Below are 126510 nucleotides of genomic sequence, written 5' to 3' on the forward strand. Positions count from 1 at the left end.
TTTTCCTGCCTAGAAGGCTGTGTCTTTCATCCTGGCATGTTTAGAAAAGAGCAAAGAATACCCTCATTGCAATAAGAGGAATTGAGGTTAGACTTCCTTTAGTTTGAAAGACAATGTTGAAAAGAATGCACATTAAAATTCTGTGTGACCTTGGACAAGGCATTTGTTCTCTCTGAGCCTATTTCCCCTTTTGTAAAATGGAAACAACAACAATACATGCCCCACCTAGGAGCTGTGAGGATCAGCAGAAGGCTGTGGTCAGTCTTTGTGGGGGTGCTGTCTTCAAGTATCCAGCAGGCATTTTGTAAAAGAGGGGTTGCACTGTCCCTATGGTCCTGGAAGATAGGGGGCAGAGACCTAGGACAACATGAGGGGACAAGTGACACATCAGGGCCATCCAACCACTTAGCCTGGATGGTTGTACTGACTTTGCTGGGTGGGGATAGGGAGAATGGGCAAACAAAGGTGGCACAGCCCACCGTGCCATGGGCTTCAGAGGGTTCCAGTCCCTCCAAAGAGCAGAAGTGCCCTCTTGACCCTGAGAACTTAGGACTCAATTGTTCTGTGCTCCAAGGTCCCTCTTCCCTCCCAGCTCCCTGCCCACCCTATGAGTTGGAGGCATAGACCTCACCTCTCCAGATTTCAGGACCTCCACCTTGGGAAGAGAACCTCTGCAGGCTGTGGTGGAAGCCTGGTGTGCATAATGCTCTTAGGACATTTCATAGCACCGCTCCCCCAACCAGACCTGACCTCCAGCATAGCCCCGGTGGGCATTGCCCCCAGCCAGATGCATGCCCTCCAACTCCTTGGGTTAGTTCCTAGCTCCGAGGTGTCTCAGAAGTGGAGGTGATAGTTGGTGGTGGGAGGTAGCAGCAGTTTTACAGGTGTCCCAGGCTCAGCCTTCCATAGAACCCACCATGACGCCTGAAGAGGAAGTTCTGTCCAACCCCACCTCCTCTGCCACCTTGGTGCCTCACTTTCAGCCTCTGAGGCTGCCTGCCTGGAGCATGACCCCAGTTCAAACCTTTCGCCTAAGGAAACCTCTTCAGACTACCCCAGATCCCATGGCGCTTCCTCCCCCTACAGCATCCTTTCTCTAAGGGTTTGCAGTAACACCTGTGTTAGAGTCACCAGTGGGGATGAGAGTTCCTTACAGAGGACCATCTGAGTCTGAGTAAGTCTGGAGAGCTATCCATTACAGGAAGCACTGGGACTAGAGGAACACATGAATTGTATTTTGGGCATGAAATTAGCAAAATCCAGAATGACAAAAATTTTATAGGCTAGATTCTTAACACATAAATATCAAGAAAACTGAAGAGATGAGGCAAAACCTCTAAGTTAAAAGTGACTTAATATGGAATACTACTCAGCAATAAAACAAACCAGCTATTAAGCTTTGTAACAACTACTCTGCCTGGTGTGGCTCAGTGGGTTGAATGCAGGCCTGCGAACTGAAAGGTTGCTGGTTCGATTCCAGGTCAAGGCACATGCCTGGGTTGTGCACCAGGTCCCCAGCTGGGGATGTGCGAGAGGCAACCGATTGATGCTTCTCTCTCACACTGATGTTTCTTTTCCCTCCCTTTCTCCTTTCCTTATATCTCTAAAAATAAATAAGTAAAATTTAAGAAAAAAGACTGGTAACAACTTGGATGGATATCGAAAGCATTACGCTGAGTGAAAAATATGAAATCTTAAAAGGTTATGTATTATGTGATTTCATTATCTACATTCTCAAAATGGCAAAATTATAGAGATGGAGAGCAGATCAGTTACTTGTCAGGAGTTAGGGCTGAGGAGGAGGGTTTGACTATAAAGACCTATGTAGCACAAGAAACTTTCTCTGGGTGATAGTATTGTTGTTCCACAAATGTATACATACAGTAAAATTTCATAGGACTATAAACAAAAGGAAAAAAAAAGAAAAAAGTTCATATAAAACTGATGAAATCTAAATAAATTGTTGTTTGAATTGTATTGTATTCATGTCAATTTCATGGTTTTGATTACTATGGTTATATGAGATGTTATCATTGGGAAAAGCTGAGTGAAGAGTACATGGGAACTCTATTATTTTTGCAACTTCTATATGAACCTAAAATTATTTAAAAATAAAAGTTAAAAAAATGACTTGGATATATCTACTTGCAAGGTATAGATCTTGTTTGGATTCTGATTTGAATAAATCAACTGTAAAAAATAAAAGTTATGGGACAGTTGGGAAAATTTGAATATGACTATGCATTTGATAATACTAAGGAATTATTGTTAATTAATTTAGGAATTTTTAAAAAGTGCTTGTCCTTTAGTCCCGGCTGGTGTGGCTCAGTGGATTGAGTGCTGGCCTGTGAACCAAAGGGTCACCAGTTTGATTCTCAGTCAGGGGATGTGCCTGGGTTGCAGGCCAGGTCCCCATTAGGGGGTGCACAAGAGACAATCACACATTGATATTTCTCTCCCTCTCTCCCTCCCTTCCCCTCTCTCTAAAAATCAATAAATAAAATCTTTTTAAAAAAAAGAAATGGATGAAATTTTTTTTAAAAGTACTTGTCCTTTAGAAATACAAGCAGAGGTATGTATGGATAAAACAGTATGAGGTTTAGGATTTGGAGGGATCGTGGGTGGGGGTCTAAATGCAACCAGATTGTCATTATGTGTTGAAAATATTTTGTATTGGGTGATAGGGACTTGGGATTCATTACACTATTGGCTTTATTTTAGTATATGTTTGAAAATTTCAACAATAAAAAATTTCAAAAAGGAAATCCACAAAAGACAGGGCCTCTCTTACAGAGATTTTATTTCAGTACGCTTGTGGTGGGCACCAGAACCTGCTGGTTGGCAAAGCCTCCAGTGATATTTATACAGAAGACTGATTTTTGACAATTTCTGTGGTGTGCTGAATACTTGTGTCCTCCTAAATTCTTATGTTGAAACCTAACCCCCAATGCAATGGTATTTGGAGATGGGGGTCTTTGGGAAGTGATGGGATTAGTGATCTTATAAAAGAGACCTCAGAGAACTTCTTTCCCTTTTTACTGTGTGAGGACAGAGCTAGGAGAGGGCCCTCTATGAGTCAGGAAGGAGGTCCTCACCAGACACTGAACCTCTAGGTGCCTTGATGTTGGACTTCACAGCATCCAGAACTGTGAAGGATAAGTTTCTGTTGTTTATCAGTCACTCCATCTACGGTATGCTGTTGTAGCACCTAAATAGATTATGGCAACATCTTCCTGGTCCCCATATTACTTGGGGGTGAGGTAAAAATGGGGGATCTCCCACAGGGATGGGGTGATGTTTTCTACTAACAGGAGCAGTAAATTGATATAGTTTTAACATCTTAGAGAGACAGCATGGTGGGGTGGAAGCAGCATATCCATTTCATTCATTCATTTTTCCGTGAGTATTTACTGAGGACTCATTAGATGTCAGGCACTGTGTTTGGGCTAGGTGCAGACCTTGCCCTTGCTCTGTGGGTGATGACAATGGTCTCAGTCTTTTGAGGCTTTTTAGTGTATCAGATTGAGGCTGTAGATGATTATTAAAGAGCAACAGGTCAGGATGGGGTGGCTTTTAAAGGCGAAGGGTCCTTGACTATCACATTCTCCTAATCTCCTTAGAGTACGTGGAAAAACTGAGGCACAGGGGGTGAAAGGGATTGGCCCAAAGACAAATAATGATAATAAAAACCATTCATAGAAGGTAAAAATCCTTCTATATATCTTTGTTTGAGGTGCATTTTCTCATTTCTTCTCATCAATCCTGGGATGGGGGAGGTTTGCCTTTTTAGAGCTGTTAAGTTCTCCTTCCCTCCAGAAGGAGGGATGGAGGGTCAGGAAAGAGAGAAAGACAGTTCCCTTAAGGGGAAGAAGACATTGGATATGTTAGGATGACACCCCAAACTCTGCCCTGCAGTTCTTCTGGGAGAACCCCTAGGTCCCATTTGGCTTTGTTTGTTGGTGGGAAAACTGTGACCCGCACAGCCGGGAAGCAGCAATTCAGATGTGGAAGGGCTTCACTTCTTGGAGATCAACACTGTATCCCTGGAGTCTGGATTCCACAGCAAGTAAAACCTGTAACTTCCCACACAAGTTATCCAGCTTGTCAGGGTGATAGGAGAACTCAAGAGTTAATGATTTTAGTTTCAGTCCTAGTTGATAGGCTAAAGTGATTAATGAATGTGAAAAGCTATTATTTCAGGAACTGGAATACATGACCTAAAGACTCCAGGAGGCTGACAAGCAACTTTATGCCCCAGAAGGTCTGCAAGCAATGGAGATGGTATCTGAGCCATTGTGTCCCAGGGAGGGAATGTCTGTGAAGCAGATAAAGAATTGTTGATCCACAGATGCAGAAGTATTAGGAAAATGCCACCCTGAATGCAACTCTTGCCCAGTTAACCATTTTTTCCAAACCTATTACCTCCTTTTTCTTCCCCTTATAAAAACGTTGGCCTGAGATGAGATGTTAAGATGGTTTTTGAGGGTACGTAACCTGCTGTCTTCTCATATCACTGGCATATGAATAAAGTGCCCGTAAAGATTCAATCCTTGTCTCTACTCATTGGTTCTGGTAGTGGCAGGCAGCACGAATGCTGACTTTTCCAGTTTCAATGGGGCTGCATTTGAAGCTTTTTCAAGAATCAGCTCTAGGAGCACAGCTCTGCCCAAGACTAAGGAAACTAAGTGTGCAGTCTTCTCTTCCAGGAAGTCTTCCTGCACTACACCAGCTGCCTGGAACCAACCCTCCTCAAGGGAAAACCGTTGACATAGAGAAAGTTCTTAATTGCTTTGCCGATATGCTCCTTGGTTGAGCCCTTGAGATTCTGCCTTTCCCTTTGGACTATAAACCCTGAAAAGTGGACTCTTGTTTATTTTACTACCTCCTATGGGTCACTGCAGCAACACCTGACAGTTGTAAGGAACTTTCTCCTTTACAAAATGCTTTTGCCACTTCTGTCATTTTTGAGCCCTGCAACAACCCCAGGAAGTGAGCATTGGCTTCAAAATGTTCAATGACTTGTCCAAGAAGCATAGCCTGATAGTGTCAGAGCTGGGACTCAAATCTAGGCCTGCTGACTCCAATCATAGGTCCACCCTCTGCCCAACACTGCCTGAGTTCTTCTTAGCCAGGGTACTGTTTAAGAGCTCTCTCCTATGACCCACCCAATAAGTTAGGGAAGGGAGAACAAATTAGTTTGAAGCGGGGCTAGACACATTTCTAAAAATGTGCTCCTGGGAAAGTAGATGACGATGCAGACAATTGTGCAATTAACAGCATTAAGTTCCCTGCCGATCCTCAGTAAACTGACACCATCTTAGATTTCTTGCTCCTTCTTTCCGTACCTTTGCACAATCTTCTGGGGTAGGTCATATTCCACACATCTACAGATAGCACCCAAGAGAGAAAGTCATTTAGCGTGACCTGAGGGTAGAAAAGGAGAAAGAGATGGGAAGGAGACCAAGTACACAGAGGAGAAGGGGCTCAGGAAACAGAAGTCTATCTGAGGGTTACTTGGTTAACAGAGTAGTCACTTTGGGAAGAAGGCACATGGTAGACCACCACTGAGATACCAGAGCTTCTTTAACAGCAATTCCATCTCCTCAGGGGCATACAGAGGACATAGTGCAGGCTGCTGGCTCTAAGACAAACTGAGACAGGTGAGGAAGTTCCAGCCAATATGTCCCAGTTCCAATGGAGCGAGTCTCCCAACCAAGCTCTCTGTCCTGAGTTGTCACCCATCCCCCCACCTGCTGCCTGCCCCGCTCTCATACATCACCCCCCTTTCCTCCTCACCATGGGTGAGAGCAAATACACACAGGATGGGTGGAGAGCTTCAGCTACACAGGCAACACACAGTTCTTCATGCAGCTGCGGGGCCAGGCAAGGATAATCCAGGGCAATGGGTAATCCAGCATTTGGCTCCAGAAGTTATGAGCTTGGGGAATTCTCAGCTCTCACAATCAAACATGGAAGCCATCTGGACTCCAAGTGTTTGGGAAGGCCTCTGCTTTCCTTTCTTGTCCCTCCAGGCCCTCTCCCAAGACATGCTACAAACTGCTAGTCTCATCACAGGAATCTTCCCTAGAAGCAGACAATAATCAACTCCTTGCTTTTCAGATATCTTCCAGATGGGTTTCCTGGAACCAAAATGCAGAGAAAATTTGCAAAACAAAGAGATAGAAGAAATGTTGCTGCCAATACCCTGTGTGACATTGGGGAAGTCAAGTTGCCGGGTTTGGGTACTTTTTCCTCAGTTGTAAAATCACTAACTTATTGCAGGGGTTCCCAAATGAGGCTGAATCTCAGAATTAACTGGAGAATTCAAAAACAAACAAACAAACAAACAAACAAATGGTTCCTAGGACCTACCCTAGACTAAAAGAATCTATATTTCAATGGTGGCGCCCCAAATTTGACATCTTTCACAAGTTCTTCAGGTGTGATGTCCTGCCAGGCTAGAAAACTATATCTGGTCTTTTTAAGCTGTTTAATAAGTTGACAAGGGATTAAATAAGTAGAGGTCTATAATCAGGAGTAACTTGGCGTCAGATAAGCCATCCACAAATCATCAGGCAGGCCCTGCACCTAGGCCTGGAACTCCAAGTGTCACCTGGCCCCCGACACAAGTGTCAGCTCCCAGGCTTTGGGTCTCCCTAGTTGTCTGCCCTCACTCCTCCCTCTTCTTTCCCAGGTATGGGCACTAGGTCTAGCCAGCTGGAGATTAAGGGTGGGGGGGTCGGAGAGAGAGCGAGAGAGAGTGCGCTAGACAGCATGTGCTCCAACTTGTATTCTGTTCCAACTTGCGTTCTGTGGTCTGGGTTGAACCTAGCCTTCCCCTCCTTGCCCCTGCTCACCAGTGTGTGAATCCAGCCTTGAGATTCCCAAATTCCTAATGCTGTACTCTCTGGATGATGACTTTTTGCTCAACTTTCTTTAAATTCTTGAAAGAGAGTTTCTGAAATTGGCAACATATCACAGGAAAAATAACAGAATAGAAGCTTGTGTTTTATAAAATAGGTCTATGTTCCATAAGCAAAAGTTCCTACCTCCTCTATATAAGAGATGTGTGTCTTGAAAAGGTAAATCTATACCAAAGTTTCAGGAAAGATTGGCACTTTTATTCACTATTGATAGAACTGTATAAATTGAAATCACTTTCTTTGGGACATCTTGGTAATGTGTAAGGGTTTTTTTTTTCCTTTTCAATGAAAGTCTTAAAAATACACACAAAAAAGGAAAAAAAGGTAAGTCTGACAGCTACTATTTTGCACTTTATTATGTGTGATGCATAACGCTAAATACTCTATGTATACTATATAATTTAATCCTTTTCTTCACTTTCGAGATAGGACTATTATTTTTTTATTTACAGATGGGAACACAAAGGCTTAGAAGAGGTTGGGCAACTTATCTAAAGGCTAGAGCTGGGATTCTAATTTAGACCTTATTCTTAACATCTATGTTGCTGTCTCCTCAGTGTCCTAATTTGTGAAATGGAAGTAATGTTATCCTCATAGTATTGTTGGAAAAGATCATATGGAAGAAACTGAGGTAGTGGAAGAAGTCTGTTGGGAGCCATGCACCGAGTGCGGCTCAGCGAAAAGAGCTCTCTGCTCCCTCCCTTTCCCTGCAAAATCTGTCAAAATATCAGATCTGTCAGCTACTTCCCACTGGACCAAAGGCAAGACCAAAGAGGGAGAATAAATGTGGGCTGAAGAAATAAGAATGCAAGGTGACAATTCATGCCAAATCACGAAGGTAGGGACAAAAACAACAAAAGTGATGTGGGGATCACAGTGGCCCAAAAGTAGTGATGTTTCAAATCAAGGCAAGGATTTTGGGAGGGGGCAGGGCGGTTGAAACAGTTAGTGAAATGCTTGATGGGATACCACTTGCCTCTGATTACTGCCATGGCAGGTGTAGAAACCCACCAAGAAAAGTATTAGGTTGGCCACAAAGTTCATTTGTTTTTTTCCATAAGATGGCTTTAGTAGCACTTAGTTGTCTTTAACTTCATTCAAAACAATTGTGTTACATTGTATTGTGACAGCTGTCATATCACTGTGCATTAAAAAAATGATCAAAATTGGTGAATTTTTGTGTAGCCATCTTAATATTGAAGATGGAAGAAAATAAGTAACCTTTCAGTATATTATGCTTTCTTAGTTCAAGAAAGGTAAAAACTCAACTGAAACACACACAAAAAATTGTGCAATGTATGGAGAAGGTGCTGTGACTGACCGAATGTATCAAAAGTAGCTTGCGAAGTTTCATGATGGGAGATTTCTAGCTGGATGATGCTCCACGGTTGGGTAGACCAGTTAAGAGTGATCGCAAACAAATCAAGACATTAACTGAGATTAATCAACATTATACCATGTGGGAGATAGATGCCATACTTAAAAAATCCAAATCAATAATGTTATTGGTGAAAATGAGAAACGTGTCTTATTTTACAAAAAAACCCAAATGGACTTTTTGGCCAGCCCAATAGCACATCTGTTGGGAGGGAGACAGGTTCTGCGCAGCAGAATCAAGATTCAAGTCAAAATGTGATGGGAAGACTGGGCTGAAACCAGCCAGATGAAATGAAATAGGGATATGTGTAGAGGTCCAAAAGTCAAGAGTTCCAGGTAGGAAAAGCTATATTTGACAGCAGATCATGGGAAGCCAGCTGAGGGCAAGAGTGGGGATCATAGTGAGGAAAGGGCAAGGTGGAGTCGTCAGTAAGGTGGACTTGGTGAGTGCCAATGTGGGGGGATGACTCCTGGGTGGCCCATACCAACTCTCAAAGGATTGCAACCCTAAATACACTCTGGTCACCCACAAGGCTATCTCGGGCTCAAATCCAGGCCCCAGCTGTGAGGCATACATTGGCAAGTAAGCCTGTCCAGAAGTAAGGGCTAGGACTTTGCATTCCACAAGGAAAAATGGAAGGTTGTTTAATCTGCTGAAAAGACTGCAAAGCAACTTGAGACCTATCTTCATGCATCAGGAGGAGAGGCTGTGAGGGAGAAAAGCGGGGGGCTCCAGCTATGGTGGGTGGAATGAAGCCCAGAGAGGGGAGTGAGAGGTGGCTGGATTTCAGTGCAGGGTTGGGCAGAATTGCTAGCCTTCAGAGCTGTCTCGGGGAAGATCAATCAGCTGGCGGGGTAGAGAGAGCTCCCAGACCATGGGAATTTTCAAACAGCTGCCCAGTGGTTTGGGGTGCTGAGAGAGGGCTGCTGCAATGGGTAGGAGGTTAAACTAGGTAGGCTAGGGATTTTTCAGCCTTTCTTAGAAACTGTTTCTTCAAATGACCGCTTATGGGAAGCCCAATAGATAAAACAGTTTCTCTTGCTGATTTGGGGGTAAGGACTATGCTCCCGGGGCCCCACTGCTAAGGAACTGTTGGGATCTCTTCAATCACAGTTGAAAGCTAGTGACTGGACAGTCTCTAAGGTCCTTTTTAATGTTAAGGCTTGGTAAGCCAAGATAAGAGCTTGAACATGCCAGGCTGCTGCTTCAAAATAGTGGTCTTGCTCCAAAAGTTTGTTCATTGTCTCCCAGTTCTTTCTGCTTATAAACCCTAAACCTGGATGCCTCCTCTGATGGCCCCTGGGTTTTATTCTCCACATGTAGCCTCTGCAATGAGAGCATATAAAATGGCCATTCCTGGGGCTGGGATATAAGCACAAGGTGTTTTGTAGGGCTGGAGCTCTTTGGGCAAGGGATGCCTGTAGACACAGGTGGTCTGAGTTGAGCAGTCATCCATAAGGAACTTGTCAATATTCACTGCTATCTTACCTCTCTGTGCCGGCTTCTTGCTGGACACTGGGCATATAATGGTCAGTAAGATATGATCCCTGTCTCTGAGGAGTGTCCAGTCTATGGGAGAGACAGTCTTATAAAGGAGCACAAAATGCTGAGGAAGCACAGAGGAACACATTACATGGTGGGGACAGCATGGAGGGGGTAGGTGTCAGGGAGGCTCTGGTAGAGACGGCTCAGTGGAACTTCAGAAGACAAGTAAGAATTCACTTAATGAGGGGGGTAAGGACATTTGAGGTAGGCAGAAGTATTTCAAAAGATCAGAACAGAGGCAAGAAGGGCACAGTGCATTCAGGGAACTGCCAGTCATCCAGAATGACTGGAGCGAAGGGAGTGGGTGGGAGCCTAGCAAAATATCTGCCTGGAGAAGTCACCAGGGACCAGGTCCTGAAGCTCTAGTGAGCTGACTCAAAGGGACTTTCTTGTGAAAACTCTGGGGAGCTTGGGATGATTCACAACTGGTTTGAACCAATTTTTCTTGTAATTCTTCCAGTTCCTGAGGTTTGAAGAGCTCAGAAGTAACCCTGTGAATGTGAGAGATGAGCCTGCTCAGTGGATATTACAAATGACATCATTAAATCTGGAGCACGGGCAGTTGGCTTCTGATGGAGGCAGTGACCTCCGAGTCATCTCTTCCCTTTTTGTGCACCAAGTCTCTTCCTTAGCAGAATAGGGATAAAAATGCTGCTATCAACTTGTCACATCGCTGAGGCCAAAGTGCTCCATGTAGCAAAGAACACAAAAGAGTCCCCCTTAATTAGAACACAATTTCTTTTGAAATAGTTTGGAGGAATCAGAAATGTATAATGCATGCATCTGTTCTTTAGTTGACAGCAGGAAAACTGACACACATTCTCGGAAGGGCTGGTTCAGGAGTCACCCACAACTTCTTAAAGGCCTAAATTGGCTCCTGGATCTGGGATTAGGGGTAATTGAGAGGTTGCCCTCTTTTTTTGAGCTGGAGGTGGGGAGAACAGGGGGCATAAGTAGAGCGACAGCACATCTCACCAACCAGCAGGTTCCTGCCTACTTCATAGGGTTGTTGGATTGAGATAATCTGTGTAAGGGCTTAGCAGTACCTGGCCCATGGTACCCATGGTACGCCCTAGTAATAAAGGCTATTGGTTATTGTCAGTGAGTATATATTGAGACCAGCTTTGAACTCACAGGCCCTCCTCGCATGGAATATCGTCTGAGACTTCAGTATTGTCTATCTGTTACTCCCTATGAAGCCCAAGCATTTCATGCCAGGTACGATGGTCTGGCAAGATTTGATTCCCCCACAGTACCCAGTAGTGTTCTTGAACCCTCCTTCCTCCTCTTCTGAGATGGCACTGGTCAGTTTGCCTTGTATTGTAATTATTCATGTCACTGTCTTACTTACTGAACTGGGAGCTCCTTGCCCTGGAGGAACTGGCCCCAGAAACGAGCATGCTTGCTTGGCCCTGCTTCAAGGCCTCCGCACTTGCTTTCCCCTCCCCTGGCACCTTTCCTCAACCCCAACATTGGCTGTCACCTCTCTCCCGACTACTAAGTTATTGCTTCCACTCCACATCCTATCACATTATTTTTTATTTTCATAGCACTAGTATTTGAAATAATCTCATTGGGTTATTCATTTGTCTTTTCCACAAGCATGTAAACTCCATGACAGGGGCTTTATTTGTCCTGCTCATGGCTTTATTCCCCAGCTCCCTATATCTGTGCTTGACATGTAATAGGTGCCTACTAAATATTAATGAATGCTGAATCAGTGCTAAATCAAGTGACTAGGAAAGGGGGCATTTGTATCTCTTCTCCAAGGCTGAACAAAAGGTCAGTATTATGGAGACGACAAAGGGGGGCAAAAAAAAAAGAACATGTGGCTACTGCTCCCACACTGTTTGGAGAAGAAACAGCAGCATAAACCTCCTGACAACAACACAGGGCAGCCTATGACCAGGTGTTAGATGTGAGGCACAGAATCAGAGGCCAGAGACCCAGGCGGTGGCTGGAACGGGGCTTGGGAGCGCGGCTTACTTACCCTGCTCCTCTCCCTGTGTCAGCACCTAACATGGCGGTGGCAGAGTAGGTGCTCTGAGGGTGACTACTGAATCGCACTGAGTGGTCAACCCAGCAGATTGGTGACTTACACTTTGCGTATAATTTGATAGCTTGGTTTACAGATATTCCTACTCAGTAAGTTCTTGATCTACGTGTGTGAAGACAGGGGTCCCCAGCTTCTGGGCCACGGACCAGTACCGATCCGGGCCTGTTAGGAACTAGAGGGCAGAGCAGGTGAGCTTGAATGCAATGTGCTTGAATCATCCTGAAACCATCCCTCCCACCCCCGGTCAGTGGAAAAATTGTCTTCCACAAAACCAGTCCCTGGTGCCAAAAAGGTTGGGGACCACTGTAGAGACTCTCTTAAATTCAGAGTATTTAAATATAGGCACACACACAGGATAATGTTTTGGCTGAAATCCATGTCACTTATTTATTCAACAAACAACTGAGTATCTTCTATGTCCCAGGCCATGTCCTTGGCTCTGGGGATGGAGATAAACCCTGGCCCTCAAGGAGCTCACAGTCTAGTGGGGGCAAAAGGTAGGCAAATAAATAAATAAATAAAATGTAGAGTATGCAAAGGGGACCACTGTGGGAGGCAAAGGACAGAGGAATCTGATTCTATGGTTTATGTTCATAGGAAAGGAAGACCTGGCTTTTTTTTTTTTTTTTCTTTTTTGGAAGAACACAAAAGGTAACAGTTCTCAAAGTGCGGCTGGTGAATTATGTACATATGAATCATCTGGAGCACATATTAAAACGCAGATTCCCAGCACTTTCTGCAAAGATTATGGTTCAGCAGGTTGAGGCTTAGAACTTGGGAATCTGCATTTTGAAGTGCTTAATGTACTTCATCTTAAAGTTTGAGAACCTGTGAGATAAGGTTTGCTCATTCAACTGGAGTGAAGAATGATCTGCACATTGAAATGTTAATTTTTGTTGGTCTTTAGTGACAGGCAGGGGAACAGAGAAGAGGAAGGCAGCTGACATTCATTAAGCTCTACTAGAGTCTATAAATTAATCCTCACAAAATTCTATGAGGTAGATATTATCATCATCCCCATTTTACAGATAAACAAAATTAGAGTTTAATTTGTTAAATATTATTCGGCTAATAAATTGCAACACCAACATCTGAACCCAGATTCATTTAACTCTAAAGTCTGTGCACTTCCTATAATACTATGTTGCAGTAGGAGAGAAATTTACTGATTAATGTTACAGTTTTCTTTTAGGTCTTTGCCAGATCTTGCTTGGTGGATATAAAGGACAGCACAGCCAGATGGTGCTTTGATCATGTCCAGTGTAACTTCGTAAGTGGGGATTTAGGGAAAAGCTGGGAGGAACAATAAAATGAGCAGCCAGTTCTTCTTTCTTTTCCCATCATTTTCTCACCCTCTGGTGGAGGTGTTATGAAAATGTACCATGGCTAGGAACTGGGTCCATCTGCACAGAAAAGCAAACATAACTAGATACCCTCGAAAGCAACTCCACCTGGTGCTGAAGATTTCTGGGACTCAAAACATCCAGGCTCAAGTTTCTCAAAAAATTAACTGACAGGACCAGAGGCAAGTCCAGAATTTGCATTAGGAAACAGCTCAGTCTTTAGAGAAATAGTGAAAGACTAGGAACTTTTTCAGGTTAAACAAACACTGTCTATTTTTGTATACAGACTCAGAGGTACAATGAAATAGTCACAGCTCAGAAAATAATGCAAAGTCCAACCTCATTTAAAGAAACTTGGTGGGAAGTCCAACTCCATTTAAAGAACTTGGGGACAAGCCCAACCTCTAATAAAGAAAACAAACATACATAGAAACTGTGAGTACTGGTTACATTCCCACTCACCATATTCAGTGTCATACAACCAGATCTCAGGCAGCAGCAAAGTGGAGCATATTAGAGCAAGAAAAGGAAAGGCTATAGCAAAGGCGGCTCACAACAAAAAAGGGTCGGGGGTGGGGAGGGGCTGGGAACTCAGGTTCAGAAAGCTGGTGTGTAACCACCCCTCTCCTCTATCACTGAGCTTGGAGCCACAACGCTGACACCTCAAACCACAAGGGAGTTTCCAATGCTGGGGAGCTCCTTTCTCATTTTTTGTGTTTCAAGCAACTACTGCTTCCAAAGATGAGTTCTGATCCAATCAGCTCACAGCACTGACACTATGGACAGCACATAGCTTATATTTCACTGCTGAGTGTAACAAAGATGGTAAGCCAGATTTTATTTTATTGCTCTATCTTCTCCCAACCCAAATCTAGCATGGATTAGAGTTGTTTAAAAAAAAAAAAATACACAAAAACATGCAAATCTGGATTGATCCTTTCTTATAAAAAACTTGATTTATTTACACTGCACTGATTCACCTCCTCCAAGTACACAGCTTCTAAGACGCAGAGTTAGAGGAGCAGGTTTAAATAAACCATGATTTAAAAATACACAGGCACTGTACTTGTGTGTTTAAGTATACCTGAAATCTACTGATACTTCAAAACAGCTATACTAAAGGCAACTCTGGGGGCATCTAGATGAGGTCTTAATCCTGAATGCAATACCGGGTTGTTCTAGAGTCTGAACAGGATATTTGGGTTATGCTTTTGGCCAGTTGACTGGCACATGGGAAAAAGTATGTAAAGCCCACATCTAACTATATAGCAGGTCTTCAAGCTTATCCTGTCACAAGTTTATAAAGATGAGGAACTATGTGCAATTGGGAGCTGTGCTCTCAAAATGTCCAGAATGCAAATGTATTTGTAACAAAATGTTACACTGTGTAAAATCAAGTTAACCATCCTGCTGGATCCTTGGCTGTGTTTGATTATGACCTCAAACACTTAAAAAGGAAACCTCAAGTACGCTGAGAGATTAATTATCAGAATGTTTGGGCACCTTCATTCCTGAATATCAAGTAATAGGGCTCACCTCTATGATTACTTCTTGCATAAGCACACAGGGCAACTCCTTAGAGACTGCTTAGTATAGATGCCAACTTTTGAGAGTTCAAGGGGGTGGGTGTGCTCTAGGCTATCCCAGGGCTGAGCAGACTCTGTAAGGAGCCAGTCCTTACAGCTCTAAGTCTTATCATGGTTCTGGGCACATTTCAGTTCCATTCCAAGTCCACTTTGCTCCAATTCAGCAATGACAGACATATATTTGAACTCGTTCGGTCTGAAGTTAAAGGTTTCCACTAGCCCGTAGGTCTCCTTCCGATCAGTAGCGTAGAAGAGCTGAACCTGGTTGGCAATGCACTGCGCCTCAGCAACATTCTGTAAGTAAAGTAAAAAGAACAGTGAGGTCCCTCCCTACACAGGACCGCAAAGCACTGTATTTGAGTCTTGAGGCAAGCGGACCCTCACCCAGGAGTCACTGCTTTAGGAAGCATCCCCCGCTCCCTGAACTCCCAAGTCTTAGTTCGGTGCCCTTTCTCTGTGTATCAAAATTACCCCAGGCTTACCTCTATCATAGCATTTGTCATACTGTATTGCATTTGTCCTTTTTTTTCTTTTCTTTTTTGTCTCTTTCCTAGCATGACTTCCTCAAAATATGTATGCTTGTTTTATATCCCTGCACATAGTGACATCTGGTGAATGTTTGAATAGATTAATGCATACGTTTAAAATGTCCTTCTTCATTCAGTTCCGTCATAACTGTTATTTCAAGGGGGAAATAAATAACAGTTGCCCAGCTCCAAGAACTAGTTTGTGAGCACTAAGTTCTTGTCTAATTAGACATGACTCAAATAAAACCTATTCCCGATACCACCTCAGTCAGAAAACTAGTGCCAAAGCCAGCTGTGACAGTTTTACGTTCTGTCCACAGATTCTATGACACTCCTCCCTGCTCCCCACCCCCCCGCCCCCGCCTCCTTTGACGGAGTCCAGTTTTACTTTCCTTGAGTGCAGGCTGTACTTAGGGACTTGTTTCTAACAAAAGACATTGTAGTTTCTGTTTTGCTATCTCTCTTAAATCACTTGCTCTGGGAAAGTCAGTTGCCATGTCACGAGGACATTTAAACAGTCCAACATGGCAAGGAAATGAGGCCTCCTGCCAATAGTCATGACAGTGAGGCCAGAGGTGGGTCCTCAAGCCCCTCAGCCTTCAGATGGCTGCACCCTAGCCCACATCTTGAAAGCAACTTCATGAGAGACTGAGCCAGAACCCCCAGCTATGCTGTTCCTGAATTCCTGACCCACAAACTAAGAAGCAGTAAGTTTTTCTTTTAAGTCACTAAGTTTGGAGTAATTTGCTATGCAGCCATTTCTAATTAATACACCAGCGAAGTCTTAGGGAAGAAAAAGGGCCACCTTCTCTAAAGCTCAGAGGCAGGGAAATGGTCACCAGACCCCTCTGTGTAACAGAGGTGGGGGGAGGGGGGTCAGAACATAGTTACACTCTTGAAACCTTACAAGAGTTACTTCAAGCAATGCTTAACTTTTGCTGCCTATACATTCTCCAGCTCTAGATAGTCAGAGGCACTTACTCATTATCACTGTGTTCATATGGCCAAAACCCAACCCCAAAGGATAATGAAAAATTCCCACTAAAACTGACTGTTAAAAGTGTGCTGTGTCTAGCTACAGAGTGAGGAAGATGGGTTTATAAATACCCTGGGCTGTTTTATCTCCATTCTCTCCTGTGGGGATTTCAGGTCATTTTCTCACAAGCAGGCACTAATCTCTGAGACTAGATCTTCAATCAAAAGCCTTTTTCCAAAATGCTGGCTATTTCAAATTAATAGAATTTCAGAGCTGGAAGGGGCCTCAGAGATCACCCAGTCCTCATTTAATAAGCCAGGAAACCAAAGCAAATGAGGTGCGGGGATAGGCCCAAGGTCATATGGGTACCAAGTGCAGTGCCATGATCAGACCACTGGACTCCAGGCTGGTATTCCCTCTACTTCACCCTGATACTGTTTCAGGTGGGGCAGGATAGTTAGGATTGATCAAGGTCATTAACTCTGTTTCATCAATGTTACCTTTTTATACTCAAACGTGCCCCAAGAGCAAATTATTTCTAAAGCAAGTGCGTTGCCATAATCCAAGGCAGATAGCACCATTCTCTGCGCCCATGGACCATAGGACAACTGACAATCAATTTGTATGAGGATTAGGATGGTGAAGGTAGGGGTTATCCCAGCTGTGTTCACTCTAGAACAATGCTGTGCCAACAGCAGAGTCCTTGGGGCTCTGTGGAGGTGCCAGAGGTCACTTCACCCCTCTTTCAGCTGTTCTACCCTAGGGTTTACACAAGATTTTGTTGGATAAAGGATTCTTCCCACTAGTTAGAAGACCACTAGTGTGGTCAGCAGGGAGGTAGAGAGAGGGAGCTATGTGCATCTGTCTCTTGAGGGTTATAGAAAGCACCCGGCTCCTTATTCACCCTCTGTCTTTTGGTCTCCTAACTCTCCACGTGAAGCAATAGTCTCCTCTCTTCCCCCAAAGATAAACATATTAACTCCCTGTGTTGCCCAGTAAGGAGGTATAATAACAAACATGATTTCTTCTCTTTCAATCTTCATAGCTATGATCAATTTACCAAGCCCTGCCCATTTTACTCCCTATATATTTCTGGGGACATTCTCTCTCCTCCAATGACTCTTTTGTGACTTCAGGATAAAGCCAAACCTCTAAACAAAACCCACCAAACCTCCTTTTTTATATATCAGTGATACCAACCTCTTCGTAATACTTCAAGTCATTTTATGCCTCCTAGCATTTACTTATGCTATTTGCTCTGTCTGGAACACCCCCTCTCCCTCCTTCTTTCTTTACCTGGCTAAACTCTGGCTCATCTTTGAAGGTTTAGCACTGGTGTCATCTCTAGGAAGTCTCCTTCCTCCTTCTGGGTCAGGGAACAGCCCCCCGCCCCCCACCCCCGCCCCGCAAATGCTGTGCATCCTTCTATCCTAGCACTTGCTGCATTCCAATAAAATCACCTATAGACACAGATATGGAACCAGGGAAGGTTTTTTTAAGTTTACTGTATTTTCAGCATTAATGTTAATTAGTTAGGAAGAAACCTCTAGTTTCTAGGTATTTCTATTCATTTGCTTTACTATATTTGGAAATACGGTGCCTAAAGTACAAACTCATGCAAGTGAGCAGGTGATCATATATTCATACTACATTTCTAGGTTTCCCTTAACAGTAACTTCTAACATGTCTAGTTCGGTACAGCAGCTCCTTGAATAATATCATTTCATTCAGTGATGTTTTGTTATAACATTGATGAGATGCTGCAGGAGCTTAACTGTTGTGCAAATCAATTAGCCTATGGTGAAAATGGTTTTCTTATATGTCATTCTGCTGTAGTTCCAAGAACCTATCGACAACGTAAAGTGAGGACAGACTTATACTACACTAGACACTCAGTGAAGTTGACTTATACAAAGTAAACCACAGGATGGGGCAAAAGTAGGTTTATAGTTTTGAATATGTGAAACACAGAGTTTATTCTTATATTATTATTTATTATTGTATTATCTTTCATAGGAACAACTGTAAACCTACTTTTGCGCCACCCTGTATATATTGTCTGGTATGCTAAGGCCAGGAGGCAAACTTTAATGATGATGGGAACTGTGTAGCAGCTTGCCACCACCAAAATGAGGTAGTCAAAACGCCAGTGTAGAAGGGTCTCTCCTCTGGCCTCTGAAGTGCGTATATGGTAGAGGCCGTCCTTTGCTGAAGACCAGAAAGTAAAGTGCGCTGTCCATGTGACTCACTCCTCTGGTCAAATTTTAAACCTTGTCATTGTTGGGAACTATATCCCCTCCAAATCTCAGTGTTGAAACACCCATACTTTGTCTATTTCCTATCTTTTAAGCTCACCTCCAGCTTTAAAACTCTTTTTATTCCATGAGGACTCACAATTCTGTCTCTAACCTCCCTTACGTTTTCACTTCCCTCTTTATCCAGTTTTCATTCTATGGTCAACAATTATAATCACTCCTATGCTTTAACTTTCTGGTTCCTATTTTACTTCATTATACCACTTGGCTAAACCATAACCCTAGTTAAATCCAACTCTCGGCCCTCTCTTTCTGTGTCTGTACCCGCACAGCCATTCTCTCTCCCATTTTTCTAGACCATACGCAGGCGTATGCTTTCTGTAAAGGGGCAGACAGTTAATATTTTAGACTTTATGGGTCCTAGAATCTTTGCTGCAACTACTCAGCTCTCTGTTGTAGAGGTAAAACAGCCAGAGATAATATGTAAATGATAACCATGGCTGTGTTCCAATAAAACTTTTTTTACAGACACTAAAATTTGAATTCATACTTTTCTCTGGTCATGAAATATTCTTCTTTAGCTCCTCCCCCTGCCCTCGCAACCATTTAAAGATGTAGAACATATTCTTAATTTATGGCCTTCTAAAAACAGACAGTGGATTGGATTTGGTCTACAGGTCCTATGTAGTTTGATGACTCCTGTCCCAGACAATAATTTCAGACTTTCTCTTTTCCATTCTAACATTCCACACCTATAGTCTTCCATCCTCACTCTCAGACTTTTCCTTCTTCTCACTAAGCAATCTAGAGAGAATTTCCATAGGCTACCTCTATCCATTTAACTTTATTTGTGTTCTTATATCCTGGCTTCTCTTCTGTTGTTATATTTACCTCATTCCCAGACTTACCCACTCAAAAATAGCACTTCAACAATTCTCTCCTCTTTCTCTTCATTCTCAATATTTTTCTCTCTTCTGGATCTTTCCATCAGCATACAAATATTATTTCTCCCATATATAAAACAAAACACTCTCATTCCCACTTTTCCCCCTCCAGCTAATGCCCCATTCTCTCCTTCCCTCACAGAAAACCTTTTCAAAGACTTGTTTATGCTTATTCTAATTTCTCTTTCTGTCATGTCTTAAATGTACTCCAATTAAGTGTTTATCCTACTGTTCATTTGAAACGTCCCTTATAAAGGTCCCCCATGACTTCCTTGTTGTGAAATGTAGTAAATTCTCAGTCTGCATCTCATTTTCCCTACCAGTAAGTGAGATTTGGCAGGTTGAGCACTCCGTATTCCTTGAAACATTTTGACTCAGATTCCAGGGCATTCTACCATCTTAGCTTTCTGCCTCTGTTAACTGACTTGTTCCTTTTAAGTCTTCTTCGCTGATGTTTCATCATCTCCACTGGGCACGGTTCTTAGACCTCTTCTCTACTTTATTTCCATTTACTTCCTTGGTGATTTCATTCAGTCTCGTGGCTTTACACAATAATCTGTTGCTGATAACTCCCATATTTATACCTCCAGTCTGGACCTCTCAACTGAATTCCAGGCTCATATATCTAACTGCCTACTACTTGGAAATCTAATAGGCATCTCAGAGTTAATGTGCCCACAAATGAGCTACTGATATTCCTTCCAAAGCTTTTCTTCCTGCACTCTTGTCTATCTCAGTTAATAGCAACTTGATTCTTCTGGATAGGACTTTGGGTAACTTCCAGTTGAGTGTGATGGGTGGCAGGAAGAATAAGAGAAATGGGACTGAAAAGTTTTAGGAATAACAGACAGGGAAGTAGAGTCTCAACTGTGTCCGAGACTTGTGACTTACAGCTACTGTGAGCTAGTAGCTGAGGGCCATCACTTTTTCCTTCCCTGTATGCAGATGGTGAGAGAGAGAGGAAAAATAAGGGGTGTTGCAATAAAAAATCTAAGGGAAAAGGGGCATGAAAGTGGCCAGTATCTTGAGGACATCCTGAACTTAAATGTTGCCAGGCAAATGTGTCTCAAATGAGCAAAGATTAGACAATCAGGTTGTACAGTAATCATAAAACTGTTCCTAGTTCTGGACATGCAGACAGAACAAACACAATGGGTGTCATTACCTATGGGCATGTGGTTGATGCTCTATCCCACGGCATGGGAAGAAGGGCAAGGGAGGTCATTGTGTACGAGGAATGTTTTACATGAAAACAGTATGGAAGATAAAAGATTGAAAACCATTCTAGACTTTGAACTCTTCTCTACACTTAAGAAGCCATTTACATGTCCACAGTCTCTTACATAAAACCCCTAGGGCCAAATATGGTTTGTTGAAGTCAGAATTTTTGATTTTGAGAAAGGTAAAAGGTACAGGGTGTATTTGGAGTGTTTGGACTTCAAAACTGTGAAGAGACTGAGAATCTGTACTAACTTCAAGTTCTGGAAGAGCTTGAGCAAGACCTAATTATTGTCAACTTTAAGTAAGAAATACATATAGTTCTCTCGAATTTTCTCTCTCCTGAGCTTTTGCAGAATAATAATACCTTCAGGGCTACTATGTAAATCCAAAGAACAGTTGATTCTTACCAGAAATGTGGAATCCATTTCTGCTGTCATCAGTACTATGCCCTTTTCTTCCTTAAGTTCAGGGTAGTGATATAAAATCAGCTGGCTGGCTGCAGCTTCCCCTCGGGTCTGTAAGGAGGAACACTTATCAAGGCTCAATAAGGTACCACCACAACAAAACTGCAATTTCAGAGCAATAGAGTCTGGAGGAAATTCTGGTTCTTACCAGCCCCTTGGGTGTCTAGTGAGTTGGAGGACTGATATGTGGGGGATGGTTAGGTCTGCCAAGCCATGGTGAAAGTGACAGTTTGCACAGTGTTATTTGTGTCTTCAATTGAAAAAGGTTTGGCTCTTTTCCCAGAAAATGTTTACAGTAGGCAGTGAATCCTTCATCATGGCCATATATTTAAAAACAAAACAGCGCAAGCAGCTACCAAATCAAGTTCTAAAGAAAGCAATATGCTTGTGTAATTGCCACTTTTATGGACTAGTGCATTTCACAGTTGAAATCTACTCCCCTTGGCTGGCTCTGAAGACTGAGCTCTTTTAAGCTGTAGCAAACAGCTGGAGAGTTTGCACATGGGCCAGATTTGTAATGTGCAGTTTTAAAATACAATCTGGGTGGGAGGTAGGAGGAAAGAAGAATGAGAACATCATAATTTCATGAAGAATGGACAGGGCAGTAGTTACTAGACTTCAATCCAGACTAGGAAGAGAGATTGGGTTCAAAGCTAGAGCCCTCATACCGTGTAGGAGGAAATAACTATACATTAAAAAAAAAAAATCTCTAGGTTTCATCTCTAAACTTTTAGCAAGTCCTTTTAATTATCAGTATCTCAGTATTGCTAGGGTACTTTTAATACTTCAGCCTCTCACTTCTGAACATAATTCTATACTGACTATTTTCATCATAATTATGTTTCTGGATCTTTTCCTTATACCTGTATATGAGCTTCCTGAGGGCAGGGACTTCGGTTCATAGGTATTTAGATCCTAGCATAGATTCCAACACACTAGCATAATGTTTAAGTTCAAAGACTTTGGAGCCAAGAACCTGAAGTCAATCAAACCCAGCTCTACCACTTATTAGCCATGTGAACTAACTTCTCTGAACCTACTTCTCTGTAAATAGAAAAAATAGTAACTATCTCATGGGATACTTGTGAGGACTAAATGATGATATATGTGCCAGAAAAATTGGGCATATAACAAGCATATCAAATGTTGATTATCATAGTATGGGCCTGATAAGTGATTGTAAGAATTATGAAATAATTGTAAGCTGCTCCCCCATTCTATTTTGCACTCCCTTTACCCCAACTTCAAAGTCATTATAATACATGCCAGTTTTGCCAGATTTGGCCTCCAAATATAGAATGCCAATTCTAGTTATGATCTGATATGAAACACTGGCTTTTATTTTAAAAGCTTCAAATGCTTTAGATTGAACTTAATCTATTATTTGGGAGTAAAACAAAAAAAAAAGAAAGAAAAAAGGAGGGAAGCAAACAAAACATCTATGGAAGGGAAACTATGCATCTAGCACCTTAAAAAGTGCTGACTTGATTAATAAAACTCATGCAAGACACGGAGCTTTCCCCAAGGTTAAAAGCCTTAAGGTCATGGCCAATACAACTCATCCATGTTTGTTAAGTGAGGCACATGCAGTGAATGTTTTAGAGGCCCGAGGAAGAGACAGGAGACAGCCCGAAGTAGTCAGAGAATGTGTTTTGGGGACTTTTCCAATTGAGATATTGAATAGGACCTAGAAAGCTAGCCCAACATACCAAGTATGACAACTCACCAATGCTACAGCAAATACTGCTGGGAGTTAGTACATAACCTGTGTCCTCGAGCCTCAGCATGGCTCATGGTCCCACAAAGGGGTAGGCCTCTTCCCTCTGGGGGATAAACACAAGCTACGTACCTGAATATTTATAAGTGCAGTGAAGTGGAGTTCAGTGCCTGACCATTGTCCTACAAAGAACTCATAGCCTTCCCTTCTTGGTAGTGCACATAGAAACTGTGGGAAAACAATACACAAGGAGGTAGATGAACAAATAAAATCATTTCCTCTATGTCCAACTACCTATATCATTCACTCAATTTCTTTAATGTTTGGTTAAAACATTTTTTAAAATTATGAAATTCATACATGGTAGTATACACACATACACTTCCCAACCCATCTAAGAAAGACTTAGATATACAGTTGAAGCTCTCTCTGTAACCCATGCCAATCCCAATGCGGAGTTAATGAATGTCCTGCATTTGCTGACTGCCATTCCCTTTCAGGTGTATACTTTTAATGTGGCTATGTATATCCATAAACAAGAAGCAGTACTCTTTGTATGTGTAAAAACATAAATCTTACCATGTATACTTTTGCAACTTGTTTTCACTTCACATTATACTTCTGAGATTTATCCATGTTGATAACTCTAATTCTAATTCATTCATTTTTCACTGTTGTATAGATTTCTACTATAGAAATTCACCACAATTTATCTACTCTTCCACTGATGACCATTTGTGTCTTTTTCAATTTCTAAACTTCCTAATGCTGCTGAATTAATTTTTCTAATTACTATAATCACTTCATACTTTATCATCTGAGGCTGATACTGCAGCTCTAAACACCAAGAAATGATTAGTTTTACGCTTGAGATGTTGGTAATTGGGGATGAGTGATGGAGGAGAGAATGATACAACATAAAGCACAATCAATCCAACATGGATCAGTCATGGGATTGTCTCCTTACTGCCAAGCACTCAGGTTCATTTTCATTATACTAGATGAAATCACCTCAGTGCCTATTTAATAGCTGGCCCCTTGTTAGGGAGAACATTTTTTTGAGCTTTTATTGAGGTCTACCTGAAGCAGTAATTTATACTTATTAAAAGTGTACAATGTTTTGATATATACATACTGTAAAACCATCACCACAATCAACATAATGAACATTTCCTCCAAAAATCCCCTTTGTTATTCATAACTTTCTCTCCCCAACTCTCCTTAAGCAGCACCCAATTTGGTTTCTGTCACTACCCATCAGTCTGAATTTTCTAGAAATTTGTATAATAGGAACCATAGAATTAGTACTACTTTTTGGTTCGGCTTTTTTCTTCAGCACAATTAGTTTGTGATCTCTCCATGTTGTTGCATATATTAATAGTCCATTCCTTCTAATTCCTGAGTATTATTGCATTGTATATATGTACACACATACGGCAATTCTTTAATTTATTTACCTGTGATAGATTTGGATATTTTTCAGTATTTTGTTTTTGCAAATAAGGCTACTATGAACATTTGTGTACAAGTCATTTTATGTACATGTACTTTCAGTTCTCTTGGGAAAATATCTGCAAGCAGAATGGCTGGGTAGTATGGCAGGTACATGCATAACTTTTAAAGAAAATGCCACACTGTTTTCAAAGTGGTTGTAGCATTCTACATCCTTACCAGCAATATATTAAGAGTTCTAGTTGCTGTACATCCTCAGCAACACTTGGTATGGTCAGTCTTTTTAAAAAAACTTAGGCATATGAGTGTTATCTTACTGTGATTTTAATTTGCATTCTCATTATGATCAATGATGTCAAGCACTTTTTTAGGTGTTCATTTGCCATCCCACTTCATTGGGGAATTGTCTGAATCTTTTGCCCTTTGTTAATTGGGCTGCCTGTCATCTTGTTATTAAGCTGTAAGAGTTTTTAATATATGCTAGATATGTCATCTGTCAATATATGTCTTGCAAATATTTTCTCCCAGTCTGTGGCTTATCTTTTCATTTTCATAACAATGTCTTTTGAAGGGTAGGAATTTTAAATTTTTTTAATGTGGTAAAATATACATTATATAAAAGTTACCATTTTAACTATTTTTTTTCCACTTTAACTATTTTTAAGTGTATAATTCAGTGACATTGTAAGTACATTCACAATGCTGTGCAACCATTACCACCTTTCATCCCCAGAACTTCTTTCATCTTCCCAAGCTGAAACTCTACATTTATTAAACAGTAATTCCTTATCTCCCCTCAGCCCCAGTCCCTGGCAACCACCATTCTATTTTCTGTCCATAAATTTGACTATACTAAGTACCTCATGTATATATGTGGAATCCTACAGTATTTGTCGATTTGTGCCTGGCTTATTTCACTTAGCATGTCTTCAAGGTTCATCCATGTTGTAGCATGTGTCAGAATTTCCTTCCTTTTTAAAGCTGAATAATATTCTATTTTATATACCTGCATATACATACACACATACGTATACACACACATTTTATTTATTGATTCATCCATTAATGGGCACTTCGGTTGCTTTCACCTTTTGGCTATTGTGACTAAACTGCTATGAACTAGTATATACAAATAGAAAATTTTAATTTTGATGAAATGTAATTTATTTTTTTAATAGTTTGTGCTTTTTGTGATATACTTAAAAAATCTTTGCTAAGCCCAGGATCACTAAGATTCAATCTAAGATCACCAAAACCAAGATCACTAAGATTCTATGATCTATTTTGACCTAACTATTGGATACAGTTTGAGGTAAGAGTAAGATTATCCTTCCCTGACTAAGTGGATCAGTTGGTTGAAGCATCATCTCTTACACCAAAAGGCTACGGGTTTGATTCTTGGTCAGGGAACACATCTAGGTTGTGGGTTTGATCCTGATCAGGGTGTGTAAGGGAGGCAACCAATCAATGTTTCTCTCTCACATCGATGTTTCTCTCTCTTCCTCTTCCTCTCTAACATCAATAAACATATCCTTGGACGAGGATTTTTTTTTTAAAGTAAGATTATCCTTTCCTCCATTTAATTACCTTGGCCCCTTTGCTGAAAAACAAGTGACCACACATATGTTGGTCTTATCTGGATTCTCTACTCTGTTCCACTTATCTATATGTCTATTTTTATGCCAATACCATATTATCTTCATTACTGTAGCTTTATAATGAGTCTTGAAATCAGATAATGTAAGTCCTCTAACTTTGTTCTTTTTCAAAATTGTTTTGTTATTCTAGGTCCTTTGGATATCCAAAGAAATTTTTAAAATCAGCTTGTCAACTTCTAAAAAAAAAAATAAAGCCTGTTGGGCTTTTGATTAGGATTATATTCTTGATATCAATTTGGGGAGAAATGACAGTAATATGAAGTCATCTAATCCATGAATGGTATGTCTTTCCATTTACTTAGATGTTTTTTATTTTCTCTCAGTAATGTTTGGCGACTTTTTTCGAGAATCCTAGAAATTATTACCAACACCCAGTCAGCTGGCCTAGCTTACCTATTCCCTCCCCTTAGGTCTTCTCCATTACTCCAGCAACAATCTCATGATTCCTTTTAGGCACACATAATCAGGATAGCATGGCCAAAACTGAAAAGAAAACTGCTAATAAAACAGATACTTAAAGGATGTTGAAAATATTATGGTCTCAGGTGCTCCATTCAACATTTACTTATACTGACAGATTACGATCCAGATCAGAAAGGGCTGAGAGCATCTATAAAGTCAGAGACTTATTGGCCCAAACTTACATGCTTTCATAAGGCTCAAAATTTCACTTACTAGTACAACTGATGTATAAGCATCTTTGTTAAATAAACAGAACTATAACATGAGATAGTATGGAATATCACATCAATTAGAAACATCCTTGTTGGCAGCATTGATAAGCAATCCAGAAACTTACTGTTGGACAGGACTGAGCCCGGTTCCAGATTAAATCAAACTTCTTTTCCTGTAGGTTAGAAAGGAATAAAATTCACAAACAGTAAGATATAAAAGGCTGCGATCACACTTGGATTCACCAAGACTAAATTAACTCTGGAACTAAAATACAATTAACATGATCTAAGTTTCATCATTTACAAATTCCTCGTATGACAGAGAGGAAAAAACCAGACGTATTCTTTGCTGTTCAGTATCAGAATTGTGTGTTAACAATGTATAATCCAAATGCTCCAAACTCTCCAGGGGACTCTGCTAAGTGTCTGAGATATCAAGTCACTAAGTCTGTCTGAAGGAAGCCTAAAGAGGTCTGTTCAAACAATGAGTCAGTATTAGAGATCTACAATTTCATAGAAGTACAGATCCTTTAGCTGTTAGACTTACGAAGGGCAAGGGTACACATGTATAAGAGGTAGAAAAAAATAACAATACTATCACAGCAACCAAAAGGCTTGGCTTTACTTTTAAGTCTGTAGGTTTTTGTCCTTAATCTTACACTTAGACATGTAAGCCTCGTATATAATTATGCTCTTGATATAAACTTACTCCAGGCTACTTCCTCTTCAGGGAAGAAGAAGAACAAATTAAAGAACTAGCTGATAACTAGGTACATCAAATGCTGATCTCAATGCTCAAGGCATGGCTGGTGACTATCTTCAAGATAGCAATTTCAAGACGGAGGGAAAAACCCCACAAGAAAATGCCACTTGCTAAGGGGAAATGTCAGAAAAAAATTAGGAGGAGGCTCTAAGTCAGATCACTTATAGCTAAGAGGGGAAGAAGCTGGCCCTGGCCCTGTAGCTCAGTTGGTTAGAGCGTTGTTCCGATATGCCCAGGTTATGGGTTTGATCCCCAGTCAGGGCACATATAAGAATCAACCAATGAATGCATAAATAAGTGGAACAACAAATCGATGCCTATCTCCCTTTCTCTCCCTCCTTCACTCTCTCTAAAATCAATTCAAAAAAAGAAAGGAAGAAACCTATGCTAGAAGCCCTGTGTTAAATTCCAATAGCTTGGAAAACACCAAAAAGAAATAAAAGACTTAGAAATTGCTCAGCAACATGAACTTACACCGTGCTCCCTTGTCAGAGACTTGACTCAAAGAGACATTTCTAAACCAGAAAGAGGGAAAACAAGAGCCATAAATATACCATATGGAGCTTCCAATCTTTGGTACTCAGGGCATAATAAAAACCCTGAGAGCTATAAATGTAAGTTCTCAAGAGGCAATAAACATAGGAAAAGTAAAGGCAACTGCCTGCTAAGGTTAGAGACATGACCTTCATGCTATAACACATTCATTTTCCCCTCCAAACTACTTACAGGAATAACTGCGTAGACTGTATCTTTTGCTGCAAAATACTGCTGCCAAATCTGTACAAAAAAGAGAGTATGTCTGTGACCTGTGGGTTATCTTTTCAACCTGCACTAAGACATGACGGCAGCTTTCATTGCTCACAGTAACACGCTATTTGATGACAGACAGGAAAGTCTAAGGTAACGCTTTCATTACTAGTTCAATGTTACAAAAAGATTTAACAGAATCTACTCTTCTAGATGATTAAACTGTAACTCTTAGTAACAAATTCCTGTCTCAGAAATGGATTCTATGACCTTGTTAATCATTTTTCTAAATATGTGCCTTGTGTATAACAGACAAGCTCTTTCTTTTTGTATCTTCTCTCTGCCTTTCCGAAACACAAACTCCCTAGCCAACTGTGGGTCTTCTCAGAGAGTAGGACATCAGTCACTCAGAACCAGGATTTGGAATCAGGCAGACCTGGATACAAATTCCAGCCTCATCTGACAGCTATGCTACGTTGGGTAAATTACTGAAAAATAACTAAATAATATCCATATAACCATGAATAAAATAGAAACAGTATCAACCTAATGGGACTGTTGTAAAGACAAGTTGAAATAACGTAGGTTTATGTTTAGCACAACAGAACCACAATACAAACCAGAGCCACGGCGCTCTGGAGGGCAACAAAGAGGCGCTTAACCCAAGTTAGGGAATGCGTGCCAGAGGAGGGGACACTTAAGATATATCTTGAAAAATGATCAGGAGTCAGCCAGATGAACAGGGAGTCTGGAAAGATGAACAGGTAGGGTAGAAGCTAAGAGATACCTTCTAAGCAGAGAATGACAGCATACACAAAGGCATTGAAATAGGGGAAGACATTAGAGCCAAGGTGACACCCAAGGTGAAGAATGGGTCACCCTCCTTTAAAGTTGCTCTGCTTTATTAATATTCCCATTAAATGGGGGACCCCAACTGAAGACCCCAACACGGAACACAGGACTGGTACTACCGAGGACTTGGGCAAACCACTCTATCGATGCAGCCCAAGGTTGCTGCCTTTTTTTTTTTTTTTTTTAATGTTAGAACACTGTCTTCTCATTTTAAGCACAGCATATCCTGCTTGTTTTATTTTACGAGGTCTGTCTGGAAAAAGTCCAGTCATTGTTAATATAACAAGAATGATTTGCACAACACTGATGTAACTTGGCAGCCAAGGAGAGTGGACTGAAATGCACATACATGAACAATGACAACTTTACTGTACGAGTCAGTGGGGGTAGAAGATGCTGTCAGTGAGCATGTGTACTGTGTGGCTGTGGCATTAAAATGACTGAGTGAGTAGGGCAATGAATCTGCATCAAATTTTGCATTCAGCCTCACATTCCTTTGCAGAAACTATTCAGATGATTCAGAAGGCCGCAGCTATGGGCAACTGCTGACTGGTAGCTTCATCACGACAATGCACCTTCTCAAGCATCATACCTCATGCAGAGTTTTTTGGTGAAACATCAAATCACCCAGGTGACTCAGCCCCACTACAGCCTGAATTTGGTGCACTGAGACTACTGGCTCGTCCCCAAACTAAAATCACCTTTGGAAGGGAAGAGATTTCAGACTATCAAGATTCAGGAAAATATGACCAGGCAGCTGATGGCTACTGGGAGACCTGCATGAGGTTCCAAGATGCCTACTTTGGAGGAGACTGAAGCATCATTGTCCTATGCACAATGTTTCTTGTATCTTGTATCTTCTTCAATAGGTGTCTCTATTTTTCATATGGCCGGACACCTTCTGGACAGACCTCGTATATTAGTAGTTTATGAATAAACACTAAAAAGTATGAGACTGATACATTTTGACCTAACATAGTTGACCTTCGTTACTCAAAATCATTTTAACACAAATTTGTATCTAAAATTATAGATCTAAATGATATTTGTCATATGATCAGGACTCCTAGGCCTGGCTTAGAGAAGCCTAAGGGACATGCTTGGTTATCCACTTTCCACTGGCACTTTTTCCCAAAGGCAGTTTGAGGTCTCCGTGAGACTTTACCTAAGTCTATTAACAGAGGTTAAAACCCTGTGCTGTCCTTATTTTTGTGTCTATCCTTCCACAAGGCTAAAGCTCCTTGAGGGTAGGGATTACCTCATTTATTCTGCTGTCAGGCACAGAGCCTGACATTTAATAGGTACTCAATAAATGCCCGCTGAAATGAATGACATAGTACCCAAAGGATAACCATGGCAATTCACACAATTTCCCATAAGGGGAAATGACACAGAATCAAACAGAGATGGGTTTGTGTCTTAGCTCTACCACTTACTAAGTCACTTAATTTCTTTAGGTTACAGTTTCCTCAGTGGTAAATGAGGAATAATAGCATCTACTTTACAAAGCAGTTATGAGAATTTAATGAAATAGTGTATATGAAACACTAAGTACAGTACCTGACACACAGTATACTGCTTTTATTATTTTGATTCTCTCAATATACCAAAAATATAATTTGTGGAACTATAAGGAATGCCAATAAGTAGCATATTATAGTCTAATTAGAGAAAAAGTCATAGACATGAAAATTTAAATAGAAATGTAAGTCAATGTATTGGAATGACCAGACAGGCAGAATAGATCAAGAGTGCTTTGAAGAAAGGTGTCCCGGAAACTTCCTGCAGAAGGTCCTGTAACAATGAAGGACCCTGAATGCCAACCAAAAGAATATGGTAAGTCACTGGACATTTGTGAGGTTACTAACATGATATTTTTTATTCATTTACTTAAAAACACAAATGTAGCACTTACCCTTTGCCAGGACCTGTTTTAAGTGCTTTACAAATATTAACTTGTTTAACTCCCCAAATAACTCTATGAGGTAAGTACTACTATTATTTCCACTTTACAGATAGGGAAACTAAGGCTCTGAGGGGCTAACTACCTTACCAAAGTCTCTCAGCTAGTAAATGGGCAGACTGGTTCTAGAGTCTGTGTTCTTAACCAATATATTATTCTTTTCCATAATGAAAGCAGAACTTGAAGAGGATTCAGCTGGTGAGGATATGATAGGGGAGTGGGAGAAATAAGAGCAGGGAAACCTATTCAGAAATGTAGTATAGTAATCCAGGTATAGAGTAGTGATGATTTTAAATAAGATGTGGGCAACAGGAATGAAAATGAAAGGGGAAATGTGAGTTGATTAGATATACAGGAGTGAGAGCAAGAAAGACAAGTTTTCTTATGACACCATTTTTCATGTAATTCATCACTTTTGCTACCTATGGCCACTTTTCATTTTGGCAAGAGAGAGGAGTCAGGAAATATATGCTCCTTTCTACTTTCAGATTTGGTTCATAGAGCACACATTTTCAAAAGGTACGTCAACCCATCTTCATTCATTACCTGCTTTATTTCATCTGCAGTTTTGTCTTTCACCATCTCAATGTTAAAGATTGAACTGAGAGTCTGAAAGAGAAAATAAAAAGCAATTAGTACCCACAATTAAAAAAAATAAAACAGCTTAACTTTATCTTAAGACTTGTGAGAAGCAAAATGTCAGGACAGTGAATGAGCTATTCAATAAAGGGAGAACAAGTGTATGAAAAGCCATATGCTTAGAGCAGTGAGCCTCTAAGCCCAGGCAGGTTTCTGCAGTTCTATTCCTGGGGAGTATCTACAGGTATGGCCAAAATCCTTTACCCTCACAATGAGCACTGCAGCACTTTGCAACTGGTAACAGGAGAAATTCTGCCAGGAGTGGCTCCTCCTTTGCAAATTAAATGACAGAGTAAACATGTTTTTATTTGATTTTTAAAAACAAATTCATATAGAAAAAAGGAATCATTCTATTTCCTCTACCATTCCCAGGACCCACACTATGGTAGGGGTTACATCAAGGACACAAATATTCATAGAACTATTTCTCATATGCACAGTTGATAAATCACAAAATCATTGAACCACAGTAAATATGTTCAAATTTGCAACCTCTTGTTATAGATGTACCATGTGGCTTCAGACTTGGATAATCAATTAGAAACCTACCTTGTCCTTAGTGAATCCTCTGCTCAAAGGCTGTTTCCCCAAAGTGTTTGTCTGAAATATATAATAGATAGGATATTAATCTATACTTTACTCAGAAGGAAAAGACTACAAGCGAGGTGAGGTACCCAATGTCTCCTTTAGTAATTTTGCACCTAAGAACTCACTTCTTTCCACTCCGTAGAGTAACAGTACATACTGTTGTTAGAGTTGTTTGTGAGACAGGTTTTCTTTTACTAAGCTTCTGAGATAACAGAGATGGGAAAAGATTCCTTTGTTAGTAACCAGCATCTACTAGTACTGAGATTGCATCCTATACCTGCCACTATGAATATAAGGGACTCCTTCCCATAATGAGTGCTGCTTGGGTTTTCTGTGCTCTGCCCTCTGATCTGCTCCACAGTGACCACAGAGGAGGTGAGAAATGGAAAGACGTCTTTCCCAAGGCTGCCTCTTTTCTGTGACAGCAATTCTGATGGCAGACATCCTCAGCAGGCTACAGAGGTTTTTTAGTGCCCAGTCTTAATATTCCTTCCACTGAATTAGACTTTGCCTCAAAAAAGGCCAAGAACAATTGAAGATTATTTTCTCTTAATCCACTATCTCTGATAAAGGCCACAGTCAGTACATCCTGTTTTGAATTGTTTCTGACACTGAGGATGAGTTGTTCTGAGTCTTCCACTCAGCTTCTCAGTTTAAGACCATGCCTTTCAGGGGAAAGGAGTATAAGCTACATCAGGGATTCTGAAGCTAAAAAGCATTTCCTGCATAAAACCCTGCCTTTCATTACTCTGTGCTTTAATAAATCGAAACCTTTCATAAATTAGGCCCACAGAACCTGTACTCACAAATTAGACAAAAGCCTTGTATAGGAAAACCTATTGGATGCACCCCGGTCTTTCTGGTCATACCCCTATACACTGACAGCACCCTAATGCAGTCTTTCCTTCCTCTGTGAACTCCCCAAAAAAGATACAGTTGATTTCATTTTCTTACCACTCACCTTTAGGTGTAGTGTGAAAACAAAACAAACAAAACCCTCCATTTGCACATCGGCCTTCACCGTTTAATCACTAAGCCTTGTATATTCTTTCCCACAATATCCCTCCAGTTCATTCTTCATTTCCATTTTCACTTACAAAAATAAAAAATTTAAACTTATTGTGTCTTAGCTAATCAAAGACACCACTGATCTTAAGAAGCACCATTATTTTATGTATCAGAAAATAATGCCAAATAAATAACACAATATTTATATTTTGTTATCAATTTTGAGGCTATTTTAGAGATGCCAAAATGTGCAAAAAATGTGAACTTGAGAATCAGTGAAATAAGGTAATAAGGTAATTGAAACTATGTGCCAAAGTCTCAAGAGCAATTAATGAGAAATTTAAATGAGTACACTACTACTCCCCCACAGATCTTTTGAAATCTGTGGGGACAACTTTTCTGCTATCACAAAATTGACTGGATGGTGACCCCTGCATTTATGGGAGGGGCAGAGATGCTAAATGAGCTTCAATTTTACAGATGAGTTCTACATAATGAAGAATTTTCCCTCATTCTGCAGGACCTCTCGATGTCTAACAGGACATCCTTTTAAGTGAAAAACCTTTCTATAATTACCTGAGCCTAGAATCTAACTCTGTTTTGCTTTTCTTTCTTTCTTTTCTTCCATTCCTTTCTCCCTTCCCTCTCTCACTTTTTTAAAAACATGGCTTTAATAAACACTACATTTTTCAGAAGTAACTACTATGTAACTTGAGAGAAGACTGTATTGTGGAATGTCATGAGGGTCACTGATTACAACACGGCTTGGGAGTTTTTATAGTTAACAACACAACAGCCCTGTACCAGTCAGTTTTTGCTGCATATATATTCATGGTGATTTCACATATAGGTTAAAGCATCTGATAACTGCATCAGGTCTCACAGAATAATTGTGCTCAAAAACTCATGTACTAAAATATGTATTTTATTAAAAAATACTTTCCTTTATATTACAGTTAGGGCATTATATTGATTTCCCTTCCCACCCCCTCATCCCCCCGAAATTATATGTGTAGGTGGGTTATATTGTCTACATTTTATTTCAGGGTGGAAAAGGGAGAATTTACAAAAAAATTATTGCAAAAAGGGGGTATTGGATCTTCTGTGATAGGAACCAATGACTCAAAATAAAGAAGAGGCTTTTGAAATGGGGCCACTAGTCATTAGCCTTCCTTTATATGGTGAGATAAGACAGTAAGTAAATACTTACCCAAGAGTTGCCATAACTTAAATGAAATCTTTACTTAATCTGCATCTTATCATAAAGTTGAATTTCTAAGTCTGCCTACAAAAAGGGATGAAGAGTTTTCCCATCTAATATTAAAAGTTTATATTATTGGCACTGTAAGTTTATTATAGGAAATTACACTTGTTAAAATGTTTGTAGTAGAGTTGTTTGTTCACATAAAGTTATAAACTATATTTGTCACAGGAGGCTGAATTTACTCCCCAACCCCATAACAATTAACCCACTGACTGCTGCTCTTAGTCTAATTAACCACTCATTAAAAGACTGAGTAGATTATCTTAAAACTTAGGATACTCAAAGCTAAAAAAGTTATTCTCCAAACAAAAGAAACATCTCTTAAACACAATGTGGAATCCCAGTTTTCCACCGTAAGCACCTTATTTCAGACGCACACAGCCCACACCTGGATTATTGTACATTCTCCCTGGTTTTGGCCTCTCCCACTCCAATTAATTCTGTGCATCATCCTAGGTAAATATCTTTCAAATCATAGGTTGAAATCAATTTAGTGGATTGTGGCCAATAAAAAGATAAAATAAATAGCGTACATTGCATGTAGCAAAAGCATTGTTTTGTAAAAACTTTGTTTGTTATATTCATATACTTGTGTACTACATTACAATGTAAAATGTATTTCTTACTTTGGGTCACGGTCAAAAAGTTTGAAAAATACTGCATTAGATTACTTTTTCTATACACAGCTTTCAACATGCTTTCTGCCGGCTTTGATTCTTATTTAAGGATAACAACTATTAAGCCCTCTTTTGCTCCCCAATCTTCCAGCCCGCTGTCACGTGTGCCTTAACCTGATCACTCGGCTGCACCCCTGGGAGCAGCGGTTACCCTTTCCATCCCTCTGTATCTCCACATGACCACAGTAATTTGCCAGAAAGCTAGGATACCATTTATGAGTGCAGGCTGAGCTGAGTAGAAAAGGGCTATGTTCAGTTCATCCAGCTGACCCATTAATGAGTCTATTTCCAGGACAGGGGTCGGGGTTGAGGGTGTAGAGCACCGGTGAGCCAACAACACAAAGAGGGACAGGTCTTACCTTCTCTTCCACGCATTTGATAAAGTCACCTTGCCTGGAGTGCCCCACTGGCTGCTTCCGAAACTCACTGCGTTTCTCCAGTCGGGACTCAAAAGCAGCTGGGTCAGACCTGATCAAACGTAAACCAAAAGTTAAACCACCTGGGCCTTTTCAGATTTGGAAAGAACAAAACATGTTCCAGTTCTACAGGGAGGGGACACAGACATTCAGAGGCTGAAGGATTTGCCTTTAGTTTGTAAGGCCTGAACACAGGGCTACAAATCAAAGAGTGGAAAAAGAAGTCTAGCTTTTAACTACTGTTAATCCTCAAGAGGACTGTGTAACATTTTTCTCCTGCAGACTATTCCCTAGGGTGACAGAGAGCTTGGTCCCTCAGGTATGGAATTCAAATCCCCGATATGGGAAGGGGACTATGAGGTCATCTTGCTAGGTCACCTCCTCAGGCAGGAATCCAATAGCATTCCTACTAGGTGTTAAGCTTTTATTTGAACATATCTAGTTCTTGGACATCTTCTCCCTAGGTTAAACATCTGTTTATTCAGCTGTAGGTGGTTCAAGGCTTCAGGTAGCCTATTTTGCAGAAGATTTAGCACCTGAGTATCTCTCTGACCCCCCTCTCCAAAAAACCTGTTCCTGCAGATGGAACATCAGAACTTTTCATTTATGTTAAAATGGAGCTGGTCTTTAGGCCCGAAGTCCAGGTTGAGGCTACTGTCCTTGTGAAGAATTCTTTAGGCTGTGTAGCCAATGATGTGATATTTAGCTCTGTAAACTTTGGTGAAGACTCCAGCTCCTCAGCCATGAGAATTGTAATGTCATTGGTGATATCTACAAAATCCAAGCACATTTTGCTCACCTCTCTGGTGGAATCCTGGCTGATCAAGGCACTGTAGGGGGCCCCTCCTCCATAAAACTCCTTCCCAGAGGTGACACTCAGCACCACTCCCTTTACTGCCATGTACATGAATACATCTTCTTTCCCTCTGTACCAGCTCCTCCGTGTACACCGTGGTTCCAGGGGCCCTGCCGGGTGGTGTGTGGCAACTGTCCAGCCAGGGCTGCACGTGCCAGCACCAGGGTCCGCGCTGCCAGTGTCCACAGCCACACTCCTCATCACACCATAATGAGTGGAGAGACAGAGAGGAGGAGCTTAGGCAGTGGAGTCTGTGCTCTCCTGACTTGGACGTCTTTTATTATTAAAATGTTCTCAGTGTAAATGTATCTCTATCTTTCATCTTCAGGAATAAATGTCTAGTACTTGAAAATAACTATTATGTCACCCCTTAATTTTCTCTTCTCTAGGTGAAGATACCCTGCTCCCACCTCCGGTCTCCTTTCCTTGCAGTCAGGGCTCTAGCTAGGAGCTTGGGAACACCAGTTCCAGGCCAGACCTCAGCTGACTCAATATGTGACCTTGAGCAAGTCAAGCCCCTTCTCTGGAAGGCTCCATTTTCCCATTTCTATAAGGCAGGTGTCTTGGACCTGCCTTCTTCAAAAGTTAGGCTGTTAAGAGTCTCTGAGAACTAAAGCACAAAGGCAAACAGAGAAAAAGCCAGGGCTTTACGGAGACTCTTAGCTCTGACACTAGCTGTGTGACTTGAGGCAACTGATCTTGCCTCTCTGAGCCCAGCTACATCATCTGTCGAGTGGGGATAGTAATAGCTCCCACCTCGCAGGGGTGTTGTAAGCACTTAAAGCGTCAGACACTCCAGAAACGCAAGCCGAGAGCCGCCCCCTTGCCCCAGCCCGCCGCCCACCGGCCCGGGCCCGCACCTGCGCAGCTGCTGGATCTTGTCGCGGTAGCGGTCGTAGAAAGGGTTGGCCTCGAGCTCGTCCCCGACCCTGCTGCCGTCGGCAGCCCCCGGGGGCCGGCGAGAACCGTAGCGTACCGGAAACACGCGCAGCTGCGCGGGTGCCAAAAGCCCCAGGCCCGGGGCGCGGCTGCGCACCGCGCACAAGCCCCGATAGAGACTAGCCAACTGCAGGACGGCCGGACCCGCGCCACCCGCCGCCGTTACCACGGCAGCCATGGCTGCCCCCTCCTCTTCCTCCTCTTCGTCCTCAGGCGCACCGGCCTCGGCCCACGACCCGCGCGCCCGCTCCATTACGCTCCGGGTGCGCCGCGCCGGCGATGCGGCCTCGAGGTTCCGTACGTCCAAGGTTCCGGGAGCTGAGGCCGGGCGAACGGGGACCGGGCGGGGAGAAAGGGTCTCCACGCTCCCTCCGGGTCCGCGCTCTATGCACTTCCTGTGCCACCGCCGCCTCTTCCCCGGAGCCTGCCCGGATTTACGCCCTCCGGCTGCTTTCCAAGTCTCTTGAAAGCCGCTCAGATCTGCAGGTCCTCACTGAGCTTGCTCCCTTTGAAATTCTCTTGGCAGTTGCCTGTAATAGTTGTCCTTAAGCATGGAAGGTCCTTTAATCAATTGTAAACACAAGAGCACCTTTACTGAGCGTTTCTATATGCAGAACGTCCTGTGTGTGGCAGGTGTTTCCCTTATTTTTCAGATGAGGAAACAAGCTGAGAGTCATTAAGCAACTCACCCAAGTTCTACCGAGGCCTGAACTCGTTTCAAGACGCCAGCAGCCTCTGAAGCCCAGTCTCCCTCTACTTCCTGCCATCTGTCTTGAACTGCAGACAAACTGAGCTACTCTCCTTCCCAAAAAGAGAGCTGGACTTGTCCAGACAAGTCTTTATTTAGGCTGTTTTTGATCCCTGAAATGCTTTATTCTTCCTCTCTCTTCATCCACTGCCATCATTTTCTTTACCCGCCCCCCCAACATGGTGGGAGCTCCTGGGGTCAGGGACTGTGACAGGAACATCTCTGTGTCTCTCCTGCTTCCAGCAGAGCCAGGCCTGCAGTAGGCCCTCTGCGATGGCACCCATCAGTTTGTTTCCGTGGAAGTCCTTTCTGTCTGGGTCTTACCTGCTAGAAATCCTTCCTGAACAATGGACCCCTGAGGGGCAGGCACAGAGCCTTCAACTTTGCTCAGTAGTCCAACCTATCCTCATGGAGACTGGCTCTGGGCTGGGGCCAATGCTGACCGCCGATCAGTAAATCCTTCAAGTGTGTCAAGTGTATACATGCCTCAGGATCCTTGCACTGGCTGATTCCTCTATTTGGATTTGCATGCAGCTGCCTCATCATTTAGTGCTCCTTTCACAAGTCAGTACCTACTTCAGAGGGGGTTTTCTTGATCCAGCTCCTCCATCCCTTATATTCTCATTACCTTATTTTTGTTTCCATAGCAGTTATGATTATCTGAAATTCTTAGGTATTTATTTCCTTGTTTGCATTAATTCAGGGAGCTTGCATTCTACTGGGGTGAGATACAATAAATAAATACATCATATTAGGTGATGGTACATACTATTCATTAAAAAAAAAATGCAGACTAAGACTAGAGATATGGGATAAGTGAGCAGAGACCTGAAGAAATGAGGTTACAATCTCTATGGATATCTAGGGGGAAGAGCCTTCCAGATAGAAGAAATGGTGAGTGCAAAGACCCTGGTGCAGGAGCATGCTTGCCCTGCTTGTAGAACACCAAGAAGGTTATTGTATGAAGGAAGTATGGGGAGGGGTAGTTAGACTGCTCAGGGCTTTGTAGGCCTTGATGAAGGACTTTGGTTTTAAATCTGGGTGAAATGGGAAGTCACTGTAGGTTTTCAACAGAGAAGTAACATGATTTTTTTTTTTTTAAGGATCATTCTGACTGCTGCTGAAATATAGGGCATGGGGGACAAGGATGGGAACTCACCCAAGGGTGACCAGTTTGTCTGGTTTTAGCGTGTCCTGGGAACTTCCTCAGTCCCAGGCAAACTAGGATGAATGGTCACCCTACAGGGAGACTAATAATCCAAAGGAGAGATGGTGGTGTTTAGAATGAGGTGATAGTTATGGGAAAATGATTTTGAAAGCAAAGCCTAAAGATTTTGCTAATGGAGTAAATTTGGGTGTGAGAAAATGAAAAGAGTTGAGGATGACTTACAGACTTTCAGCTTGAACAACTGGAAGGATAGAGTTGCCATTTACAGAGAGGAGAAGGACGGGAGTAGCACTTCCCCCTGCCCCTGCCCCATTAATCCCACCCAGACTACAGTAGGTTTTAGAGGGTGGATGATCAGGAGTTCGGTTTGGGACATGTTAGTCTGAGATTACTTAATAAACTGTGGGGACATCAGTCAGGCTGTTATGAAGTCTAAAGTTCTGAGGAGTGGTCTGGGTTGGGGAGATGACGTTGTTATCAGTGTATGTAGGTATAAATATGATATTTAAAGCTATGAGTCTGAATGAGATCACTGAGGGAATGAATGTAGATAGAGGGTCAGGGACTGAGTTCTAGGGCATGCTAACATTTAGTGATCACGGAAAAGAAGAGAAACCAGCCAAGGAGATTGCAAAACAGGAGCCAGTGGGGTAGGAGAAGAGCTGAAGATAAGTGGAACCTGGAGAGAAATCTGTGCTAAATAGTGACCAAGTAACATGCTGGGGGGTGGGGGCACAAAGAGGGAAGTAATTAAACGGTGCCAAGAAGCTGAGCTAGGCCCAAGAGTAGTACAGGGAGGCTGATTTGGGCTTAATTAGGAAAGGGCTTCCTAACTGAGCAGCCCATAAGTGGATCAAATTGTCACAAGAGGTGTGAGCCAGTTATGTCCCAGACCAAAGCAAGTTCTGGGGGATGATTTGCTGGGCAGGGGAGAGCTACCTCCAGGGCTCAGGCATCTGATGGGCTTTGTACTAACAACCCTCAAAACCCCTTCAAACTGGAGATGATGGGATTCTGGGGAGCCAGCTGAAACAACTGTTTGTCACAGAGTGTGGGGGCTGAGCTGAGCCTTGAAGGATAAGCTCAGTGGGGGAAAGAGTGGGGAGGGGCACTCATAGGTGGAGGTATTATGAGCAAAACTCCAGAGATGTGAATAAGCAGTCTTGATTAAGGAGTCTGGCCTGATCAGAAGGGAAAGGTATGTGAAGGATGGGGAGGAAGGTGAGGCTGGAAAGGATGTAGGCCCAGAAAATGGGGAGTTCCCACAGGACCTGGTACCCAGTAAATGCCATTTATTGAAGGAAGGTAACAAAACAAAGATGAGATTGTATGAGCCAAGAGAGGAGACATTAATCACTTAGTTCCCTTGAGCAGGTTTTCCCCTGACCACTTGGTCACAAACATCTTGAGGGCAGGTTTACCCAAAGCTGTGTGCTCCCTGCCCCACTTCCTACCGGGAACAGATCTCCATCAACTGTTTCTGAAAGCCCAGCAACATGGCTAAGGCCTTGAGGGACCCAGGTCCTTTCCTGGGGCCGCTCTGTGGGTTCATCAGAAGGCAGAGGGGGCAGACCATTCAGTGGCTGGGTCAGTCCCTGATAGGAGCAGTATGATACCATAGATGGAGTCGCTAACCATTAACCCAAGACTTCGCAAGCACCACCCTCAGAATGCTCAGTTCTCAGAACCCAGTGACCTCATCTTTAGGAAAACAATGGGGCCTGTGCATTCCAAGGACCCTTACTGACTGGACAGATGGGTAGGTGAGCTCCTTCTCTCCAGAGCCACCAGACAGGTACCAAAGATAGACCTTATGGATTCCCAGCCAAATGACATGAGCCTCCCTGGTGGTAAATGACCCTTGTCCAATCATTGACCCTTGCTTTGTGCCCTTAGCTTGGGAGGACACTCAGGAAAACCTTCCACATGGATGGGGTAATGGCTGCCTGCATGGAGGAGTGCTAGGCAGTTAGGATATGGTTTCCTCTAGAAACTAAGGATTCCTTGAGGGCAGAAGGGTAGTATGAATCCTCTAGGACCACCACAACTGAATGGGTAAGGAGTGTGGTGGAATGGGATGGGACAGTGGTGGCCCTGTCAACTGTTAAACTCTTTCTTGATGAGCCTTGTCTTTAGTGACGTTTCCCAATCTTGTGGATTAGATGGATCCAGGGTTGGGAAGCAGAGGCTTGGCTTAGCTGGGGCAGGTCATGCCCCTCCTCCAACCCAGCTTTCCTTATCTATAGAGGGCCAAGGTGGCCTCTACAGTTCCCTGGACATCTAGCTTTAACTAAAAGAATGATGAAGTCATTGAGGAGGGAGGGAAGAAATGAAAACATTGGTTAAGTAGATGGAATGACAGGTGAATGGGTTAAAAAGATGAATGAGAGAGTTCAGGCCCCAAGCTAGAGCTATCAGCTAGCTTGCCTCTTTTTCTTTCTTATTGTTTTAGTGTGGGTCTCGCTGTACTTTGGATTCCTGGGGCTGTGTTCAGTGATAACTGGTGGCTGCATTCTCTTTCTGCACTGGAGGAAGAACTTGCGGCGGGAAGAGCGTGCCCAGGAGTGGGTGGAGGTGATGAGAGCCGCTGCGTTCACCTACAGCCCACTGTTGTACTGGATTAACAAGCGAAGGCTCTATGGCATGAATGCAGCTATCAACATAGCCTCTTCCCCTACTGTCACTAAGACTGAGACTGAAGTCCCAAGTTCAGATCCACCATGGGAGTTGGAGAGCTCTGAGAGTAGGAGCTATGCTGCTCAACAGAGCAGCCCTAAGCTGGAGGCCTCTGTCCCCCTGCAACCTGCTTTGCAGCTGGTCCCACCGCTACCCCCGCCTGCCCCGATGCCTCGGCCCCAGGCCAGCTCTCCCGTTTCCATCTTTCAGGAGGCACCCTTTGCCCTCTCCCTGTATGACCTACCTCCAATGCTGAACCACTCGGTCTCTTACCCTTTGGCCACCTGTCCTGAAAGGAACATCCACTTCCATTCCCTCCCCACACTGGCCCATGGGGACCACTGCTTCAATGCCAAGCCTTTTGCTTCAGAACTGTAGCCTCTTCTCACTGAAAGTGGAGGCTGGAGGCTGGAGGTTTTAGGGCAGAGCTAACCTTGGAAGCAGTACTGACACAGGTTAGGGCCCATCTGAATGTCACTTGATGAAAGATTTTAAAAAGTCCCAGGGTCCCTCGTGTCTCATTTATTGTTAGGAGGGCAAAGTCCTTCTCTTGTTTGATGGGGACAATTTACAAACCAAACTGAAGGTCACTGAGTTATCACCAACACAAGTGGGAACTGGAGGATTGGCTGAGAGAAGACACACTGAACCCATACTCGTGGAGTGGCTCAGCAGTCATCTACCCAGTATTTATTTAAAACCAAAAATGTGTGCCAGACCCTGCGATAGGTACCTGAAGGTATTGCCATTCTGTGGGACATTAAACACAGCTGCCACAAGAGTGATAGCTGTGGAGGGTGTGTGAGATGTGGTGATTCACAGTGGCCACATCACAGGCGAGACAAGTCACTGAGATCCATGAGCAACACGACACTGCTGGCTCAGAAATCAGCTGACAGTCTCATGGGAACTTACCTGTAGGTAACTGCTCCTCTCTTGCTGCTTTTAAGAGTCTCTCTTTAACTTTTGGCATTTTAATTATGATGCATCTTGGAGTGGGCCTCTTTGCATCCATTTTGTTTGGGACTCCCTGTGCTTCCGGGACTTGCACGTCTATTTCCTTCACCAAATTAGGGAAGTTTTCTTTCATTATTTTTTCAAATAGGTTTCCAATTTCTTGCTCTTTCTCTTCTCTTTCTGGCATCCCTATGATGTGAATGTTGGACCTCTTGAAGTTGTCCCAGAGGCTGCTTATACTATCCTCATTTTGTTGGATTCTTTTTTCTTCCTGTTGTTCTGATTGGTTGTTTTTGCTTCCTTATATTCCAAATCATTGATTTCTAAGCTTCATCCACTCTACTCTTGTTTCCCTGTAAGTTGTTCTTTATTTCAATTAGTGTATCCTTCATTTTTATCTGGACCTTTTTAATGCTGTTGAGGTCCTCACTAAGTTCCTTGAGCATCCTTATAACCAGTGTGTTGAACTCTGCATCTGATAGATTGCTTATCTCCATTTTGTTGAGTTCTTTTTCTGGAGTTTTCATCTGTTCTTTCATATGGGCCATGTTTCTTTGTCTGTTCATTTTGGCAGCCTCTCTGTGTTTGTTTCTATGTATTAGGTAGAGCTGCTTTGACTCCCTGTCTTGGTAGCATGGCCGAATGTTGTAGGTGCTATGTAGGGTCCAGTGGCACAGCCTCCCCTATCACCCAAGCTGGGTACTTGAGGTGTTCCCTTTGTGTGGGCTGAGTTCACCCTTTTCTTGTAGTTGAGCCTTGATTGCTGTTGGCAGGTCAATAGAAGGGATTTACTCAGACCAGCCAGCTGCAAGAACTGGCTGTGATCACTGACCACCAACTTCTGCCCTCTGTGGAGGGTCAGCTGTGCAGAGGGGCATGGTGGTGGAGCTCTCTTAACATGGTCTGAAGCTGTCCAATGGGTGCACAGGTTCTAGGGTTTCCCAGGTGGTGCAGGCCAAGGTCAGCCCCCATCTGTGTTGTGCCCAGGGCCACCCTGCCTGAGCTATAAAGCAATTTGAGATGGCTGCTACTTATTTTGGGTTTGGAGATTCCCAGGCAAAGCCAAGTGTGAACCTAGGCTGGCTGATGCTAGTGCCAGGTCTCAGGTCACTTAGCAAGAGGTGCGAGGTCTGGGGGGTTCACTGAGGCCAGTTGTTGCTTATTTGAGAAGATTTAGGAAGTTGTGAAACAGGAGCTAAGCTCAGCTATTCATATGTAAAAGTCACCATTAACAGCTTGGGTGGATTTATAAGTTGGGTGGGACAGAGTCTCAGGGGATCTCCAGGGTGGACCAAACAGTGTTAGCTAAGTTGATGGAGTCTCAGACATGGCAGCAGCCTGCCAGATCTGTGGGGGGAGGGTTCAGAAAAGGGACAATGGCCTCTGTCCACCTGTCTGGAAGAAAGCTGTCCCCCAGCTCTCACCTTCATGCCAGACACTTCATTTCCTCCCCGTATGTCACTGGTGCCTTTCAAGTTGCTACTCCAGTGCTGGAGCTCAGGGGGAGTGAATCTGAGTAAGTCCGTGTGTGGGCTCTTTAAGAGGAAAGTGCTTGGGATTCTAGAAGTTTCTTCCACTGACTCAATCCCCACTGGTTTTTGCAGCCAGCAATTATGGGGCTTATCTTCCTGGCACTGGAACCCTGGGCTGGGACTCCCAATTCCTGATATATTCCTCCCGAATTTTTATCCGCCATGTGTGGATGTGGGACCAGCCCATTCTGCAGCTCCGCTCCTCCTACCAATCTGAATGGATGCGGTTTCTTTAATTCCATAGTTGTCAGACTTCCATTCAACTTGATTTCTGAAAGTTTCACGTGATAAGTTGTAATTTTATGTGGTTGTGTGAGGAAGCGAGCTGTGTTTACCTATGCTGTCATCTTGACTGGAAGTCCACTCTCTTGCAATGAATTTAAAGGTTTGTTTTTTTTTTAAAGGCAGTGGAATATTTCTTATAAACATGCTCTTATGCTGAATTTCCGTATATAAAACAACCCTAAGTGAAGCTTCTCTGGTTGATACAGGTACAGGGGCTCATTTATCCTTCTTCCTGCCAGATCCCAACCTACAGATGCCAGAGAAGCAGCCTTCACTCCTTCAGGCCAAATTCTGTGCTCATCGGGTAGATTCTTCAACATAACATTGTGCCCACAATCTGTTTGTTTTCAAAAGGAGGAAGGGGCCCATAAAAATAGGGATCACAGTGCACATGCTCACTCAACAGCTTCTACTGCCCTCCCTTGTCTAGCACAGTGATGTTGTCATTGTTCACACATGGACATTCCAGTCCACCCTCCTTGGCTGCCAGGTTACATCAATGTTGCATAAACCGTTCTTGTTATATTAGCAATGCCTGGACTTTTTCCAGACAGAGTGTGTGTGCGCACATGCGCGTGTTTGTGTGTATGTGTGCACGCACGCACGCATGTGTATTTCCTTAGTAATCAGGTGTGGGGGAGCCTTAGTCATAGACAGTCATAGTGGGAGAGAAAAAAAAATCTTTTATTTAGATAAATTAAAATGGTTATATTACCGATATGAAATAAGCAAAGTTCAAATCAAGTCATGGAAACCTTGAATTCACTCCTCAAACAGAACCAAAGCTACCTACACATTACCAAAATAGCTCCACTAAAGCAAAGGAGATCAACATTTCTTAATATGAGAAAACAACAAGGTAAGTTAGGTTCGTGTAACAAACAATACACGCTTTATGAAGTCTCAGGAATACCCAAATGTGTTTTGGTTTGGATATGAAAGAAGAGCTGGTGTTGGTAAGCAAGCCAATGAGGTGTGCAGCAAACAAAAGCTGTCACTAAAAACAAGTCAAGAGCTGGCCATTATGAGTAGGAGCCCATCACAGTCAAAATCTTCAGCTGTGACTGTAAGACTACCAGGGGTGCCGAGAGTGCTTGGTCCAGCAATGTAAAGTGAGGAAGCGCCAAGGGGAGGGAAAGGAGCAAGCAGGTGAAGAGCGTCCCTTCTTTAGCTTTGCTGCTTCAGACACACTACTAGGGGCCCTTGAAACAACACTACAGTCACCCCTAAACTGGGGTTCTCTTCTTTTGGTTCTTTTCTGCCCACAAAACTGTTTGCCTCTCTGATTTATAAGGAGGCCCTTTAAGTAAACATTATACCAGGGAGCAGAAAATAAAAGAAGAAAAGGACCAAGAAGCAGTGCTTTGGGTAAATTAGGAAACCAGCAGTGGGAGCTGCCAGAGTGAAAAGGTCAAAGTATTTGAAACCAAAACCAATACCAAACTCACCTCTACTAGTCAACCTTCCTCTCAGAGCTGAGATGTGGCAGGTGAGGCTTGATTACAGAGAAACACAAGTCACAAGGTGGGGAAATTAAGACAACTTATAAATAAAAATCCCAAATGAATCTGCTCAACTTCAAACAAAGGAGTTCAAGATGCCCTAGGTTTTCCTGGGAGATAAGGCACTCTCCCAGGCAGTGTGACAAGGGTATTCACAAGTCTGAAAGTCTAGCAGGAACACCTCTGCCAAATTTGGTAGGGAGAGAGCCTGGTACTATATACCTGGCTGAGGGGTGATGCTAGCCAGACAAGCTTGAGGAGAGAAGAGATAATAAACCCAAAAACAAAACTGACTCTTCCATGGATAGCTATCTGATGCAAAAGAAAAGTACACACAACAAAGAGTTAAAGTGTCTTCAAAGTATCTGCCTATGAGTAAGAATTTGAAACTAAAAAAGACAAGCTACATTACCCTCAAGTATATTTCATATAAATCAGTTTGCAAAAAAAATACTTTCCAGGTACAGACATACTATTTATGGTACAGTATATACAAATATAGCAGTATAATTCAATTTATTGCTATAATGTTATTTGGTTGTTATAAAATACATCAGGATATATATATTAAAAGGGAGGGGGGCATGGAAGGTGGCCGGAAGAGTAATCTTCAAGTTACCTAAAGTGCCAGGCTAATTTAAAAAAAATTTTTACTTATTGATTTGAGAGAGAGTGAAGAAGAGGGGGAGGGAGGGAGAGCGAGAAGAACATCAGTTTGTTTTTCCACTTATTTATGCATTCATTGATTGATTCTTGTGTGTGCCCAGATCAGGGATCTAACCCATAACCTTGGAGTATGGGGACGATGCTCTAACCAACTAAGCTACCTAGCCAGAGTGTGCCAGGTCATTTTAATACTACATTTTAACCTTTTCAAGAAAGTGAAAAAGCTTGGATGAGCAAGGAAAAAAAAATTCTTTTTTAAAGAGAGAGAAGCATAAGCCTATGAGGTAAGCAGATACATTCATGGGAAAAGACTTTATCTTGCTTTAACTAAATTTTAATATTTCTAGAAAAAAATCAAGATTAGCCTACACCAAGCTGAGTATCATAAAAAGAAAACATAAACCAGCCCTTCAATAGTTAAGGATGCCTGCCTGCAACCATGGCTAACCGGGCAACTTGGACAAAGTGAAAAAGGAAATCAGCTTCACTAAAGAAGCTGGCGCCATGAAAGCATCTCTAGTTTCACCCTGACTTGGCTTACAGCACAGTGAAGTTTTGCAAAGTTTTTTCCTTCTGTATTGTCCAAAGTCTCCTTCTGAGAACAACACAGAACACACACAGGTTATACGGAGATATACTTCCTTCCAGTCCAGGGTCCTTTAAGTGCCAGGCCTACAGAAGTATTTAAATGGAAAAGTATTGCACTTGCTTGTATTAGATGTGAAAACTCTTGCTACCATCATGTGATGCCCAATGTTCCAGGCCTGTTTGCTATTGTTTGGCATTCTCTGGACAGAATGCTTCTACTTCTGACCTGATAATTATGAAGAAACCTAATAGGTTCACAACTGTTTGGCCTTAGCCTCCAGAGGAACAAAATAGGTCTTTGTTAGCCCCCAGGTAAAATCTCAAGGAGTTTCCTGGGTTAGAGTCAGAGGCATAGCTCTCCTCTAAAACTACTGAGCAGCCAGGCTGACACAGTGGCCAAGGGACTTCAGTCCTGCCATTCAGAGTGGATATAATATCAGAGGTGGAAGTTAGCTATAGCTTTAAGAAAGACTTGAGTGTGTATGTTTGTGGGGAACGGGGGTTGGAGTTTGGGGGTGGGGAAAACAATCTAGCTCACTCAAGGAGGAAATGTAGCTTGCTACTGGATAACTTTTATGCTCACAAACCCTGAAATAGGATTGAAAATGAGAAAAATCCCCAAAAAACTTCTCTGGTTCACAGGTTGGGATTAGCTAAGGGGACAGAAACAAAGAGCCAGATCTTATTTTCCTGACCCTGGAGTCTACACTGTCCCCACAGTATCCATTCTCTAAATATATTCCTCCAGCCACCAGACCAACCCCATGGCAGCATCTAAAAGAGATGCCTGAAGGCGACATGGACCTAGTTTTAGCCGCTACCAGATCAGATTAGCAGTTTTTACTAACAAGTCATTTGTTCACGTTGTTTCAAACCATTCCTCCTACTCCCACACAATATGCAGAATTCCTTCTTCCATTTTAAATATTTACAAACAGAAAAAGTCTATCTTTTAAAGAAAAGACATTTTCTGAGCCTGTATAAAGTGCAGCTAATTTAAGGCAAATTTATGTGAAATATAAAAGGTGGCTTATTCTCTATATATACACATTTTCCAGTTCTAAAAGATAAGGTCTCCTTCCCTTACAAAAAAAAGGAAAGAGAAAGAAAGAGGGCTTGACTTCTATGCTGGCAATTTTAGAATTAAGATCTTACTGGTTTCAGGAAATCATAGATTTCTGAATATCATAAGTAAAATGATCTTTTTTAAAAAAATAACTTTTATATAGCTTTTCAAACAAGTTAAAAGGTGGCAATTTGCTACAGTAGTTTGGAGGACTGGAGGACTGATAGGTAAATAGAAGGGTTGTGAGTGGATATTAGGTAGCCCAGGGTATATATCTATTTCTAAATATGCCCAATGAGGCTAGACACCTAAAGCTACTCTTAGCTCTAGGAATGAGTATCTTCCATCTCCATCAGCATCAAACTCTCTCAAACTCTCTGGTGCTGGCATAGCAGAACCTAAGGAGTTCCAAATTTCCTGGTAGGTCAGCTTCCCATCCATGTTCTGGCCAGTCTTGTGGAAAAAGTCCTGAAGATCTGTTTAAAAAAATTGCAAAAAGTGTATATGTCTATACATATTTACATAAATTTAGTCAACAGTTTAAAAAGTAGCCTCAACTGAATTTAAAGAACTAAAAAGAAAGCCATTTTCCATACTTTGATTCCGAAAGGTAAAGTTTAGGATATCACTAAATCAAAAAGGTTAATTCTTGATCCTTTAATAATGAGAGTAATACTGTATGGCACTATCCTCCCAAAATAGCAGCAGTGATCGATAATCACAGAAGGATAAGTAGACTGGCTTTCTCTCTGTCCAGGGCCTGCCTTTTAGATTTTTTCAGACTTTATTTTCATGTTGAAGGGGTGAAAAGGACTGCAGAGGCTTAAAGAGCTAATTGATAAAAGTTGAGCTTGTAAAACAGTTTGGCCTATTGTCAGTTAAACAGAGTTTCATATGACCTAGCAATTACATTTCTATATTCAAGAGAAAGGAAAACATATGTCCATACTCAAGAAATGAAAATATGTCTATACAAAAGCCTATATACAAATGTTCATAGCTGCACTGTTCCTAATAGCCAAAAATTAGACAACCCTAATGTCCATCAAATGATGAATGGATACACAAAATGTATCCATGCAATGAAATATTATTCAGCCATAAGAAGAATAAAATACTGTTATATTCTATTATATGGATGGACTTTGTCAACACTTTGCTACATGAAAGGAACATATTGAAAGAAAGAAGCATATATAAGGTCATATATTGTATGATTCCATTTACATGAAATACACAGAACAGGCAAATTCAAAGAGACAGTCGTTGAGAGATTAGTGGTTGCCAGGGACGGGGGAAAGGGGAATAGGGAATGACTAATGGGCACAGGGTTTCTTTTTGGGATAATAAAATGTTCTAGAATTAGTGTGATAGTTGCATAAACTTGTTAATATTACTAAAAACCACTGAATTATACATTTTAGAACAGTGAATAACATGGTACATGAATTGTATCTCAAAACCCAGCCCTGAGTGATGTGGCTCAGTGGATTGGGCACCAGCCTATGAACCAAAGGGTCACCGGTTCGATTCCCAGTCAGGGCACATGCCTGGATTGTGGGCCAGGTCCCCTGCAGGGGGCATGTGAGAGGCAACCACACATTGATGTTTCTCACCCTCTCTTTATCCCTCCTTCTCCTCTGTCTAAAAATAAATAAATAAAATCTTTAAAACAAAAAAACAAAACCAAAGGATTATACAGGGAGGGGAAAAAGTATGTTTACAGTTGTTTGTATGGAAAATAATACAATAACTAATAAATAATAAAAGAATAAACTGTTTTGCATACTCACAACTGTAAACCTACTTTTCCCCCACCCTGTATATCTCTTCAAAACCATATCTGTTGTATATACTGTATTGAGTGTTGGTACCCGTGCTCCTTTCTGCTCTCTATTCCAGTTGAGAGAGAGAGAGAGCAATACTACCAGTTGATCTGTATCTTCTTTTTTATCTCTAAGATATTACTTGAGCCAATGGGATTGCAGAATTTCTATCAACAGTTTCTTCTCGTATTTTCTCAAGGACCCCATAATGAACACTTAGGAGGAATGATTATTTACATACCATTTAAAAAGGGCTTGATTGTGCTCCTACTGAATGACTTAGTAGTTTTAGTCTCTAATACCAGAAGACGTTCAATGAGGCTTATGTTTCTTTAAAAATCTTCTTAAATTCCTTTCTTTTCTTCATTTATTCATCTTTATACTTAGTTTTAATAGGCCTCCTGCTATTTGGTACTCAGGAAGATTAGGAATGGTCTTAAGTGTAGGGGAGTGGGGTGGGGGGGGGCGGTGGGAACAGTTGCCGTGTGAGGTCTAGTCCATCAAGGAATTTTGTAGACAAGCTTCTGAATAAGGTCCTACTCTCACTCTCAAGATAGCCCAGCAAAGGAGCTAAATAAGTCTAAAAAGCTCCTTGAAAGCCAAAAAAGCAGTTGGGATGCTTGTTCTCAATGCCTGCCACCAAATGTTTTACTGTGTGTGTATATAAAGCACGAGTTTATAAAATGTGCTATGTACTTGATAGATAACATAGTACATGTTAAGAGAGCAAACTTTGGTGTCAGATTGCCTTGGTAGGAACTTTGCCTCAACTAATAATGTGCTGTGTGGACTTAGGTAGTTTCCCTATCAATGAAATGGATGTCATACATGAATATTCATGTTCCCAGGATTGTTAGTCAGGATTATATAGTGCATATCAAATATTGGCCTATAGGAATTGCTCAATGTTAGATATAATTCTTTTTTTTTTTACAATAAAACAAATGGAAAAGTTGTACCTTTAAACATTTTCCTTTACTCCATGAATTTACCTTTCATGCTAGAAATTCCTGGTAGGGAGATATGTCTTAGCTGCGCAGCTTTCTCAGTACGGTCTCCAAGAGACTGTGGAAGTTCTGGCAGTGCTGATGGCTTTGATGTGACACTCTGAAGTTGCTCTGTAACAGACACATGGTTTTAGTATTATCAAATCTGACACCAAATTAAACCTGTATTGAAGGTTATCTTTTAGGACAATTGTATATATACTTAATTTAAGGCAAAGCACTGACAAAAGAGACTATCAGCAAAATGAAAAGACAACCTACTGAATGGAAGACATTTACAATGATACATTCAATAAGGAGTTTATATCCTAAATTTATAAAGAACTTAAACAACTCAACACAAACACCCCCTCCCCGCCCTCCAACTAGTCAATTACAAAATGGGCAGAGGACCTGAATAGACACTTCTCCAAAGAGGACATCCAAATGGCCAATAGACATGTGAAAAGATGTTCAATGCCACTAATCAGATAAATGCAAATGAAAACCACAATAAGATACCACTTCACACCTTTCAGATTGGCCATCATCAATAAATCAACAAACAACAAGTGTGACAAGGATATGGAAAAAAGGAAACCCCTATGCACTGTTGGTAGAAATGCAGATGGGTACAGCCACTATGCAAAGCAGTATAGAGGTTCCTTAAAAAATTAAAACTGACTTATGACCCAGCAATTCCACCTCTGGGTATATATCCAAAGAAACCCAAAACACTAATTCTAAAAGATATATGTACGTCTATGTTCACTGCAGTGTTATTTATGATAGCCAAGATAAGAAAGCAACCCAAGTGCCCATCAACAGACGAGTAAATAAAAAAGTTGTGGTACATATATACAATGGAATATTACTAGACCATAAAAATGAAATCTTACCATTTGTGACAGCATGAATGGACCTAAAGCAGTGATTTTCAACCAGTATGCCAAAGAATTTTTAAAACATGCAATAGCTGACTACTTAGTCAGCAGCACTGAGTTCTTTTCCTGTAGACTGTCAAGTAAAAGAATGACAACAGCCAGCACAACAATAGCTGTCCAGTGTGAATGTCCTGTCTTGAACCATAACTATACAGGTCATATGAGAGAGTTGCATCTTATTGGTCATGTCGCATAAAAAGGTTGTGTTTGATTGGTTAATTCTTGGTACTAGAAATCCTCATATACAAGTATAGGGGGAGGTTAGGGGATGGAGGGATTGAACAAGAAGGAAAAAGGACTCATGAACATGGACAACAGTGTGGTGATTGCTAGGGGAGGGGCCAATAAGGGGACTAAATGGTAATGGAAACAATATGCAATAAAGATTATATCTATCCCTGGCTGGTGTGGCTCAGAGGATTGAGTGCCAGCCTGAGAACCAAAGGGTCACTGGTTTGATTCCCAGTCAGGGCACATGCCTGGGTTGTGGGCCAGGTCCCTAGGAGGGGGCACATTAGAGGCAACCACACAGTGATGTTTCCCTCTCTTTCTCCCTCCCTTCCCCTCTCTCTAAAAAAAAAAACAAATAAATCAAATTTTAAAAAATGGTTAAAAAATATATATAGGCACCAGATTTTTAAAAAGCCACTTCGGAGCAAAAAGCGTAGATATTTATTATTATTTTGTAAATCAATCAAAGTTATATGTATTTTTTATCAGAGTGGCAAAAAATATATATTTTTTACATGTTGCCCAATTTCAGTGATTAGTTTATGTGTGCCATAAGATGAAAAAAGTTGAAAATTGCTGACCTGGAGAGTATTATGCTAAGTAAAATAAGTCAGAAAGAAAGACAAATACATTACTTCACTTATGTGCGGAAGCTAATGAACAAGCAAAACAGACACAGACTCACAGATATAGAAAACAAAACAACGGTTGCCAGACGGGAGCTGTGTGAAAAAGGTGAAGGGATTAAAAGTGTCATAGTTATAAAAGAGTCATGGGGATGTGGAATACAGCAGAGGGAACATAATCAGTAATATTGTAATAACTACGTATGATGCCAGGCGGGTACTTGAAATATTACGGGGGTGGGGGATAACTTTGTAAATTATATGGTTGATTAATCACTGTGCTGTACATCTGAAACTAAAATGACACTGAATGTCAACTGTAATTGAAAAATAAAATAAAAAGAAATAGTTGAGAATTAAGTAGCATAGTGACTAAATGAAGTTAAAGGCATGGATTAATGTTTTGTGTGTATAACATTAAGGTTGGTTGGTTGGTTGCTCTCTTTGTGACCTTAAGGTTTGAAGCTGCAGTCTCACTGGAAGATCTTACAGTACCAGTAAGGATTATACATGCTTAGATGTTAAGAGTTTAAGCTGCAAGTGAGAATAGCATTGGGTAGGTGCCATCAGACAAGCTGTTGCTGAAATACTGCTACCATACAATTGCATAGCACAACATTGGGACAAGGCCTCCCACTGTAGTCTGTCTTCCACCCAGGGAGAATAAGAGAGGTTGTACTGCTTTCTCAAAAATAAAAAAATACTTTTTGGGAGGTAGGGGTCAAAGCCAACACAGTCCAATGCCTTGGTTAAGTCCTCCTAGAGCTTAAACCAGTGGAAGTTGATGTATCTGCCAATATTAACTAGGTATGTCCCTATGTAAAGCCAAGGGTCTCCCCAACCCAATGATCCCGTCATTATTTGTTAATTGTTTCTCAGAAGGAATAATATTTATTTTTAAGTAAATTTTATGCACTTAAAGAAATAAAAAGACTTCTGTAAACATTTAGTTGGTTTAATACATGCTATGACAGTAATGTTTTTCTGCCTATAATTGGATGCAGACAGCATGGAGAAGTCTATTTCCAGCTAAACATTACCCCTTCTTCCCTTAATAGACTGGAGTACAAATCATGTACCAAATGGGCTTTTTCTAAATGAAAGCAAAGTGTATCAGCTTCATCTCGGTGCGCTGAGGCATCATTCACTGGGTTCGATCAGTCCAGCTGGAACACCTTTCCACTCCATGTGGGAGGCAAGCTGCTCAAGTCTGCGTGTAATATTCAGAAGCCAGCCCTGAATATCTCACCTTCATGGGTGGTCTCTGGAGGCCTGTTGCTCTCAGGTTTGTTGGTGAGAGCACTGATCAGCTGTAGTTTTTCTCTTAGCTTGGATACCTGAGAATCTGAACTATCTTCTTTCTGCCCAAAACAAAGATAACAGAAGTTTAAGGTGGAAGTAAGGCTTCATCTGATTATTATATTCCCAGAGCCTATTTAGCATGTAGTGCTTGACCCCCAGTATGTTCCGTATAAGTACAGGCAATGAAGGAATGAATCAACAGATAATAGAGATATGTTAGGTACTCAGTGTTGATGGGGGCCTAGCTGGATTTGAGCCTAGACCATTAAGGAAACATTATGCTACAGATGATCTGATTCACTGTGAACATTTGGCTGATGGGGTATGGCATGCCTGTGTCAGCAGTAAAGGAAATGTATCCTTGCTCAGGTGCCTCTGTGACACCTATTTCCTAAATGAGTAGGATATTGGTTTCTAGGAACAATTTCACACTAACTAAGTAATTTCGCTGAATATCTTACTTCACCTTGGGACTAGGCCACTTTAGATAGAGGTTTATACTCTTATTATGTTAAAAAACAAAACAAAACAACCAAACCACAATTATTCCCCTGACCTTCCTTCTCTCTCTCCATGGCAGTGATTCAACTGGTGGCAGGAACTGTCAGGAACATGAAGAAGCTATAATACTTCTAGTTCAAAGTCTTAGTTATATCTTTTAAAAAAGATTTGTACTTGATAGTCTGCCTCATCCCCAGAATGATCTAGAGTGACATATAAAAATACATTTAATTAAAAAAAGAGAGAAATCTGGTTTCTATGAGGCCAGCTGCTAACTGCTTAGACTAGGGCGAAAGGTCCTGATCCTAGGTTTAATTAGAATATCAACTCATTACATGTTTCTTTTATTCAATATATATTTACTTATTTCTCTCCTGTTTTTATTTCTACCCTAATAGTTACTGTATAGTAGATCACTCTTGGTTTATTCAGGGAGCTTATATATGGACATATGTAAATAAAACCGGGTCCTAAATGCTTGAAGAATTTATGCTAAGGAGGAATTAGACCTGGTTAGGATGCTTAGATTAGGCAGCACAAATGGGCTAGTACACTGAGATGGCAGTTAAAAAACACAAAGTGTCTGAAAGTAAACCCAAGAAATTTAGGCAAAAATATGTACTAGTTGTATTTTAATCTGATATTTACTGTTAAAAAACTGAGTTGTTATTGAAATCACTACTACTTTCCAATAGTAACTACCTGTTATTTTTTTGTTTGTTTTCAACACTTATATCTGGCTCTTAAATTTTTCTTGTCATTCTGCAGCTGAGGTTTTTCTTAAAAAATTCGCAAGGGAAAGAGGTGGGGGGGAGGCAGAGACAAATGTATTTAAAAAGTAAATAAATTAAAAAAAAACATAAAAAAAATTCTCTTTGCAGCAGTTAGAAAATACAACAAAAGCCTAGTATATAAAGCATTAACATTTTAATATATGTGATTTTACAAAACTGTTGAGGAAGAAAAATATAGATGGAGAGTATTACATTGAAAACTGCTTATACTATGGTTCATTTCTAAGTTCATTTTCTCTGAACCTCATGTTTTCTGAATTTGTCAAATGTAGTATGCATCTGAAATGGTATTTTAGCCACTCAGTCACAATTTTCCTATTTTTCCTTTAGCTTAGCCCAGGTTTTATAGTATTGCAGAGAATGCTGCGAACAAACTTTCTTTCCTAGGATATCAGAGTATATCACAGTTTGCTTATCTTGACAAATATGTCTGGGATGAACAACAAAAGAGAAAGATACTACGTCAAGGGAATTAGCTGAGGCTTAAATGGACTATGCAAGTTCTGAAACTAAAATTTAAAAATAAAAAATAATTTTTAGATTAGACACCATTTTTAGATTATCTGGGCCACTGTTCCCCATCATTAGTACAGATAACTTCCTGTCTTAGTTTAAAAGTCATTTCCTTAGGGAAGCCTTCCTGATCTCTGCTAATGCCCTCATCATACTCTACACTTTTCTTCTCTAGCATTTTTCATACTCATGATTAATTATGTGCTCAATCATGTGTTAATGATCATCTAACTGATGGACTTTGCGCTCCACCAGAATAGGGGTCACGTGTCTATCGTGCTCACTCTGGTCACACCAGCTCATAGCAAAGTGCATGGGCACAAGTTAGGTGTCTGATAAAGTATTCACTTACTCAATATACTAATTTAGTAATTACTTTGTCTTGACGTTTTAGCAAATGAGACCACAGTGCTCCTTTTGAGAAAGAAGCAGTAGTTCAAAAAGCACAAAGATGCTGTTGCACTTATCTTTACCTTAAAGTAAGCTTCCTATTATTTACCTTTATACTTTGGGTTTTTACTGTATCTGTTCTGCTGGTCACCTGATACAAAGACTCTCTTTTCAAAGTGGCAGCTCTATCATGTATCTTAAAGGGTAAAAAAGAACAAGAGAAGATTAAAGGCAATATTAAAATTTAAACAACATCTGGCACTTTTTAAGAATTTGGTCAAACTTATTTAAAAATTTTTTAAAAGTATTTAAAAAACCTCAGGACACTTTCAAAAGAAACACGAGAATGAGAGAAGAGAGGGAGAAAGGCCATTGAGATACGAAGGTGAACACGGTGCTTAGTCTAGTTCTTTCATTCACAAAATTTATAACTTTGAAGTATAAAGAGAGAGAACTTTAACTTAGAACCATGCTGGATATGATACTATTGGAAGAAACAGTAAGACAGAGGATGCTATGAACAATTTCCTTTTCTGGAGAAAAATAAAATGGGAGAACAGGGACAGCGGGGGAAGTTTGGGATGGTAACCTTTCACAATAAGCCTTGCAAACCTTTGAGTCCTAATACTCATCACATCGTCCAAAATTCCTAGCCCCTGCTTAGTTTAGCAGAGTTCAAAAGGGCTTTTTAAAGTAAGGCTCCTTTAATCTTTGCAGCTTGCTAGTCAAGTACATACCCCAGTAAAGCCGGAGAGGGAACAGGTCTTACTCTGCCCTCAAAGCCAAGTCAAGGCAACTTGCCAAGGCTCCACTGTGGCAGAGCCAGGTCAAACACTGCTTTCTATGTGCCAGAGTTCAACTTTACTTGTGGGCTTGCTTCCAGCTTTGGTGGTTACTTGAATTTACAGTACAATTTCCTGTATTTCATTCCTATTTCTCTATATATGGTTGTCTTTGCTGTATGAAATATTTATTTATTTACTTTTAGAGAGAGGGGGAGGGAGTGAGAAAGAGATGGAGAGAAATATGAGAGATACGTTGATCAGTTGCCTCTCACATGCCTCCAACCAGGGACCTGGCCCACAACCCAGGCATGTGTCCTGACTGGGAATCGAACTGGTGAACTTTCAATTCTCAGGTTGAAGCTCTGTCCACTGAGCTACACCAGCCAGGGTGCAGTATGAAATCTTTAAGGGTGAGGCTTGCTTGCAACTATTAAAAAACAATCCAGTCCTGACCAGTGTAGCTTGCTTGGTTGGGTGTCATCTGACAAAGCGAAAGGTTACTAGTTCAATTCCAGGTCAGGGCACATACTTAGGTTGTGGGTTTGATCCCTGGTTGGGGCATGTAGAAAAGTCAACCGATGGACGTTTTCTCTCACATAGATGTTTCTCTCCCTCTCTTCCTCTCGCTTTCTAGTAATTAATTAAGAAAAATCCACATGGATCCTAGCACAAGGTATATGAGAAAGGTGATTAAAGAAACATATAATAATATCAAAACCAGTAAACCACACAATCTGCCAGCATTGGTGAGTTAGAGGTCATTTGGTTTCCTCATATATAAAATGAGAGGCTGGATTCAATGATCTCTTAAGTTGAGGAGCTGGTCAGATCTGACCTGTTTTAAATGGCTTTTCTGACTTTATATGCAAATATACTCCCTTAATATGCAGTTGAAGCAGGATAAATCTGAAAGCCACGTTCTGGCTTACTGAAATGGTAAATGATTTTTCGGTTATTGTCATTGTCATTGTTCCCGCCCTTAATAACTTAGAAAAGATCAACAAGACCTCACTTGGAAATATGTGCCAAAGCTTCCCTACCAGATGGGTCACTGGTAACATAATAGCACGCTTGCCATGTCTGCAATGACTTGTGGTGAGTCCCAGGCAAGCAACTGAATTTCTCTATATCTCCCTTCCAAATCGGGACCAACACCACCTGCACCATTCATATCAAAGAGCTAGTATAAGGATTGGAGGAGACAAGGATTAAATACAATATAATTGGTAGCCTCTCAAATATGTCAGAAGACTGAAAAGGTGGTGGAACGTCATCCATGCACAGACAAAAGACACTGTGGAACACAGAACACGTCAGAAAAGATCTGAAAAGGCTTACCACACTGAAGGACAGGTTTGCTTGCTTTTCTACCGTGCTCATAGCAACCAGATCTCTTTCTATGAAGTTGACTCTCTGGGTAAGATTACTGACTGTCTCATTCATCCCCTCGACTTTAAGGTCATTCTGTCTCTGGTACCCCACTAGGGCACTGTTTACCTCCTCTAAAGAGTTGTGAAGGTACAGGATATCCTGGAGTGGAAATAAATCAAGTTGTAGAATCTAGCTAAAGATGTATGCTAGACAAGCAGGCCAGCAGCACTGAACAACCATTATTATGTCAAGTTACTGAAGTAAACTCCTTTTCCTGGTTTAGATCATTGATCATCTGTCTCTGCTTTGCCCCTCTACTCTAAATTGCTCCCAGTTTACTCCCTCTGGAATTGTTTGTCCTCAGCTAGACAGGAGGGGAAAAGAGGGAAGAGGACTACCTACATGATTCACTCTCTGGTCCCAGGAAGCTGAGAGCTTGGGAATTGATTTCCCAATGTTTACCTCACCTGCTGGCTAAGAAAGCTTGCTGGGTTATTAACTGAGACGTCCATTAACCTAATTTGTCAGAACAAAACTACCTTAGGAACAATACCAATTACTGAATTGGCTCATGTAGCAAAACCATAACAAGTAGTGCATTATTTAGTACAGGATTCAATTATTTTTATTGGCATCCTTTACTTACTGATTACTACTTAAATAGAAATGATGACTATAGGTTTTAAAGGGCATTAAACTCAGGATAGAAATTCTTCTTTGTGAAGATTTCCTTTATTCTCTTCAATGTGATTTTGAACTCAATCTCCTTTTTTCCTCCTTGTTTTTAGTCTTTAGAGAATCTTGATTTTCTAGGATATGCTTTCTACCATTCTTAGAATTTACTGTGGCTCAAAATAGCCATCACTTTGAATTAATCTGCTATCCACCCATCTTTAACTTGCCCAGATTGCTATTTTTCATAAAGAATTTCAAGATACTCTGGTCATTCTGTCTTTCAAGATGTGAAAAGGAATTTACTCCATTGAGCAACATGCAGGGAAAAAAGCAGATTGCCAAACAAGAGATAGGACAGCATCCTGGATCCCTAAGACAGCATCATTCATCTCACTGCTTGGCTCTCAGGCAGGCAAATATAGGTACAAGATGCCTGCTGAGGCACCACACACTAAACATAAACTTGAGGCTCCCTCCAGTCCATTCTGGTCACAGGGAGGTAAGCCAGAGACAAAAAGTACCTGTTTCAAATCCTCACTGTGGGTTTTATTGTCAAGTTCTGATGGAGCTGAAGGTGTTGGAATAATCTGGTTGTTTCCACTGGTCTTCAAGGAGCGCTGATTCTGATAATAGAATGGAGGTTAGTATAGGCAATAAGTAATTACTAAGTCTACTTAACCACCTGGGATGGTCCCAGAACCATCTAGCTTCTCGAAGGGGACATCCACAGATGAATCACCATGGGGGCAGAGCTAGGAATGTGTGGAGAAGCTAGGGAACTTTTGTATACCTTGAACAGTCCCAATTTCAAGTATATATAACTCATCTCCCCAGCACGCAGCAGAGGCTGTGCTATCCTTTTCACCCTCCATCAATCCTGAATGGAGCTAGTACCCTAGGAGATGAACTCAGGTCTCTGAATGACTGCACACAGCCTACTCTGCACAGCACTGAGAGACATTTGAAAACAACCCCTGACCACTGCAGAGGTTTGTTTCTGTCTGTTATCTGTTACTGCATAACAAATTGTCCCCAAATTTTGTGACTTAAAACAACAATACTTTTATTATTTCTCCAAATTCTGTGGCTTGACGAGGCTCAGCAGGGGTGGGGGTGTTCTGTTTCACATGGTGCAGGCTGAGGTCACACATATGGCTGCGTTCAACTGAGAGCTTGATCAAGATGATCTTTCATCCTCTAGAGCCCCCTTTACCTGGCCTCTCATCATTCCCTAGCCTTAGAGCCCTGCCACCTTCTGGACCCACAGAATAGTGAGAAATAAAAGCATTGTTTTAAGTTACTAAGTTGTGGGGTGATTTGTTATGTAGCAATAAACAACTGAGACACTTCCCCACTTCCCTTTCCCTCTCTTCCATTTTCCTTCCTACCCATTCTGTCCTCAGGTATCTTATTTCTGTATCTCCTCCAGTACATTTGCAAATGTTAATTTTAATTTTATCCATCATGACTCCTTAATTTACAGATTCTAAAAATAGCAATAAACACAGCTGAACCATGGCTGGTGTGGCTCAGTGGATTGAATGCTGGCTTGCGAACCAAAGGGTCACTAGTTTGATTCCCAGTCAGAGCACATGGCTGGGTGGAGGGCCAAGTCCCCAGGAGGGGGCACGTGAGAGGCAACCACACATTGAGGTTTGTCGCCCTCTCTTCCTTCCTCCACCTCTCTCTAAAAATAAATAAATAAAATCTTAAAAACAAAAAAACATTGCCGACTGAATCTTTTAAAAAGGTTCATAGTAGGGTCTGTTTAGACAAATGGAAAGTGGGCACCATTAGTATTACAGAGAAAAGAGTAGGCAGGAGTATGCTAACTTTCCATACCATTTACAGATTTCCTTACCATATCACTCCGTAGTAGCTCCACGGCTTTCTTGTGTTCGTCCATGGTTTTCTGTATTGCCTCCACAGCAAGATGGACACTGTTTAAAGTACTGCCAATGGAAGCTACACTCTGAACAGAAACATGCAGTAATGTTAGTGTTTTCCTTTTTAAAAAACTTCAAAAGCTTCATTAAGATATAATGATACACAATAAAATGTACAATGTTCAAAATGTATACCTTTATAAGTTCTGACACATATACACCTGTGAAACAATGACCACAATCAAGATACTACACATCTATCACACCCAAGTTTCCCTATGTCCCTTTGCAATTCTTCCATCCCTGTCCCCAGGCAACCACTGATCCACTCTCTGTCACTATGTATCAGTTTGCATTTTCTAGAATTTCATATAAATAGAAGCAGTGAGTATGTACTTTTTTTATATGGTTTCTTTCACTTGGTATAATTATTTTAAAATTTATCCGTGTTATTGCTACTCAGCATACAGCTGAGTAACATTCCATTGTATGGATACATTGCAGTTTATCTACCTGTTGATGGGCATATAGGTTGTTTTCAGTATTTTACTACTACAAATAAAAAATAAAGCTGTTATAAACATTCATGTACATGTCTTTATTTGGGCATATGCTTTCATTTCCCTTCTCCATATGCTTTCTGATCATCACAATACCTAGAAACAGAATGGTGAATCATATGTTAGGTGTATGCTTACTTTATTAAAAAAACTGCCAAACTGTGTTGTGAAATGGTTATATCACTTTATATTCCCTCTAGCAGTGTTAAGAATTCCAGTTACTCCATATCTTCAATATCAGTACCCACAGTCTTTTCAACTTTAGTGATTCTGGTGGGAGTGTAGACATCATTGATTTCATTTTACATTAAACACTGATGAATGGAAGTCAGTGACTAATTATTTCAAACATCTTCAAATTATGAATTTCATGTAGCTTATAGTGACATAATTAACAGGAATATGAAAATATATATATATCAGCAATTTCTCCAATTTAAAGGATTTTTCCTAGAGGAAAACAAAAGCTTTCCTTAAAAAACCACACAGATAAGGTTTTCCCACAAACTGCCTCTACCTACCCCTGCCATAAGCAGGAAGAAAGCCAGAGCTAGTACTGTAGACCGCCATGGGGTTAGGAGCAAGCAATGGCTTTTGAGTGAAAATGGGTGGAACACATTTGGCTTTGGGAAAACCAGCATTGCAGAGATGGAGAAAAAATTCCATCTGGCAGCATTTTTTCTTTTTTCTACTTTAGAGTCCCATCAGCAATTAGTAAGGAGAATTAGGTATTAGTAGCTAATTGCTTTGCTTTCATTAGACCTAAGGAGCCCAAGTAGACTGGGGACTTGGGAACATGACTCAGAAGCTATCTTTTTAAAAAGGCCTGCCCTAAGGGAACACCCAAAAGAATGTTACTGTTTGGGGGGTGTTGGCCTTTTATTAATATAGACTGAAAATTTTATGATGTCACATTAGTATTTTTAACCAAGGACTTTTCTCTTATACTGACAGCAAAGAATCCAAGAGAACAAGAGATGATATTTTCAACACTAAAAAAAAAAGTATACAACTACACTGAGGTTAGATCACTCCAAAACTGAACTGCTTGTAATAAAAGTAGTTTTATTTATACATTACATTATAAACACACTGATTTGCAACACACTGGGTAGAACTCTCTAAGCGGGAATGTTATCTAAGCAAGCTCTGTTGTTACAGAAGCTACGGGAATTCAAAGACATCTGTTAGAGAATCCTCACTGGCTGGGTATGACCCCATCACAATGTAAGAAGATAGTAAGCTCTTGTTTGGTATTCTCAGCAACTGCAAAGTGCCTGGCGCATACTGGAAAAAGCTCCACAAATGATTATTGAATTAATGGATGCAAGAATAAACCAGTTTCCTTTACTAATGCAAGACTGCCAGAGTTCCTTCTGTGCTAAAGGGTACCTACAGAGGCCGATCTTTTTCCCACTTACTACTTGGGAACACTGGCAAGAAGCATTTGGCCCCATCGAAGTTGTCCCTACTTTTTTATTTAAAGTTATAAGAATAGGGAAAAAATCTTGAAGAATGTATTATCATCATCATCAGTCTATTTACCTGACTTTTCTAATTTTCCTATAATGAACAGGTATTATTTACATGAAACTGCAACTGCTTATCAAAATGGTTTTAACAATCCTCCTCCCAGCCCCTGTGCCCAAGGAGCTGCTGCTGACGGCTGGTATCGTAACTGCTACAGCTCAGCCAGGGGCTGCACTGCCACCCTGGGTAACTTTGCCAAGGCCACCTTGGATCCATCTCCAAGACCTAGAGTTATCTCACCCTGGCCTCTGAACAGAGACTGGGTTCACCGTGTCTCCTTATCAGGGATTAACTGACCATCCTGTAAAGACTGACACCAGAATTTCTGTGCAGAGGACCCAGGCTCCAGCTGTGGCTAATACATAATTTTATACAAGAAAAATAAGGTAAATTAAACCTATTAACAACAAAAAACAAAAACAAAAGAAAACAAAATAATCCCCCTCCTTCCAAAAAAAAGTTATAAGCACATGACCATATTGGAAAAATAGCAAATTATGGAGACAGAGCACACACAAAGTGTGGCTATAAAACAGCAAGTTTTATTTGTTTTTGGCTTAGGAAGTTCTCCTTAGTGGAGACAATTTATATTTATGGAGCCTTGCATGTAATCAAGTCAAAGTTATCATACACTAACGTTTATTTTTTATTTTTTAAATATATTTTATTGACTATGATACTACAGTTCCATTTTTTTTCTCCCCTTTATTCCTTCTGCCCTGCACCCCGCCTCCCTCCAGCACTCCCCTGCTTAGTTCATGTCCATGGGCCGCACATGTAAGTTCTTTGGCTTCTCCATTTCCTATACTGTCCTCAACACCCCCCTGTCTATTTTGTACCTACTATTCATGCTTCTTATTCCCTGTACTTTTCCCCTCATTCTCCCCCTCCCCACTGACAACCCTCCATGTGATCTCCATTTCTGCGATTCTGTTTCTGTTCTAGTTGTTTGCTTAGGTTGTTTCATTTTCGTTTTTAGGTTCAGTTGTTGATAGTTGTGAGTTTGTTGTCATTTTACTCTTCATAGTTTTGATCTTTTTCTTAGATAAGTCCCTTTAACATTTCATATAATAAGGGCTTGGTGATGATGAACTCCTTTAACTTGACTATCTGGGAAGCACTTTTTCTGTCCTTCCATTCTAAACGATAGCTTTGCTAGATAAGAGTAATCTTGGATGTAGATCCTTGCCTTTCAGGACTTTGAATACTTCTTCCCAGCCCCTTCTTGCCTGCAAGGTTTCTTTTGAGAAATCAGCTGACAGTCTTATGGGCACTCCTTTGTAGGTAACTGTCTCCTTTTTTCTTGCTGCTTTTAAGATCCTCTCCTTATCTTTAACCTTGGGTAACTTAATTATGATGTGCCTTGGTGTGTGCTTCCTTGGGTCCAATTTCTTTGGGACTCTCCGAGCTTCCTGGATCTCCTGGAAGTCTATTTCCCTGGCCAGACTGGGGAAGTTCTCCTTCATTATTTTTTCAGGTAAGTTTTCAACTTCTCGCTCTTCCTCTTCTCCTTCTGGCACCCGTAGGATTCGGATGTTGGAACATTTAAAGTTGTCCCGGGGGTTCCTAAGCCTCTCCTCACCTTTTTGAATTCTTGTTTCTTCACTCTGTTCCAGCTGGATGTTTATCTCTTCCTTCTGCTTCAAATTGTTGATTTGAGTCCCAGTTTCCTTCCCTTTACTGTTGGCTTACTGTACATTTTTCATTATTTCCCTTTGCATAGCCTTCACTTTTTCCTCCATTTTACGACCATACTCAACCATTTCTACGAGCATCCTGATTACCGGCGCTGTGAACTGTGCATCTGATAGGTTGGCTGTCTCTTCATTGCTTAGTTCTGTTTTTGGAGCTTTGATCTGTTCTTTCATCTGGGCCATACTTCTTTGTCTCGGCACTCCTGTTATGTTGGAAGGGGCGGAGCCGTAGGTATTCACCAGGGCGGGGCAACCCAGGTGGCTGGGTTGTGATGCTGTAGGTGGGGGAGCGGTCTGAGAGGGAACAATGCTGCTTGCCTGGCTCTCGGCCAGCTTTCAGTGGCTCGTTCCGCTACCCACAAGCAAATCTGGCTCTCTTAATGCTGATTCCCGAGTGGGTGGGTCTGTGTACGTTACAGGACCCTGTGGGTCTCCAACGAACTCTCCTGTGAGGCTGGGAGTTTCCCCTGCTGCCGCATGCCCCACAGGTTTTTACAGCCAGGGGTTTTGAGGGTTTCTTTTCCCATCACGGAACCCTGGGTTGCCCAGTCTGTCTGGTTCCACAGTAGTTCCTTCTGGTTTATCCACACACAAATGTGGGACCTCCTGATCTGCCAGCCTCTGCCTTGCCATACGTCCTCTCCGCCCCAGCTGCCCGTCTCCGCCCCTCTTACCAGTCTGGATGAATGTTTCTTCTTCAGCTCCTTAGTTGTTAGACTTCCATACAGTTTGATTTTCTGGCATTTCTGGTTATTTTTTGTTTTTAAATTTGTCGTTGTCCTTCTTTTGGTTGTGCGAGGAGGCAAAGTGTATCTACTTATGCCTCCATCTTGGCCAGAAGTTACACCCTAACTTTTATAAGTTAAGGACTCTAGATCTGATTCCCTTGCTCCAGAATCCCTTCTTCCATTTCCTGCTGTAGGGGCTGGTGTTGCTTATGTTCAAAATAGGCTCCTTCTTCTTCCTACTAACTCTCCTCACCCAGCTCTAAAGATCCCTATGTGCTACTCATCTGCTTGGTCACTGTCTCCTGGTCTAGGCCTGAATATCAGGGATCAAATAAATAGAAATTCCGAACTGTCATTTGCCTAGGACCTAAAGCCTAAGCTGAACTGCTAGAGTGAACTGCTTAGAGGATGTGCACCTTACCTTTTTAAGGTAATATATATTGTTTTCCAAAATGGTTTTTACCAATTTATACTCCTAGCAGGAGTGTTTGAAAGTTTCCTTTGCTCCATATCCTTGCCAGCACTTATCATATTCTGAATTTTAAATTTTTGCATTTCTTCAAATTATCTTTTTAAAAAACAAAATAAATAGTAATTTAGAAATAAATAGTAATTTAGAACAACTCTTATGTGTAACTTGTCTACTTTCATGAAGATATTGTGGATGATAAACTGAAAGGATGATGAATGAAAAGCAAACCCACATATGTTAACGTAAGAGCCCCAGCAGAGCAATCCTGGGACTTAGACAGCCAAATAAAAAGGGGCAAACCCACGTAAACCAGAGCTAAAGCCACCTCCTGCAAAGTAAAGGCCCAACTAACCAGACCAAACCAGAGGTGTTCTGAAATCTTTAGAAAACCGTGATATGCTTTGTTGCTGCCCTCCTGGAGCAGGTGATTTCAAATGCCAGGCTTTCAAAGAAAACGTCTAAGAAGGGAGAATTATAGCAGTAGGTTAATTCCAGTGCCTACATGTAGTATTTACCTTCTGAAGTCCCTCTACAGTGGCAGGCAGGCTAATTAAGTCTGTCGCTGACTTAACATTGGCTTTGAGGTGGTTTATTGCAGAATTCAACAGAGAAATCTGGGGGGGGAAAAAAGAGTAACAAACAATGAAAACAGACTTTGCACAGTGAGTGCTTCCTTCACAAATGCTACATTTGATGCTAATATCAAGGCACCGTTGGATTTTATGCATTTTTGTGATCCAGACATTATACCCTGTTCAGTTCATACCATGAATAGCCTGGAGATCTGGGAGGCAGCAACAATACTCCTTCTTTCCCTGCCCAATTTACACACCAGTGCCAATGAGGGAAAGGCAATTATTATTCTTTACCCTATTGCTGGCAGCTACAAGATCCAAAAATCTTAAATTACCCAAAAGATGATTACCACAATGATTACAACACAATCCTTCAACAATTGGACAGAAAGAAAGCTGATGATCAAAGACCCCTGAAGGATTTCACTTTGGTAAAAAATAACACCTTGGTTATTTACTGAACTTTTGTTCCTGCCCAAGTGGGAACATAAAAGCCCATCATCACAAAATATAGTCTACAGGAACTGTAGTACCCTTACAACTTGAACAGTATTTTCAACTACTTGGGGATTGACTTTTGGTTTAACAATGTGATTAATATTTCAAACTCACTAGCTCAATCAAAGCACTACTTTGTACCCTGAAGGGGCTCAATGACTACCCACTGACTCGCTGACTGATGCACTGAATATATTAAAATAGGAATTGAATCAAAATAAAATGTATCTTCCCTTCTGTTCTTTAGGGGTAGAATTCTAAATAGCTGGACTTTTCCCTTGGATAAGGACTAGGGGAATCTGTATAATAATCAATTTCAGGCTATAGAGGTCATATTCCAACAGCCTTGCAGTGTGGCTCAAAACATTCTTCATAGGTTCCTGGTTACATACTACTTTCCTGTCCCAATTGCTAGTATGAAGACACAGGTCTACCAATAGCAATTATATTCAGAGGGCACCACAGAATAAACTACAGTTTCTGGGCACTTGTTACATTAGACAAAGTAAACCTAGTCCCTTATTCTTTCCTCCAACAAATGTTTGGCATCTTCTCTGTGCCAGGTATTGCTGTAGGCACTGTGGAGATACTGGCAAACAAGACCATGAGGTTTTGCTTCCATGGGGCTTACATCATAGTAGAAGGTGAGAGAAAAAGAAGTATCAGACAATAAGTACTATGAAAAAATTTAAGCAGAGCTCTGAGAGGGGAATGAACAGCAGTGTGTCCTCAACAAGAGGGTCTAGTGAGGAGCCTGGGAACTTGGGTTCTCGTCTTTCTCTTTCCCTTTAGGAGAAAAATGTTCAGGAGCGTCAAACCATTTTTCACTCAGTACTGCAATAAATATTTATCGAGTTCTATTTGATACCAGTGATGAACAATACAGGTGTCAGTAATCTTTTGGAGATTACGTTTTAGTGCAAGAAGACAGACAGTTTTATATAATATCAGCTAGTGGGATGTTAGAAGAAAATTAAAATAAGGCAGTTGATGAGTTGATGAGTAGCTGGGTAGCTACTTTAGATTGGATGGTGAGAGAAAGCCTTTATAAAGAGATTACATTTAAACAGATCTAAATAATAAGAAGGAATTAATCAGACAAAAATTGAATGAAGTACATTTGAGGGCAGAGGGAATTGTTGGGTTAAAGGCCCCAGTGCAGGGAAGAGCTTGGCATATCTGAAGAATAGAAAGAAGACTGGGGGCAGGAGCACATAATGTGAGTGGGAGAGGGAGAGGAAGAGGGGGAGATGGAGGAGGGAGGGTAGAGGGGTAGAGAGGTAGTTAGGTAACATTAAAGAAACAATTATGTGCTAAATGTAGTACTCAATAAAGTTTTGAGGAAAGAATATCAGTGCATGCTGAATTGCACAGGCCTCACTGAAGTAGGACTCAAATTAGACTCTGATGGATAAGTAAGAGTTGTATATATAAAAATAAATCAGGTATTCTTTATAGGTTAGAACAGTGAATGTGGTATTTGGTAATAGGTAGGAGGTAACAGCATGAATAGCCCAAAGAAAACTTTTACTGCATGACAATTTTCAAAGTGACAACCAGTTATTTATTTGTGTAATTTTTTTTATTAACTTTCTAAAGAGCAGTGATGCCTTACAAATGACCAGTGGAGCTCACTGGCAGCTACCATATCCCCCTAAACTAGAGGAAAAGCTTAAAGCCAACACCGGCAAGATAAAGTAAGGTACCATTTCACTTCTCCCCACACCCCTAACTCTCTAGGCCTGGGTATCAGCTGCCTCACTGAAAGTATGCTCTGGAGATCTGACCATTAACCCTTCAATTACCGAACATCACTTATAAGACTTACACACACTGGTCACTAGGAGTCAGCTATGTTCCCACAAACTGCATAGGCTGGATGCCGTATCTCAGCATTCCTTTCGTAAGAGTGGAATAATGCCAAAAATCTATGGAAAACTACAGCAAAACTACATGTGTAACTAGAATGGAGAGACAAGGGGCACTTTCCCATTATCTCTGGGACTGCTCTGGTCTCTGATAGACACATTCTAGAATGTCAGATCAGATTTAGGCAATATAGAGCTTACCTCTGAAAGTCACACACTATAACTCAGAGTCTAAAAAGTTAAATTAAGTAGAAACCATTAAGAAAAAAATCCCAAATTCCAGCCAAAAGATGAGTCTTGACTTTTATGCATATTATATGACTTTTCATTAGCAAAATTAAAAATAGCTACTGCAGACCATTTTATACTACGAAATCTGAAATGCTTTTTTTTAAAAGCTTTTGGGTTAAAATTAGGTATTCTTTAAATAGTAAGCAAAAAAGTTACTAAAAATAGACAACTTGCTGAATGGTTATGAGCTCTAGTAGGAACCTGACATCACATCCTTTCAACTTTGTCTACTGAGCACCTACTACATTTCATAGAGGATATAAAGATGGATGGCAGAAAGAAAAACTGGGAGAAAAACAGGCCCCTAGGACTTGAATATTTTAACATTAGCACTGTTACATAGCTGTGTTACCTTGGGCAAACTACTTAACCTCTTTGAATCTCAGTTTTATCACTAAAGTGGAGATGCTACCTCCTATTTCATAGGTCTACAGGAGCAAAAAAGGAGATTTCATAGATTTCATACGTAGTGTCACCAAAAGGGGTCTGCACAAAGAAGGCATTTAATGAATGGCAGTTATCATCTTAATTGCCATCATTATCATCATGCTTAAAGCATGAAGTACAGTGTACAACCTTGTAGTGTAATTAGATGCATTCACAAATATAGTAGTCTCCTATTACACTATTTCACTTTCTGTGGTTTTAGTTGCCTGTGGTCAACTGTGGTCAAAAAATATTAAATGAAAAATTCCAGAAATAAGTTTTAAATTTTGTACCCTTCTGAGTAGTGTAATAAAATCTACTGCTATTCCAATCCATCCCACCAGGATGTGAATCATCCTTTTGTCCAGGGAATCCACAATGTACACACTACCCGCCCATTAGTCATTTCATAGCTGTCCTGGTTATTGGATGACTGCCACAGTATCACAAAGGTTGCTTGTGTTCAAGCAATCTTTATTTTACTTAATAATGGCCCCAAATCTCAAGTGTAGTGATGCTGGCAATTTGGGTATGCCAAAGAGAAGTTATCAAGTGCTTTCTTTAAGTGAAAAGGTGAATGTTCTCCACTTAATAAAGAAAGAAAAAAATAAATCACATGCTGAGGTTGCTAAGATCTACAGTAAGAACGAATCTTCCATCTGTGAAATGGTGAAGGAAAAAGAAATTTGTGCTAGTTTTGCTGTTGTACCTCAAAGTGAAAAAGCTATGGCCACAGTACATGATAAGTGCTTAGTTATAAATGGCATTAAACTTGTGGATAGAAGACATGAACAGAAAACTTGTTCTGACTGATGGCACCATGATGCACCAGAAAGCACTGAGCCTATACAAAGACTTCAGCAATGTGTTCCTTGATACGACTGACACCCAGACACTTCCTGCAAGTAAGAGATGGTTATGCAGACTCAGGAATAGATTTGGACTGAAAATATGAAAATTACTGGAGAGAGAGAGACGACAGTCACATAACTTTTATTACAGTATACTGTTATAATTTTTCTATTTTATTGTTAGTTCTAAGTCTCTTACTATGCCTAATTTATAAATGAAATTTTATCATAGCTACATGCATGTATAAAAAAGACATAGTATATAGAAGACATCGCATTATACCTGCTTTTAGGCATCCACTGGAGGCCTTGGAAAGTACTCCCCTTGGATAAGTGGGGACTACTGTGAGTATCACACCATAAGGTACCTGGACCAAGTGCCAAAAAAAAGAAAAGATATAGAGCCTACTGGAGAAGATGACACACTCAAGGTCCTTGACTCTTGCTGACATAGCCTTACTTCTGGCCTCTTACCACTAAACTATGCTATAATAAACTACAAAAAAATCCCTGAACATACTGTATTTTTCATTTATCTGTATTTTTACACATATAGTTAATTCTCATTATTCACAGTCGTTATGTTCTAGAACAGTGATATTCAACTGGTATGCCACAATTTTTAAAACATGCAATACCTGACTATTTAGTCAGGGGCACTGACCTCTTTTTCCTTCGGTGTCAAATAAATAAATGACAATAGCCATCTGGTGTAAATAATAAAAATACACTTAATTTTTTGTCAGATCAGTAAAAAATATATTTTTTGGTGTGTTGCAGAATTTTAGTAATTAGTTTGTGTGTGCCATGAGATGAAAAAGGTTGAAAATCACTGTACTAGAATTTCACAGCAAACACTGAATTAGTGATTATTGAACCATTGCTCCTAAGGGAAGTACAGAGTTAAGGTCCCGAGAGCCCTCTGGTCACAACATTTTTGTCAACTGATCAATATAATACATAACTTTATTTTATGTGTGCTTCTTTTAAAGGTATCTTATTTAATGTATATTGTTGAATTTGTGCCTGAATGAAGCTTATTTAACACATGTATTTTCACTGTAAAGTACTCCACCACTTTCTTGCACTTAGCAATACTAAATCATCAACACTATGCTAGGTGTACACTTTAAGCAGTGGAATTACCAAAAAAAAAAAAAAGCACAAAATTGCAAAGACCATGGCACTAAATATATCATGAAAAGGAAACTTGTTTATAGTATAAGCTGAAACAAGGAAGAGTGTGGCCTTGTTTGATCACAACTAGAAATGTTCCTATGGGGTGACTCAAATTTTTCATCACTGTATGCCTGTGAGAAAGCACCACAAGTATTAATTTTGGGGATTACAAGTAAATTTTAGCTAGTAGGTGAATTTGCAAATACGGAATCTGCAAATGATGTGAATCAAGTGCATTAATGAGGACACCCTTTCTCTTTCTGCAGAATTCATATGGCCAACTCCTATTTGCCCCTCAACACTCAGCTCAAGATATCTGAGAAGCCTTGCTTGATCCCAGCCAGTCTGGGTTAGATGCATACCTAAAAAATGCACTCACTCTGTTCAAACAGACTGGCTTCTAATTGCTTATTAGGCTGTTTTACAACTATTTACTTTTCTTTCTTCTCCATTTGACTGTAAGATCCTTGAGCATGAGAATCTACAAAAGCAGCTCATTTAAATATTTGTTGAATTAGCAGTATTCAAAGAAGGGAGAAGAGACTCCCTAATTGGTGGAAAATAGGCATGGGCATGAAATCAGAGGTTTCATAAATAAAACAGAAAACTAAATGAGATTTTAACATTAAAGATTTTTCAATGCAAAAATTGATTTTAACTTATTTTAAATTAAAGGTTTTTGTCTTTTTTCAGGCTGCATTAACTTCAGCTCATATTGTGATATGGATAGTCCTTGTTAAATGATTTAACAAATTTTTTGTTTTGCTGTTTAAGCCACTTTGAATTGCTTTAAAAAATTTCTGCCACTAAAAGCTTCTTAACTGACAGAGCTACCCTTAGATATAGAAATGTGGTTATATTAATTTTTGTTTTAATACCCATTTTGATTAAGGACAAATGTCTCTCCATCAGGAATGTGTATCAATTTTAGAAAATCACTTAGAGAAGGATGAGCTCCCTTTGAACCATCATAAAGCTCTATGTTACCAGCACTAATCCTTCTGCGCCCATGCCAGCAGAGAATTTCTCTGCCTCAGGCTGGTTTCATCAGTCAGCCTCCTCATCTCTGAAGCTCTACTGAAGCTAAAATGGAAAGGGTTTCAGTTCAATCTCTCCTAGTTTTATATATGAAGCCGTAGGAATGAAGCAAACTTTCCTGTATATCTTCTTTCCCAGGTTTTTTTTTGCATTAAAAGTAACAGCCAGAACAGGAATGAAATGATTTTGTTTCTACATTCCAAATTAAATACAACTGAGACACCAAAATATGTAGTAAAGATTTGAAAACCCACATGTCGTCAAACAGTAAGTTCAAATTTCCCCTTTGACTCTTATCATATGCTGATTAACAAGGAGATGAGAAATAGCTGACACTGCCTGCTCGTCCCCCTTGAGGATTTCATTCTCTCTATGAACTGTAAATTCCATGACTCTCTAAATGGAATGTCCCATTTGCCCCAGTAAGAGATGCTAATTATCTCTCAGTGCTTCACTGTGGTCAATTTTCACTTGATGTAATTTCTAGCCAAACTTCTTATTTGCTCTGTGAATACAAGGCTGGGGTTTATCCTATTCTTTTTGCAAAAAAAATACGTGAATACTTGCTTTTCCCTAAATACCAAGAGTCCAAAAATAAATGGTAATGAGTAAATACTGCAGCTCATCAATTATTTATTTAAAATTACAAGTAATTTTAAAAAATGAAATAGAACTGAATATAAAAGACACTCCCAGCCAAGATGGAGGTGTAGGTAGATACACTTTACCTCCTTACACAATCGAAAGGACAACAAATTTAAAAACAAAAAGAACCAATCAGAACTGCCAGAAAATTGAACAGTATGGGAGTCGGACAACCCAAAGAGTTAAAGAAACATTCATCCAGATTGCTACAAGGGACAGAGACAAGCGGTCAGGTGGGAGATGTACAGCAAGGTGGACAGGGTGGGCAATGCAGCATTTGGCAGACCAGACAGTCCCACATTTGTGTGTGGATAAACCAGAAGGAACTACTGTGGAACCAGACAGACTGGGCAACCCAGGGTTCCGGGATGGGAAAAGAAACCCTCAAAACCCCTGGCTGTAAAAACCTGTGGGGCATGCGGCAGCAGGGGAAACTCCCAGCCTCACAGGAGAGTTCGTTGGAGACCCACAGGGTCCTGTAACGTACACAGACCCACCCACTCGGGAATCAGCATTAAGAGAGCCAGATTTGCTTGTGGGTAGCGGAACGAGCCACTGAAAGCTGGCCGAGAGCCAGGCAAGCAGCATTGTTCCCTCTCAGACCGCTCCCCCACCTACAGCATCACAACCCAGCCACCTGGGTTGCCCCGCCCTGGTGAATACCTACGGCTCCGCCCCTTCCAACATAACAGGAGTGCCGAGACAAAGAAGTATGGCCCAGATGAAAGAACAGATCAAAGCTCCAAAAACAGAACTAAGCAATGAAGAGACAGCCAACCTATCAGATGCACAGTTCACAGCACCGGTAATCAGGATGCTCGTAGAAATGGTTGAGTATGGTCGTAAAATGGAGGAAAAAGTGAAGGCTATGCAAAGGGAAATAATGAAAAATGTACAGTAAGCCAACAGTAAAGGGAAGGAAACTGGGACTCAAATCAACAATTTGAAGCAGAAGGAAGAGATAAACATCCAGCTGGAACAGAGTGAAGAAACAAGAATTCAAAAAGGTGAGGAGAGGCTTAGGAACCCCCGGGACAACTTTAAATGTTCCAACATCCGAATCCTACGGGTGCCAGAAGGAGAAGAGGAAGAGCGAGAAGTTGAAAACTTACCTGAAAAAATAATGAAGGAGAACTTCCCCAGTCTGGCCAGGGAAATAGACTTCCAGGAGATCCAGGAAGCTCGGAGAGTCCCAAAGAAATTGGACCCAAGGAAGCACACACCAAGGCACATCATAATTAAGTTACCCAAGGTTAAAGATAAGGAGAGGATCTTAAAAGCAGCAAGAAAAAAGGAGACAGTTACCTACAAAGGAGTGCCCATAAGACTGTCAGCTGATTTCTCAAAAGAAACCTTGCAGGCAAGAAGGGGCTGGGAAGAAGTATTCAAAGTCCTGAAAGGCAAGGATCTACATCCAAGATTACTCTTATCTAGCAAAGCTATCGTTTAGAATGGAAGGACAGAAAAAGTGCTTCCCAGATAGTCAAGTTAAAGGAGTTCATCATCACCAAGCCCTTATTATATGAAATGTTAAAGGGACTTATCTAAGAAAAAGATCAAAACTATGAAGAGTAAAATGACAACAAACTCACAACTATCAACAACTGAACCTAAAAACGAAAATGAAACAACCTAAGCAAACAACTAGAACAGAAACAGAATCGCAGAAATGGAGATCACATGGAGGGTTGTCAGTGGGGAGGGGGAGAATGAGGGGAAAAGTACAGGGAATAAGAAGCATGAATAGTAGGTACAAAATAGACAGGGGGGTGGTGAGGACAGTATAGGAAATGGAGAAGCCAAAGAACTTACATGTGCGGCCCATGGACATGAACTAAGCAGGGGAGTGCTGGAGGGAGGCGGGGTGCAGGGCAGAAGGAATAAAGGGGAGAAAAAAAATGGAACTGTAGTATCATAGTCAATAAAATATACAAAAAAGAAAAAAGAGAAAGGAGACAAAAAAAAAAAAATACAAAAACTAGATATAGCCCTGGCCGGTGTGGCTCAGTGAACTGAGTGCCAGCCTGTGAATCGAGGAGTCACCGGTTCAATTCCCAATCAGGATACATGCCTGGGTTGCAGGCCAGGTCCCCAGTACAGGGTACATGAGAGGCAACCATACACTGATACTTCTCTCCATCTCTGCCTCCTTCCCTTCCCCTCTCTCTCTCTCTCTCTCAAAATAAAAAAATCTTTTTTAAAAATTAAAGAACTGAACAGAAAATAAAATATCATAAGGCATCATAATATTAAGGATAAACTTATGTTTTCAGAAAGTTATTTCAGTTATGCATATGTATGTATGTGTTTATTGGAGAATGATGTAAAAGGTTCTAGGCAAAGGTTTTAAAGCCACGGCCCCAGGCCATAGGTCTCTGGTTTTAAGTGATGAGTTGCCCCACTCCTGCACTACTGCTAATAGGTGGGGGTAGCTTCAGAAATATGTGTAAGGTCTTTATCCTAGTACAGTGCTCCCTGCCCCTGGCTGATTCTGAACTTTGTGACTTCATTCTAAAGAAAAGAATATCCTCTTAGCCCTAACAAGAATGGCCTATCTATTTTTAAGTACTTTGCAGATGTACCATTCATTTGGTACTGGAGTTTTCTTTTCAATGCATAGCCTTCCTAATTAAACTGCAAAAACTGAGGGTAGGGGCTATAGTTATTACCCAGTGACAACTTATATACATGCGAGATGCTTGATCAAAATCCTTTTAAGGATTGGAAAAGTTTTTCCCCTAGGCTTGCTTGCCTGGCCAAGGTATTTAATGAACTCTGCCACCTTCTTCTATGCTATGATAGAATCCTATCATTAGCTGTGGGTGGTTTCCAGATTGGTTTTATAGTACAGTGTATAGCATTATACCTCAAAACTGTGTAAGTTTTAACTCTATTAAACAAAATAACCTCTCATTACCTAATACAAAAAGGCTATCATTTTTTTAATTGGGAGTTAGATGGTATTTTTTTTTTTTTAAATTTGATACCTACACTGCTCCTTAGAAGAGCTAACTCAGGAATTTCCAACTCCCTCTAAATTGCTCTACTTTGTAAAACTATCCTTTGAAAAAAAGTTTAACATTTTAATTATTTGCTAAATGCATAACTATTACCTATTTTATCTGAATTTAATGTGCTGGGATCACAATATGTAAAAACCATTGCAAAAAGTAAAACAATTTGAAGTTCTCTATACCTACAAATTCAGTCCAAATGAACAAAACTAAATATTCATAGCTTGCACAGAAATAAAAATCACACTTTTGCTACCTGCTTGTTCATTTCCGTGATGTTTATCCAGACTCTGTTCAAGCCCAGCTCTCCGGATTCAATCTTCTCAAGTTGTTTTTGTTTGCTGAGCAGTTCTTCATTAAGTTTGGGAATTTCTTGGAATGAACTTTTCTGATTAGATTCCACTAAAAGCAAAAATAAGAACAATCATAAATAGCTATAAAATTCCCTCATGGCTTCAAGGAGAAAAAAATGATCATCCAGCAGAAAAGCAGATTCACAAAAGTTAACTCTGGGAGGATAATGACTAAATTTATATCTATCAACTACATGTTCTTTTCTTTATGTAAATGTGTATCTTTAACACTAAACTCCCTTTTAACTGGGACTATTTCACTACTGGCAATACAACTTTTAAAAGTCAGATGGTTAAAAATGATAATGATGAATATCAGCAATAAGAGTTGGACATGAATCTCAACTCCGTAACTTACTGTGATCTTGAGAAAATTACTCAACTTTTTTGAGCTCAGTTTCCTCATCTGTAATACAGAGATAAAATATACTTTACAGGATTTTCAGAAGTGAAAGAATGGCATATGGTGAGTGATAAATGTTAAGCACTGACCAGGACAATAAAGGAGCTATTTTGATTAGCCAATGAATACTTATGAATCTTACTCCGTTAATGCTCCAGGTGACATTGTAAGTTATATCTCTAAGTTCACTAGACTACTCTTCTCTATCACAGATTAGTAAAATGCATGGTGGATTCTTACCACCTTTCAAGTACTGTTATGAGGACTAAGATTTTAAATATTTCTCATAAACAGCAGAGTGTTTTCTTAAATCAACCCAAAAGCTCAAAGTAAGAGAAGATAAAGAAACATGTTAGGTGAACCAGAGGGTGATGTTTGGCCTTTCCTTTGGGAAAAAATATCTCCTGTATGGTTTAGAGATTTGACAACCTGAAGGCAGAGCCTGAAAGAGTGCTTTTTCATCTTACATTAAAGACTAATTTCCCTTTTCATTGAAAATACTGATAATGGCTGGCCCTCCAGAATAAAACCTATACCTTTTTTTTTTTTTTTTAAAGCATGGAGTGCTAGATAAGTTATTATAAGCTGTCTTTAAAACCAAAAACTGGCATACAGGACAGATGCAAGACCATTTACTAAAACGTAAGTGCCAAGACTTTTTTGTTCATTTCTCCATGGTCAGCACTTAGAACATACCTGGCACATTGTAGGCACTCAGTATTATTGAACCGAGTAACTTTGACCTTTGCTTACCTCTTAACCACGTTTCCCATCACTTTACGTACCTCTTCAATCTACTTTCTAGTCAAGCAGATTTTCCTGGCACATCAACATCTTTACACCTCAACGACCCTACCTTTCTGTCTAGATGCCCTTAGCTTACCCCTTCTTCATTTCTGCCACCCTAGCCTAGTTAAATCATTTCAAGATTCAGCACAAATAACTGTCCTCTACCTTGGGCCACTGCTACCTCTTTACCACTCCTAACTCTACGAAGCACTCAACATACTGTGTTGTAACTATATATTTGTCTTTGTCCTCCACCAGACTGAAACAGAGCTGCAAGAGGACATGGAACAAATCTTATTTGTTATGCATTCCCAGGGCCCACCACAGTGCCAGGTATACAGAACTCAAATGCTTGTCCAGTGAAATAATTGTAGGATATAAAATGGAGGTAATATTTGCCTATTAAGTTAAACAAAGAAAACTCACTAAACTAAAAATCATAAAAGACAGCCATTAAGGAGGGAGAAATTGGGGAGAGTAGTGGGCAGGTGCTATGGTGGTATCCATACAACAGAGCCCACTATCTGAAAATTCACAATTATTAAAAGAAATTAGGTATTTTTATTCATCTTTCAGAACTACACACCAAAGAATTTCCTTATAAACAGACTTCCCTAAGTACTTAAAAAAAAAAACCCCTCACTGAGGATATGTTTATTGATTTTAGAGAGAGAGAAAGGGGAGGAGGGGGAGAGAGAAATATTGATGTCAAAGAGAAACAGTGATTGGCTGCCTCCCGCACACTGACCAGGGAACCCAACCTGACTAGGGATCGAGCCGCAACCTTTTGGTGCACAGGACAATGCTCCAACCAACTGAGCCAACTGGCCAGGGCTTCCCTAAGTACTTTAATGTAACATTTGATTTACACCTGGTTTGTAGAACTATATCCATCTCACACAGTAAGAACATTTTACCATTCTAAATTCATGCAGCACTTAGCATTTCAGTGAATTTCTTTTACATTTTCAATCAGGTTGCAAAGTAACTCATCCCACACACTTCTGCCATTCTCAGGTGGTCAAGCATCCCAACAGTGTGGGTGTATGTGAGGGGGTGGGGGGCAGGAAGTCTCTCTCTTTCCTGCAGTGTATACACATTAAGCAGAAGGAAGAAGTGGAAGAGGAGGACAAACACATAAATAACTTGGGTTACGTTTATTAACTAATAAACTTATAAAGTTGACAATCCCTGAAAACACTCTGGTTCCTGAGGATTGTATGAGCCAAGAAGGGATCATATTCACTATCTTAGGAGAGACAAGTCAAGACAAGGGACTCCAACTATATAAATGAGAGGAAATGTAGCAAACAACTTATAATTACTTATTTGTGTTCTTTCACCATGGAAAGCACCTCATTTAACATTTAGTATATTAATACTCAAACTTAGCTCTTTTCTTGATCTTCAAGATCAGGAAATGGATACTTCTGCATACATCCATCAGACAGAACACATAAAGCCAACAGCAATATTTTATAAGTCTTTATAGTTTGCAATAAAATTTTATGTAACTGTTAAACTTGTTATTGAGTCCCTACCATGTGCCCAGCTTGCACTCAGCACTAGTTCATAAAAAGACCCTGAAGCTCTCAATTTAGCAGGGAGCAAGGCATTGTTACAGCATTACTATATGGTGTGATAGATACTGTGACGGAGGAATGCCCAAAGTGAAAGCTCAGAAAGAATAAGTGACTTGTTCAAGTTTTACAGCTAGTAATGAGCAAGCCAGCCTTCAATAGTCAAACCTTTTGCTCCTAGGACCATTGCTCTTTCTAGCATAATCCAGCTATCAAAAACTTACATCCTAATATCTTCATTAGTACAAGACCATTTTTAAGCTCTGTACTACATGACCACACTGTTACTCAGCTTGTATGACTATAAAGGAGATGGTTAATTCATTAACACTTTCCTTCTTTTTCAACTTTTCTATCACTCCATCACTGTTTCATAGTTGAGTGAAAAAGAGGGAGGGTTAGGAATAGAATCTTCCTTAGAATAGCTGTGGAGGTCTTTTGAAGTGCTTGGTTCTGGAAAAGAATACTGAGCTAAGAGTTTTAATGCCAGCCAGTACTTTTAGCTTAAGGATCAAGTTACTCCTTGAACACAGGGAAAAAATAGAAGCCTATCTGCTTTTGCTTTCTATTTCAGCTATTTCAGCAACCCTACCTCCTTTCCTCACAAGTGTCTTGGAAAATTTATTGAAATAAAGAACAATGGGCTCTGAATTTTTCAAAAAAGTATTAAAGCCAGATCAGCAGATGGTCTTATTTGAGTTAGTGACTTCCACTGTCCTCCTGAAAAACAAGAAGTGAAAATTAACTTGTTGAAATATATTTAAAGCAGAAGCGTAATTCAAAGAAAGATTATTTAAGCTTTACAAGACTGACCTCATTTAGTCAAGGTAATGGTTTTCACAAAAAACTCTTGGGCAAGTGGTCCACAACTGTTCAGCCCATGGACTGACCATATGCCCCATGCCCCACCCCCAATTCCTCAGGAAGTACTGCTTTAGGCATTACAGGTGGTGGCATTTCTATTGTAGCAAACCAAAATCAACAAAGTCAGCTGAACTGACAATTCTAAATCTGCTTCATTTTAGGTGGCTGATGGGTCTCAGGAAAATGCAGGTTTCACAGTCCAAGGTACAATTCCTAGAATCTCTTGAATATGGTCTTTCTAGGAAGAGGTACTAATAAGCACTCAATAAATGTTTGTTGACTCATTAATTGCCAGGTCTACCACATGTATGCACTTAAAATATACCATTTCTAGACAAAGAAATTCGCTGAAAATCTAAGGTATACACTACACAGGTGTCCTATAAACACACAGGAGTCAGAGGAAGGAATCCGAGAGGTAGAATTGAGCAATGTTTTGAAATGCATAAATAAGTAGTTGCTGTATGTCATCAAAACAAGCTCTAGCCTAATCTGAGAAGCCCAATGAAGGAGAAATGATGGCACAGGCAGGTGTCTTCTGTGGTTATTTACATTTAAACATTGTTTCTGAGAACCTCATTTCCAAGTTATGATTACTACTTACAAAGAAAACACCGGCCTTAGAAACATCTTGCAACACTGCTAAGGACAACCATTAAGGAGGGACAATAACTAGAATATATATCTCATTCCTTCTTACGCTATATTGATTCTACCAGTTGATAAAACATATAGGTCAGGATGATTCTGGTAGAGAATTATGACTTACCAAGTCCATTCCCTGAATCAGAAACTCAGAAGAAAACCAAAGTTAATATTCTAACATTTTTCTCCCCAAGCAACATCACTAGAAATGTCATCAACACACTAAGGACTAGCTGTCCCTAGATCAGGTTCAGAACATGAATAACTGCAGGCAGCAAAGAGAAGCTGGAGTGAAGGAAAGCTAGGATGTTGTGATCTCCCAAGGCATAAGGTGGGAAGAAAACAATTCTAACTTCAGTTCTGGGGACAGCTTTGTTTATGACCCTGAGAAAGCCTGATGGTCAGTTTCCTGGTGTGCTAATGTTGCTAAGGTTAGGGTATTTGTGATCAGCTTGGAACTGGTTCCTTAGCTTAGAAAATTAACCCTTGAAATCTAGAACCAAGGATCTCAGTGTTGCTAAAGGAAGATATTTAGGTTAAACCTGGTAGAAACTATGACGCAAAAATATCTTTTAGAAAAAGTACTTTGGATTGTGCAAAATACAACTTTATAATTTAGAATATATAAAACTCTTTAAAGTTTAAACTTTAAAATTCACTTATAAGACAATTATTGCTGTGACTTGGCATACAGTAAGCACTTCATAAATGCTGGCTATAATTATTATTATTACTGCCTATTCCTATGTTCCTATACAGTTTTTAAGAAGGAAATTTTTTTTTTTGACAGATTCCCATATTCCTTCTCAGATGGCCCTGTGAGGAAAAAGGAAATAGTCCAGTGTTACTACTGCCACTTTGTATTTGGGGAAGTATAAAGTGGCAACAGGTGGAGGTTAATGAAGGTTCTAGACTCCTGGACCTTAGTGCTTCCCTTCTGTGTTGACTACCCTAAGTGTTGACTACAATGCCATTTTTCAGATACTATTTGTCCTGATGGTGCATAAACATTGCTTTTTGTTTGTGTTTAAAACAGATGACTATTACTGTATTCAAGCTGACAGCTAAGAAAGAGTATTAATAATGCTGAAAAAATGTATATTCACCAGTGGGCAAAACTCTTAATTCAGTACAGTCTACTTAGTCCTAGATCCTGGAAAAGAATCCAAGATTATGTTCTGAAATATGTGACCACTTACTTGTTCTAAATTTTTCCTTGAGGGCATCGAGATCCTCCTTGAGAGCAACTTGCATCCACACCAAGCCAACGCAGGCCACGACACAGGCGGCAAGGATGACAAAAGCACAGAGGGGATAACAGATCTTGCAGCATCGTAAATAGTCTCCCCTGATCACAAGAACAAATTCAACCAGGAGTACAAAAGTGATTATGAGCTTTATTATTAACAGCATATGTGTGTTACTATGCAATTGTCTTTTTAAATGAATAACCAGTTGATTTACCAGAAGTACAGGGTAACACATTTAAATCTGAACAGCAGGTTGAAGATAACCAAATATGACCAATGAATAGTTCATGTATTTAGTACAAAAGTTTCAAACTTCACATGAAACAGAGGGACTTCCTATAGGCCACAGGAAGCACCTGTGGGAACTACAGCTCACTGCCATCACCATCAATTCAGGTCTTTGGAAATAGTCTCAGGTTAGGAAAGTGTGAAGACCAGAGCTTCTCTGCAATGACATTGCTGCACAGAAATTACCTGTCTGTCTCTGTCAAATACGTGCTTGTTCCAGGGGACCCTGCTTCAGTTTATTGAAGTAACTTTTGAGCAAGTTTTACTGTGAATGGAATGAAAGAAATAGGAACTCTAGCTTACTGACTCAGAAGAAAGGAAGCATAGAAAGGGGTTAGGTTTCACACCCAACTTCAACCAACACTCAACATCTAAACTAACCCGACAGGGCAACTGTTCCAGTGGGGCTATTTCATTTCATTAGATCTCCAAAACTCAAACACAGGATTTGTCCTGAACTACCTAACCGGGCAAAACTCATTAGAAGCCAAATCCCTCCTTTAACAAAATGGAAGGACAAGCAAACAAACAAATCTCAAACAAAGGATTCAATCTCTTTTAGTACCCCAACCTGCTGCCTACCCCTTGCTTCCACATCCTCAGCAAAATACTCTTTTATTTTAATGTTCTCCCTGAGAGGGTGCAAGGCACCTTCAAGGTTTCCTTCAGCCCGTTCCCAACCCTGGATCTTAATTCCCAATATCCTCAATGATCACTACTGTATTTTTCTAGTGGCTGAACCATCTAAAAGTGGTTTGGAAAAAAGCCACCTCATCTTTTTGTCCTCCATGCTCAATTACTCTCAAGGGTCATACCTTCTACAGTATGTCCCTCACCATACTCTCATCACCAAGATTCAAACTATTCAAGATGCAAAAAATAAATAATTTGCATTCTTAAGGTCCTTGTCTCTCCTACAATAAAAAAAAAAGCTAGTTCTAAAAGCTTCTCTGTTCCTGTGTTCGTATTTTTAGCTTCTTTGCTACTCCCAACTTGGTCTCTCTGGGTTGTTGGCATATTCCCCAAGTCCACACTTCTACCCTAGATTCAGAGTTCTTTTTTTTTTTTTCTTTTTGGTGCATATCGAGATATATTTTTAACTTATCTTTCATTCAGAACCTGAGCTCATCTTCTCCCTAACTTTTCTCCCTCTTTTCCTTCCAAGCACTATACCTTTTTTTTTTGTTCAGAAGAACTCCCTTCTCCTTCTCTTCCATTTGCCTCATTGGTGGTGCAAGATGTCTTTTCCCATCCCAACCCTCACCATTCCATCACTCACTTGACAAAGTGAGACCGATTTCCTATGACACCGAATTCCTCTTCCTCCTCGGAGCTGGACTCAGATTCGGAGTCTGGAGGCTCAGTGCGAAGCAGTCGGTGGCCTGAGCCTTTCTTGGGCTTCTTTCTCCGGCCGTCCCCAGACAAGCCAATTAGTGCATTGAGTTCTTTGCGCTTTTTCATCTTCTTGTGCGGGGTGAGTGGACCACCCACTCCTGAGCTGCCAGGTTCGTACCCGACGCCCAATTCTCTTGCTACCTTGGAGCTGCCTTCCAGGGTGGAGGATCCTGGGCTAGAGCCCCCTGATCACTCCCACCCAGGGGTGGGACTGACCAGATCCACTCGAAGCTGGAGAGTGGAGCCCAAGGGGAAACCGGAACTCAGATTGGTGGCGGATGTCACACAGATAAGGCCACCGAGCTGGTGATCCAAAAGAATAAGGTCCTTTGCGTGAAGTGTCAGCTACAAGCGTGTTAAGGGGACTTTTGTCTCCTAAGAGGGATAAAAAGCCAGTCAAGAACGAGTGATTCTCAGCCCTGATAACGATAAGTATTTTAGACTTCCGAGACAGGATTCACAATGGAGAGGGAGAAGAAACTTGTTCTTGAATAAGAGGAGAGGAAGGGGCGCAGAACAAGACAGTGGGAACGAGCTAGTGCTTCTCTAGCTGGAAAAGTGGCAGCAGGAGGGGCACCCAGTTGTTAACAACCAGGACACAGCCTGGGCGACAAGAAAATGCCCGGGTCGGGGGTGCTCACTGTCCTCTGGCTTCCGTCCTGAATTTGCAGAAAATCCAAGACCGGCGCGGAGGGCTCGGCCTGAGAGGAGCCAGTCCAGCGCCTGGGGAGACCCCAGCCCTGTTGTCTAGGCCTGGGAGGTGGGGGCCCGTGAGGAGTGGCGAGAGCGGCTAAGCCCACCTGAAGAACTCCTGCCCAGAGTTTGAGGTGTTCTGGCACCGGCGACTCTCGGCAACTCACACGCGCCTACTCCACTCCGGCCGCGACACCAGCCCCCTCTCCGGCTGCGGCCGCGGCTGCTCCAGCTGCGTTAGTAGCGGCGGAGGCGGCCCCGGGTTCCAGCCCCGGGCCATCGCTACTGCCCCAGCTCACTTCCTCTTTGGCAGCAACCGCCAGGCGCCGCCTGCCAGTAAGCCGCGTTTCCATTGGCCTGCCTCCTGGTGACGTCACACCCGGGGGAGCTTGTGGTAGCGGTAGGCGGGGCATTAAAGGGCCCGGGGCCTTGGGGAGGGTGGGTCTCTCTTGCGGGTTGAGGAGGTTTTTCCTGCAGTGGGGCGTGCTGCTCGCCTGAGCTGGGAGGAGTTTTGTTTTCCGAGGGGCCGGCTTGGGAGCAAGCGGGGCACCCAGCTGCTCTACCTGCTTGGAACGTTCGTCAGCCGCCTGGGCCCTTAGTTGTGAACTGAGTTTACCCAGCTTAGAGGCTCCACCCCCTCTGACTTGTAGGCTGTTTATTAAAAGTTTAGGCATGTTGCAGATTCATGACCCGGTTGAACAGTCATTCATTCCATAAATACGTGAGAGTTTACTACGTGCCAGCAGCAGTTCTAGCGTTGAAGATACAGCAATGAGCAAAATAACTACTTGTTCCTGCCTTCGTGGGTAGGGACACCAGATTTAGCAAATAAAAATAAATACAGGACACCCAATAAAGCAAATAGTTTTTTAGTAGAAGTACCACTATAACCCATGCAGCTTCTGGGATATCTTCATACTGAAAAATTAGTTTATTCACATTTAACTGGATGTCCTGTTTTTTATCTGCCAAGCCTAAGCTTACATTCTAGCGGGAGGAGAGCAGCCACAGACACCTATGTTTATTCTCAGGAAGTGATAAGTGTTTTGAAAACATTGAAACATAAGGGGATGGGGAGTGCCTCTGTGATAAGGGGTCATTTGGTTAGAGTCTGGGAGGCAGAGAGGGAGTGAGCTGTGCAATGGTCCCCAGGAAGGAGTGACCTGGAAGACCTGGTGTGGCTGGACCTGAAGAGCAAAGAGGAGAGACGTCGGAAATGAGGTCAGGCAATCATCAGGGGCCAGATCGTGAGGGACCTTATGGATGATGGTGAGGACTTCTGGAAACCGTTCGTGCTTTAAATTGAGAGGAGGCATACTTAGGCTTAAATTTTAAAAAGATCACTCTGGCTACCATGTGGGAAAGATAATAGGAAGAAAAGAGGGGGACAAAGCAAACCAGGAAACCAGTCCAGCTAGAGATGATGATAGACGAGGGTGGCAGTAATGGAGATGGTGAGCATTCTGGATGCTTTTGGAGGTAGAGCTAACACTATTTACTGATGGATTAGATGAATGGTGTGAAAGAAAGAGGAGTAATGGAGGACTCCAGAGTTCTGGGGTGGAATGACTGGGAGAAGGGAATTGCCAGCTACTGAGATGGTGAAGAGCAGGTGTGGGGCAAGCTTGAGAAGCCAATTTAATATTCAGATGGCTGTTTGTTCTATCCATTTGGAGATTTGGGCAGAGGTTGGGACCTGAAATATAAATGTGAGAGTAATCAGATGTAGATGGTGTTTAAAGCAAAGTGTTTTGAGCTACAGGGAAGAAAGTCACTTAATTTGTATGGGGCAATTACACTGTCATTCTTACTGTGGCAATTGTACTGTCTTTGTTCAGGGAGACACACCCAAAGCCAGGACCTGTCTCTTGTTTGTCTTTCTGTGTCTAGCCCAGAGGCAGGCACCTAATAACAACGATTTGATAAATATGTAATGCTTACATAAGTGGGCAGAGTTATATTTATAGAGTTTTGGAATAAAGAGATCTGGGATTAAATCATGCTTCTAATACTTACTATATTTGTTAGCATAGAAGCCATTTAAATTCTCTGAGCTCCAGTTTTTTTCTGAAAACTGGGGACAGACAAATGAGAAGATGCCCATGAAAGTGCTTCTGAAGCCTCAAATTATGATGCAGTTATTGCTTTTATTGTTTTCTTTTGTTTCTAGAGCCATGCAGCCCAATACAAGAGCCAAGTAGCCACTAGCTATGTATGACAGTTTAATATATTTAACTTAATCAACATTGAATAAAAGTTGAATTAATGTTTAAATTAATTCCTCTTATTGGCCACAACAGGGGAACCACGGGCTGAGGAACTCATAGAAGAGAGGTAAGGCCGCAAATGTATCACCCAACTATGAAGGCTTCTGGTCAGCCAGACCCTGCCTCTCTGCGGGTGGATACCTCCCTCTGGATTTGCCAGTGAGCTGGTTATGGGTGGGGAGACTGGAGAAGTGGACAACTAAGGGGATGCTTCTGCTGGATCTCTTGTTTGATCCCTCTGTCTGCTTGTTGGTCTATGGATCTATAGGGAACACCTGTTTGTTTATGGATCTATAGATAACATCCCTCCTGTGCTAGGTAAACATTCCATCGGGTGATGAGTCAGCCTTTGAAAGCTGCTGGCCAGGTGTTTCTTTTCTTTCAGAAACCCTTGGCGCCTCTCTGGTCTCCTCACCCAGACCTGAGGGAACCCTAAAGACCAGAGATTAAACCAACCCTTCTCAGAGTGAGGGTTCCTGCACTGAAAAGCCCCATGCTCTCCTATAGCAGGGCTCCCCAAGGTTGCTATCCATCTTTTCATTTGGGGATGGATGTTCATTATAGGACCTTGTGTCTGGAGCCCTGCTTGCCTGATATGCAGTGTGAGCTTGGGTACGTCACTTTGCAGTTCTAGTGCTTTAACTTTCCTGTTTTTAAAACGGGGATAAGAACATTCCTTGCCCAGCCTTCTGCTCCGTGCTTTTTTGGGGGAGGAAGTGGCATGATAATGGTTTATATGCCACGAAGTGACTTGCAGGGTGGGTGATACCTGCAGAATCCTCCTAGCAGCTCTGTGGGGAAAATGGGCAAAGCTGGCTCCTCTGTGCACAAAAATCCCATCCTGTGTAAGTGGCAAAGCTAAATCTTGAGACCCTGTGCTACCTTGGAAGACTCCAAAGACAACTGAGGCACACAGTGAGGGCAAACCTGTTCAGGGTCATAGTTAGAAATCAATTCCATGGCTCCTTATAGTACCCAGGACTAGCTACATGATTTGTGGGTCCCAATGCAAATGAAAATGCAAGGCCCTTTGGTAAAAAGCAGGATTTTTTCCCCTTTCTTTTGTTATTTCTTGCTCAACCTGTCATACTGTTCACTACTCACTATTGAATGTTGTGCTCCTTTGAGCATGGGACTAATCACAGGGACATAGGACCCTGCCTCTGACTTGGCATGAACCCCTGGGTCAACCCTCCCTGCACCTAGGCCCCTGCCTGGGACAGAAGAAGGTCAGGGCAACAGGCAGCTAGAACCCATTTTGGGGAAGGGATGGTGAGGAGGTGGTGGGAGGTAGGACTACGTGTGAGCTGAGACTCCAGGTCTCCAGTGCATGTTCCAGTATTCCACTGGACTTCATTTACAAAACACAAATTCAAAAATAAAATTATTAAGAATTTCAAGACGGCAACCACAGAACATTAAACCCCAATTGTGGGGCATCCTTCTGAGTGCGGGGCTCTGTGCAACTGCACTGGCCATGCACCCATGAAGCTGGGCCTGATAACACCTAGTCACAGAGCATCTGTGAAGAAGTAATGTGCCTGACTCATAGTAAGTGTGTGATAAATGTAAGCTGTTCCATTAATGTGATTAATTATTAAATGTGATTTATTACAGATTTATTAAATGCGATTTTGATGATGTATCTTTATTTACCTAATAGAAAATTCTTCTTTTGCCCTGGCTGGTATGGCTCAGTGGATTAGTGCTGGCCTGCGAACCAAAAGTCACTGGTTGATTCCCAGTCAGGGCACATGCCTGGGTCCCCAGCAGGGGGCACATGAGAGACAACTACACAATGATATTTCTCTCCCTGTCTTCCTCCCTCCTCCTCTGTCTAAAAATAAATAAATAAAATCTTTTTAAAAAGAAAATTCTTCTTCATGTACTCCAAGAACTCTTTGCAATCATTTTTCCTGGCATTTTACTATGGTTAAAGGTGAGGGGTGGGGGGAGAACAGAAATGAACATTTAAAAGTACTTAGGTATCTCAGGCATTTTGGTGTTAACCCTCATAGCAATAAGCTAATCTTCATTAGGCAAGCATTTCATCCCTGCTGTAACTGAGAAGGAAATTGCTCAGGGATTGCAAGAGTCTTGCCTAGGAACACAGAGGGCATCAGTGGCAGATGCTGAGGCTTGAACTGGGATTTGTCTGCCTCTGAAGCTCAAGTTCTGCACCCAGTGCCCCGCGCCATGCTGACATTGTGACCACTGTTTGGGCCTTTGCCTGCAGCGGAAGCGTCTTCCTTCTCCTGGGATGGCTTGATCTGCTTCCCTGGCCCCTTCCCCATTTTTTTTTTTGCTGTTGTGCTGACAGCTGCATCCTGTACCCTAATGAGAAGACAAGGACAATGGGAAGGGAAAGGATTGGGTAGTAGGAAAGGGCCAAGTTCCAAGCTAAACAATGGTTTCTTTCTCAGTGGGATCCAGGCAGCCGGAAGTAGCAACTGGTTCCCAACATTATTGTGGGCAGGGTTGAGGGCCGTCTCACTGGGATTCTCCAGGGACAGCTTCCTCTGAGTTGCTGCAAGTTTTTGTGCCTTAGCTGTGTAGTAGTAGCTTGTTTCCCCACTTATTAGCACTCAGGACAGAGCTCAGTGCTAGGGAGACCTTGGGGACTGTTTGCTGAATTATCTTATTAGAAAGAGTAGAGTTTCCAGGCATTGTTCTTCATCTTGGCAACACCATCCATCCATCCATCCATCCATCCATCCATCCATCCATCCATCCATTCATCCACCCATCTATTCATTCATCCACTCACCCAATTCTCCTGCCCTGAGAGAGCCCCCATGTAGGTAAGGTCGTGGAACACACCAATAATATCCAGCCTCTGCACTGCAAGAGTTCCCAGCAAGCAGGCAATGGTTCCTGGGAGTAAATGCCACAGAATAAGTTTAAAAGGTTTTATTTATTTATTTTTAGAAAGAGGGGAAGGGAGGGAAAAAGAGAGGAGAGAACCATCGATGTGTCAGAGAAACATTACCTCTCATAGGCCCCCACCCGGGGACCTGGCCTGCAACCCAGGCATGTACCTCAATGGGGAATCAAACCAGCAACCTTTAGTCTGTGGGACAACGCCCAACCCACTGAGTCACACCAGTTAGGACAACAGAATAGGTTTATACTGGAAGAAATATGGAAGCAAGTTTGGAGTGACAGGGTTTATTTTAGGATGAGAGCAATGATCCTGGGAGAAAAGAACCTGAATCCTGGCCTACAGCACACCTTCCCTCTTCTCCTGGGGCTTGAGCTGGAGACTGGGATGCAACTGGAAGGAATCCTGAGACCAGCACATTTGGGTTCGAGTCTCAGTCTTTCCTCCCACTAGCTGTGTTACCTTAGACAAGTTCCTTTTCCTCTCTGAGCCTATTTCCTCTTCTATCAATTGGAACTGACAATGCTTCCCCCCTGGCAGTGCTTGTGGTAAGGATTACATTTAAATGGTGGGCCTTAGAGGGCATTAAGGAAACTGGTAAGTGCATTGGGTAGGTACGTTGACCAGGAAACACTTCTTATTTGAGCCAGCAACTTAAACAGCACAGGCTGGGAGAGATGGTTGAGGGAATCATGAAAGGAAGTCTCTTCTAACTGAAAAAGGGCTCTCTGTGCATGTGTTTGTGTGTCTGCTTCCTCCATTAAGGCTGGGTGTTTGTGGGTAAAAGGTGGGTGATACTAAGTCAGCAAGACCTTGGGTGTTGAGCAGAAATAGAGGAAGCTGCCAGGGCCCTCCTAAGTTCTTTCTGAGGAAACTGGCTTTGAGTACCTTCAGCTCCATCTGATACCAGACCCTACTTTGCTGAGAAAACGAGCTAGGGCAGCAATAAAGACATATGTGAACTTGTGCTGCCCTCTGTTGGTGTCTTGGACAACTGCATGTCTTAGATGGCAACAATTTCCATTCATACAGATGAGGTCTCCTATGTCCAGCGCTGTCTTGGGAAGTGAGGACGCACATACAGACAAATCATATTCCCATATTTCTGCTATTTAAGAGTTTCTGGTGTGTGTGTGCATGTGCATGTGTGAGTGTGTGTGAGGGAGAGAGAAACAGACACATAATAAAGATGTAATCAGCACTATGATACAAGATGCAGAAAGAGTTGGGAAAGTTTTTGAAAGAAGGTAAGTTTCCATCCATCCATCCATCCATCCATCCATCCATCCATCCATCCATCCATCCATCCATCCATCATATGTTTATTGGGCACGTAATGTAATCCAAGCCCTAATATTTGTGCTAGAGCTATAACAGGGAACAAAATACACTAAATCCCTGCTTGCACAGAGCTTATATTCTAATGAAGGGAAACAATTCATAAATAATATGGATAAATAATGTTGGATGGTGAGTACTAAGGAGAAAAATAAAGCAGAAAAGGAGACAGAGTATTGTTTGAGTGATTGCAACATCTGAAGTGACGTTTGAATAAAAACTCAAGGGAGAGGAATTTTACCTTCTGAACACAATCGATTTGTACTGGACTTTTCCTCCTGCATAAATAACTAGAAAGATGGACACAACTATTCAGGTATTGGACAACAGTTAACACAGGACTATGATTCTTGAGAGAAGGAAGATAAGGTGAACCTGATGATCCTCCTGGGTTTAGGCCTGAAGACAGTTTATGGAATGACAGAGAGAGGAAATTGAAGTAGAGAACAGGTATTTTTGTGTTGAGGAGAGGAATATTGAAATTTGAAAAGGCTGCCACACAGAATTTGTAAGGAAGAGTACCAGAGAGGCAGGAGCTACTCAGAAAACAGCTCCAGAAATCTGTATAAGGATCTCCCTTGAGTCTTTGTCCAAATACTAAGTTGTAGCCTTGGCTGGGTAGCTCAGTTTGTTGGTAGCATCATCCCAATGTGCCAAGGTTGAGGGTTTGATCTCCAGTCAGGGAACATGCAAGAAGCAATCAATGAGTGCATAAATAGGTGGAACAACAAGTTGATCTGTCTCACTCAAATCAATAAATAAAAATTTATAAAAGAAAATAAATACAAAATTGTGTATGCACAGAGTGAAATTCCATGAATGTGGACAAGTAATAACTACCAAGGAGCTATAGTTTTCAGAGTTTAGACCTTGCTGGGACACATTCATGTTCCAGCTGGCTTAGGTGGGGAGCACTTGTTTAATACCTGAGATATTCAGTAGAGACCTCAAAAGGGTCATAGTAGTAGGGCTAACATAGCCTTACAGCAAAGGCTACCCTAAAGCTACCTTTATAAAGCTTAAAAAAGGATAACACTGAACCACAAGTAACGTAATTGCCTGCCCAAATAAAACAAACTTCAATATTCTTTAAAGAAAGGAAACAAAATTTAAGCCCTCAACAATGGAACTTTCACAAAACCCAACACCCAGTAAAATCCCCACTTGTGCATTTTCATGTGTGGAGTGATGCTGGGCTTGTTGATTCTGGGCCAGTCGTGAGAGCTGAAATGAGAGTGCTGGTGTGTCTTCAAGAGGTGGAGGGAGGGACATACAAAGCAGCACCATGGACAGAGGCCTCACCAATTCATTTCTCCTCAGGGTTCAGGCCAAAACAGGAAGACTCGTTTGGAATTTCTGGCAGACAAACCCCTGGAGATGAAGACTTTGACACTCCAGGCTTCAGGAACCCAAGGACAGGGAAAATGAAGATCAGGAGACTATCAGCCCTGATCTAGCTAGAGAGGATGACCTCTTGATCCCTCTCGGCTCCTCCTTGGTCTTCAGGACTCATCCGTCGCTAAACTCCATTTCATCCCCACAGTGCTACCAGAGCACTCTTTCTATATCTTGAATCTGAGAACTTGGGATTCTGATAAAAGATGGTTTTGGACAGTACATCTTGTTCCACTTTTGTTCGGACCCCTGAGGTAGTATTTCCTTTGATGGAGTCTCGCTGTTCAGACAGAATGAGAAATGAGGAGCCCTTCCCTAGTAACTTTCCTAGTCCCTACCCCACCCCTATGGTAGAGACTGCTGAATGTGGCTCAGGACCTGCATATTTCCTTAGTCTTGTTTCTCATAGTGACCTAGTTCCCTTTATGCTCAGCAGTTATCCTTAGCAACCTGTATGCTCAAACTTTCTGGCCTTTTGTCTTTGAATGTGAACTTTTTCTAAAAAGCCCTTTTATGCCTCTTTTACCTGGATAAATCCTAGGTGCTCTTCAATGCTCAGCTTAGGTGTACCTGATTGTGGAAAGCCTTTCCTGATCTCCCCTGGGTTGCTTAGGTGTCTTTTCTTCTTCCTCCTCTTCTTAATTAACACCAGTTGCACAAAATTGGATAATTTGTAATCTTGGCTCATGACACTGTCATCATCAGTCCTTGCACAAACATTTTTTCCTCTCTCTCTTCTTCTCCCTTCCTTCTTCTCTCCCTCCCTCCCTCCCTCCCTCTCTTCCTTCTCCCCTCCTTCCTCTTCCTCTCTCTCTCAAATGCACAATCTTACAACTCAACCCAAGAAGTAATGCCAAGAAAAATTACTTTTAACTATCTATTCTTTTTCCATCCCCAGCAAATACCATCTTGAAATTTGTATTTGTTATTTCTTTGATTCTTTTTTATGTTTTTATTTTTTTAAATTTATAAATCATGTTTATTCTATTACACTTGTCTCAATTTTTACCCCTTTACCCCCTTCCACCCATCCCACCCCCACCCCCTGCCCCAACAGTCAATTCCCACTCTGTTGTCCATGTCCATGGGTCATTCATACATGTTCTTTGTCTAGTACTTTCCCCTTCTTTCCGCCATTGTCCTCTTTCCCCATCCCCTCTGGTCACTTTCAGTCTGCTCCATGTTTCCATGCCTGTCATTTATTTTGTTTGTTAGTTTATTTTGTTGAATAGGGTCCACTTATAGGTGAGATCATATGGTATTTGTCTTTCATCAACTGGCTTATTTCACTTAGCTTAATATTCTCCAGTTCCATGCATGTTGTTGCAAAAGGTAGGAGTTCCATCTCTCCTTCCCTTCCTTCTTTTCTTTCTTTCTTTCTCTCTTTCTCTTTCTTTCTTTCTTAAATGCAAATTGATTTTATTTATTTTTTAAATGTCAAAGTTAATTATAAATTATTTAAAAAATTTAAAACCATTATGAAGTCTCAGCAGTTAAACCAACATGACACCAGCACAGACATAATCAATTAGATCAATGAAATATAGTGAGCATTCTATAGACAAATGTATATGTCTGTCTAACAATATATAATTAAGTTGATATTTCAAATCAATGGGTAAAATTAAGCTTATTCAACAAATAAGGTGCATAGACCACTATTACTTGAAATAAAACAAGTATAGAGCCCTATTTCACACATTATACAAGAAATATTCAGGTGAGTTAAAAATCAATATGTAGAATCTAAGGAGTTTTTGAAGAAAATAGAACTAATATTTTTCATGACCTGAAGTAAAATATTCAAACCCAGAAGTTATAAAGTAAATATTGACAATATGACTATATTAGACATTTAAGACTATATAGTAATATACATATAAAAAAGTTAAAGGACAAGTAATAGAATAGGAAAGTACTTGCAACACATTTAAAATATGGTTAATAGGGGTTTTTTTGGTTTTTTTTTTAAGGGAAAGAGTTCTAAAACATTTAATCAAAAAATGGATAAAGAATAACAAAAAGTCATTTAAAATTTTTTTAAAAAATAAAAATAGGCAAGAAATATACAAAAACAGGTTTAGTTTCAACAAATAATAAAGGAACAATTAAAATAACATTATTGTCACAATCAGATTGATAAGTATTAAAGATACTGGTAATATCAAGTATTGGCAACTCTGAAAGAAACTAGGAATTCATAGAAACTTTTTCTTCATCTTAAAGCAGTCCCTTTAGCATATTTTGCAGTGCTGGTTTGGTGGAGGTGTATTCTTTTAACCTTCTTTTGTCTGGGAAACTCCTTATTTCACCTTCCATTTGAATTGAGAGCCTTGCTGGGTAGAGCAGTCTTGGTTGCAGGCCTTTGCTTTTCATGACTTGGAATATTCCTTGTCATTCCCTTCTGGCTTGCAGTGTTTCTGTTGAGAAGTCAGCTGCTAGCTATATCAGAGCTCCCTTATATGTTACTACCTCCTTCTCCCTTGCTTGCTTTAGGATTCTGTTTGTCTTTGATATTTTCTATTTTGATTATGATGTGTCTTGGAGTGGGCCTTATTGTGTTCCTCTTGAATGGGACCCTCTATGCTTCCTGGACTTGTGTGACTTTTTCTCTCCTCAAATTAGGGAAGTTTTCATCATCACTTTTCCTAACAGGTTTTCTATCCCTTTCTCCTCTTCTTTTCCTTCTGGTATGCCTATTATATGGATGTTATTACGTTTCAGGTTGTCCTGCATTTCCTTAAAGGGCTCTTCATTCTTTTTGAGTCTTTTTTTAAATTTTCTTGCTCTTTTTGGGAACTTTTTCCTAGCTTGTCCTCCGGCTCACTGATTTGATCCTCTGCTTCACTGAGCCTGCTTTTGATTCCTTCTACAGTGTTCTTCATTTCAGAAATTGTATTCATTTCCTCTTGTCTCTTATTGATAGTTTCTATGTCCTTTTTCATGCTGATATAGTTTGCTCTAAGTTCCTCAGGGTTTTCCTGAAGTTTTTTGTGATTATCTCTGAGCTCACTGAGCTCATTGAACTTCCTTAGAACCATTGTTTGGAACTCAGTATTTGAGAGTTGACTTGCCTCTATTTCATTTAGTTATCTTTCTGGGGATTCCGCCTTTCCCTTCAAATGGGCTGTATTTCTTTGTCTTCCCATTATTTGTGAGATTCTTCTCTTTTGCTTCTGATTCTTAAGTTGACTTGTCTTGATTTCCTGACTTCATGGTGTGAACTTCTATGGTTGGAGACCACTGTTTTTACTTTCTGGATCTGCCTCTGATGATGTCAGATGTCATCACTGTCTGATGTTAGGCAGTCTGTTCGAGACTTCCAATAATCTACTGTTTGTAGCTGTCTCCTTCAGCTGTTAATCTAGTCACTCTGCACTCAGCAGGCTGCCTTAGACAGCTCAGGGCGGGGCAGAGTCCCTCCTGGGGGAGACGTTATTGAGTCCTCTCATGCTGCTGCCATATAGGGGAGGAGTCTGCAATAGGATCCCACTGGCTACTTTCTCCATTCTCTCCCCAAAGCCTCTGTCCTCAGTCTCTCTTCAAGTGTCTCTAGACCTCTCTGCACCCACTTTAGCCAGGGATCTACTCTCTGTGGCTGCCACTCTGTGCTCAGCAGGTGGCTTAGAAAACACAGGGTGGGGTGGAATCCCACCTGGGGGCGGGGCTATTGGGTCCTTTGATGCTGGTGCCATTCAGGGAGAGTGGTCTTTGCCTGAGCAAGATGGCTGCTGCCACATAGGGGATGAATTGGTCTCAAGATACCGCCAGCTACTTTCTCAGTTCTCTCTCCACAGCCTCCTTCCCCAGTCTCTCCTCAGGGTCTCTAGCCCACTCTACCCCTGCCTTTGCTGGAGACCAGGGTAAGTGGCTGCAAATAAAAATTTGTGCGTTGGTCCTTTAAACAGTTCTTTGCATCTCCAGCCTCCTGTCTCTGGCAGCGAGCAACACTGCCACTTTTCACAGCTGGCTGTTTTCTGTGTACTTTTTGGGCTCTGATGTTGTGGGTTAAAGATCGCTGCTTTTGGTTTAGAGCCTGCTCTTCTCAGGGGGATCCAACTGGCTGTTTCAATATCCTTCTGGTGCTGCCACCTGTGGGGGCCCCTCCTGCCTTCTTTAGTCTGTACATCACTCCTTACCAGTTAGATTGCGCTAAATTTGATTCTTCTGTCTCCAAGGTTACAAGGCTCCTCTCGCGCTATTGTTGAGTTGTTTGTTCCAGGTGATTTCTCCACAATTTAGTTGTAGGTTGGTCCTGGGAGGAGGTCAGTGTGACTTCCACTTACTCCTCTGCCATCTTGAAATCTCTATTTCTTTGATTTTTAACACACACACATACACATGTACATTGTATTTAGAATTCTTTTTGAAATTTACAAAGAGTATCATGCTGTATGTGATCTTCCGAAACTTGCTTTACTCTTTCAATATAAATGTTACCAAGTTTTATCCAAATTGTAACATGGGCTGTAGTTCAATTTTGCTGCTATACATAAAGTATTCTTTTGTGCAAATACATCACAATTTATTTATCCATTTTTCAGTGGGCATTAGAGTTTTTTTCCATTATTTTTCTGTTATCAACAGTACTGCCAAAAATATTATTGTACGTACCTCCTGATATGAGTCTCCTTGAACACACTCACACTTGCACATACGTATATACATATCTTGAAGAGAAATTTCTGGGTCTGGAGTACAAGAAAATTCAACTTTACAAGATAATACTAAATTGTTTTTCAAAATGATTGTGCCAATTAACACTCCTACCAACAATGTATAGTAGAATAAATGACTTACATTTTCTGATATTTGCTATTTTAGACTTTTTAATCTTTGTAAATTGAATAGGGGTAATTGGGATTTCATATTTTATTGATTATGATATTATAGTTGTCCTCATTTTTTCCCCTTTGCCACCCCTCTGCTCAGCACCTCACCCACTGCCTCAGGCAGTCTCCACACCATTGTTCATGTCCATGGGTCATGCGGATAAGTTCTTTGGCCATTCTATTTCCTATGTTGTATTTTACATCCCCATGACTATTCTGTAACTACCTCTTTGTGTTTATGAATTCCTTCACCTTTTTTGCCCACCTCTTTGACCCTCCTCCCATTAGGCAACCATCAAAATGTTCTCTGTAACTATGATTCTGTTTCTGTTCTGCTTGTTTATTTTGTTGTTTGGATTCAATTGTTGATAGATATGTATTTGTTGCCATTTTATTGTTCACATTTTTTATCTTCTTTTTAAAGGGAGAACTTTTAATATTTCATATAATGCTGGTTTGTTGGTGATACACTTCTTTAGCTTTTTCTTGTCTGGGAAGCTCTGTCCTTCAATTCTAAATGATAGTCTTGCTGGATAGAGTAATATTGGTTGTAAGTCTTTGCTTTTCATCCCTTTGAATATTTTTTGCCAATCCCTTCTAGCCTGCAAAATTTCTTTCGAGAAATCAGATGACAGTCTTATGGTGGCTCCCTTGTAGGTAACTAACTGCTTTTCTCTTGCTGCTTTTAATATTCTCTCTTTGTATTTAACTTTTGGCATTATAATTATTATGTGTCTAGAGGTGGGTCTCTTTAGGTTCATCTTGTTTGGGACTCTTTGTGCTTCCTTGACTTGCATGTCTAATTCCTTCACCAAGTTAGGGAAATTTTCTGTCATAATTTTTTCAAATAAATTTCCAATTTCTTGCTCTCTTTCTTCTCCTTTTGCAACCCCAATGATGCGAATGTTGTACCTCTTGAAGTTGTCCCACAGACTCCTTGCACTATCCTCATTTGGGGGGATTATTTTTCTTTCTTACTGTTCTGATTGGGTGTTTTTTGCTTTTTTATATTACAAGTAACTGATTTGATTCTCAGCTTTGTCCACTGTGCCGTTGATTCCTTGTAACTTGTTCTTAATTTTAATTAGTGTATCCTTCATTCCTGGCTGGTTCTTTTTTATGGATTCCATGCCCTTTTTTATGCTGTTGAAGTTCTCACTAAATTCCTTGAGCATTTTTATGACCAGTGTTTGAACTCTACATTAGATAGATTGCTTATCTCTCATTTGTTTAGTTCTTTTTTCAGAGTTTTGATCTGTTCTTTTATCTGGGCCATGTTTCTTTGTTTCCTCATTTTGGCAGCCTCTCTGTGTTTGTTTCTGTGTTTTAGGTAGAGCTTCTATGACTCTTTTTCTTGGTAGTGTGTCCTAAGGTTGTAGGTGTCCTGTAGGGACCAGTGGCACTGTAACCTGGCAGCCTGGGGTCTGCCGCTTGCCACTTTGTACCAATATAACATGAAGATTTATGGGGAAGGAAAAAGATTTTTATTAATGGGGTTCCCAATTTGAGAGGGCTGGGAGCATTCTTGCTTTGAGCTGGTCTCATCCATAAAGCACAGAAAGCAAGCCACCCCAGTACCATAGACAGCGCCCACATATCACCCTGTTTTATCTGACCTTTTGGAGTCCCAAGATAGTGGCTGCATGAATGTCTCTTCAACTCTCCAGCTCCAGGTTCTCTCTCTCTCTCCCCTTCTCTGGTGCCAGAGATGTCATCACCCCACAGCAGCTTTCTCTCTCAGGGTCTGGTGTGTGATGTGAGATCATTCTATATGGTTGTGCAGGGGAAGCTTGATCCGTGGGGCCCTAGTGCCTGAGGATGCCTGTGCTCCTGGAGTTGAGGAATGTTCCCAGTTCATGCCTCCCCATGCTGTTCCTGGTCTCTGTGTGCTGCTCTCAGGGCAAAAAAAATGGAAGCAGTTCAGGACCCATGCATTGTGTTGCACAGCTCCCCAAAGGCTAGCTCCTGCTGAGGCATGCATCCCAGCATGGGACCTTGCCTCCAGAAGCTGGCTTCTGACTGTGTGAGGCCTAAACTCTGAATGGGCCCAGCATCTGCTTGTCCTGCCAGCTCTCCTGCCTGTGGAGGGTAAAGCAAGAGAGTTGAAGCTTCTGCCTGCATTCTGTTTTAAAGCCTCCTCCCTAAATCCCATGTGCTATGGGAGTGTCCAGCTTTTCAACCAATGTGGGCCATGTTGGCCATGTTTACCTTTGCCTCTCTAATGGCCACCATGTTGCATAACGGGGCAAAGTCTCCAGTCATGTGTAGGAACATGCGGTCTCAGTTGGGGGGGGGGGTGGTGTCTGGCCCCCACAGCTCCAGAGGCACTGTGCAGCCTGGGTCAGGAACTGCACAGATTGTTTACAGTATCCTGGGCCAGTAGCCTCCCATAGCCCCTTCCTGCTGGTCAGGCAGGGGCTGCTTGGTTGCTGAGGCAACACATGCTGGCTTGTTTACAGTTGCCTTTGGGCAATCTCTTTTCTCAGGAAGACTCTCCTTTTGGAGAAGGAAAGCTGCTTCAATCTGCTGCTTCAGCATCCTTCCCCACTGCTTGCCTTCTCCTGGTAGGAGGGAAAAGCAGCCTTTTGTGCCAGATTGGGGTTCCCCAGATTGAGGTCTCCCCGAATCCCCAGAAATCTGGTCACAACACCTGTTACAGCACAGTGTCCCTTATTAACCAAGCTAAGTACTTGAGTTGTGTTCACTGTGTGGGCTGTGTACATCTTCCTGTTGTAGTTGAGCCTTGATTGCTGTTGGCACATCAAGGCTCAACCACTGCCTGTGTTCTGTCTGGGGTCTCACAACATAAGCTACAAAATGATCTGCAGATCATTTGTGCTGGGCTTGGAGGTGCCAAAGTGAGACCAAACTGTGAACAAAGGCCAGCTGCTCCTAGTGCCTGGCTTGGAGCAACTTAGTGACAGGTACAGGGGTCACTGAAACCAGATCCTTCTTTGAGATAATTTAAGAAAATCTGAAGCATCGGCCCAGGCAAGCCATTCATATGGAAAAGTCACTGGAAACAAGTTGGGTGGGCCCAAAAGTTGGGTGGAGAGGGGCCTCAGGGGATGGCAAGGGTGGGGCAAACAGTGTGATCCAGGTTGATGGAGACTCAGATATGGTGCTTGCTCCCTGGCTCTGTGGGGAGAAGGCTCAGAATAGGGACAGTGGCCTCTGCCAGTACTTCTATCTGGGAGAAAGTGTCCAACCAAATTTCTGTAGGTTTCAGGGCCTAATAAATTTTCCTGGTGTATACCCTCTTATGGTGATATTTTAAAAAATATTTTATTTATTTATTTTTAGAGAGGGGAAGAGAGGGAGAAAGGGAGAGAAACATCAATGTGAAAGAGAAACATCAATTGGTTGATTCTCACACACGTCCCGACCAGGGACCAAACACCCAACCTAGGTATGTGCCTGACTGAGAATTGATCTGGTGATCTTTTGGTCTGCAGGATGATGTCCAACAAATTGAGTCACACTGACCTGGGCCTAACCACGGTGATATACAAAGGTTAGCAGGTGAAGCCAAAACAAGGCTTCGGAGGTGAGCACAACTCCCTCAGAGATTGGTCCCAGAGTTGCAGAGAGAGGGCATTACAAGTGTAGCGAGGTCTTGAGACTCTTACCTGAATCCAAGTGGGTTTATACTCAGAGACAGCCTTGGGTTTAGCCAGTTGCCTTTGGTGACCTCCTTCCACATTTCCCTGTTCACTGCTTTGGGGGAGATGGGCCTGAGGAGCAGAAAGAAGGATTATGCCAAGAGATGCAAAGGTTAAAGGCCTGCAGGTCATCCTGGCCCTGGGTTGAGCCTCTGCCTTTTCAGGACTGAATCCTGAAACAGAACTGGGTCCTTGGAACAGGCTGACGTAACAGCAGGCCTTTCCTTGACTCCTCTGGGCACACAGTCCCCGTCCCATTCCATCAATATTTGCCTGAAGCACGACTGTCTCTGCCACTAGAATGGAGCTCCTCGAGGGCAGGGCCAGGTATCTGTATCTTCCCGGGGTTCCCGGCACCCAGCGTGATGGGGGAAGGAGCATCAGAAAGTGCTTGGCCATTAACACTTGTGGCGTAGCTCAGGTTTTCTAAAATGTCCGCAGTCATGATCTGGTTTGGGATTCACAGCAACAGTGTGAAACATGGGAGGGATCATCACCCCATTTCATAGCAAGGAAACGGAGGCTCAGATAGGTGGTGATATATCCAACCTTCCTATGGCTGGTGAGTGGCCGTCTGCATGCTACACCGCGCCTGCAGCTTCCGGAGGGATTCCGACTGAGGCTGGTGTCCTCCCGCTTGGGACGCTTGGTATAGTGGGGTGCCTGCTCTGGGTGGGGAGACAGGGAGCTCTGCCTGGTCTAGCACCTGTGATACTCTTCCCAGTGGAGTCTGTGCAGTTTGGCCAGCAGAGGGAAGCATCGCATCACAGAATTTTGTAAAGTCCAGGACTCATTTGGGTTCACCCTCCCTTCGCAGCAGAACCTCTGCAGATTTCTAAGCAAACATAATGAATGCCATTTACTGACCACTTAGTGTGTGTCACAATTCTTATTATTTCCAATCTTTAAAACAACTATGCATGGAAGTGATGACTGTCTATCTCCATTTTCCAGCCAGAGAAACTGGGTCACTTGCTTGAGGCCATGGAGTTAGGAAATGGTACGCCAGGATTTGAGCCAGGTCTGCTGGTTCCAAAGGATGGTACAACAACCGCAGCAGGCCCAGGACAAATGTCTGCAGAATGAACTTGTCAAGTCATGTCAAGGCACGGTCCCCTGACTCGAGATCTTCCTACACCATCTGGAGACTGAAGGAGGCACCCCCTTCCTTTGTCTCATCCATTTGTTCATTAACTCATTAGGGAAAGAGGAAAGAAAATTGACTAAGAGAAAAGAATCAGAAGTTAGGGCTGAGTCCAAATCTAAGTTCTGCCTTATTTTTAGCCATGTGGCCTTTGGTATGTTGCTTATCTTCCCTGAGTCTCAGTTTCCTCATTCAAAATTATAGATAATAATTGTACCCATGTTGTAGTGTTCTTGGAGGGGTTAAGTAAAATGATTTATGTAAAATGCATAGCACTGTTATCAATAGATGGTTATTATTGTACTTAAACATTCACTCTAGGCCAAGACTTTTGAGTATTATGGATTTAAATATCAATCAATCTATGTCCTCAAAAAATTCTCTGGCTAATAAAGAAGATAGGCAAGGGATCAGACAATAATAATACAGTATGGTTCTTGCCAATTGCTGAGGGAAATGCTGCAGCTGAGGGAGCACAAAGGAGAAATTTCAGCCCTAATAATTGAAAAAGACATTCAGGCATAAATGATCAGAAAGGGAGAAATAAAGCTGTCATTATCTTCAAATAATGTGACTGTTCACATAAAATGAAAAAAACCCCACAGACAAATTATTAGAATTTATTAGGAGAGTTCACAAGGCAATTGGATGTAAGGTTAACATACAAAGGTCATTGCATTTCTATATACCATCAACAAACAATTGCCCTAAAAACATAATATTTTAAAGATGTTACCTATAATAGCATACAAGCCATGTAGTCTTTAGGCATAATTATACCTAAAGATGTATGAGATCTGTATGCAAATACTTATAATACTTACTGAGAGATACTTCCTCAACGAAGTGATCAAACCCAGTGTCACCAGCAAATCCACAAATGACATTGTGTGCCCTCAGATGTGACACACCAAGATGGACATCTCAATGATATTGTGTCCCTGCCAAAAATGTTTTCATGGAATCTAATTGTGAGGAAATGATCATACAACAATTGCTGGTGGGTGTGTTTGTTGGCACAACCATTTGGAATCTAAGTTGAAGGGCATTTTGCAAAATAACTGGCCTGTATGTTAAAAAATATTATGAAAGATAAAATTCATGGAGGTGAATGACAGGCTGGAAACTGTTCTAGATTAAAAGAGAAAAAGAGACAAGTCATCTAAATACAGTGCAAAATCTTTGATTTGATCTAGGTTTTTAGAAAATCAGCTATGAAAGACATTAAGGAACAATTGGAGACTTTTAATATAGACTGTTTATTAGAGAATAATAGTGTATTGGTGTTCAGCTTCCTGAATGTGATTGTTACATTGAGCTTGCACAGAAAAATATTTGTGTATTTGGAAATTATATGCAGAAATATTTAGAGGTAAAATTTCATAATTCAAAAGTAAATGATCTCAAGTGGTTCAGAATAAAAGAATGTGTTAATACTTACATAAAAATGGAGAGTTAAAACAAATGTTGAAAGGGTATGTGGATCTTGCTTTCTTACTCTTGTGAATATTGTATATGACCCTAACATTGTTCCAAAATTAGCAGTTGGAACAAAGTTTTACTGAAAGATATTAGAGACAATATCTATCTTATGTTTCTAAATAGAAGTAGTACTTAATGTGGTTAATTTTAGATTTAATGCAATTCCAGTCAAAATCCCCACAGAGCTTTTTAAAAATTAAACTGGACAAGCTTATTGTAAATTGATATGGAAGAAGGAGGGCCAAGAATATCTCAGATGACTCTGAAGAAGAATAGGGAGGAAGAACTTGCCCTACTTCCTATCAGAATGCATTATGAAATCGTGGTTATTTCATAACAGTGTAGTGGTACAATTTGGCCAATATAGATTAGAATAGACATTCCTGAAACAGGCTTATCATATAATATGACAGAAATAAAAAACATGAATTAGATCCATATTTTGCTCCCCGTCATACACATTAGTACATTCAAGATGGACTAAGAACCACAATAGATAACATAAAAACTTAAAGAAATTTAGTATAAAATATAGGTTAATATCTTTATAACTTTGGTCTGGAAATAACTTTTTGAACAATTTACAAAAAAAGGACCAACAGAGATCCAACCAAGATGGAGGCATAGGCAGAGACACTGTGCTTCCTCACACAGGGAAGCCTAAAGAAAGATAACAACCAATTTAGAAACAAAATACAACCAGAGTTGCCAGAAATTCAAACTGCATAGAACTCTGACAGCCAGGGAGTTAAAGAAACATTCATCCAGACTGGTAGGAGAGGCGGAGATGGGCAGCAGGGCAGAGAGGACACAAGACTGCGGCTGCCAGACCGGGGCTGGCGATCCCACATTAGTGCTCAGATAAACTGGGAGGAACAATGGGGGAATGAGACAGACTGTGAAACCTAGGGTTTCAGTGTGGGAAATTACAGTCTCAAAACCATTGGCTGTAAAAATCTGTGGGAGTTGCCACGATGGGAGAAACTCCCAGTCTCACAGGAGAGTCCTTTGGAGAGGCCCACAGGGTCCTACAACATACATAAACCCACCCACTTGCACATCAGCACCTGAAAGGGCACAATCCACCTGTGGGAAGCAAGGATAGTGACAGTAAGTGGGGCAAAAGCTGACCCCTCCCCCACAGACAGCGCCACAACACAGTCATGTGGGTTGCCCCACCCTGGCGAATACCTAAGGCTCTGCCTCTTATAACATAACAGGTACATCAAAACAAAGAAATATGGCCCAAATGAAAGAACAGATCAAAAATCCAGGAAAAGAACAAAACGATGAGGTGATAGACAACCTATATGATGCTGAGTCAAAACACTGGTAATCAGGATGCTCACAGAATTGATTGAGCTTGGTCACAAAAATGAAGGAAGAAATGAAGGCTATACAAAGTGAAATAAAGGAAAATACACAGGGCCCAAACATACAGGGATATACAGGGAGCAAATGAAAATATACAGGGAACAAATGAAAATATACAGGGAACAAAGAGTGAAGGGAAGGAAATTGGGACTCAAATCAAAGATTTGCTACAAAAGGAAGAGATAAACATCCAACTGGAACAGAATGGAGAAACAAGAATTCAAAAAAATGAAGAGAGGCTTAGGAACCTCAGGGACAACTTTAAGTATTCCAACATCCAAATCAGAGGGGTACCAGAAGGAGAAAAGGAACAGCGAGAAATTGAAAACTTATCTTAAAAAATAATGAAGGAGAACTTCCCCAGCCTGGCCAAGGAAATAGACTTCCAGGAGCTCCAGGAAGCTCAGAGAGCCCAAAAGAAGTTGGACCCAAGGTGGAACACACTAAGACACATCATAATTAATCCTATATATAAAATAATAACCCTATTTTAATCAATAAAATATACTTTAAAAAGCCAACAATAAAAGCAAAAGGATAATACATTGGTCTATCTTCAAATAATAGTTTCTGTTCATAAGAGACATTTTAAAGAAAGATAAACAATAATTGACATACTGGGGGAAATAATTGTAACAGATAACTAACAAAGGATTTATACCAAGAATCTACACAAAGCTTCAAATACTCAGAGAATGAAAAACAGTTAAAAACAAGCAAAAGTCATGATTTGGCTTTTCACAGAAAAAAAACACATCTTCAATTAACATGCTCTCCACCTCATTAGTAATTGGGTAAACAAAAATACAAACTACAATGATATCCCAGTTACCCTTATTCAATTTACAAAGAGAAAAACATTTAAGGATAGCTAATATTAGAAAAGGTGAGTCAATCATTCTACTATATTTCGTTGGTGGGAGTATAAATTGGCACAAACATTTTGAAAAACAATTTATTACTATCTTGTAAAGCTGAATTTTCATGAAATTACTCCTTGAGATATGTGCATATGTATGTTTAAGTGTGACTGTGTTCAAGGAGACACACACCAGGAGACACCTGCCATAATATTTTTAGCAGTACTGTTTATAATAGGAAAACCATGAAAATGACTCCAATGCCCATTGACAGGAAAATGGATAAATAAATTTTGACTTATTTGCACAAAAGAATACCTTATGTATAGCACAAAATTGAATTAACCACAGCCTATATTACAATTTGAATGAAATTTGGTAACATTTATGTTGAAAGAAAAAAGCAAGTTTCAGAATATTGCATACAGGATGATACTTTTTATAAATTAAAAAATATTTAAGTGTGTGTTAAAAATCAAAGAAATAACAAGCAAAAAATTTAAGACGGTGTTTACTGGGGGTGAAGAAAGGAAATTGATATACTTAAATGTAATTTTTGTTGATGTTACTTCTTGGATTGTGTTGTAAGTTTGTGTGTGTGTGTATGTGTGTGTGTGTGAGTGTGTGTGTGTGAGAGAGAGAGAGGGAGGAAAGGAGAGAGAGAGGTAGAGAGGTTGTGCAAGGACTAACGAAGACATTGTGATGGGCCAAGATTATAGATAAGCCAGTTTTGGGCAACTGGTGTTATTTAAGAAGAGGAGGAGGAGGAAGAAGAAGAAAAGACATCTAAGCAACACAGAGGAGATCAGGGAAGGCTTTCCAGAATCAAATACAACCTAAGCTGAGCATTGAAGAGCACCTAGTATTTATCCAGGTAAAAGTGGCATAGAAGGGCATTTCAGAAAAAGTTCACATTAAAAGACAAAAGGCAAGAAAGTTTGGGCCATACAGGTTGCTAAGCATAACTGCTGAGTAGAAAGGGAACTAGGCCGCTATAAGAAACAAGACTAAGGAAATATGCAGGTCCTGAGCCACATTGAACAGTCTCTACCATGAGGTTGGGGTGGGGACTAGGAAAATGACTAGATCAAGTTCTCTGATTCCTCAGTCTCTCTGGCCCGTGAGATTCCATCAAAGCCACTACTCCATGCTCCAATCCCGAATCCAGGTTGCAAGACTCTAGGGGCAATTCTGCCTGCATTTTCACCTATGTGAATATCCTCCAGATTCAATGTAATGTGTGTGTAACACCTTTGTGACAAATGCAAAGAACTGTATACATGTCAGTTAATGTACTCGGTTCATGGAATTTTCTTCTCAAGGAGATGTTGGACTCTGCATGCAACTTCCAGAATTTCACTATAAAATTCTAATTCTCTGAGCTACGAAGGCTGCAGATACAATCAGACAAGGGTAGGGGTAGATATGATTTCTTTCCTCTGGGGTCTATGCAAATGAGAAAGGTCAGCAAATCCACTGCCATGGGTCAGATGGTCTAGTCTCTGAGGAGCCTTCAGGTTGATGGCGGTGAGCAGGTGATGATATAGGGTGGCTTGGGCCACACTCTCAGGCCCTCACCATCTAGGGGGTTGGCTGTGACATTGATCCTGAAAAAGAGGGAGACATGGGATTGTGTTAGGAAATCTGAATGGCACCAGGGAAACTCCTGGGTCAGCAAGAGATCAGCGACCTTTCACCAGGCGCACCACCTGCTTATGAACAGAAACTGAGTCTCCTGCCATAGTTGGAGGCCATCCTGTGGTCTGACTCCCAACCTTGCCACATCCTAGCTGTGTGATCATAGGCAAGTTGCTCAGCCTTTCTGAAGCTCAGGTTGTCTTATCTGAACAATGGAAATATGAGCGCCTCCCTTGGGGGATTATTGTGAGGATTGAATGAGTTAATGCATAATCCTTAGGGCTCACAGAGGGCACCTGAAAAATGTGTTTTAACTTGAGTTGTTCCAAAAATCAGGTCTTCAATTCCTTCTTCCTTCTCAGTCCTGGGACACGATTATCTCTCCTAATGTGTGCACATGTGCTTTGTCATGTCCATCCACCTCTATTGCAATAAGATCATTTCACTCGGAGTGACTCTCATTGTGGCTCCCAAGCTTTTTGGGCATGCACCTGCCCCCTGCTGGCACATGGAAGATCAGTCTTCTCTCCTCTGCCTGCCCTACAGGAATCCACATCACACTTTCTTTTTATGGTCTTCACCACAACCCGAAGGTGTGGCCCAACCCAGAGGAAGGGTGCCTGGGGGAGGGAGGATGGGATTTTTTAGACCAACACCTCCTTCTGTTTCCAGCCCTGGGAGTCCTGTGCCCCTATGGATTAGAAGGAGGAGCTATACTTTACCTGGTCTGGCCCTGGTGCTCTCTCTGCAGGTGTTTAACTCTTCCTGTTTTGCACCAGGTTCTGATCTATACAGCCATGCTTCCCTGCCCTTCTCAGCAGGACCAAGGTGAGGCATCCTGTACTGGGCAGAGGGGTGGGGGGTGGGAGGGCGGGGAGTGCAGGAGGCATCAATGGATGCATATTCCCATGTCTGTGACCTCCTACATATATATGTGATGCCTGCAGTTATGCCCTTCTATGCTGGTGTGTTGGGAAGGAGGCGTTTGTCTGTAGGTACAAAAGAAAGGTGGAATTTCAGAGCACCACACAGACACTTTAGCCACTGATTTTTCCTCAAATGCAGTTGATTGTTCTTATTTTTATGATTTTTGTCAACGCTGGACTATGTAGACAATGGGACTATGGTATATAAATCCTGCTTCATATAAAGAATTTGCCAACTGGAAAAGTTGTCATACTTATGTGAATATTAATATGCAGTCAAACTTTTGGTGGCATAGGCTGCAAAAATAGAGAGGCACACATTGGTCTGAAACTCTTTAGTTGACTACTTTCCCTATTTGTCAATCATAATTCAGTGTCAGTCATTGTTCTAAACTTCAGCTACTCTGGTGTTTTCCTTACTTTAGGAATATAACTTCTCAAAGTTAAAATTTTTCATAACAATTAAACTTCAGATTGCTTTCCTCAGTTATCAATATTATTAAAAGGAGTGTTCCCCCGCCCCTTCCCAAAGGACAGTTCAGGCACTGTATGTTCTACTTCACTGATCTGCCACTCACTGTATCTGGGATATTTGCATGTGTTTGGATTTCCAGCCACTGTCTTTGTCCTAACTGTTCAAGGCCTGCACATGAACGATGCACACCAAAGTGTTTCACCTTGAGCTGGACAATTACTGCCTGGAAGGGCTGCTGTTGGAAAATCTACAAATATCACAAAGATCCTCCTGTAAAATAGTAGCTTCCTTAACCTTTGTACTTGGTTACTAGGAACAAGTTTTCTCTGAATCCATAAGTCTGTGAATTCTTCAAATGGTGAATCAACTTTCAGAGAACAGGTGCTGAACAATAGTTCTTCCAGAGGTTGATTGGCTCTAGCCTTTGGTTTCTCCCAGGATTGAGTCTTTTTCTCAGAGACCGTGGCTGCAAGACATGTGCCTGCCACTAGAGGACAGGAGAGCACGAGGCAGCTCAATTCCTCGGTCAAAACTCGTATATACTGTCATTATTCTTCAAATTTTAATTTACTTTTACAATTCCATTAACTTCATTCAAGTGTAAATGTATTTCTTAAGCCTGTCTCTGTGAGCCAAGTCCTGTACCAGGAGATGGGAAACACACTGTCCCTACCATAGGTGTTCACAGTCAAAGAACAAATTCCTCTAGTCAAACAAACATCACTCATTCTTTCACTCACTCATTGACTTATTGAGCAGGTTTTGAATGCCCCATGTTTCTTGCACCATCCTGGTCACTGGATGATGATGTATCCTTGAAAAACTAATGCGACTTGGTGGTCTGGAGAGGAAGAGTTACAGCCAGCAAAAGGAATGAGCACAGGATGTCCTTGGATTTAGCCTTGAGCATGTGGCAGGAAGAGGTGGAGGGAGGGCCTTTTCTGTGATTCAACAACATGAGCTCAGTTAAGAAACAGAGCTGGGCAGTTGAGAGCTGAGTGAGACAACAACCCATAGGGGACTTTGATGCCAGCTAGGGCATTTGGACGTGTCCTACTTGCGATGGGGGCATAGAAGGGGTTGAACTGAGCTATGGCTTCAGTGTAGAGGGATGGGAGGCAGGGATACTGAAAAGTGAAGGCGAGAAGACTGATGAATGTCAAGGAGGGCTATCTCTGCAGCAGAACAGAAAGGCTACAGAAGCTGGCTGACTGAGGGGATGAGAGAGAGGCAGGAGTCTGGACAGTTCATTGGGAAGCAGGTGGTGTGCCTGGTGAAAGGTTGCTGATCCCTGGCTGACCCAGGAGCTTCCCTGGTGCCATTCAGATTTCCTAACACAATCCCATGTCTCCCTCTTTTTCAGGATCAATGTCACAGTCAACCCCCTAGATGGTGAGGGCCTGAGAGTGTGGCCCACCCCACCCTATATCATGCCCTGACAGAGCCTCCGCATTGTGAAACCAAAAACTGGTTGTGAAAGCAGAGAACAACTTAATAATTAAGATTTTAATGATTCCCTTGACTTGGTGTCTTAAGGAGCAAATCCTTCCTATACAGGATCTCATGCCTGCTGAAAAGAGAACTAAGAGTTAGGAACAACTGGAGGAGAGATAGGGTTTGACAATGTCCAGGACAGATGTAAAGCAAGGGTAATGGGGTAGGAGTGTGCATGACCTAGAAGTGTGCATGACCTAAAAGGAAGGAGATTAGATAAAGTCAATTTGGAAAACCCTGTTTCCGGGAAGGGCTCAGTGGCCAATGCCTGCCCAGCTCAAAAGAGATTTTAAGAGAAGTGCAAATGTCATTTTCCCTCCCTGGCCCAGGATCTGCATTAGGCAGAATTTTTTTCATGAACGAGCTGAATGTGGCCATGGCCTTGACTCTGCTTTACTTTGAGTTGGACACATGTTTTTAGAGTCCCCATTCCCATACCAGAAATTGTACTGAAGTTGAAGAATGGGATCCTCTTGCAGCTCAAGAAGCTCCTCTAAACCTTGTTGGGACTACAGCAAGCTGTGAGGAATTTCTTCCTGCCACCCTGTCTCCCTGTTACACATTACCATTCTCTGCCTATCTCACTTATTCCTGCTTTCCATCTGCCCTCCTGTATATGCCCCCCCTTTTTTCTCCTTCTGTCTGCTTATCTTTCCTGTAGTAGTTTTGTTTAGATGCTGTAATAATTTCCTGTAGCCTCAGGGACAAAACCCACCACTAAGAGTTTTTCTCTTAGGACCTGGAGTTATAAGCTTGAAATGGATTTCATGGGACCACAATCAAGGTGTTGGCAGGGCAAGGCTACCTCCAGGGCTCTAGGAGAGAATCCCTGTCTTGGTCTTTCCAGTATCTAGTGCTGCCTTATTATATCCCTTGGCTGCTGGAGCCTCCCTCTGTATACAAACTCTTGCAGCAGCACCTTCAAATGTCTCTGCTTCAGTCTTCACATTACCTTCTCTTTTATGAGGACATCTGTGATTACACGGGCCCACTCAGATAAAATAGGACACAGTCACACCTTGCAGAGATTAGACAGGGGACATCTTGGGAGCTGTCATTCATCCTCATTGGTCCCTATGTGGATGGCATTGATCCTTCTTTGAGTTTCCCTTCTGTGTGTTTACTGCCTGATCATTTGGTGGCATGGTGAACATTCTGGCTAAGGTTTCTGCATTCCAGCGTGAGGTGGGCATTCAGGCCTAGGTCTTAACAGGGCTTTGCAGGAGTGAGCAGTGCCTGTGGCCAACCTTCCATTGCTATGACCTACTTCAGAGAGGGGAAGCATCAAGAGCAGGAAGAATGTGTCTGCAGATGGTCCATCTTGAGAGCAACATAGAAATATTCCCATGTCCCAGGGCTAGAATTCTCTCTTGCCCCTCTCAGTGTCAGGAGCACATTGGAGCTCACTAATGGCTTTAAACCTTTAACCCGAGAGGTATATGTAACCATCAGACAGCTGCTGAAGAGATAAAGGGAAATAATTTCTCTTCATTATGTGTGTCCCGCTTGAGGTTCCCACAAACTCCTTCTGGCACCTCATACCTTACCCTGCCTCAAGGCCTGATTCAAGCACCATCCCTTCCAGAAAACTCCCCTCTAATGCCATTCTGCCTCCTTCCCTAGCCAAAGCCCATACACTGAGAGCACCAAGTGACAGTGGCATCTCCTGCATGGCCCTACACCCAGAGCATCAGCATCATTGCTGGGAGGAGGTCTGTCAGATCCTCGGGGACAGGGACTCCTTCCAGTGATGACTGTCCTGCTCAGCTCCAGGAAAGGGCTGTGCTCATGTTGTCTGGTCATTGCTGATGACCCAGGGCCATCCTAGAAACCAGGTGACTGCAACAGGAACTCTCTTGTTACCTCCAATGTAACAAGATGCACCCCTAAGCCCATTCTCTCACAACAGAGCCTTTTCAGGTGAGAGTAATGCAGAGAAGGTCATCAACAGGAGGCCAATTTCTTGTGTGTTGACTCTGATGGTGGAACCTGACTACCCTTCTGGCTTCCCGGATAGAGCAGGGAATGATGGGAGAAAAAGAGGTGGAAACTGAGGATGAAGAGAGTTGGCAAAACCAAGGGAGCTGATCCCTTCCCACCTGCCTTTGTGTGGTCATGTGCAGCCTTCAGACCCCTCTGGTGAAGGAGAAAAGACTGTTTTCCAATCTCCATCCCTTAGGAAATGTGAATTATTCTGTCTCTCAGTTCAAGTTGAACTCGTTACCTTTGCACTGATGGTGACATTTCTTTGCAGCAGGCTCTCTGGGAACTTCCCACAGCTCTGCCCTCACATCCCTGTCTCCCTGCCTTCTCCCCTCTCATCAGCACCTGGGCTAGGCACTTGGCAGGGGTGCAGCAAATGCTCCCTGCCTGGAGGAGGCAGGAGAAAGTTTAGAGTCATTTGAGGGAGACATACATAATTCCAGGGTCTAAGATTTGGAGGATGAAGTCTCCATTACTTCGTTGTATGGGATGGATGTTGGAAACCTTCCAGGTGTCAGGTGCTATTGCGGGTGTGGATGGGAAGAGGAGTCAGAGGAGTCAGTTTGCTGCCCTGGGAATTGTTAGAGAGATTAACTTACATAACTAACAAGCTAGAGAAAACTGAACAAGGAGTGACCCCATGTTGCAGGCAAGAAAATCAGAATGGGTGGGGCTTAGGTTGGCTTCTAAAGAAGGCTGAAACTCGGGCACAGGGAAAGAGAACCAGGCTCTAGGTTGGGTAACAACATGAAGAGGCCTGAAGGCAGGCAGGTGAAAATTTTATTTTATTTTCACTTCATTCCATCTAGAACTTGAAAGTTAAAAGTTACTTATTCAATAGAATAGAAAAATACACATGATAAATGAGGACTATGGGGAAAAACCTAGGGGCTATGTAATAAAGTGTTGCCCAGTGGTGATATCTGGAACACAACCTATAGACTTCCCAGATCTTTTTGTCCCGCCAGGCCAGGGGAGAAGACACACTCAGCAGGAGAAGGTAGCTCATCCCACTTCTCTGGATAACAGAAGGAGTGGGGCCAGGACAGGGAAGGATCCTGTCACCCCACACCAAGGACAGGGAGGTTGACCACTCACCAGTCCATGGGAGGAAAAAGTCATACGTATCTGAGGCCTTACGGTCTGTAGGAGACAGAGAAGAATGGGTCAAGCAGGATTGGAGGATTCCTGAAAATGGCTCATTGATAAATAGGATGTGAACCTCAGCTTCCCAGAGTTAGGGTGCAGGCTCAGAACTCCTCCCCACATGGTGCCATGAGCCCTTTGCTGTCAGGATGTCTAGCTTTCTCCCAAGAATGCTCACCCCCTTGGCTGTACATGGCTGTGGCATATTCAGGCTCATAGATATTCAGGAAGCCAAGGAACTGTCCATACCAGAGTGGGTGGGAGTATGAATGTGTAGGCCCAGGACACCACTTTGTCCAGGCTCCCTGCCTACAGAATCTGTAATGGTGACAGAAGGCCAGGACTCTCAGGAACCCAACATTACCAACTTCATCCTAAGTCCCGCTGCCTGCCCAGCAAGGCCCTGGGAGCATCCATCCTTCCTCCTCCACCCTTTTCCCAGCCTGTTACCCAGTCCTATCCATCTCTGGGCTCAGTCCCCTCTCCAGCCACAGAGCTGATCCTTTGAGTCCAAGCCACTCTCTTCTTGCACCTGGGTTGGCTCAACAACCCCAAAACGGCCAACCTGTGGCTACCTAGTGCCTGCCACCAACTCTCTATCTATACTACAGAAAGAGATTTCTTTTCAGTGTTAAACTGTCTCATTAGAAAGATAATACTAGCTTGTTGTGACAAACAGAAACAACCTTGATTCACCCCTGTGAAGTCATTTGACATATTTTTATTGAGGACCTACTGTGTGTAGTACGTTGTCTAGACATCTGACAGGAATGAGACAGGTGTGGTTTTACCCTTTCATTCTATGGGAAGACTGGTATGACACATAAAATGTTAAGTAAAATGACTCAGACAATAATAAATTCTAAGGAGGAAATAAACACTGTGCTACAAGAGAGACTAACAGTGAGGACCTACTTGGATAAGAGTGATCCAGATGGCTTCTTGGAGATGACATTTTTGGTGAAACCTGAAGGATGATAAGAGGCTGGTTGTGGGAAGGGTAAGGGAAGGGTGTTCCAGGTCGAAGGAACCGCAGAACAGAGGCTCTGCGGTGGGACACAGTGTAGTGTCTTCCTGGAGCTGCCTCATGGTGAGACAGTGGTCCGGCATGAGTTTGGAGAGATCATTCAGAGGGTGGTGTGTGCCCTCTGGGACTTTTTCTAACTACATCTTCTCATCCAGAGGTGTTTATGTAAAAATGAAGAATACAATAAATACCTTTCCAAACCTGATTTTTAAAAATTTATCATATGAAAGGTGAACCTAAAAAAACCCAGAATTATCTTCTGGAGAGTCAGCCCTCTGTAGTACAGGCTTCCCCTGCGACATGAGTGTTCTAGGAACCCATGTGTATCAGTGTATGAGCTGGCATTGTTGTGAGAGGGTGTGTTTGGCCTCAGTGACATTTTGTTTTGTTTTGGTTTTTGAAGACTCCTTCATCATGTTTGTCCACTTCATTATGCGTAAACCATTTACTCCTAAGCGTCCTTGGTTATGGAAAATAAGACCTTGTGATTCATTAGGTGGCTGTAAATTGGTCAAATTGTTTGGCCTTTTTGAATTTTTTTGTCTCAGTTTCCCATATTCCACTAGTCAAGGAATTTCTCTAGCTTCTTGTTATCCTACCTCAGCACCTGAGCTGCATCAGCTATATTGATCTCCCCAGTTCCTGTGAATCAGGGAAACCTCTGAATGTGTCTAACTGTGTTGCTCTGTTACCTTGAGTAATTCCCATATTTTAAACCCGTGGTAGAGAAGTGTGAGCCTCCAAAGGAGGAAAAGAAGCAAGCAGAAAAGTATGAGAGAAAGCAGGAGCACCAAGTGTTGTGGAATATAAGCAGAGACACTTGAAATAAAAGATGAATGTCAAGTGCTCCTTAAAGAAAGCTCAAGTTTAAAACGTGTTCATTGGAATCAGTGTTATGGATGTCAGGCGTAACCATAGGAAGAGCTGTTGAAATGATAGATAGAGAAGCCAAAATAAAGTGGATTGAGAAGTGAATATGATGACAATTAACTGTGATTGTGGGGAAAGTATTGAGAATTCTGAAACGTTTGGCTGTGGAAAAGAGAAGAGATAGGATGTCACCCAAATGATTTTAGAGTGGAAGAAAGTTAAGGACACTCTTTCTCTCTCCCTCCCACTGCTTGAAGAGAGAGAGTTTGGAATCTGCATGACACTCACTGGCCTTAAAGTAGAAGAAAGAAGGAAAGGTTGGGGCAGGTACAGTTTCACATTTTGTGACATTTCATACCACAACAGAGAATAGCACAAATTGTAAATTCCACTAAAATTGCTCCTTTCACTGGGTCGCCCCACCCTGGAAAATAACCAAGGCTCTTCCCCTTACAACATAACAGTCTCACTGAGACAAAAAATATAGCCCAATGAAAGAAGACATCAAAGCTCCAAAAATAGGACTAAGCAATGAACAGATAGCCAACCTATCAGTTGCACAGTTCTAAACACTGGTAATCTGGATGCTCACTGAATTGGTTGAGTATGGTCCCAAAATGGAGGAAAAAGTGAAGGCTATGCAAAGTGAAATAAAGGGAAATATACAGGGAACCACTAGGTAAAGGGAAGGGAACCAGGACTCAAATCAATCATTTGGAGCAAAAGGAAGAGATGAACATTCAACCAGAACAGAATAAAGAAACAAGAATTCCAAAAAAATGAGGTGAGGCTTAAGAACCGCAAGGACAACTTTAAATGTTTCAACATCCAAATAATAGGGGTGCCAGAAGGAGAAGAGGAAGAGTGAGAAATTGAAAACTTATTTGATAAAATAATGAAAGAGAACTTCCCAAATCTCACCAAGGAAATAGACTTCCAGGAGTTCCAGGAAGCTCAGAGAGTCCCAAAGAAGTTGGACCCAAGGAAGCACATGCAAAGGCACATCATAATTACATTCCCCAGGATTAAAGATAAGGAGAGACTCTTAAAAGCAGCGAGAGAAAAGGAGACAGTTACCTACAAAGGAGTTCCCATTAGACTGTCAACTGATTTCTCAAAAGAAACCTTGCAGGCAAGAAACCTTGAATACTTTGAAAAAAGTATTCAAAGTCATGAAAGGCAAGGACCTGCGTTCAAGATAACTCTCTCTAGCAAAGCTATTATTTAGAATGGAAGGGCAGATAAAGTGCTTCCCAGATAAGGCAAAGTTAAAGGAGTTCATCATCACCAAGCCCTTATTATATGAAGTGTTAAAGGGACTTATCTAAGAAAAAGAAGAATATCAAAACATATGAACAGTGTAATGAAAACAAACTCACAACTATCAACAACTGAACCTAAAACAAAGACAAAAACGAAGTAAGCTAACAACTAGAACAGGAACAGAATCACAGAAATGGAGATCACAGGGGAGGGGGAAGGGGACAATGCGGGGAAAGGTACAGGGAATAAGAAGCATAAGTAGTAGATACAAAATAGACAGGGGGAGGTTAAGAATGATATAGGAAATGGAGAAGCCAAAGAACTTAAATATATGATCCATGAACAGGAACTAAGGGGGTGAAATGCTAGTGGGAGGGGAGGTGCAGGGCAGAAGGGAATAAAGGGGAGGAAAAAAATGGGACAACTGTAATAGCATAATCAATAATATATATATTTAAAATTTCCCTTTTATGACATTTTTGATTTGTATAATTCAATATTAAAATTTCAAATTCCAGCCTTTCTCTTTTTAATATAAATGTGCCAACTCAAAATAGTTGAATTTAAGAGTACACTGAAGTCATCTGATGAAGAATTCACTTTGTTAATGGAGAGTAAATGAATCAGGAGGTTTTGGCTAGAAATAAATGACAAAAATTAACTCAAGGGTCTTACAGTTTGCAACTGAGAATTGCAACTAGGCAATACCCAGAGTGTAGCAAAGAAGAAAGAAAAGCTGAGAGTTCTTATAGTATAGTCTATTTTGGGGAAGAAGCTGTCTTACATTCTTAGCCTCTGGGTGGTCTAAGATGATAATCTTTCAGATGTCCAATGGTCTGCGCAATGCATGTTAGGTGGTCTCAAGATAGCAACATTCTTTCCTTAGTCCTTCAAAGGGTTATCAGGGAGTTATCTATAGGAGATGGAATAGGTATAGACAAATATAGATATAGATGTAGATATAAATGATATAGATATAGATATATTGATATGGATATACAGAATTCAAAGGTTTAAGTTCCTGGGCAAGCTGAAGCAAGAAGAGAATCATTTCAACATGCCTTAATCTACTTGATCTTAGTAATTTAGTAGCTTGACTATGGTGGCTTTATTTTATTGCTTCACTCTTTTCCTCAATGTATAATATTAACAAATGACTGCTCAGTAGTAAGTTAAACAAATGCCTTCAGTATTTGCCCTCACACTTGCCTCACAAAGTACCCTCACTCACATTTGTTTGAATTGGGTGCAATTCAAAAATAATTTTATCTCATCATCAATAAGTAACATAACTATTGGGTATAACAGCCTCTGCTAAGCTAGACTCTCATCTAGAATAATAACAACATCAAAATAATATTGTATCCTTACATATATATCTCCATTCTCCCAGGTAGGCATTACCACACTCACATTATAAACAAATGGAAGCCTAAGAAAGTTGAGTAACTTGGCCTAGGTCTGTTCTCCGTATCTCTGGTGCCTCCACAGCATCAAAAGTCCCCTCTCCTGAGAGTCCTTCTCATTTCACAGAGACATAAGTGAGTCATAAATTTACCAAAATTTGATAATACTTATTTGCATTCACAATTGACTAAATAGTTACATCTTACCCACGGAGAAAATACAAAAGGAAAACTGTTGCACTGTGCGGCTGGCTATAGGGGACACACTGCCACGGGGGAGTGCCACAGAGAGCACAGCTCTCCCTGAAACCTGGGGTCAGCTGAGGTGGGAGCAGGGCTCTGAAACCCACAGGGTCCGTCCCGGGTCATCACGGATGAGGGGGACAAACACAAACGTACAAACACTTCTCTGTTTGCCGGGAGAGCAGATGGGGGCACTTCGCTCCTACCAGAAAAGGCCCGTGGCACATCTCCCTAATGGGAAAGGCCCCGTTGCCCATTCTTCCAAGTCTTTTATTGAAAATCTTATCAGTGGGCTATAACAGGAGAGCATACTTATACTCATTACATTGGCAAGATAAGTTTCACAGAGGATAGATACCTTTAGGAAAACAAGTGACAGGAAATCAGTGATTTACAGGGGTCTGAGAGGGAACAAGAATCAACAATAGAGACTATCGATAAGGGGGAAGTAGACTTAAAGGTGTCTTAAAGATATAGGGTAAAAGGTGTAAATAAAGCAAATGTCTTGACAAGGAAAGGGATATAAATAATGTGAATGTCCTTCGCAGCATGAGCTGACCAGAGATTTGAGGGAGGAACGGAGCACACTCTATTGAATTTATTTTCAGGCCTGATTACCTGGGACCCACCAGATCTGATTTAGGGCTGTTTTTTGCCCCTGCATTGTTTCAAGCCTGAGCCAGGCTGGGGAAGGAACCACCAAGAGATAAGGAGACTGCTTCTTGGCTGCAATGAGGACTCTGGCCATGTCCAAGCCAAGCCAAGCCAAGGGGTGTGGGGGCCTTTTCACCCCTTCTCCATGTCACCCAATTTCTCATCTGCTGCCAAAATTGGGCCAACGCCTGTCTTAGTTTGAAAACCTCAGCGTGAGGTCCCTTACCCATCATGGGCTAATTGACCAGCCATGGCAAAGCAGAGAGGCAGGGGCTATGCCCCTGATTGGGGGCGGGCAGGCCAAGTCTCCTCAGGAGCCTGTTTCTCCAAGGTCTCCTGATTATCTCCAGCCTTGGGGCCCTCCAGCATGTCGGCAGGGTTACAGCTTCTGAAACCAGGCTGGGTGTTTCCCAACAGAAAACCAGCCTGAGGTATACATTTTTGAAGTATTCGATATTCCAAATTTAGATAATCTTTTTAAAAAGATTTTATGTATTTATTTTTAGAGAGGGAAAGGGAGGGAAAAAGAAAGGGAGAGAAACATCAATGTGTGGTTGCCTCTCAAGCATCCCCTACTGGGGACCTGGGCTGCAACCCAGACATGTGACCTGACTAGGAATCAAACTAGCGACCCTTTGATTCACAGGCTGGAGCTCAATCCACTGAGTCACATCAGCCAGGGCCTGGTAAACTGGTTCGAAGTAGTTTTTCACATGACCACTTTTCATATTTCCTTAAATTATTAAACCTCTGATGCTTAGAGCATAGTTCCCTACTCCAGCTAAAATATATTCTGGACCTTACTCAACATTAGAAAAATATACCAAGATCCCTACATTTTTGTAAAACAGGACCCAGACCTCTCTACAGACAACAAAGGAGCTTATATTTCTGTATGTAAACACCATATAATTTTGTTAAAATGGCATCCTTTCATAGAAACCAAAACCCTATGAAAACAAATATGGAAACTTAAAACTTCAAGGTAAAGCTTTTTAAAAATATTTTATTGTTTATGCTATTACAACTGTCCCTATTTTTTTCCCTTTGCCCCCCTTTGCCCAGCCCACCTCCCACTCCCACAGCCAATCCCCACACAGTTGTCCATGTTCATGGGTCATGCATACATGTTCTTTGATTACTCCCTTCACCTTCTTTCAACCAGTCCCCTCCTTCCCTCTCCCTGCTTACAGCTGCCAGTCTCTTCCATGATTTTATGCCGCTGATTCTATTTTGTTCTTTAGATTCCACTTGCAAGTGAGATCATATGGTATTTTTCTTTCACCAACTGGTTTATTTCACTTAGCATAATAGTCTCCAGTTCCAAAAGATAAGACATCTCTCACAAAAGCTAAGAATACCTTCTTTTTTACTACTGCATAGTATTCCATTGTGTAAATGTACCACAGCTTTTTTATCCAGTTATCTGTTGCTGGGCACTTAGGCTGCTTCCAAATCTTGGCTATTGTAAATAACGCTGTTTGTTGATTTATTAATGATAGCCATCCTGACAGGTGTGAGGTGATATCTTACAGTAGTTTTAATTTGCATCTCTCTGATAGCTAGTGATGAACATTTTTTCATATGTCTGTGGGTCATTCTATGTCCTCCTTGGAGAAGTGTCTACTCAGGTCCTTTGCCAGTTTTTAAATTGGATTGTTTGTCTTCCTGGTGTTGAGTCATATAAGTTCTTTATATACTTTGAAGGTTAAACACTGGCTTGATGGGTCATTGGCTAATATGCGCTCCCAAACAGTGGCTTCCCTTTTCATCTTGATAATGGTTTCTTTAGCTGTGCAGAAGCCTTTTAATTTGATGTAGGCCCATTTGTTTAATTTTCCTTTGTTTCCTTTGCCCTAGGAGATACATCAGCAAAAATATTGCTACACAAGTTATCTGAAATTTTACCGCCTATGGTTTCCACTAGGATTTTTATGTTATTGCACCTTGCATCTAAGTCTTTTATTCATTTTGCATTTATTCTGGTATATGGTGTAAGTTGGTCTGGATTTATTTTTTTCACATACCAACCCAGTTCTACCAACACCATTTATTGAAGAAACTGTCTTTACTCCATTGGATGCTCTTGCCCCCTTTATCAAATATTAACTGACCATAAAGATGTGGGTTTATTTCTGGGCTATGTATTCTCTTCCATTGATCTATGTGTCTGTTTTTATGCCAGTATCAAGCTGTTTTGATTACAGGGGCCTTATAGTATAGTTTGATATCAGGTAATGTGATCCTTCTAACTTTATTTTTCTTTCTCAAGAATGCTGAGGCTATTCGGGGGTCTTTGTTGTTCTATATAATTTTTTGGAATATTTGTTCTAGATCTGTGTTTAAGGTAAAACTTGATAAAGAATAAAGTGAGGGAAATCCTTTGTCTTTACAAGCACACTTTAAAATTTTTAATAAACTTAAAACATTCCTCTTTGTGATTTGATATTAGCCAAATTATAAATAATTTCATTTTTCAGTTGCTTGAACTTCCATGGTTAGTAGCAATATCTCTATTAAACATGATTATTCTTTGTGTTAATTAAATTTTTTTAAAATTTTTCATATGAAGAAAGACACTCTCCTATAGCAACAAAGATGAGGATTATCAAAATTAGTCAAGAACCTGTTTTGAAAAACCGGCATGTATATTGCATTTATGATAATATTCTCAGCATATTTGAAGAAGTATTAATTTTTCAATTTATTTTTACTGATTTTACTCAAATAGTTAATTGTATTCATAATAGTTCTGATGGGCCACTTAAATTATTTTGAATTCTTTATATTTTTTTACAATAGATTTTCATCTACTTGAAGTAACTAGATTGAAGAAAGAAATACAACTATATCAGCATCTGCAGTTTATTTTTTGAAATATTATAATTGATAAGTATCTGTCAACTGCATAGCAAAAATGATGCTTAGAACTTTATGCCTAAAAATCCGCTCTGAGTTGGGACCATATCAATCTGGATATGCTCAGCCAGGGCAAGAACTGGCCTTTCTGGCCCTGCTCTGCATTCAATCTTCTCAAGACACAAAATCACTGAGCCAATAAATCAGAGCAGGAAAAAGGGAAATGTGGACTAATGTCTGCAAAAATTATCCTGCTTTGTTTCAGATCTACTTAAAAATCAAACCTCTGACCAGCTTCCTGATATGTGCTGCCTTTGTGAATGCAACATAACTCCTGGAATGGTGGTATCTAGGCAAGTGGCAACTTCCATAAACTTCAGTTCACCCAAATATAAAAAAATAGGAATGACGATAGCACCTACCACCATGAGTTATTGTGAGATAAATGAGATAACAAATGCCTATCACTGAGCTCTGTGCTGAAGCAGTGAGTGCACACATATTTTTCAATATTGTAATTATCAGAGAAACAAGGGCTCCAGCCAGGGAGACTCAGGGAAGTGGAATGAGAGGTATGTCATTCATCCATTCACCATAAAGAAATGTATGTTAAACAAATAACATGTATTCTAATCAAATATATTTCATCAATAAGTAAATATGCAAAGAGCTAGAGACATGGCATGTCATGCAGCTTACAGTCTACCCCATATTTCCTGCCTAATGAATGGATATTAAGTGAATGATTAACCATGGTTCAAATCTTTTCTTGATGTCTTAATCCCTACATTTTCAAACTCTGACTGAACCAGCGACAACAGTGCACCATTGAGAAAATGGCGAGTTGCCCTGTGCCTTAGAATGCAGATGAAAGCTTGAAATTATTTTGTGCTGCTAAATAGTGAAAAAAAAAATAGTCAAATTCTTGACAGAAAGAGAGATGTTTAAATATGCAGAAATGAGTTAGGTAACAAGATTAAGTGAAAGACTTCAATCAATTTTTTGTTTTAGACAAACTGACTTTGGGGACAAATGGACTTTAGACTCTTGTAAAAAAAATTTTTTTTAACTGACCATAAAGACGTAGGTTTATTTCCTGGCTCTCTCTTCTCTTCCATTGATCTATGTGCCCGGGGGGGGGGGCATTTGGTCAAAATGGCCAAGTATGTAAAATAGTAATCACAACCTCCCACAACCACATCAAAATTACAACTAAACTACTGAAAAACCATCATCAGAACCACCTGAAGTCTAGCTGAGCAGAAGTCCAGGAATTAAGGAAGTGCATAGAAACCACATCAAGACTGGTAGGAGGGGCAGAAATGGGCTGGTCCCAAACCCACCTGTGGCACCTGTACAAAATTGGGAGGGATGTTTTGGCTGCAGAGGTCCCCCCTCACTGAGGAACAAGGGGTCCCAGCCCCACACTAGGTCCCTCATCTTAGGGTTTCAGTGCGAGTAAGAGAAACTCCCATAACTTTTTACCATGAAAATCAGTGAGTATTGTGGCTAAGATGGAGGGCTACTAGAGTCCCAGGCAGTTCCTCTTAAAGCACCCATGAACAGAATTACTCAGACTCACTCATTTGAGCTCTGGAACTGGTTTAGCATTTTGAAAGCTCCAAGTATATATGAGGAGCAACTGAATTGTCTGGCTTCAGGTCTAGGGCTGGAGGGGCATCTTTCTCCCAAATAATAGCACTAGCACAGGCCATTGTTTCTTTGCTGATCCTCTGCAACAGAGCAGGCAGGCTGGTGCCTTATCTGAGTCTTCCTAGACTTGATTAACAGTGTTGACCCACTCTGGTGATTCCCTGAGACCCACACCCACCCAACTTGCAAGCCTACCAGGGGCTTTTTCATATAAACAGCCTGTCTTGGCTCATGCAGTGGACTTTCTTGAAATATCTTAAAGGTTCCCAAACCCTAAACAAACAGATTCTGGCCCTGGTGCACCTGGGCCTTTTGCTAAGTGGCCCCGAACACCACAGTAATGGCAGCCAGCCTTGATTGAAAGTTTGACCCCTCCTGGGCACCTCCAAGCTCAGCACAATTAGAAGCTACCTGTAGATCACTCTGTAACTCATACCAGTTGCCCTGGGCAGAACACAGGCAGTGGCTGCCCTTGGCCTGCATCTTTTGAGAGGCCTTCCAGACAGCACACCCACTATAAAACTTCAGACAATGCCTAAGCACTACCAACCACGTCCATGAGCGACATACTCAAGGTTTAGGCTCATCAGGCACCACACCCCTGCTGAAGCAAGTCCTGCTGTGTGAGATTGGCCCGGTAGGACAGATCCACCTCTGTGATCATGGTCAGTGCTTGAAGCTAATTGGCATGAACATAAATCCCTTCCATTGACATGCCAAGAGCAATCAAGGTTCAACTACAATAGGTGGGTTCACGTAGCCTACGTAAAAGGTACATCTGGAGAGCCCAGTGTGGGTGATCTGGGAAAATGTGCCAATGGACCTGAGAGAAAGCCTATTACGTAAGGCCATACTACTAAAACTAGAAGATGTAGCTTTTCTACTTAATACATAGAAGCAAACACAGGGAGGCATTCAAAATGAGGAGACAAAGAAACTTGTCACAGATGAAAGAATAGAACAAAACTTGAGGAAAATAACTAACAGAACGGTGCCAAGCAATCTACCATATAACAATCATTGTAAGGATGTCCCATGAACTTAGGAAAAGAGTAGATGAACATAGTGAGAATGTCAACAAAGAGATAGGAAACATAAATGAAGATTAGAAACATTAAAAAGAACCAGTCAGAAATAAGAACACACTAACTGAAATGAATAATATATTACAGGAATTCAACAGTAGACAGCCCTGACTGGTGTGGCTCAGTTGGTTGGGCATCGTCCTGCAAAACGAAAGGTCACCAGTCAATTCAATTCCCAGTCAAGGCACATGCCTGGGTTGTGGGCCAGTACCCAGTTACACTATATGCAAGAGTCAACAACTTTATGTTTCTCTCTCACATCAGTGTCTCTCTCCCTTTCTTTCTCCCTCCCCCTCGCTATAAAATAATAATAAATGAAATCTTTAAAAAATAGACAATGCAGAATATCAAATCAGGCATTTGGAAGATAAGGAAGCAGAAGGTAATCAGAACAGCAAGAAGAAAAAAGAAGATGAAAAAATGAAGATAACTGAAGAGTTTCTGGGACAACATCAAGCATACCACATCATGGGGATGCCAGAAAGAAGAAAGAAAGAGCACAAGGCATTGAAAATCTATTTGAAAACATAATGATAGGAAACTTGCCTTACCTGGTGAAGGAAATCAACATACAAGCCCAGGAAATGCATAGAGTCCCAGGAAAGATGAATCCAAGGAGGCCTACACCAAAACACATCATGATTAAATGCCAAAGATGAAAGACAAACAGAGAATCTTAAAAGCAGCAAGAAAAAAAGCAGTTAGTTACTTATAAGGGTGTACCCATAAGACTGTGGGCTGATTTCTCGACAGAAACTTTGCAGACCAAAGGGATTTGCGTGAAATGTTCAAAGTAATGAAAAGCAAAGAGATATAACCAAGATTACTAAGCAAGGCTAACATTTTGGATCAAAGGACAGACAGAGTTTCCCAGACAAGGAGAAGTTAAAGGAGTTCATCACCACCAAATCTGTCTTACAAGAAATATTAAAAGGTCTTCTTTAAGACTCCCAGTCAAGGTGGAGGCATAGGAAAACACAGATTGCATCCTCACACAACCACACCATAATTACAACTAAACTATAGAATAACCATCATTCAGAACTGTCATAAATCAAGCTGAAAGGAGTTCCTACAACTACAGAATTAGGAAGAAACTACAATGTAACTGGTAGGAGGGTTAGAGACGTATAATAGGCTGGTCCCACAACCACGTGTGGTGAATAAAAATCGGGAGGACTATCTCAGGAATTAAGGTTCCCACCCCACACCAGGCCTCCACCCCGCCCAGGGTTCTAGTGACAGGAAGATAATTCTCCATAACTTCTGGCTATAAAAACCAGACAGGATTGGTGCTGTGGAAGATAAAAACTGCTGGACTCCCTGGTAGTTCCTCTTAAAGGGCCCGTGAACAGACTTACTCAGACTCACTCCCTCTGAGCTTCAGTGTGTGGGCAGCAGATTGAAAGGCATCAGAGACATATGGGGAGGAAATGAATTTTCTGGCACCAGGGTGAGAACTGGGGATGCAGCTT

At 41.4% G+C, this 126510-nt stretch overlaps 3 protein-coding genes across 7 annotated transcripts; 1 reads left to right on the forward strand and 2 right to left on the reverse strand.

The window, feature by feature from the left end:
• Positions 1-12263: 12263 nt before the first annotated feature.
• ATPAF1 (ATP synthase mitochondrial F1 complex assembly factor 1) lies at positions 12264-37709 on the reverse strand. Of its 2 annotated transcripts, XM_054572177.1 has the most exons (9): positions 37353-37709; positions 35580-35688; positions 32233-32283; positions 31591-31653; positions 28209-28259; positions 26845-26892; positions 23068-23163; positions 21162-21269; positions 12264-15125 (listed from the first exon to the last, which is right to left on the reverse strand). In XM_054572177.1, exons 1-9 carry the CDS (start codon positions 37682-37684, stop codon positions 14931-14933), a joined length of 1053 nt encoding a protein of 350 aa, XP_054428152.1. In that variant the 5' UTR covers positions 37685-37709; the 3' UTR covers positions 12264-14930. The 2 variants fall into 2 exon arrangements, with proteins under 2 accessions (XP_054428152.1, XP_054428153.1); XM_054572178.1 differs by lacking the exon at positions 28209-28259.
• A 3451-nt stretch (positions 37710-41160) lies between these two features.
• Positions 41161-42401, forward strand: TEX38 (testis expressed 38). Its single transcript, XM_054571641.1, has 2 exons — positions 41161-41197; positions 41800-42401. Exons 1-2 carry the CDS (start codon positions 41161-41163, stop codon positions 42399-42401), a joined length of 639 nt encoding a protein of 212 aa, XP_054427616.1.
• A 4876-nt stretch (positions 42402-47277) lies between these two features.
• On the reverse strand, positions 47278-85400 carry EFCAB14 (EF-hand calcium binding domain 14). 4 transcript variants are annotated; one of them, XM_054572179.1, is made up of 11 exons: positions 84270-85400; positions 82652-82800; positions 77075-77220; positions 66949-67047; positions 61425-61535; positions 60085-60186; positions 58856-59047; positions 56842-56928; positions 54482-54593; positions 51438-51563; positions 47278-49095 (listed from the first exon to the last, which is right to left on the reverse strand). In XM_054572179.1, the coding sequence occupies exons 1-11, from the start codon at positions 84449-84451 to the stop codon at positions 48920-48922; spliced, it is 1482 nt and encodes a 493-aa protein (XP_054428154.1). In that variant the 5' UTR covers positions 84452-85400; the 3' UTR covers positions 47278-48919. The 4 variants fall into 4 exon arrangements, with proteins under 4 accessions (XP_054428154.1, XP_054428156.1, XP_054428155.1 ...); XM_054572181.1 differs by lacking the exon at positions 58856-59047; XM_054572180.1 differs by lacking the exon at positions 56842-56928.
• Positions 85401-126510: the final 41110 nt, after the last annotated feature.

The sequence above is a fragment of the Pteronotus mesoamericanus genome, unplaced genomic scaffold, assembly GCF_021234165.1.
Source record: "Pteronotus mesoamericanus isolate MK-2021 breed Mesoamerican mustached bat unplaced genomic scaffold, CSHL_Meso_final contig_221, whole genome shotgun sequence".
Taxonomy (NCBI): Eukaryota; Metazoa; Chordata; class Mammalia; order Chiroptera; family Mormoopidae; genus Pteronotus; species Pteronotus mesoamericanus.

What these genes read in the sequence shown, in the direction of transcription:
- ATPAF1 (XM_054572177.1), bottom strand. Translation starts at nt 37,684, where the DNA reads ATGGAGCGGGCGCGCGGGTCGTGGGCCGAGGCCGGTGCGCCTGAGGAC. An exon ending in TCAAATGCGTGGAAGAGAAG is followed by an intron (nt 32,284 to 35,579) that starts GTAAGACCTGTC and finishes TATATATTTCAG; the next exon opens with ACAAACACTTTGGGGAAACA. An exon ending in AAATGGATTCCACATTTCTG is followed by an intron (nt 15,126 to 21,161) that starts GTAAGAATCAAC and finishes CTTTACTTACAG; the next exon opens with AATGTTGCTGAGGCGCAGTG.
- TEX38 (XM_054571641.1), top strand. Translation starts at nt 41,161, where the DNA reads ATGGATTCCCAGCCAAATGACATGAGCCTCCCTGGTG. An exon ending in TGACATGAGCCTCCCTGGTG is followed by an intron (nt 41,198 to 41,799) that starts GTAAATGACCCT and finishes TTATTGTTTTAG; the next exon opens with TGTGGGTCTCGCTGTACTTT.
- EFCAB14 (XM_054572179.1), bottom strand. Translation starts at nt 84,451, where the DNA reads ATGAAAAAGCGCAAAGAACTCAATGCACTAATTGGCTTGTCTGGGGAC. An exon ending in CAAGGAAAAATTTAGAACAA is followed by an intron (nt 77,221 to 82,651) that starts GTAAGTGGTCAC and finishes TTTTGCTTTTAG; the next exon opens with TGGAATCTAATCAGAAAAGT. An exon ending in CAAACCTGTCCTTCAGTGTG is followed by an intron (nt 56,929 to 58,855) that starts GTAAGCCTTTTC and finishes TTACCCTTTAAG; the next exon opens with ATACATGATAGAGCTGCCAC.